Here is a 144179-nt window from a genome sequence, read left to right as displayed (position 1 = left end):
TTTTATATTGCTTCAGCCAGTTTTCGTGAAATTCTGATAATGCTGTTTAAAGAAAATTGCAACTTTCTGACGTTGATACAGATATATGAGTGCTAATTGATAAAAAAATTATTAATACCGCAACATAACTATTTTATCATTTTTATTTGTTACTAAGATATATTATCTGAAGAATCAACAATCAAATATAAGATTGAACCATTTAATTCTAGAGGGCTGGAAATACCTTAAGATTGACTGTATACTGTTTAACGTCCCTCTCGAGAGTTTCTCATTCATATGGAGAGTTCACCATTGCCAGTGAAGGGCTGCTAAATTTAGGAATATGCTCGGCGCTTACGGCCTTTGAGCAGGAGAGGGGGGGGGGGTCTTTATCGTGTCACACCTGATGTGACATGGGGCCTCGGTTTATGATAATTATACCATATAATTAAATTCGCTATTTGTGTTGTGCATTTTTTTTCTAGGTATATGGTTTTCATTTGTATTAAAGTTTTTCTTTCCTATCTGTATTGTATATTCCTCATTCTTATTCATATTCAACAATTTTCCAATTGTATAGTATACTTTTTATTTGCAATAGCAGGGATCGAAACTAACTTTACACACTACTAGCAAATTTTAGCATGTGCATTATTTATCTTCTAGCAAAGTTGAGCTTTTTTCAATCGATTCCTTTTTACAGAACGGAATGGCTTATGAAGCTATTGGTAGGTGACTGTTGAAGTTATTGGTGACTTACATGTAAGAACGAGATGGCTATTGAAGTAATTGATGATTGAAAACGGGATGGCTGTTGAAATGATTAGTGACTTAGAACGGAGTGGCTGTGGGAGTTAATGGTGACTTAGAACGGGGTGGCTGTGGGAGTTAATGGTAACTTAGAACGGGGTGGCTGTGGGAGTTATTAGTGACTTAGGACGGGGTGGCTGTGGGAGTTAATGGTGACTTAGAGCGGGATGGCTGTTGAAATTATTAGTGACTTAGAACGGGGTGGCTGTGGGAGTTAATGGTGACTTAGAACGGGGTGGCTGTGGGAGTTAATGGTGACTTAGGACGGGGTGGCTGTGGGAGTTAATGGTGACTTAGAGCGGGATGGCTGTTGAAATTATTAGTGACTTAGAACGGGGTGGCTGTGGGAGTTAATGGTGACTTAGAACGGGGTGGCTGTGAGAGTTAATGGTAACTAAGAACGGGGTGGCTGTGGGAGTTAATGGTGACTTAGAACGGGGTGGCTGTGAGAGTTAATGGTGACTTAGAACGGGGTGGCTGTGAGAGTTAATGGTGACTTAGAACGGGGTGGCTGTGGGAGTTAATGGTGACTTAGAACGGGGTGGCTGTGGGAGTTAATGGTAACTTAAGAACGGGGTGGCTGTGGGAGTTAATGGTGACTTAGAACGGGGTGGCTGTGAGAGTTAATGGTGACTTAGAACGGGGTGGCTGTGGGAGTTAATGGTGACTTAGAACGGGGTGGCTGTGGGAGTTAATGGTGACTTAGAACGGGGTGGCTGTGGGAGTTAATGGTGACTTAGAACGGGGTGGCTGTGGGAGTTATTAGTGACTTAGAACGGGGTGGCTGTGGGAGTTATTAGTGACTTAGAACGGGGTGGCTGTGGGAGTTAATGGTGACTTAGAACGGGGTGGCTGTGGGAGTTAATGGTGACTTAGAACGGGGTGGCTGTGGGAGTTATTGGTGACTTAGAACGGGGTGGCTGTGGGAGTTAATGGTGACTTAGAACGGGGTGGCTGTGGGAGTTAATGGTGACTTAGAACGGGGTGGCTGTGGGAGTTAATGGTGACTTAGAACGGGGTGGCTGTGGGAGTTATTAGTGACTTAGAACGGGGTGGCTGTGGGAGTTAATGGTGACTTAGAACGGGGTGGCTGTGGGAGTTAATGGTGACTTAGAACGGGGTGACTGTGGGAGTTAATGGTGACTTAGAACGGGGTGGCTGTGGGAGTTATTAGTGACTTAGAACGGGGTGGCTGTGGGAGTTATTAGTGACTTAGAACGGGGTGGCTGTGGCAGTTAATGGTGACTTAGAACGGGGTGGCTGTGGGAGTTATTAGTGACTTAGAACGGGGTGGCTGTGGGAGTTATTAGTGACTTAGAACGGGGTGGCTGTGGGAGTTAATGGTGACTTAGAACGGGGTGCCTGTGGGAGTTAATGGTGACTTAGAACGGGGTGGCTGTGGGAGTTATTGGTGACTTAGAACGGGGTGGCTGTGGGAGTTATTAGTGACTTAGAACGGGGTGGCTGTGGGAGTTATTAGTGACTTAGAACGGGGTGGCTGTGGGAGTTAATGGTGACTTAGAACGGGGTGGCTGTGGGAGTTATTGGTGACTTAGAACGGGGTGGCTGTGGGAGTTAATGATGACTTAGAACGGCGTGGTTGTTGGCGTTATTGGTGACTTAGAACGGGGTGGCTGTGGGAGTTAATGGTGACTTAGGACGGGGTGGCTGTGGGAGTTAATGGTGACTTAGAACGGGGTGGCTGTGGGAGTTAATGGTGACTTAGAACGGGGTGGCTGTGAGAGTTAATGGTGACTTAGAACAGGGTGGCTGTGGGAGTTATTGGTGACTTAGAACGGGGTGGCTGTGGGAGTTATTGGTGACTTAGAACGGGGTGGCTGTGGGAGTTAATGGTGACTTAGAACGGGGTGGCTGTGGGAGTTAATGGTGACTTAGAACGGGGTGGCTGTGGGAGTTAATGGTGACTTAAGAACGGCGTGGTTGTTGGCGTTATTGGTGACTAAGGATGAGGTGGCTGTTGAAGTCAGTTGCATGGATGACAGAACACCACATTATTGACCCTTATGCGGCTATTACGTCTCAATATTCAACTTAATTGATTCAGCAACTAAATGCTAAGCTTTTTGTATCAGAGAGAGAGAGAGAGAGCCAGTCCATTATCTATAGCAGATGGCATCAGCATGACAAAGCCATCATCACCCGCATCATTATCGGTTTTACATAGCGTTGTCTGTAGTATCAATTCTTCTCACATCAGTGTTTTTACTGTTTGTTTTGACGCTTTCTGAGGTGTTTTTTTTCAAGTATTTTTTTTTTTACTTATATAGGTACATCACCGCTGGCGGATTTAAAGGTATGTATGAGCACCCCGTCCTGTACCGACCGATCATTTTTGGTTCAGTCCTTAATTCCGAGGCCCCTGTCGTGCAATAGGCCTATAAATTTCACAAGGTTTATATACCGTAAACCAACTTTTATTCGTGTGCGAAAAAATATCTCTAGAACTTCATCGTCGCGAATATTTTTCGTCGCGTAGCAGTCTTGAATGTCTGTCATAGGCTCAAAAAAGGCTCGATCCCAAAAAATTACTCGCCGCGATCCAGTTTACAACCGGTGAACCTCGAAATAAAGTAGCTGCGATTAAAAGCTGGTTTACAGTCTTTTTGTTTTGTCGTGTTTTTTTCAAGGCGAAAAGTCGCTAATTATCGTTTTGTCGTCTTATCATTTCGAAAAGACGACAAAATGCCAAGCGAAAAGACGACAAATTAGGTCGCTAATTTGCGGATTTTGTTTGCCGTCTTTTTGTCTGTAATTTGTCGTCTTTTCGACTTTTCGTTTGGTTTTTTTGTTTTTTGTTTGTTTTTGTTTTTTTGTTATTTCTAGGCGAAAATTCACTAAATATCGTTTTTGTCATATTTTCGTCTCGAAATAACAAAAAGACGAAAACTAGTAAAATGGCACAAATCAGTTGAGTTTCCTTTCTTGTTTTACGTCACGTCCAGAATTTTTCACTCATATTGGAACGTTACCAGTTGTAGGTAAAGTACCACAAATTTAAACTTATGCTTAGCGTTCAGGACCGTAGCAGTGAGGGTTTTTAACGTGCCAACGCCTGCTGCTACACAAGACCTTCGTTTTAAAGGTCATACCCAAAAGACTCGTGTTTTTCACTTCTAAAGGAAGGAACAATCGGTACCTATGTTTACGTCTATGGCTTGACGCGGCCATGGCATGAGTGGGGCTCGAACTCACGACCTCCAGGTTACAAAGCGAACACTCTCCCAGTGAGCTACCACGACCGGGTAAAAGTAGAGACTGAGATTGGGAAGAACAGAATCGGGTGTAACACGAATCGATCAGTAAGCTAAAAAGGAATGCTAGATTAATACCTTTATTATTGCAATAACACGATTAGCTATGACTAATTATGAAAATCGCTAAAATTTCCGCAGAGTGAAAACTTCGATCCCCCCCCTTTACTTAGTCCCAACTGTTCATTGTATATATGCACAGCATCTTCGCTAGCCAAGGGTTTTCGGTCCACTCCGCTCCCCGGGGAGCGGAGTGGACCGAAAACCCTTGGCTAGCGAAGATGTATGCACAGTTACTGTTAGATACACTCCTTCAGAATGATGACAGAAATCCTCAGTAAAAAAAGAACCCTGACACAAAAATAATGTCCCCCAGAAGGCCAAAATCGAAAAGACGGCGCCATTATGATGTATACGGAGTGGCACATTTAGATTGACCTACTCCTCTCAGATACATACATTGTACATAAATAATAGATAACCATTTTAAAAACACCACTGGGCTTTAATGTTGAGTGTTACGTGATCAAATCTGCTAAGAAGCCATTCTAGTGAACGTGTTTCAGAATGGTTATTGAATTACAGTTCAAAGAATCCAGTATTACAGATACACGCTCTTATGGTTCGATTTTGATTTAGTTTGAACAGGTTTTATTGTACAGGTATACAAAAGGATTGGTTACAAGTTCAAACCTTCTTATGGTTGCGCAGGTCCTGTACATTTTATCAGAGTTTTGTGTTCACACCATTCACCTTTACTGTATGATTTCACATCCAAAAACTTCAAGTTTATTCCCCTACATAAAATACTTAGAAGAGAATTGCAATGGGTTTTTCTTTCTTTCATATCTTAGATATTTAACCATTTGTTGACTGTTGCTAATTTGTTTATGCGAATTGTGCCAGACTTTATATATTATTAAATGCCACATCACGTCAATACAATAAATATGTAATTTATTTGATAGGTCACTCTGTAGTAACCAATGGTATCTTAACATTATTCCATATTTCAAATAGCAATGGTCAAAAGACGGAGTAGAACAGAAAATCAATTTTGTACAGCTTATATACCCCTAATTTACATAAAGTGACAGGCAGATCATTTCAGTGTTGTGAGCAACAGGCGTATGCATGTATTCTTGTTTTCAGCTGAAGTTTATTGGAGGGAAGCATTTTTACTGAGGTGAATTAAGTGTAGAGAAATTTGGTTATTGAAAGTGTTCATTAGCTCGTCGAAGATAATTTTCTCCAATACAATGGAACTCATTAATATTGGCGAAGCATTGACTGAGGAAATGGGAAAGTCTACTCAAACAAGATGCGTGTCCTCAAATGAATTGTTCTTTGAACTGAAGATCACCATGTATAAATAGATTGACAATCTCTTAATTCCAACCCAAAAGAAGCTAGGCACTGCACTGTACTACTTCAGAGGAACTGGACGTTTTTCATTGGGATAACCTTTCGTTTCGAGTATCAACAAACAGTTGATTTTTGTGTACAAGATGAATGGAAGCAACGCGTCAGTTGTGGTGGATATTGAGTCCGTCAAGTACCCGATCCCCGTCCCCCTGTACTACATCATAGGATCCGGGCTGCTCTTCGTCTTCATTGTGGGATCCTTTATGAACTTTACAGGTCTATTAGTCTTTGCCAAAAACAAGAACCTTCGATCCCCGACAAATATTTTTATACTCTCCTTGCTGACGGGAGATTTTTTGATGAGTTTGGGTTCGTTCATATCTATGACGGCCCATTTCAGCCGCTCCTATTTCTGGGGAGACAGTGTATGTAAATTTGAGGGCTTCTGGATGTACTTTACCGGCCTTACTAACATGTATACCCTTATGGGCATCTCTGTCGACAGATACATTGTCATTGCCAAGCCCCTACAAGCATCCAAAATAACAACACGAGTTGCATCAGTAGCCTGCTTGCTAATCTGGTTCCAGGGGTTGTGCTGGTCCGTATTTCCACATCTTGGTTGGGGAAAGTATACCTATGAACCGGCGCGCACTTCCTGTTCCGTTGAATGGGACACTGACAATATAGAATCAGCCAGCTATAACTTCTCTATTTTCATCTGGAGTTTATTCATGCCGTTACTGATAATCACGTACTGCTATTACCAAGTGTTTATGACGGTATGTATAATTTACACCTATCAAAAAAAACATCGTAAACAGAAAATATAATTATTGCATACAAAACGTCCGGTTTCCACAATTAAAGAATTCATTAATTTGTCATCAATCGGATCACACTCGCCATTTTCCGTAACCGAAAAGTGTGGATAAGGAAATGGCCGAGTAGTTACGATTGATTTGTTATAAAATGTCTGGTACTTTTCCGCAAAAGATTACATTGAGAATCCGATCTGTATATTTGTAATGCATCCCTATACTTTGACAAGGTGCTGATAGGGTCCTACATGTATGAAGCAAATTTTAATATGCAAATTTCGTTGTCTCCGCCATCATATGAATATGTCAATACACTAAATTCTAAATATGTGTTGTTTATGCTGTATAATTTTCCCTTTACATGCATTCTGACTTCAGAAATCCAGACGGATGCCATCTTTCTAAATTGTATTTACTACTTGTGTTGTGGCGAAAATTATTAGAAATAGACAATAATTAGTTTGTTTTCACGTTTTTTCTGATTGGACTCGCACGCTACATGTAATTAGATTTTAAAGTATCATCATCTTTTATCATGTCTTGTAGGTTTCCTCGGTGAATTGAATTGTGACTAAATGGAGCTCTAAATTGCGTTTTTACTCGACTTAATCGGATCTGATAAATAATAAAACTTGTCATCATTTGATCTTGTAAGTTTCAAGAATGATTCAGAATCTTTATGAGACAAAACAAAACCCTGGGCAATACTTGTATTTCTATTTCATTGACATTTAAGTCCCTCCTCTGACCAGTACATATTAAGCTCTGTTTGATTTACATTTAAATCATTCCTCTGACCAGTACGTCTAGCTCTGTATGATTGACGTTTCACTGGTCAGTACATATAGTTCTGTATGATTGACGTTTCACTGGTCAGTACATATAGCTCTGTATAATTGACGTTTCACTGGTCAGTACATATAGTTCTGTTTGATTGACGTTTCACTGGTCAGTACATATAGTTCTCTATGATTGACGTTTCACTGGTCAGTGCATATATTTCTGTATGATTGACGTTTCACTGGTCAGTACATATATTTCTGTATGATTGACGTTTCACTGGTCAGTACATATAGTTCTGTTTGATTGACGTTTCACTGGTCAGTACATATAGTTCTGTTTGATTGACGTTTCACTGGTCAGTACATATAGTTCTGTTTGATTGACGTTTCTCTGGTCAGTACGTATAGTTCTGTTTGATCGACATTTAAATCATTCCTCTGACCTCTATTTGTATGTAGTTTTGTATGATATGATCAAAGTTTAGCGTCATCATGAAGTGATTTGATTGAACGTCAATATATTGGCCATACGATTTGACATTTCTAATACGTGTTTGATTTATAATGCAGTATATATTGCATTTAATTTCACTGTGCTTTTAAACCCATTTGATATAATTTCAAATATATTATTTAAATGTTATAACTGTTTGGGTCGTTATATGCGTACAGACTTAATCACGTAATCAATTGTGTTTAAACAAAAAAAAAATTTATTTCTGAAATGAATGTACAGAGCTAATAGCTATGTTTACGGAAAATTTTCATTATAGAGTACTGAAAAAGCAAAAATAACGAAAGTAAGCAATCTTATGATTCCTGTACAGAATACACGAGGCCCATAGGCCACATTGCTCACCTGAGCAGTAGTTCCTAAACAAAGATTGAGCAAAACTATCATTACACAAGCAGCTTGGTTCAGTAAACTTTTCAAAAGGTAACGACTTAAAATTCATTAATCACCAAACTTAATTATTAAACTTGACTACAAATTCAATAATCATCAATATGCCCTTGTGGACAGATATGTTTTTATTATTAACAAATTTCATCTAAGGATGCCTTGTGTTAAGTTTGGTTCAATTGCATTCACGTGTAAAACTTTGATCCCCTATTGTGGCCCCATCATAACCACAGAGTTCATGATTTTTAGAAGCTTGAATTTCCACTATATCAGGAAGATATCATGTAAATTTCAGGTTTTCTGGTCCAGTGGTTCTTGAGAAGATTTTAAAATGACCCCACCCTATTTTTGTGATTATCTCCTTTTTGAAGGGAGCATGGTTCTTCATTTGAACAAGCCTGATTCCCCATCACCCAAGGATGATTTGTTCCAAGTTTTATTGAAATTGGGTTATGGAGAACATTTTTCTGTAAATCGGCATGTAACACTTTGATCCCCTATTGTGGTCCCACCATACCCCCGGGGGCATGATCTGAACAAATTTGAATCTACTTTATGTCAGGAACCTTTCAGGAAAATATACACTCTTCTGGCCCAGTGGTTCTTAAGAAGATATTTTTATATTCACATGATTGTATAACTTTGATACCCTATATATATCGTGGCCCCAACATACCCACGGGGGTCACGATTTTAACCAACTTGAATCTCCACTATGTCAGAAAACTTTCAAGTAATTTTCAGCTTATCTGGTTCAGTGGTTCTTGAGAAGAACCACTTGAGATTTTTAAATGTCCCCATCCTATTTTTGCATTATTGTGATTATCTCCCCTTCAACCAAAATGCTTTGAGTTAAGTTTGGTTGAAATTGACTCAGTGGTTCTAGAGAAGAAGATTAAAAAGTGAAAGGTAAACGACAACGCCGACAGACAACAGACAAATTTCGATCAGAAAAGCTCACTTGAGTCTTCGGCTCAGGTGAGCTAGAAATAAAAGTAAGGCAAACAAAGACCTTAGATACACCAGAGGTGGGATCAGGTGCTTAGGAGGAGTACGCGTTCATTGACTAGTCACAGCCGCCATGAGTTATATATCTTGATCAGGTAAACGTAGTAATCCGTAGTCAAAACCAGTATGTAAAGAGCGGTCTAACAATTGATATGAAACACGTTAGACAGCACCTGGCCTAATGACGGGTTTTGTTTGTAAATTAGACCGTTATAACGACCACAGAATTTGCGAATTGCTGACTTTACACGAAACTGTTGAAACCCCTGTAACAATTTATTTGTCAGAAGCTTACCTCGATTTAAAAATTGATCATACGTAGGACATGCTCGTACGTATCAAATCAGTTGAGAAACATAAACAACATACAGGTTATAATGGTATATTACAACATAGATATGGGAAGTTGATGATGGAGAAACTGATGTAATTACGTTTGTCATAAAGCTGAGTAATTAGTTTGTTGTTATCATTTATGTTCGATAAAATATTTAAGTATGAAGTAGATGTGGAAGACTTTGTCTTTTATTTCAAATTCACTGGAATATATCAAATCAACATGTTTATGAAAATGAGCTTTGTATAATAGATAAAGGTCGTCGATATATCTAAATGGTGAGTTGAAGGTCATAGCAAGAGAATTTTTCTTCTTATGCATAAAGGTTTTTTTTAATAAAAAATCTGCCTTATAAGAACATAAACAGCATGTCATCTAATGCAGTAGCACAATTCGCACCCGTTGGAATTCCAACAAATTGTAATATAATGGTGTAATCAGCGACATTCATTCCTTATGTTTTTATTTTGTAAAATGAAAAAAGATATAATTCCTTTATGTTCCGAATAACTTTCCATACAAAGCAAGTCCCTGTGACATAACCACGAGTTCCTATATGAGAACTATTGACTTACCATTGGTTAATGTAAACATAATCTGATGAACACCAAAATAAAATGTAGTGCACGTCCCCATATCAAAAATAAAACAATATGAACACTAAAATAGAACAATAAGTATTAATCTGACAGAAGGTATGTGTAAATTTATAATTAAATGTATGATGCTAGAGTGGAAGCATAATTCACATAAATTGGTTTGAAATATGCACTTTTAATTTGATTAAACCATCGAGCTTCCGGAGGTCTTCTTTCTGGACTCGGGTCTGCATATATAACACGTAATTAAAAGTATTTAAATTATATTTTATTGGTCTCTCGATCCGTTTTTCTAGACCAATTCGTACGTGATGTCACGTGACGGTATCGATTGGTGCTTGTTTAGGTCTCTTCATTAGTATACATTTATTGGACATTTATCCGCAATTAAGATAGTATGAAGCTGAAATGAAAGCAATGAACGTTATGTGAAAATTATGTAATTAAAATCAAATTGAGGCCAACATTTCATTTTCAATAGGCTATTGAAATGACATTTTTGCACTAGTAATAAAACGTCTACAAATTAAAGAATATTACTGTATATATAAGATGTATAAAATTCAATTAATATTTATTCATTTACATAATATGTACACAAAAGAGTTTGCTCTTTTCAGCAAATTATGAAAGCGATGAAATTGTTCAAGAAAAGGATAATGATAATGGCCATTTTGCACTAGAAAGTTTTTTTAATCCCATGTGCGTATATTTGTGATAAATTACGACTCATTTTAATGCATTTTGCATTCCTTTAAAATTCAGTTAGCAGGTGTAAATTTTATTTGATGTTAAGAACATTGAAATCATTGTCGGAAATCAAGAAGTATGTCAGGATTTTATTTGCTTCAAGTTTCAGATGAGTCCTTTTTTGTTCCTATCAATTCATACAAATGCACATATGACTACAAATCCTCTAACTGATAAAGTTACAATCACGAGCAGTACTCCCCTCTTATTTCACCCGTTAAACATTTATTTGCAGTTGGAAAATTTCTTTTTTGTATCCAAAAATATAGCTGTTTTCTCAGAAAAAAGTAATTATATAAAGATCAAAAATTTTGATTTATTTTTTTAAATTCCTCCAAAAATTAATAAGACTTCTATGATAATTTCCACATGAATTAAATTTGATATGTTGAAAACTAGCGCTTTTTGGTACATGTACATGCGGGGCAGCTGAGGACTATTATTGTAATATCTTGCAACGTATCAGGCAAAAGAAATTCTTTAATTTACATAACCCAAAACAATGCTGATTAAGAAGCAGGTACAATTTCTACAGTCATCTGGCCCAGAAAATGGATGATTTCAGTAGGAGCCCAAAATCTGGCATTCAAATAAGGAATGAATAAGCAAACCCAAACTATGTTTAATTTGAGCCATGTTTCTAAAGGGGGTCATACAATGCAGAGTCCACCACTTGTCCATAACACACAGATTGCTAAAACCCTGTAGCAAATACCAAATAAAATACTCAGCAATAATATGATGATGTCACCTGTGTGAAATCGAATACCTTTCAATGTTTTAAAATTTGAGCAATTCATAGAACCCTCATCAAATGTTACCTCTATTGTATTTCGAAACACATAATTCCTTTGATGGGTGCTATGCTATAACAAGATTAAAGCAGTGTCCCAAGAATTGCTCCTACCTATGGAGACATTAGTTATCTTTCCGTGTTAATCTGTTATGGGTCGGAATCCCCAGGGTCCAGCAAAAATAAATTACACACAATTCAAACATTAAATTGTTTATTTACAATTATTTGCAGTAAAAAGTCTACCTAACAGTAACCAAAGTTTACAAAACCGTGTCCGTTGTATGCTTTCTGCCAAGCTTATTTCACTCACAAGAATTTAGATCATGTTTAAAGAGCTGTCGAAATAGGTCGTCAAGTCCAGCCCCAGTAATGTAATATCCAATGCAATTCTCCAGAATGCTTATTACCACAAACTACAGTGTATAGTAAACAGACTTCTAGAGAATTCAATATCTAGAACCTATACAATACAATTACATAACCTTTCTATGAAACTCTGAATATCATCTAAAGTGGAACAGTTCCTCTGAAAATGTTTTGGACCCGTCTTTACAGTGGCGGATCTCGAATAGCAATCGTTACCTGTTTCCACATATAAATATTCACGAGATGAATTTGAAAAGTCGATTGATTGACTGTGTATGGTTTTACGCCGTTTTGAAAATACCCCAGTCTTGTGTCACAGAAATCCAGTACATTTGCCAAAGAGTATTTACATATTGTTTTACGAAATACTAGTATTGTAGGGGGATTTAAAGTGTACAATGTCACATTAAGGCGCTATTTTGCCGCTTTGTCTGCTTTGATGTTGTCATGGATACCAATATCTGACTTGAAATTCAGCAAAACTCAACTATTTTACCTTGTTTAGTTAGCATATAGTGCTGGTTTAAAATTTCTAAAATGTATAATTTGAGAGGGGACTTCTTGGATGACTGCTGGAGTTAATTAACTTATTCACTTCAGACCCAAGCATACTTCTGTGTTGAAACCCAGAAAATATTTCAAATGCTTCAAAGGAATCATGTTTTATTAAGAATGTCAATCGTCCCATTTCGCACTCCAACACACACACGATTCAGACTTAATTCATGATGCATTTTCTATCATGTCAAAGTTCCGCTTGTTGCAGTTAGTTACTTTTTAGATATTGTCGATCGGTGCATCTAACCAGTATCTCTAAACACATAACAGAATTGTATTTGGTGTTGTTGTTGTTTTTAGATTCGTCACGTGGCTAGAAATGGTGTTTGGGACATGAGCAGCAGAATTGCCAGAAAAAATCTGAGAATCGAAAAGAAGATGTTCAGAACAATAGTATACATGTTATGTGAGTGAATGATTGAGTATTAAATTTCTTTTAAGAAAATCTAAAATGAGAAAAGAAAACAAGATTTACATCTACTTCTTTTAAATGTTTTATTTTTCAGGTTCATTTTTGGGTTCATGGTCGGCATATAGCATTGTAAGTCTATGGGCCATTTTTGGCAACGCCAAAGATATTCCTGTGTATATGGTGACGATTCCTGCTGTGGTTGCCAAATCGTCCTGCATTTGGGATCCCATCATCTATGTGAGTACAAACAGGCAGTTCCGAATGGCTTTCTATAACACCTTACCTTGTTCAGGTCTCGGGCAAATGTTGGTCAAAAGGGAGGAACAAAAGGATAAGGAGGCAGATGCCTCAGACGACGACGACGAGGCTGGACAGAAAACAGAAAGACCAGCTGTAAAGAAAGCAACTTTGGTAGCTCCAATTGACGACGAAGCTGGAGAGACGACACAGGTGGAGAACTTACCAGGCACCACCAACACTCAACCAGGACCGTCCAACAAGTAGATTTACTTACGCGCGAGGCACATAATCGTCTGATCGAAATCAGGGTTTTGTATCCTACTTGAGGATGGAAAACTGACGAAAACAAATTGTAATTTGATGAGCGGTTAGTGAAAGCACCGGTTAATGACATATCAATAATATGTCTGACTTTGTTATATAAAAGAACAATTAGATATCAAAAGGAAACGTGAAGGGGATTTGATATCCTATGTTCGCAAGTAAAACGTTTTCTGGTAGACGTATATCATAAACAGAATAGTGATGTTGACTAGTTAGTGTCAAGTTTTGTGTCAAGTTTTATTATTTTGCATGATGTTATTGTAAATATAACATACATGTAACATAAATCCATTCATATTCAAAACATTCGAAAACTAAAAAAATAGCTATATTCGTTTCTTTAAATATATATATATATGATATATATGTATGTATAATTTAACTTCCTTGTGTACGTTAGTGCTACCAATTACCTATATATGCTTCCTGTATGTATAATAATTATATTGGTTAATTTGATCATTATATATACCCATGTTTGACAATTGGTCGCCGATTGAGCACCAAATATTTAGAAGACATAAGACATTGCTTTCAACACACTTGTATTCCTCTTTTTGTCTCACTATATTTCAGTTGAAAAGCCTAATAAAACAAATGACAATAAAACGCTCTCTTCTGTTCGACAAATGTCTATCGTATAAGATAAATATCATCATTACCAATCAAATGCATTTGATTTAGTTTCTTCTTCGTTTCTCTGCTGGCAAAATTATAAAATGAAGAGCATATGGGCAATTTAAGAGAAGCAGTGATAAAGAGAACCAGTAATAAAGAGAACCAGTAAGTAGTCTGCGTTATCTTACTGGCTTTAAACGATGAAAAATAATGATCTGCGATTCTCGACGCGTAGATAATAATTGAGCTACTGAGCTCCTTACAAAGCGTATGGTTACTGTCAGTGTGAATGGGGTCAAGGAAAGGACAAATCATTATTTTTTCAAGAATTAGTAATGTTGTATTTTGCACGGTTTACGTAATACTCACCTATCACCACCTTCCGCTGTTACGTAGTGATCTATGGATCGGGTTTAATTCCCTTTATTACATCTGTAATTATTTTGTTTATGATAATCCTTACCAAGAGACGCAATGTGTTTTACAAGTTCACACGAAAATATCTAATATTCTTCTGATTTAAACCATTAATGAGGTCTCCTATATATTCTAGTAGCACATTAATCTCGGTTGAGATTCGGCTCGGCTGAATATTTGGACTGACGTCAGTCCAAATATTCAGCAGAGCCGAATCTCAACCGATATTAGTAGCACATGTATCAAAGGATTTTCTCACAATTCTTTACAACGAATTTTGACATCGAATTACGTTTTCTTGGAAATACTTATGCGACTTTTCACGTTACATAAAGTTATCAACGATGGAAAACTCGTACGAATGTCATAGGGTAAATAGACATGGAACACTTTAATCAAAGGAAACTCACACAGCTTGTAGGATAAGAAATCTGTCACCAGAATTTAAAATTGTGTAAACTTTCTCAACGCAATAATCATTCGAAAGGGCGATGCTTTCTACAGTGTCACATGCGTCAAGTGACTGTGGATGTTACTAAAACCCTGGTCATCTGCTCATCATTATATCTAAATATGTCTTTCTCTTACCATGTCTTGGGCATATTCATTTACATTAAGAGATTTATAAACCTTATCATCTCTTAGAATGAAATACTTGAGAATCTTTAAGGAGAATTAAATAATCCATGATACCAATCAATATATAAAAAGATTAGAGAGAGAGAGAGAGAGAGAGAGAGAGAGATCATATGCTATCAATTGAAAAAGAACACGTGTTAACTACTGTAACTCGGAATCGCGTTATGTATTTGATATTGTCCCAATGAGGTCTCCTGTAAATTCTAGTAGTCTCAAAGAATTCTCTCACAATTCTCTACAACGAATTTCGACATCTTAGAAACATTTACGCGACTTTCCACGTTCTGGTTTAGTCCTACATGTATTTGACATTCATGTATTCTTAAACATTTGTTGACTAGTTTATTAATTTTTGAAACGACTATGATGGTCATTGTTTAAATTTAAAGACGTATATCACATGTGCACGCGAGAGTAAATCCTTCATCTACTTTTAAAAACATGCCAAAATTAATCCGCATGTGATGAATAGAGTACCATTATGTAAGATCAGCTCCAAAATCCAATATCAGAAACAGACCCCCCTCAAAAACATTATACGGTATGAATACAATATTAAAGTATATGATAAATAGAATATCATGCTAAAATCCATATCACATCAGCTCGAGTGGCCCCATATCAGCCCCGGGGCCATTCAGGACATGTTAAAACGGTTATTATTTACGTTTTGTTTATACGGTATAATACAGGGACACCATTAAATCTCGTAATTTATAAACTATAACTATAAATAAAAACATCCTCCTGTTTAACTGTTAAACCATTTTTTCCTAAACACCTCTTTATCGGTAAGTTGAATAATGCTTATCAATCTTTACATGGAAACAATTATGCGACAATATCTGTTTCTGAAGTTGCATCAGAAATCCTGTCTAATAGTGAAGTCCTTTTATTGATATAGAGTAGACCTTTACATTACGATGTTCGATATGGATGCGTTAGGCGTACACTATCTAAAGCGACTTCCGATTCCAAGATTTATGTAATGTTGCCTCGCTATTTCCAGGAGAGAAAATCGGATGAAATATTCTATCAGCTTCAAATACCAGGTATGTCACTATAGTTTACCAGTCCACGATACACTGCATGCGACAGAACACGGACTCAACAATGAATTCCTCCAATGACTCTGTTGAAGAAGTCTATGTAGCACCGAGATATCTGATCCCCATTCCTCAGTACTACGTGATAGGGACGGGCCTGCTCTTCGTCGTGACGTTCGGACCTTTCATGAACATGACAAGTTTAGTGGTTTTCGCGAAAAACAAACAGTTACAAACTCCAACAAACATATTTGTGATTTCTCTTTTGGTTGGGGATTTGGGAATGAGCGGTGCCGCTTTCATTTCGATGACGGCCAATTTCAACCGTCATTACTTCTGGGGAGACGGTGTGTGTACTTTTGAAGGTTTTTGGTTGTACTTGATGGGGCTGACAAATTTGTACACGCACGCTGGTATTGCTTATGATAGGTACATCGTGATTGCCAAACCTCTGCATTCCAAAAATATCACAACCCGGGTGGCTGTGGCCGTGGTACTGGTGATCTGGTTCCAGGGTTTCTGTTGGGCTTCTTTTCCACATTTCGGATGGGGAAAATACACGTATGAGCCTGCTAGGACATCGTGTGCCGTGGAATGGGACTCGAATGAGCTGAACTCGGCCAGCTATAACGTCGCCATTACAGTGTGGAGTTTATTCCTACCTATTGTCGTGATCATCTTCTCATATTACAAAGTCATGATGACGGTAAGAAATTGGGGGGGAAAATACGATACATATTTTCATGAATGTTAGCTTATCTGTCCATTCAAAGCAGTAAATGTAGGGGATGTGACATTTACATGTAGGGGATGTAACATTTACATGTAGGGGATGTAACATTAACATGTAGGGGATTTGACATTTACATGTAGGGGATGTAACATTAACATGTGGGGGATGTGACATTAACATGTAGGGGATGTGACATTTACATGTAGGGGATTTGACATTTACATGTAGGGGATGTAACATTAACATGTGGGGGATGTGACATTAACATGTAGGGGATGTAACATTTACATGTAGGGGATGTGACATTTACATGTAGGGGATGTGACATTTACATGTAGGGGATTTGACATTTACATGTAGGGGATGTAACATTAACATGTAGGGGATGTAACATTAACATGTAGGGGATGTGACATTTACATGTAGGGGATGTGACATTTACATGTAGGGGATTTGACATTTACATGTAGGGGATGTGACATTTACATGTAGGGGATTTGACATTTACATGTAGGGGATGTAACATTAACATGTAGGGGATGTAACATTAACATGTAGGGGATGTGACATTAACATGTAGGGGATGTGACATTAACATGTAGGGGATTTGACATTTACATGTAGGGGATGTAACATTAACATGTAGGGGATGTAACATTAACATGTAGGGGATGTGACATTTACATGTAGGGGATGTGACATTTACATGTAGGGGATTTGACATTTACATGTAGGGGATGTGACATTTACATGTAGGGGATTTGACATTTACATGTAGGGGATGTAACATTAACATGTAGGGGATGTAACATTAACATGTAGGGGATGTGACATTAACATGTAGGGGATGTGACATTAACATGTAGGGGATTTGACATTTACATGTAGGGGATGTAACATTAACATGTAGGGGATGTGACATTTACATGTAGGGGATGTGACATTTACATGTAGGGGATTTGACATTTACATGTAGGGGATTTGACATTTACATGTAGGGGATGTAACATTAACATGTAGGGGATGTAACATTAACATGTAGGGGATGTGACATTTACATGTAGGGGATGTGACATTTACATGTGTGGGGGGGGGTGTGAGTGACATTTACATGTAGGGGATGTAACATTAACATGTAGGGGATGTAACATTAACATGTAGGGGATGTAACATTTACATGTAGGGGATGTGACATTTACATGTAGGGGATGTGACATTTACATGTAGGGGATTTGACATTTACATGTAGGGGATTTGACATTTACATGTAGGGGATGTAACATTAACATGTAGGGGATGTAACATTAACATGTAGGGGATGTGACATTTACATGTAGGGGATTTGACATTTACATGTAGGGGATTTGACATTTACATGTAGGGGATGTAACATTAACATGTAGGGGATGTAACATTAACATGTAGGGGATGTAACATTTACATGTAGGGGATGTGACATTTACATGTAGGGGATGTGACATTTACATGTAGGGGATTTGACATTTACATGTAGGGGATGTAACATTTACATGTAGGGGATGTGACATTTACATGTGGGGGATGTGACATTTACATGTAGGGGATGTTACATTTACACATGGGGATGTAACATTAACATGTAGGGGATGTAACATTAACATGTAGGGGATGTGACATTTACATGTAGGGGATGTGACATTTACATGTGTGGGGGGGGGTGTGAGTGACATTTACATGTAGGGGATGTAACATTAACATGTAGGGGATGTAACATTAACATGTAGGGGATGTAACATTTACATGTAGGGGATGTGACATTTACATGTAGGGGATGTGACATTTACATGTAGGGGATTTGACATTTACATGTAGGGGATTTGACATTTACATGTAGGGGATGTAACATTAACATGTAGGGGATGTAACATTAACATGTAGGGGATGTGACATTTACATGTAGGGGATTTGACATTTACATGTAGGGGATTTGACATTTACATGTAGGGGATGTAACATTAACATGTAGGGGATGTAACATTAACATGTAGGGGATGTAACATTTACATGTAGGGGATGTGACATTTACATGTAGGGGATGTGACATTTACATGTAGGGGATTTGACATTTACATGTAGGGGATTTGACATTTACATGCAGGGGATGTAGCATTTACATGTGGGGGATGTGACATTAACATGTAGGGGATGTGACATTAACATGTAGGGGATGTAACATTTACATGTAGGGGATGTGATATTTACATGTAGGGGATTTGACATTTACATGTAGGGGATGTAACATTTACATGTAGGGAATGTGACATTTACATGTGGGGGATGTGACATTTACATGTAGGGGATGTTACATTTACATGTAGGGGATTTGACATTTACATGTAGGGGATGTAACATTTACATGTAGGGGATGTGACATTTACATGTGGGGGATGTGACATTTACATGTAGGGGATGTTACATTTACACATGGGGATGTAACATTAACATGTAGGGGATGTGACATTTACATGTAGGGGATGTGACATTTGCATGTAGGGGATGTAACATTTACATGTAGGGGATGTGACATTTACATGTAGGGGATGTGACATTTACATGCAGGGGATGTAACATTTACATATTGGGGATGTGACATTTACACATGGGGATGTAACATTAACATGTAGGGGATGTGACATTTACATGTAGGGGATGTGGCATTTACATGCAGGGGATGTAACATTTACATGTAGGGGATGTAACATTTGCATGTAGGGGATGTAACATTTACATGTAGGGGATGTAACATTTACATGTAGGGGATGTAACATTTACATGTAGGGGATGTAACATTTACATGTAGGGGATGTAACATTTACATATTGGGGATGTGACATTTACACATGGGGATGTAACATTTACATGCAGGGGATGTGACATTTACATGTAGGGGATGTAACATTTACATGTAGGGGATGTAACATTTACATGTAGGGGATGTAACATTTACATGTAGGGGATGTAACATTTACATGTAGGGGATGTAACATTTACATGTAGGGGATGTAACATTTACATATTGGGGATGTGACATTTACACATGGGGATGTAACATTTACATGCAGGGGATGTGACATTTACATGCAGGGGATGTAACATTTACATGTAGGGGATGTAACATTTACATGTAGGGGATGTAACATTTACATGTAGGGGATGTAACATTTACATGTAGGGGATGTAACATTTACATGTAGGGGATGTAACATTTACATGTAGGGGATGTAACATTTACATGTAGGGGTTGTAACATTTACATGTAGGGGATGTAACATTAACATGTAGGGGTTGTAACATTTACATGTGGGGGATGTAGCATTTACATATAGGGGATGTGACATTTACATGTGGGGGATGTGAGTGACATTTACATGTAGGGGATGTGACATTTACATGTAGGGGATGTTACATTTACACATGGGGATGTAACATTAACATGTAGGGGATGTGACATTTACATGTAGGGGATGTAACATTTACATGTGGGGATGTAACATTAACATGTAGGGGATTTGACATTTACATGTAGGGGTTGTAACATTTACATGTGGGGGATGTAGCATTTACATGTGGGGGATGTGACATTTACATGTAGGGGTTGTAACATTTACATGTGGGGGATGTAGCATTTACATGTGGGGGATGTGACATTTACACATGGGGATGTAACATTAACATGTAGGGGATGTGACATTTACATGTAGGGGATGTAACATTTACATGTGGGGATGTAACATTAACATGTAGGGGATTTGACATTTACATGTAGGGGTTGTAACATTTACATGTGGGGGATGTGAGTGACATTTACATGTAGGGGATGTGACATTTACATATAGGGGATGTGACATTTACATGTGGGGGGGGGGGTGTGAGTGACATTTACATGTAGGGGATGTGAGTGACATTTACATGTGGGGGTGTGTGTGAGTGACATTTGCATGTAGGGGATGTGACATTTACACATGGGGATGTAACATTAACATGTAGGGGATGTGACATTTACATGTAGGGGATGTGACATTTACACATGGGGATGTAACATTAACATGTGGGGGATGTGACATTTACATGTAGGGGATGTAACATTTACATGTGGGGATGTAACATTAACATGTAGGGGATTTGACATTTACATGTAGGGGTTGTAACATTTACATGTGGGGGATGTAGCATTTACATGTGGGGGATGTGACATTTACATGTAGGGGATGTAACATTTACATGTGGGGGATGTAGCATTAACATGTAGGGGATGTGACATTTACATGTAGGGGTTGTAACATTTACATGTGGGGGATGTAGCATTTACATGTGGGGATGTTACATTTACATATTGGGGATGTAACATTAACATGTAGGGGATGTGACATTTACATGTAGGGGATGTGACATTTACATGTAGGGGTTGTAACATTTACATGTGGGGGATGTGAGTGACATTTACATGTAAGGGATGTGACATTTACATATAGGGGATGTGACATTTACATGTGGGGGGGTGTGAGTGACATTTACATGTAGGGGATGTGAGTGACATTTACATGTGGGGGGGGGGTGAGTGACATTTGCATGTAGGGGATGTGACATTTACACATGGGGATGTAACATTAACATGTAGGGGATGTGACATTTACATGTAGGGGATGTGACATTTACACATGGGGATGTAACATTAACATGTAGGGGTTGTAACATTTACATGTGGGGGATGTAACATTAACATGTAGGGGATGTAACATTTACATGTAGGGGATGTGACATTTACATGTGGGGGATGTAACATTAACATGTAGGGGATGTAACATTAACATGTAGGGGATGTAACATTAACATGTAGGGGTTGTGACATTTACATGTAGGGGATGTAGCATTTACATGTGGGGATGTTACATTTACATATTGGGGATGTAACATTAACATGTAGGGGATGTGACATTTACATGTGGGGGATGTAACATTAACATGTAGGGGATGTGACATTTACATGTAGGGGTTGTGACATTTACATGTAGGGGATGTAACATTTACATGTAGGGGATGTGACATTTACACATGGGGATGTAACATTAACATGTAGGGGATGTAACATTTACATGTAGGGGATGTGACATTTACACATGGGGATGTAACATTAACATGTAGGGGTTGTAACATTTACATGTGGGGGATGTAGCATTTACATGTAGGGGATGTAACATTAACATGTAGGGGATGTGACATTTACATGTGGGGGATGTAGCATTTACATGTGGGGATGTTACATTTACATATTGGGGATGTAACATTTACATGTAGGGGATGTAACATTAACATGTAGGGGATGTGACATTTACATGTGGGGGATGTAGCATTTACATGTGGGGGATGTGACATTTACACATGGGGATGTAACATTAACATGTAGGGGATGTAACATTTACATGTGGGGGATGTAGCATTTACATGTAGGGGATGTGACATTTACATTTAGGGGATGTTACATTTACATATTGGGGATGTAACATGAACATGTAGGGGATGTGACATTTACATGTAGAGGATGTGACATTTACATGTAGGCGTATCAGATGTTAACTTGTTGACTTGATCATTAAAACAAAGGTGCAGATAACGAACAGTGATCAATATCATAGCTCCCATAAGGAATACAAAATAAAGAGTTGGGTAATCATGGACCCCTGGACATACTAGAGGTGGGATCAGGTGCCTGAGAGGAGTAAGCAACCCCTATTTATCGATCACAGTCGCTGTGAGTCCTATGTCTTGATCAGGTAAACAGAGTAATCCGTAGTTAAAATCAGTGTGCCAAGAACGGTCTAAGAATTGGATGAATACGTCAGACAGCATTTGACCCAATGATAGGCTGTATTGGCAATGTAGATCATTATAATGATCATAGAATTTGCGAAATGCTGACTAAACAAGACCGTTGAAACCCCTGTAACATCAACTTGTTTGTCAGTAGCCTGCCTCGATTTAAAAACTGATCAACACAGAACAAGCTCTTGCGTATCGAATCAGTTGAGAGATATACATGTAAACACCATATGAAGGTGATAATGGAATATTGCTACATATACATGTATATGGGAAGTTGACGCTGGAGGAGCTGAAATCATCCCGCTTGTCTTAAAGTTGAGTTATTAGTTTGCCGTTAATATCCATTTTCAATAGAATATCTTAAGTACGTAGCAGATGTGGGGGACTCAGTGATCTCTTTTATCTCGAGTTCCAAGAGTTATATCGGGTCGACATATATGAATGATATGATTATTGTTGTTAGATAAAACATCGTCGATATACATGTATATAAAGCTTCGTTGTTTTGAACATAGCACACTCCCTGTTGTAAGTACACATACACACACACACACACACTGTATTATGTGTAAATACATGTATAAGTGAGTTGAAGACGTTTTGTCACGTGAAGTGGGGGTTATAAACCATTTGACTGTGTTCTTTCCATTCTCTGTCCATAGGTGTCGCTCACAGACACTCGATGCTTTAAATACTATAATAAAAAAAAAAAAACATTCTTCCTATAAACTAACAATTAACAAGGTATATCACGCCACCAACATGGTTTTCTTTTTTACTAACTGTATCGCTTGCAAGTTTTGGCAGCTGGTAAAACAGGTATACCAATTATACCAATGAAAAGAATTGCCAAGTACATGCATAGCTGTTCATTATTAAGTTGATTTATCATGAACTTGTAAGTTTTATTTCTTTATCTATCTTCTGGATAATCACTCTTTTATGATTTATGTATATGAACTTTATATTCTTCGTATGCCCTCTATGCCCAGAATTGGAAATGAATTACTTGCTTGCTTACTCTCAATATGAGTGGAGAATTCAACCAATCAACCATCAAAGATAGACAACTGATTGTGTGTAGGGATCGGCTAATAGAAGAAAAAAACTGCGTCGTGACAAGTCCTGTGGTGATTATGTTGGTTAGGGTAAGGCAATAAGAGTCAGAGGGAGGGAGGGAAGGGCGTGTTGATTCTAACAAAACTGCAGGGGTATAATAAATATATAGATACAAAGTATGTAACCCTAACCCGCTTTACAGAATACTAACTAAAACTACACACAGCATGAATTCACTGTTATAAGTACCACGATCCAATATGGCGACGGAAGGAAAGGGTCCGACATTTTCAGGTTAAGAACATGCTTAATAAATTATCTTAACTTTCAAAGCTTTAAAGTTCTTAACGCATAAAATAATAAGCAAAATATGAAGCGATAGCTAGCATATTATAAATACTCAGAGAAATTCATTAAAGCTCTGTTTTAAAATGTGATTATGTTGGATTTTCGGTAACAACTGAATGTTTTATCTTATAAAGCTATATATGCCTGTTGCTGCTTGAATTATCATTATTTCGCAGATGAATATAAATGTTACTATTGTGAGTTGTGAATATAGTAAATATTATCATCAGGCATCAATTCTTGGACCATTTCATCGTCCGTCACAATCTTGATAATAAATTAAGCAATAGGGGAAAAAAATAATGAAAAAATTAAGCTTATACATACACATCTATTCATTTTCAAATTACAAATCTGAAAGTTGATAGAAAGAAAGGGCCTTTTCCCCTGTTGTGTATTATAGTGACGACACCCCTTTTTACGATATCGCCGTTACACAGAAAATACATCGCACCCTCCGAAACAAGGTCGATATGAGTGCTGTAATCCACAGGGGCTCGCTAGCCACATCTCGGTGAACGCCTTTGCGTCCAACAAGTGTGAAATAATAAAGTTACAGGTGGAGAGGACTATTTCCCATACCGATCTGCAGTTAGTTAATAATTAACGTGTTAAAACGAGTTGATATCTCGTTATTACAAGATAATGAACTCTTTATTACGAGGTGATTATCTCGTTATAACGAGATGCATATAACTTACGGAAACGTTTCAGGGCCTTCACTTGTTCCTAACTCGTTTTAACGAGATAACTATTCATATAACGAGACACTAACTCGTTTTAACAAGATAACTATTCATATAACGAGGTACTAACTCGTTTTAACGAGATAAATAACTCGTTATACGAGAATACATGTAATAAGTCATTAAAAAAAATGCTAGCTCATTTTAATGAGATACTAAATCGTTCTAATGAGATAATTCATTCGTTAGAGCGAGATAATTAATTAAATTGTTTTACAACGTTTTAAGTCACAATCTGAAAATGTCTGTTAATAGAGGTTTTTTTTTTGTTTTTTTTTTTTTTGGTTAACGGTCTGTGTTCAATTAAAACGATTTTAGAAATAGTTTTCTATATTCTTTGTAAATATATTTTTGAAGAGTTTCAACATGGCATGTAGTTTACAGTCAAAGTTACAATGGTATCGAAGGTTACAATGAATCCCGACCGCGACAGATCTAAGTCGTAAAAACAGGTAGTGGCAGTTCCATCGCCAAACGCTTGGCATCAGGTGTGAATGTCACGGGTTCTCGGAGATGACCTTAAAAACGGAAGTCCCAGGTCACAGTAGGTGTGACACGCTAAAGAACCCTCACTGCTCAATGGCCATAAGCGCCGAGCAAAGGCTTCAATTTGAAGCCCTTCACCGGTCTTGGTGACGTTTCCATATGAGTGAAAAATTGTCGAGTGGGACGTTAAACAAGATACAATCAACGAGATACTTGTCATGACAATGTACTAACTCGCTCTTAACGAGATAATTTACTCTTTGTAACAAGATAATAACCAGTCAGAAACAGATTGTTTGATTGATTTTATATTGTTTAACGTCCCTCTTGAGAATATGGAGACGTCGCCATTGCAGGTGAAGGGCTGCTAAATCAAGGCCTACTTAACTTTTTAAAAGTTGATTAATTTTTACTTTCTCGAAAATGAACCCATCCGTTCGGCTTTCGTAGGTTACAAAATCGCATGGGCGATGGAGTTTATGTCCAATAACTTTCTGAATGTCTGTTTTCTGTCGCGCGTGCTGCCACTTCTAGGAATGACACTGGGGTATGTCTTAGTAACATCACTTGTGTCTCTGTAAAGGATAGTTACAAGGTCTGCGGAATTAATTCATATTCCCCTGTTGATAGTGCATATCGCGATTCAGGAACACCATTCCTTGTGAGAATCCCGCCAATAAATTAACGGTCAGCTTTGTATTAAACCCCCGACGTTTGTGGAACTGAGATCACTGTAAGCTAGATACTGACTCTGTGAATTCAGCTCCGTGGTAGAAAATCATGTATATTGCCGAAGCAGCCATGACATACTTCACAGCGATAGAGTACGTCGTTTTTTTTTTTTACTAATTTGTGTTGTATGGTTATTAACCCGAGAGCGATGACGACATACCTGAGTCAGTGTTGTAACACTTTGCTTTATCTGTTACGTATCCATTGGGGGGGGGGGGGTCCGGGTTAGAATAGATCTTTCGTACCCCTTGCTTGTCGTAAGAGGCGACTAAAAAAGAGACCCAGTGTCACAGCAGATGTGGCACGTAACCCCCCCCCCCCCCCCGCTCAAAGGCTTCTCATCGGGAAATGGTGACGTCTCCATATGAGTGAAAAATTCTCGAGAGGGACGTTAAACAATATACAATAAATCAATCAATGTACCTATGCTTATTATATCAACCCACAACTTACATATCTGTTATAACTATGAACCTTTACGTAGATTAAGTTCAATATCCCACTTGCCCCTCTGTTCGCCAGTTACTAAATAAATGAAACTGTCAAAAACCGAAGGTCCTGTGGTTATTCCTGATGACCTACGGAGTTGCATAGGAAGCCAAACAGCTGAAAATTAAAAACAACCCAATCACTTCATGCGAAGGAGAGAAAATTAGATACGGTCACGTCGTCTTCGGTGAAAAACCGCTCGGCATATTCGCCGAGTGGTGTGAAGGTTTTTTTTTTTTTGTGTGAGGAAAACGGTAGAATATATTATTCCAATAATCAAACAATTTACTAAATTTACAAAATTATAAGAGATGCTGAGATAATTCACAGCAAACGAAAACCTGCAATGTATTAATTTACGCTGTCTTCACCAATCAATGATAACTGAAGCGTCTCAGGGATATCCATCAGAAGCAATCACAAATTCTTCATTTGTTTCCAGAATTCGTGACAATTCTTTATTTATATAAATGTGACGATGAGGTGTGGAGGAGGCGGTAAATGTCGCTGATATTTGTGATGGATTCACGGAGTATCACCTTAGGATAGGGCGCCCTTGTTTTATAGCTTTCAGTGGATCAATTGACCACATGCGTAGCATAATTACGAGAGAATAAATCTAACAATGAACGGTGTTTTTTTTTTGTTTTTTCACATTTCAATTTTATATTCTCACTATATAGCATTTTGCCACCGTGTTTGTTTTTCCAAAAGTATTACTTCGATCGTTTTCAATAATTGTCTGGGTAAGGCTTCGAAATGAGAAAATACATTAGTAATCAACATGAACCCTTTTGTTCCAAGAATATGTGATATTTTTCATTTGAAATAAAATTGTGGCGATAACAAGAACTTAATGAACAATAAACTTCGGACACGACAAAGTCCAGACTTCTTGTTAGCCTTTATCGTAGTGATATACTTACTGTGAGATTTATCATCTGTATCTCATCGCTTAAGGCAGAAAGCATGCTTGTAGAATTACGGATACCATAACAAAACTCCGATAGTAGGATGATGAGACTTTAATCCCCTACAAAAATATTATCCTTCGAAAAACTGTACAGATTCATCTCATTATTTTCGGTAGCATGAAACATGTTAGGATTAAAATTCCCGCGCTGAAAATGACAGGCTCGTAAATTGCATTACTGTTCCTAAACGGAGATTAGTAGTATCTTATTTAGATTTATCAGTCTTTAGCTTGTGTTTAATATTTTCCCGACTGTTTAACACGTAGAGGTCTCTTATATCATCATACAAGAGAATTTATAGAAGTTATGAGATTGATCACAGTTATTTTCACCTTTTCATCATACAAGAGAAATCACTATAGCTCTTCCTTGGGAGAGGTGCGCAACATTTGTATGCTTAATACATGTAGTAATAAAACATGTATAGCTAGTCAGCTCTGATCTGCACAATGAGCGTACGTGTAGAAAAATCAGGTAAAATGAATCATGATTGACAATCTTATTTGAACTGTAGCATGTACAAATTCAGTAAAGTCTCATTACTCCCGTAAAATTTGTCAAATCGAAATGGCGGCACAATATGATCGACTACACATAATGACTAACAATCCCCCAAAAAATTGAACAAAATCCGCTGAGAGGTTTCCGAAGAGTGTCGACCACAATGTCGAGTGGGACGGACGGACACCGGTATTCCTATGTCCCCTTCCGCGTTGTGGCCGGGGACGATTAAAAAGGCAAGAGAAAACTGATAATTGGGTGAAATGATTTGACCTTGACCTCAAATTCAAGGCTAAATCATTGAAATTACGTGAAAATCTTGATAAAACACGGAAAACTTTATAGTTTTTGACTTTTAACATTCAAGATCAATAGTCAAAGTACCCAAAGTTGAGAACCCTAAGAAAATATCTTATGTTGCAAGGAAGACATTAGGAATCAAACATACATGTAATTATAATGTATCAAGTGGGGCATGTAACTGGTGATAAAAACCTTGAAGTTACAACTACCGTCAAATATCATTCACTCTAATCAACAAAGTCTTAAACATTAAAAATAAATAAAAATCAAATTTTCCTTAACCTATGACCTACTCATAAGTTTCAAGGTTTAAAACCACAAGGACTGAAAGAAAAGTAGTCATATCTACATCAGACGCCCTCAAAATTATTAAGACAAAAACAAGATTGTTAAAGTGCTGAAGTTATACAAATACTGAATCATAGACAGTTTATTATGTGGTATGGTTACACAAAGAAAAATTCAAGATGTGATAAGATTATGTTTGGTCGGCAAGAATTAAAAATCCATATTGCGCGATACAAAAAAAAAAAATATCATCTAATTGATTTTTTATCTAGTGAAATATGACCCTAGTGTAGCAAGGAACATAAGTCAGCTCCCTATTAACTTTATCATACAACTGAATATGTCACTGGGATTGCACCAGGGTAGCATGAAGCTGAAAAGAAATTAATCAACTTTATGGGGAAATTAAACCATGAAATTCAGATGAAGACGATATTTGATTTTATATTAAACTTTGAAATCCATAGGGCCAATTGAAATGACTTTTTCCCCCATTTAGAATTATAATTAGCCGTCAGAATAGAAAATCCTATCGACGCATGCGTGGATTTTTAGTTCTACCAAAATCTCATTCTTATCTTATCCTACAGGAAAAGAAAATATTTTAAAAGGCTGTTTCGTTTCAGAGGGTACTTGTTTGGGAGAGCTGCTCAAAATCACACGGCCTCTCACCTCTGTCGGCGCGGGTTCGAATCCAGCTCGCGCCGGCAAGTGAAAAAGTTTCCCAGTTTACTTTCGGAAGGTCGGTGGTCTCTTCCCAGGTACATTGTATCTAGGTTCTCTCTTCCACCAATAAAACTGGACGCTACCAGATAACTGAAAAATTGTTGAGTGTGGCGGAAAACATTTATCAATCAATCTCTGAGGCGTGTTGATACAGGAAAATTGCTTTTTGGACGAGTAAACTCTGTTAACCAAGTTCATTCAAACTCACAGCAAAAGCTACGAGCCTGTGGCGGATCCAGAGGAGGGGTCCGGGGTCGAACCCCCCTCCCTTCTTTCGTCAGAAAATTTTGCTAAAATGGGTAAAAATTACGCATTTTGAGAGTGGACTCCTCCTTTGAAAATCAATTTAATAGTAGACTCTTTCAAAAACTCCTGGATGGGCTCCTGCGAGCACACCGGTTTTAATATGGGACTAAAAATCTAGATAATGTTTTATGCAGGATTAGATAATATCCTATTAAAATGATGATATTATTCATCTTATTAGACCGTTTTCCTTCCGTGTGATAAGGATCGTTGCCTTTGAGAAATCTTTCCAGTACAAATTTAGTTTAAACAAAGACTTTCTAGTTGAAATCACGCTAAACATTTTTAATGAAAACTATTTGTCGGTTCTTTTTTAATGCCCCATTGTTGATTTCCTATTTATAGATACGAAACATTACCAGAAATAATGTCTGGGACATGGGCAGCAGAATTGCTCGGAAAAATCTCCGGATTGAAAAGAAGATGTTTAAAACAATGGCGCTTATGTTCGGTAAGTAAACTGCTAACATTGCATGTCTACTTTTAGAACTGTTGATCAGAACACGGTGATTTTGACAATGTAACCTCAGAGTACTATATATCACTACTACTAAAGGTAATAACAAGGTTGTACTACGTGGACATTCGAATCAGAAACCAAACGAAAGCCAACTAGGAAGACTATTTCTGAGAATTTCAGTTCATCATGGATATTTGAAGTTTACAGACTTTTCTAATATAGATACATAGTACAACTAATTCTTCTTCAATCCATAATCACTTCTTTATTCATCGGAAACAACTGATTCTCAAAAAACGTTGAAGTTGATAAATAAATTGTGTGCAGATTTCCAACGTTTCCTAGGAAACACCCCCACCACCCCCACCACAAATAGCTATCTATCTTATCTTACCTTATCTATCTATCTATCTATTTATCTATCTATCTATCTATCTATCTATCTATCTATCTATCTATCTATCTATCTATCTATCTCTTACCTTATCTATCTATCTATATCTTACCTTATTTATCTATCTCTTACCTTATCTATCTATCTATCTATTTAGATAGATAGATAGTTAGATAGATAGATAGATAGATAAGGTAAGATATAGATAGATAGATATACATACTTCTGCTGTTACCGGGTTGAACACAACATCTTTAGCATCGCATGACCAGCGCGCTAGGCCGCCTACTTTGGACGGATCTTACAGAAAACTAGCTTTCGACGATGACGATATTTGGTTCCGCGGGTCGTGACTTCTCTATGCTTTATGTGATTATATACAATGTATATAAATAATGATGTAACGATTATAAACGATATCGATGAAACATGAATTTAAAAAACGTTTATATCTGTGGGAATCGTAAGTAAAATCTTCATATATGAACACTGTTTCATTTCTAATGTCACAGTTTATACAGCAATTCACTGTTTATATCTCAGTACATTTACCTATCTGGCGGAAATGAAGATCAGCTGGGCATACAAATTGCATCATACTGATGTACCGAGCTTAGAGATTGCTGCTCGTGGCTTATACATGTATCTACCATAAGCAAAGCAATACGCTAGTTTTCGAGATACACCCGTGTTATTTCCCGTATGAAAAGCTTAAGGAATGCTTAAGGAAATCCGCTCCTGACTTGATCTATAAGAAAAATGCATGCATTTAAGAAAGGGTCCAATAGAGAACCAAAATCGAGGTCCAATCCGTGGAAATGACCATATCCCAATCCTGCACATAAGCAAATGTTCAAGTCAAGATATTTATTTAACCAAGGCGATTTAAAGGACAAATCGCATACATTGGATCAAGTTTTCATCAAAAGATATGTGCAGAGTCTATTTTACAGAAATCATCTTTCTTAAAATGCATGTAAACATTATTATAGAAACATCTTCGTCCGCTTCGAGTTCTATCGAGGCAACATCGTCAACTTCGATCAGTGAATTTACAGTTGTACGTGTACATGAGTAAGAATTCCAACAACCAATCAACTTAATGATGTGTCCCTGGCCAGACAGTGTTTTAAATTCATAAATTCGTCGTCTAATAAGTCGGTAAAATGAAGAGTTTTAAAAGCCTGCCTTTGTTTGGAACTGCCGTCTGCCATCTTGTTTTCTCCAAACCTGCACACGATCATGACAGGGAGAAAGACGAGAACAATTTGTTTACATGCGGGGGTGGGATTTAGTGAATGTGCTCAGTAAGTTTCTCATACGCAGTTCCATCACCCAAATTCGGCACATACACAGACTAAGTAAATGATAAGAAATGAGGGAGTAAATAAATACACGGAATTCTTATCACTTCACTTTATTTCCTTGCTCTTACGTATTATATTAGGATATTACTTTAAAATATGATATCATTTTTATGCTTCCTCTTTAGAAAAACATCTCTTTCGATAGTATTTTGTATTTCCTACATTTATATAAAAAAAACAGAGGCCGCTTTTGATAAAGAAATACAGATCACGCTTTTGTGTATATATACAATGTAGCAGGATAACCTTCTCGGTCTCGAAATGTTGCCTCTTTGGTATACACTACCCCACTATCGAGGCGCACATAAATACCCAAAGAGTTCCGCTGCACCTCATCACTTTCTAAACACCTGTCTATATGCTTCCCGTTAAACCTGTGTGTTTTAAATACAACAGGCATACCTTAACGCAGTGCATCCGGTGGTGCTGTAAAATCACTCTATATTGCATAAGTCTGCAAATTATTTTTGGAGGGGGCGGGGCGGCAGAATTTGTGATCACACTGATTTTAATATTAGACAAGAGGTGGGTAGTAGTTGGTTGTTTTTTTTATAGCTCATATGAGCTGAAAACTCTCGTGAGCTATTCTTATCACTTTTTGTCCGGTGTCAGTCTAACCGTCCGTAATCTTAACATTTTCGACTTCTTCTACAGAACCACGAGGCTAATTTCAGACAAACTTGCCACGAAGCATGCTTGGGTAAAGAGGATTCAAGTCTGTTCAAATGAAGTGTCACGCTCTTTTTAAAGTGGAGATAATCAAGAATTAGTAAAAAAAAAAATTGTGGCACCTTAAAAAAATCTTCATCTCAAGAACCGCTGGGCCAATTTCAATCAAACTTGGTACAAATTATGCTTGGGTGAAGGGGATTCAATTTGATTTAAATAAGAGGCCAAGCACCTTCCAGTGCAAAGATTCTCAAGAAAAGGTAAGAATAGGACTGGGTCATTTAAACATCGTCTTAATTAAGATCCACTACGCCAGATACGTAGTCATTTATATGACTGCTTCCTGACATAGCGTAGATTCAATTTTGTTCAAATCACGCCCGGGGGTGGGGGGGGGTGGGGGGGGTAGGATGGGGCCATGATAGAGGTCAAAGTTTTCCATGGTAATAGTTAACAAGAGGTCCACAGGCCTTATCGGTCACCTGAATCCTAGTGAAAAAGTATCACTACTCCCAAAATTCCTGTTCTGAATATCTAAGCTAAATTGTAATGTTCAGCAACAGTATAAAACAAGATGTGTTCATAAAACTTCACTGCTATCAAAAGTGCATACACTGATGAAAGGTTTTAAATGATAGGTGTATTAACATTAAAACAACAAAAGATATGAGTAATTTGGACCCATCCTAAAGTCATAACCCTGGGTTGTGAAATTCACCATTTATTCGTAAATCCTTTTCTGCTTAATTCCTAAGTATGCATTTAGATTTTATACAGTATCAGCAAACTTACACATAAATACTATATACTAAGTTTGACCCCACACTGGGGTCAGAACCCCTACTCTGGGGATCATCAAATTTACAATTTTGGTACAATACTACCTTCTCTATCCATTTAGTTTCAATTTAGTATCAATAGCACTAAAGAAAATGTTATTTAAGTGTTTTACACATAAACACAATATATACCAAGTTTGGCCCCGCCCTGGGGTCAGAGCCTCTACCCCGAGGATCATGAAATTTACAATTTTGGTAGAGGCCTTCCTGTTCTACATCACTATACATTTACGTTTTCTTACACGTGTGCGGTTCTTGAGAAGACGATTTTTGAAAATTGGTCAATTTTGGACAGTTTTTGTCCCGCCCCTAGGGCCCCAGGGGTGCTGAAGTCCTGAAATTTACAATTTATGTCTCCCTTGTCCCAATGATGCTTCATAGCAAATTTGAAAAGAATTGGAATGGTAGTTATTAAAAGAAGAAGTTAAAAATGTTCAATTGTTAACGGACGACAACCAATTGCAATAGGTCACCTGAGTAAACCTGAGTTTACTCAGGTGACCTAAAAAATCTTCTCAAAAACAGCAGGGCCATAATTTAGTCATAATGATATGCATTGAACTTTCGGTAGTGCAAAATAAAGTTTTTGGGGTTTTTTTCAATTCAAGGGCCCCAGAATTGCTTGTAACTTTTGAATGCTGAGCGATAAAGCTCTCATATGTCATATGTGTATTTCTTGTGACAAGACCTTTCTTGTGGTACCAAAGTGGGTTTTTTTTACTCTGTGACCTTGACCTTTGAGTTTGATATACTTTTAAGAAAATATAATCTTGAAACTATCTCTTAAACGATTTAAGGTAGGACCTTCATTTTTTGTATAAAGATTCCTTATGTCGAGAAACTTCATTTGATGTCATGATCTTTGACCTTGTGACCATGACCCAGGAGTTCAATCCAGATTTTAAAACTTTAATCTAACTTGAAGTTTTACATGCTCATAACGTTTGAATATTGAGTGATACATCTTTCATATGTGCATTCCTTGTGACAAGACCTTTCTCTTTGGTACCAAATATCTTGATGTTGTAACCTTGACTAACCTTGACCCTGGATTTTTACTGAAGAATATATGAAAAGTTAACTTAGACAATATCCTCTGAACCGTTTAAGGTAGGAATTTGATGTGTTGTACATAGATTCCTTATGAAAAGACCTTACCACGGTACATTTCATACCTTTCTTTAACCTTTTGACCTTGTATCATGGTTTTGTCGTGACCCTATTGGGCGAGGTTGGAATCACAATATGGGTCAGAATAAAGATTGCAAAAAACAAATCTTTCAAAAGTCACAGCAACTAAACGACGGCAGTGATTCATGTGAGCGATGTGGTCCATGGGCCTTTTGTTCTTCGTAAATTGCTGCTGTATAATTAAGATCGGAAAGTACAGAGGGAATCAAGGAACCCTATATATCATTGCAAACACACTGAATATACATACATGTAATGTGTGTATTGACCTCCAAAGTAGCCAATTGTAGATAATTCACATTTCAAACCCAGACCCCAGCAGACTTGCCACTAGTAAGCACGTCTAATCCTTCCAATCCTATCCTCCTAGCCTTATTTTGACAGATTGAAAAACGTGCTTTATGATGGACGAACACACACGTCATATAATGGATTGGAAAAGATTTTGGAACTCTTGGATTCACAATAGCTACTATGTGATTGGTCAGCGTATGCAAGATTTTCCATCTGCCATGTTCATTAATAGCCTCGGGTCCAAGGCTACGGTGATCACTCCGATTCTTCATGAATGTACATTACATCTACTTCCCTGAAACCAAACAAATGTTCATGTCTTTTAAAGAGGTGGTGTGAAATGTTAAGGGATCAAAGACTCGCCCCCAAACGACAGAATAAAGGGCCATCTAACCCAGACCGAAACGAAACAAAAAACCATATTTTTGACAACACATGTATACTCATATTGTACACCCCCTTAATCGGAGATTCGGGGACATATAATATTTGGTCCGTCCGTCTGTTTGTCCGCAAAAAAGTTAAACCTGGCCGTAACTTTTGAATGGGAGTTGATAAGGCTTACATATTTCACATCAGTATTTCTTATGACAAGACCTTTGTTTAGGTACCAAAATGTTTTACCCTGTGACCTTGACCTTGGAATATGACCTACTTTTGATTTAATATTGGTCATAACTATTGAACAGTTTGTGTTATGGTTTTCATATTTCATGTGTATTCCTTGTGACAATATCTATCCTTTTGTGCCAACAGTTTTGGCTTCATGACCTTGACCTTGGAGTTGTACGGGAGCATCAATGTCTTGCTCCCCGGTACAAATATATACTCCTTTTATATATCGGTCAATATGGGAGTGTTGAATCGTAAAATATAGTATTGATCTATCTCGATCAAACCTTTGAATTAAGGATGACAAATTGTTTCCTGTTGAAAGTATGAACTTCCCAATACGTGAAAATCCAAACAATATTGATGTGTAAGTAGCTTCCAGTCTTGGCGTGGTGGGCAGTCATTAATCATCACGCGGAGGCAATCTTCATACATCGACGAGATTAAGAACCCGGGAAATCTTTTATAACCTTTTAATTTCTCTTTTACTTTAGGTAACAATATTAATGTTCTGAGTTTCAGAAAAGTTTTTGACATGGGAAAATATTAACTGTCGTCAAATAATCGATGTTCAAACAGTACTACAATCGCAAGTGCAGCATGCACATATATGCGAAAGCCGATTATTATCAAGGACAAAAGAAATAATTCATGAGGAGCGAATTTCTTTTCGTTCTTATACGCCCGTCGAAGACCGGACATATTATGGTATGGCGATGTCCGTCTGTCTGCCCGGACCTTGTGGGCAGGATACAGACCGAACCGTGCGCAGGATTTTACAACTTGGTACATTTGATCACCATGATGAGAGAAAGATGCCTATTGTTTATCAAGGTTAGAAGTCAAAGGTCAGAGTCGCAGAATCACTTAGTAATAAAACCTTGTAGGCAGGATACAGACCGAACTGGTACTTGGTACACATACACTTTATGCCAAGTAGAGGATGCCTATTGTTTCTCAAGGTCAAGGTCCTAGTAGGAGGATGCAGATCGAATCGTTGCGGCTAGGACCATCAAACTTTGTACACATACATCTTATGCCAAGTGAAAATTTTACTTGGAGAGTACATGATTTTTCTGTTTTTACAATGCAAAGAAAGTATGTCACACCTTGATGATTGCTGATACTACTTGAAGCCAAGTTCTACAAATCATGGTGTAAGAAAAGCACCCTATATTAGCTTTTCACGGGCGTATTATGTACCGTTGGCAGTACTCTTGTTATATATGTGCAAAAGATGAATAGACTGCTTAGGCGAGGCTTTGGGGAAGTAAATCTTCTACCCATGATACAAACTACAGTATTTCATTTTTTCAACCATTTGAAAAAATACAAAAATCAGGTTAGATTTAATTGTTGTAAGGAGAAGATATGATAGAGATCTTATAAGATCCCCATTTTGAGAAGTCAACATGAACAAACCTGTTGATCATTACATTGTATTTAGTAAAGCAGATTTATGTCTATCTCAAAATGAGAATCAGTTTGAACATCTGATATATTCTCAAAGTTCTCAGGAAGATCACAAAGTTATGAACATTCCGAATTCACAAATTACCAAATTTCACAAATTATTATTTTTTGTTGTTGTTGAAATTCGAGTGGGGTCCTAAACCCACCCTCCTCTTTTAATCATTATAACTACATGCAATATGTATTATATTTGACACACGGAACGTCAATTGGTCATGCATTATTATGCATACCAGATCTTATTTCTGATCATTTCTATTCATATACAGGTATACGAGAATATGTTCAAATAATTTTTATGAAGCTAAAAATGCTAAGATGTCATTCTATCTTTGAAACATCTTGTTGACACAAACCAATGACAAGTTTTATGCTTTATTCTTTGAGCGAAATATCATGATTCATAAGATCATAATTTTGAAAAATGTAGATATATTATATTGGATGAAAGATATGAAATAGGGCAACGGTGTAATTCAAATCTGAAACAGTTTACTACCGGTAACTTTTTAGAAATCAAATCAGAATGAAACTTATTTCAATTTGTTCTTTTTCGAAAAAGATATACATTGTATGAATGAATACGACGACGATGATGATGATGATGATAGTATTTTGTTTCCTTAGCGTCGTACACGTGGTCTTGGACTCCTTACACGGTGGTTAGTGTTTGGGCCATCATCGGAAAGGCTAGTGACATCCCTGTCTACATTATAACCATTCCCGCCGTGGTAGCAAAGAGCGCGTGTATCTGGGACCCCATCATTTATCTCTGGACAAACAGACAGTTCCGAGGAGCTTTCTATAACACCATACCATGCAAGTCGTTTGGGAAAATGATGATCAAACGAGAGGAAATGAGAAATAGAGAAAAGGAAGACTCACAAGACGAAGATCCGGAAAGGCGTCATAAAACTGCTCCGCGACTGTCTCTGCAGAAAACGGTTGTGGTGCCGATTGACACTAACGAGGAAGACGGTGCACAGCAGAGGGGTGCTCCGGGAGGATCAAGTCAAATTCAAGTTCCCTCTCTCGTCCTATCAGGACCCTCCCAACCTGGCGCCATGGCGTAACGTTGGCGCTATTACAAAAGATATCATGGAGTGATTAGAAAATATTTATTTCTCTGTGGACAATCCCCTGAATTACCTTTAGGAAACGTTGAAGAATGGATTTTAGATTATTTACGAAATCAGACAGGGACGAAATAAAATTGAACATATACTGGAATGTATATTTAGAATGCAATACATGTATATTTACATTTCCTATAATTTTGCCAATGATATATTTTACAAATTGTTATAATAGCCATTTCCTCATGAATGCGCTGTGGTTATGAACCATGTGGTACATAGATATATCTTAACGGCTGGTAATTCCTATATTGTTGAAAGTAGAATGTAAATATGAAAATATAAATTTCAGTTGCATCTCATACCTTCACATATTTTCAAAAATTAAATTCATTTCTTAAATATATATTTACTGTAAATGTGAACGATTCTCTCTCTCTCTCTCTCTCTCATGTGAATGACATAAATCTGGAATGTGAATGACAGAATATTGCATATTTCTGGAACGAAAATTGGCTCAATAAGTATTGGTTTCCCCAATCTTGATGAAGGTCGTACTGCTTAAACATTTGAATACATGTATATGTGTATGCATTATCGATATATTTACATAAATATGATCGTCATAGTACTATACAAACTTTATACTTAGATTTACCATAGAGATAATTGTTGTTCGTGTAGCCACAGTATTGATATTAAACCTTATTCCGTACAACCTCGAGTATTCTGTGACCATTTGCAGGAAGGTAATTCGTGAATTTTCAACGTCGTGTTCTACACCTATGAACAATAACTATAGAATACCAGTTCTCGTTAAAGTTTTAACAACACGGAAATTTCTATATTCATATTATTTAAAGCTTTAAGTAGATGGAATGCACAATACGCAAGTTCCGAGTTACCCAAAAGTTATTTCCCTTTGTCGAACTCTTTCGCATTTTATGACGTATGGTGGGTACACAATGTATACATTACATGTATATCGTAGACTGGCATTGTACATAACGATTACGTACGATTAATGTAATAAAAGCGTAACTTTTGTTTATATCAATCACTGGTATGCATATTCTGGCCATATCAAGCATAATTTGTTTGAATAAGATCATCAAATTGGCTATTGAATCATTATTCGTTTCCTCTTCTACATGAGTGACGCTTTTATCAAAGAAAGATGGCAATTAACAATATTTGTTTGAGCCATTTTGTTATCCAATACTCATAAACTCACTAAAGTTGCCTTTTCCCTGAGATAGGATGGTCTCATAAACTCTGGATATCATCTTTTAAGAAATAATACAACAATAGTAATTAGCAAATGTACCCACTGTCATCATATTTTACGTCATAATTTACGGAAGAGTTCGACAAAGGGAAATAACTATTGGGGAGCTCGGAACTTCCGTATTGTAATAGATATTACGTAAGGTACTCAAGTAGACCAAATATATGGCGGGCTGTCATGTGCCACAAATGGCTTGCCTTTGGAACTATTGGCTTTCTACGTTCTTTACTAAGTATGTTATACCGAACTGGGAAAGAAATATTTCACATACTGATATATCTAAAACCTTTAACGTTGAATTAGATGTAACAAAACAATAATTTATATAATCTCAGTGTACTGTAAAGTTCCCTTGTTTCATAGATTCTAGAAAATTACATTGCAAATAAAATGATTTAAGAAAAAAAATACAGTTGTACTTATTCAGTATGCTCTTAAGTACCACATTTTGCTTGAGGTTCAATGTATAGAAACACACACAAATGAATGAAACGTTATATCCATTTGTTTTCAGATCCAGCTATTGTTGTGTATGTTAGTGCAAAATCTCCTGCGTGACCCTCAAAACGTTGGTTTTGACATTGTTTGCAGTCAGAGTAGTACGGGACTTAATTATCAAACAACAATGCTTTGATCACCTTTCAATTAGATTACTTGCTTAAAAAGATATCCTGTCATTCATAAATTTATGTTGAAGGATCAAAACATTCAGGATTAATTAGATTGCTGTGAAAAAATAATGAACTGTGTTCGAATTAATCAAAGACAGTTGCTCATGTTGACTGAGTGACAGTTATCAGAATATTTGGAGGTCTTGTCTATAAGTTACTGATCATCAATGCCATATAATATTCCAGAATTCTAAAACTCATTTGTGTAGATGGCGTTGGTTGCATAACATTTCTCAAAATGTACTTAAATTTCTCATCAAATATACGCCTCTATTTCTTGAGCAAGTTTAATAAGTTATTGTAAAACACGCACGTGAGGAGGATACAAATCAGACATTGTAAGACACGCACGTGAGTAGAATACAAATCAAACATTGTAAAACACGCACGTGAGAAGGATACAAATCAGACATTTAAAATACGCACGTGAGGAGGATACAAATCAAACATTGTAAAACACGCACGTGAGGAGGATACGAATCAGACATTGTAATAAAACACGCACGTGAGTAGAATGCAAATCAAACATTGTAAAACACGCACGTGAGGAGGATGCAAATCAGACATTGTAATAAAACCCGCACGTGTGGAGGATACAAATCAGACATTGTAATAAAACTCGCACGTGAGGAGGATACAAATCAGACATTGTAATAAAACACGCACGTGAGGAGGATACAAATCAAACATTGTAAAACATGCACGTGAGTAGAATACAAATCAAACATTGTAAAACACGCACGTGAGGAGGATACAAATCAAACATTGTAAAACACGCACGTGAGTAGAATACAAATCAGACATTTAAAACACGCACGTGAGGAGAATACAAATCAGACATTGTAATAAAACAAGCACGTCAGTAGAATACAAATCAAACATTGTAAAGCACGCACGTGAGGAGGATACAAATCAGACATTGTGAAAACACGCACGTGAGGAGGATAAAAATCAGACATTGTGAAAACACGCACGTGAGGAGGATACAAATCAGACATTTAAAACACGCACTTGAGTAGAATACAAATCAGACATTGTAAAACACGCACGTGAGGAGGATGCAAATCAAACATTATAAAACACGCACGTGAGGAGGATACAAATCAAACATTGTAAAACACGCACGTGAGGAGGATACAAATCAGACATTGTAAAACACGCACGTGAGGAGGATACGAATCAGATATTGTAAAAAAACACGCACGTGAGCAGAATGCAAATCAAACATTGTAAAACACGCACGTGAGGAGGATATAAATCAAACATTGTAATAAAACACGCACGTGAGTAGAATGCAAATCAAACATTGTAAAACACGCACGTGAGGAGGATACAAATCAGACATTGTAAAACACGCACATGAGTAGGATACAAATCAGACATTTAAAACACGCACGTGAGGAGAATACAAATCAAACATTGTAATAAAACACGCACGTGAGGAGGATACGAATCAGATATTGTAATAAAACACGCACGTGAGCAGAATGCAAATCAAACATTTGTAAAACATGCACGTGAGGAGGATATAAATCAGACATTGTAATAAAACACGCACGTGAGGAGGATACGAATCAGACATTGTAATAAAACACGCACGTGAGTAGAATGCAAATCAAACATTGTAAAACACGCACGTGAGAAGGATACAAATCAAACATTGTAAAACACGCACGTGAGGAGGATACAAATCAGACATTTAAAACACGCACGTGAGGAGGATACAAATCAGACATTGTAATAAAACACGCACGAGAGGAGGATACAAATCAAACATTGTAAAACACGCACGTGAGGAGGATACAAATCAGACATTGTAAGACACGCACGTGAGTAGAATACAAATCAAACATTGTAAAACACGCACGTGAGAAGGATACAAATCAGACATTTAAAATACGCACGTGAGGAGGATACAAATCAAACATTGTAAAACACGCACGTGAGGAGGATACGAATCAGACATTGTAATAAAACACGCACGTGAGTAGAATGCAAATCAAACATTGTAAAACACGCACGTGAGGAGGATGCAAATCAGACATTGTAATAAAACCCGCACGTGTGGAGGATACAAATCAGACATTGTAATAAAACCCGCACGTGAGGAGGATACAAATCAGACATTGTAATAAAACACGCACGTGAGGAGGATACAAATCAAACATTGTAAAACATGCACGTGAGTAGAATACAAATCAAACATTGTAAAACACGCACGTGAGGAGGATACAAAACAAACATTGTAAAACACGCACGTGAGTAGAATACAAATCAGACATTGTAAAACACGCACGTGAGTAGGATACAAATCAAACATTGTAAAACACGCACGTGAGGAGGATACAAATCAGACATTGTAAAACACGCACGTGAGGAGGATGCAAAGTAGACATTTAAAACACGCACGTGAGGAGGATACAAATCTGACATTTAAAACACGCACGTGAGGAGGATACAAATCAAACATTGTAAAACACGCACGTGAGGAGAATACAAATCAAACATTGTAAAACACGCACGTGAGGAGAATACAAATCAGACATTGTAAAACACGCACGTGAGTAGAATACAAATCAAACATTGTAAAACACGCACGTGAGTAGAATACAAATCAAACATTGTAAAACACGCACGTGAGTAGGATACAAATCAGACATTTAAAACACGCACGTGAGGAGAATACAAATCAAACATTGTAATAAAACACGCACGTGAGTAGAATACAAATCAAACATTCTAAAACACGCACGTGAGGAGGATACAAATCAGACATTTAAAACACGCACGTGAGGAGGATACGAATCAGACATTGTAATAAAACACGCACGTGAGTAGAATACAAATCAAACATTGTAAAACACGCACGTGAGGAGGATACAAATCAGACATTGTAATAAAACACGCACGTGAGGAGGATACAAATCAGACATTGTAATAAAACACGCACGTGAGTAGGATACAAATCAAACATTTAAAACACGCACGTGAGGAGAATACAAATCAAACATTGTAAAACACGCACGTGAGGAGGATATAAATCAGACATTGTAAAACACGCACGTGAGTAGGATACAAATCAAACATTGTAAAACACGGACGTGAGTAGGATACAAATCAGACATTGTAAAACACGCACGTGAGGAGGATGCAAAGTAGACATTTAAAACACGCACGTGAGGAGGATACAAATCTGACATTTAAAACACGCACGTGAGGAGGATACAAATCAGACATTGTAAAACACGCACGTGAGGAGGATACAAATCAAACATTATAAAACACGCACGTGAGGAGGATACAAATCAAACATTGTAAAACACGCACGTGAGGAGGATACCAATCAGACATTGTAAAACACGCACGTGAGGAGGATATAAATCAGACATTGTAATAAATCACGCACGTGAGGAGGATACCAATCAGACATTTAAAACACGCACTTGAGTAGAATACAAATCAAACATTGTAAAACACGCACGTGAGTAGAATACAAACCAGACTTTTAAAACACGCACGTGAGTAGAATACAAATCAGACATTGTAATAAAACACGCACGTGAGTAGAATACAAATCAAACATTGTAAAGCACGCACGTGAGGAGGATACAAATCAGACATTGTAATAAAAGACGCACGTGAGGAGGATACAAATCAGACATTTAAAACACGCACGTGAGGAGGATACAAATCAGACATTTAAAACACGCACGTGAGGAGGATACAAATCAATCATTGTAAAACACGCACGTGAGTAGAATACAAATCAAACATTGTAAAACACGCACGTGAGGAGGATACAAATAATAAGGATTATCAATTAAGGGGGGGGGGGGGGCTCCGTGGCCGAGTGGTTAGAACATCGCGCTCAATATCACACGGCCTCTCACCTCTGGTCGGCGCGGGTTTGAATCCCGCTCGCTCCGATAAGTGAGAAAGTTTCCACGGTTTACTTTCGGAAGGTCGGTGGTCTCTTCCCAGGTACATTGTATCTGGGGTCTCTCTTCCACCAAAATCTGTGCGCCACCAGATAACTGAAAAATTGTTGAGTGTGACGGAAAACATTAAGCAATCGTAGGCTTAGGAGATCAGGTATTTCAACAGTCTGTTGGAATTCCCATAGCCACAAATTGTGCCCCTTTATTAGTTGACCTGTTTTTATAATCTCACGAGACAGAATTCATTCTACAGGAGAAGAAAAAATATCTTGCTATGGCTTTCAACTCGACATTTAGATATACCGAATACGTTTATCAGCATTTTCATTCATATGACGATTCAATATATCCCGGAGAACTTGAACTAAAAGACACCACAGAGTCTTCCATATCTGCTTTGTACTTAAATATTTCATTAAATAGAGATGTTAACGGTAAACTAACAACTTGACTTTATGACAAACGGGATTACTTCAACTTCTCCATCGTCAATTTCCCATATTTATGTAACAATATTCCATTATAACCTTTATATGGTGTTTATATCTCTCAACTGATTCGATACGCAAGAGCTTATTCTGCGTATGATCAGTTTTTAAATCGAGACAGTCTACTGAAAAACAAGTGGTTTCAACAGTCTTAATTAAAGTCAGCATTTCGCGAATTTTAAGGTCATTATAACGATCTAGTTTGCCAATAGAACCTGTCATTGGCTCAAATGCTGTCTGACGTGTTTCATACCAATTCTTAGGCCGTTTTTTACACACTGATTTCAACTACGCATTACCCCGTTTTCTGATCAAGATATAAGGCCCACGGCGGCCCGGGTGTGATCGGTCGACATAGGATGCTTACTTTTCTTAGGCACCTGACCCCACCTCTGGCATGTCCAGGGGACCATGTTTGTCGAACTCTTAATTTTGTATTCCGAATATGAGTTATGAGATCGATCACATTTCGATGTAAAACACATTCGTGAGGAGGATAGTAAACTTACAGAACAAATTTGTAACACACGCATGTGTAGATACTAATAAGATATTTTCGGTGATCATATAATTGTGATTTGACCAAAATTTGCATATGTATTGTGGAGAGAGAGCGGGGGGGGGGGGGTCAAAATGTGCAAATGTTCATTTTTTATCTTGCCCATTTGCGTACGAGTGAAAGCTGTGTGCTCTTTTGAAACAAAGACACAATACCTATTTTGTTGCGTTAGGACGGACATAGACATTGCAAAGTGTAAACATACAAAATACAATCAAGGAAATATAGGTATTGGAAACACATGTTTCAATATCTTGTACGATTTCTAGGATTAAAATCAGTTTTCAATGACTGTTTGCAGCCATACAACGTACGCCTTCAGTTTTTACTCATCAGCAGTTCCCTCCATTACTGGATGCATAGAACAGGCGGTACTACCATAGACACTGATTCGACATTGCAAGAACAGATTAGCCTCTTCATCAGTATGTCAATTTCCCTCTCCGGTTATTCCTTCCCAAACCAAGCCCAATATGGACGAGTGTCTCTGCTGTTAAGATCAAGCAATTCCCAATATGTACTGCTCAGGGTCTCACAATGGAGCAATAACTTCATGCCCTGATATCCTAATCCAGTTAAAGTACAATAAATAAGACATTCCGTCCCAAGCCATTGAGGATCTACCATTTACTTGATCAAGCTCAGAAACAGGCGACCAGTGTAGACTCCTCTCCATTGTAGGCTCACACATGATAGAGACTCGTGTACGAATAACACTGGACTGCAGTATGTTGTTGCCAATTTTAGGACTGTGCTTTCAGGTCTTGTGTTGTAGATATCCAGATGTAGAATGTATGTATTGTGGTGTGGATGGATGGATTTAACATTAGTGTGATGAGGTATATGCCCTGCCGTTTGTGCAGATATCGTTCTACTTCTTGCACTTTTTGAAGTCATTAATACGCTTCATAGCTGTCGTGTTCACACTGCATCGAGCATATATAATTCCTTACAGAAATCCTTGGTCTAATATTGGTCTTTTCTTTTTAAAGGTTTGTTGAGTTTTATTTTAGAATTGATAGTTCAAAGGGAGCATGAAAATGAAAACTACAGACAAGCTTTCATGGCCTGGACAAAAGCATGGAAGTATCATGGCATCGTAAAGTTGATATGGATTCTGCTAGTAATACTGATACATGTATATGTTTCTAAAATTGACCCGCTAATATCAAGATTTGTTTTATTTACACATAAAGACTTTGTTACAATGAAAGGGTGAAGATAACAAACAGTGATTAATGAAAAGGTGGAAATAAAGAACAGTGATCAATCTCATAACTCCTATAAGGAATACAAAATAAAGAGTCGGGCAAACACGGATCCCTGGACACACCAGAGGTGGGATCAGGTGCCTAGAAGGAGTAAGCATCCCCTGTCGACCGGTAACACCTGCCGTGTGTCCTATATTTTGAGCAGGTAAACGGAATAATCCGTAGTCAGAATCAGTGTGCCAAGAACGGCCTAACAATCGGTATGAAACATGTCAGACAACAGTTAACTCAATGATAGGTTGTATTGACGAACTAGATTGTTATAATAACCATAGAATTTGCGACATGCTGACTTTAAACGAGTCACTTGAATCCCCTGTAATATCAATTTGTTTGTCAGTAGCCTGCCTCTATTTAAAATCTGACCATACGCAGAACAAGCTCTTGGATATCGAATCAGTCAAGAGATATAAACACCATTATCATTGTTAATAGATAAAACGTCGTCGATATTTCTAATTGTCGAGTTGAAGGCCAAAGCAAGAGATTTGTTTCTTCTCTTATAGAAACTTTTTGATAAATTTTACCTCATAAGAATATATAAATAGGTCAGCTAACAAAGAAGCACAATTTGTGCCCATGGGAATTCCAACAGACTGTTGGAAGACCTGATCACCAAAACCTACTACGATATTGTCAATGAGAAACTCCAGCTTATATTTTATTTCAACTTCAAAGTACTTGTACGCGAAACCAAAGTGGTGTTTAACAAAGTATTTTTTTATTATCATTATTGATTGATCACTATATGTGAACATTCCTTTTTCCAATTTTGTTGAAGAAGCAACTGTCTATGATGTCAAAAAGTTTAGTCTTCAATTTATCGTGAGGAATGGTCATGTAAAGTGTTGAAAAGTCATACGTTTTGATGTTGTTGATTTGCGAAACGTTTTGCGATTTCAAATTTACTAACAGTTCTTTTGATTTTCTTAGAATAAACATTTGTTATACACCAATTCTGGTATATGTTGTGGCACATTACGTTGGACGTTTTTCGTTCACAACTGTTATTATTTTCGTGAGAAACAAAGATAGGAGCTTGGTTAGAACATTTACTGGATCCAGCAATGTATCTTTGTGAGGTTTTTGTTAAGTTGGGTAATTCAGTATAGGTGCGGTAACTCATATTCATCCCTCCCATTGACTGGGATATTGAATATGTCTAAAACGGAAGCATTATTTTGAAGGATTACATCTTTTGAAAGGGCAGCTGGAGTATAAGTTCGATTACCAAATGTGCAATCAATGCCAAATTCGTTTAAAATACAGCTGTAATCATAAACTTGTTGTTCCAAGCTTTGTCAGCTTGAACCAAAGCATATTCCTAATGGTTTACTAAACACATCTTTACACGTTGTTTTAATGTGTTTAATACGGGATTATAATATTCCTCTTATACTTTTAATCCATTCTGACAAGGTATCAAGTTCTTTCTTCTTTTTTTTATTTAGCCCATCGTCTAGCAGAATTCATAATAGGAGATGAAATTCTATCGCCAATTGAAAGACCGAGTTTCTCTGAATATAGGACCTTTTAAATAAGTGATTTCAGGTCCTCATTGCAACTATGTAAACGTCATCAGTAATAACATGTTCAGTTGGACTGTAGTTGAAAGAAGACGAAGAATAAGACCACGTAGGTGAATAAGATGGTCTATATCTGGCACAGCAAAGTTTGTAAAATGGTTAAATGATAAAATGCAAAGAGTGAAAGAAGTGTTTCTTAAAAAGTAGTCCTCACCACAAATCTCTAAAAGTTGGGTGGGTTTTTTTTTCGGTTTTGGTTTTTTTTAATTTTTATAAATTATGCATTATCACAAAAGACGTTGTCATATAAATCACATATCATTTCTTGATTCCATTTTATTTGTAAAATATATGTATAGATGTAAAACTTATACGGTACCAATTTTGATGCACCAGATGCGCATTTCGACAAATAATGTCTCTTCAGTGATGCTCAACCGAAATGTTTGAAATCCGAAATAATAAACCTGTAAGAGCTATTTTAGGGAAAAACAGAGTGCCAAAAAACTGGAGTCAAATTCGTCTAAGGATAAGAGCTATGCATGAGGGAGATAATCCTTAATTTTGAAATGAATTTCTAAATGTTATCCCAGCAATTAAATATACATCCGTATTTTCAAGCTAGTAACGAAGTACTTAGCTACTGGGCTGTAGAGACCCTCAGGGACTAACAGTCCGTCAGCAGAGGCCTCGACCCAGGGGTCATAATGTAAAACTTATACGGTACCAATTTTGATGCACCAGATAAACAGAATTGCAGAATAAAACACGTATAATAGACAGTATAAATTTTCCCCTGCTAAGTATTGAACCCTTGCACGACGGTTCAGTTCTCTACTGCTCGTGCAGAAATGCATATACGCTGTACCAATATCTAATTATTTAGATATTATATCTCCTGAAGATAACTTAGTGCTGTATAATCCGTTTTAGTGGGTATTCACAAGCAGTCATGATTTCTATCCATGGTTTGAATCATCTGGTAGTGTTCTGAGTTCCAAACTACCAACCTATTAATTGTTTTGTGTTCATTCGTTTCCTCATTCTAAACAAGTGCTGACTACATAATTGAGTGTTTCTAATCTGTTCGACACTTATGGCCTTTGAGCAAGTAGGAATCTTTACTGTGCCACACCTGCTATGACACAGAGCCTCGGCTTTAGTGGTCTCATCCGAAGGACCGCCCAAATTAGTCGCATTTTACGACAAGCAAGGGGCACTGAGGACCTATTCTAACCCGGATCTCCACGGGACTACGATCATGCTGTTCATTTTTTTCTGAAAGATTGGATAGCACCGGTCGCTACTTTCACAATATCTGGATTGTACTGGTAGCTGATGTTGCTCAGTTGCTTCTAAAGGCGTGGATCATACTACATGGTATCAGTTCGGTTGTTTTCTGAAAGCTTGGATGATACTGTTCAGTTTCTCTCAGTGATGTTGCTCAGTTACTTCCTGAAGGTGTGAATGGTAATACAGGCATCAGTGAAGTTGCTTTCAGAATGCTTGGATGACTCTGTTCAGTTTCTCTCAGTGATGTTGCTCAGTTACTTCCTGAAGGTGTGGATGGTACTGATCACTAATACTGTTCAATTGATTTCCGAAGATGTGTATTGTACAGGTTTAGTTGCTTTCTGAAGGATTGTTAGGCTGTTCTAATACTGATGGTTTTGAAATAGAATAATTATTTACTCATGTCCTCGTAGGTTGGCAGCTTTCACTCCATCCTAACGTATACATCTAGATGATAGATAAGATGCTAGTGGAATATCGTCCAGGTCAATGTATTCCATAAATACATCATATTAACCTCGATCTTAGAGGGTTTGTCTCGAGGACTTAATTCCCACTATTGATCGTAGGAGTATAGACATTCCATAACCTGGGCATATTTCACATTAGTTGTATTTTACAAATGAAAGGTGAAGATAAACGAACAGTGATCAATCTCATATCTCCTATAACCAATACAAAAAGAAAGTTAGGCAAACATGGACCCCTAGATATAGCAAAGGTGGGATCAAGTGCCTAGGAGGAGTAAGCTACTTGCTGGTCTTTTAAAGGACTACATGTGGGGCTGGTGGTAAGGATCCCAAACGACAAGTTAAGGCTGCACCCAGCTCAATAATCTTTGCAAAAATTTATTCCATATAAAAAAAACCAGCACTGGCTATTTGAAGATAGGACATTTGACTCTACGAGGAGGTCTTAGTATCTCTCAAAATGAATGAATAAGAAGAAAAATATCCACAAATTGAAACCTGCTTTTGAATTCGTAACATTTTTTGCAGTGTGTAATTATCAAACATCTTTCTGTAAAATCGTTTCAATTTTGCGCTTTCCTCCAATATTCTTTATCATTTATCTTGTTAGATCGAGCTTTCGGAAACGATTCTTGTTGAACTCTTCACACATATTTTTTTTTCAAACTTATAATACGGTCATTAAATGATTTCCATGCATGCAGCGTAGTGTTGAACTTTTGCAGAGAAAAGGCCAACCGAGCTTTATGAATTGCAACATGTCTTGCAATAAGATATATTACCCATTTGTCTAACTAAACCGAATTATGTAAATGCTTATTCGGACTTGCCATCATGTTTTCTATTTATCTATAATGAACATTCGATACACAATCATGACGCCGTCAGCCTAGCCTCTCATACAGACTGACATGGCAGTATTTTTTAAAAATGTCACATTTCTGACTCCCCGATTCACCAAGGGGACAGTCATCTTTCTTTTCGTCATAGATTTCCCCAATACATGGTGTCGTCTGTGTTAACAATGCTTTAGTAACTTATCGATAAGATATCGACCATTGGAGTGTTGATCAGTACATATATTGTACCATCTTCGCAAGCCAAGCGTTTTCGGTCCGCTTCGCTCCCGGAGCGAAGCGGACCGAAAACGCTTGGCTTGCGAAGATGATATTGTACAGTATGTATCGCACTCATCCAAGAAACATGAGAAAAGCTTAAATGTCCACCAGAATCGTAAGTCGCTTTAAGATAAGAATTTCGATGATACTTGGTTGTTATCCTTAATAAGATCAGAATGACGAGGAATCAGAATTATGACATCATAAACAGGAGGCTTTGAACCTATTTACGATTGTCTATTTTTCAGGCAGTGTTTCTTATAGTTTTTGTTATAGACTATATTGAGTACAGACTTGGACAAATGTTATATTCATGCCATAGCATTATCTTCCCAGAACACACAAGAAAGAGAATGATAGCATTTGTCCAAGTGTACGCTCTGTTTACTCAAAAATAAAAATATTCACAAAATGATTATTTTAACTAAATTTGGGTAAATTTGAGAAATCAACTTGTGATATGTATACCAAAGGACTATAAAAATCGTCATATACATTACCTCTTTTATGAAATAAGATATTTCGTCTTTTTATAGCTTCGAAATTTTGAGTTTTACGGGACCCAGAAAGACTGAACATATGATATGTACCTTATTGCCAACCAACATAAGTTACAACATTATTTTGAACATCCAACTTTAGCATGAGTGATACCCGAATTACATGTATTGGTACAAGTTCTCATACTAATCGTTCGTTACGTCACTCGCTCCTTTACTCTCAGGGTGAAGATGTGAAATGGTTAAGGCAAAGAGGCTCTTACAGTGCCCTAGTAAGCTCCTTTATCCTTGCTCTTACTCGCCTTTGCAGCTTAGCCCAAAACCAAAGGAGAGTGTGACCAGATCAGAACACCTGTTATCCATTTACTATCAGGCATATCCTATCGGGTTTTTATATTTGTCCTCAGATATAAGTACAATCTTTCTTTGATCCTATTTGAGATACTTCTTCCTTTTCGCTGATCAAACTGTTGTTCTTATTAGGAATGGTATCATAACGCAAGCTGACCGTCATCATAGAAGCGCGTGTAAATATTCTCTCTGGACTCCCCATCGCCCATTATTGGCATGTATATAGAAGGCTGTCTATGAGATCCCTTTATATTTCTTTTCAGTCCCCATCCTTTGATATCGTAGCATCAAGCACAAGGATCCTGTAGTTATTACATTTTTTATGCGAAATAAACATAGGGCATGTTTTTTCTGAGAAAATGTATGGGGTGTGCGTACATTGTTACCAATTAAATCAACCCAACTTTGAAAATGTGCTATATACATGTACTCCTAACATTGTTATTACAGACAAAATTACCGGCTTCTGTGGAATGTACTCGTTTTCAGGTATGGTTTTTGTGTAAGTTACAGCGATTTTTTAAGTCAATGTATTTCAGATTTTCTAGTTCTTAGAAAGAGACAGCCGCAAACATATGAGGTGATATGTACCTTTCTTGAAGATTGAGATATTCCATTAACTTTTGCTTTAGCACACCCAAAGACATCGATATAGGTGATCATTTTGATTGTACAATCACCATGTAGTGTTCATGAACCATTGGTTTTCTCTAATGGTGAGATTATCATATTGCTGTTTAACAACCATTAGTTACTATTCTCTGGGGAGTATTAGATTATTACCATTTCCATCAGACAGGAAGCACATACAGGTTATACAAGCTCACCGATCTCAGGGATTCATTTGTCTTCGTTGCTCTTTGTTCTGTCTTCTAATTTTTTGATGCTCAACTTACTAATTTGCTCACCATTCGCCTTTCTTTGTTCGGTGTCTTTTGATAAACAACCATTGGTTTCAGATGTTCAATAGACGACTAACGTATTTACACATATTCAATGCTGTGCCTTGTACATTCTTTTCCCAACAACTTATTAAGGATATGCATGAAATTAAGGTTGGATTTAGATATGTGGGTGTATTTTCTTTAACTATGAAACATTTTTGAGTCACATATATCTTTGAAATACTTACCTACTGCTGTAACATTGAACTCTGAAATGGGGCCTGGGGAACTTGAATATTGGGAGCTATATTTTCGGTGAATCAACAGTGTGGTAAAATATCATTTAAATTTACTCCCTCATTTGAAAATGAAATTAAAAATTTTACTGACTCTTTTTCTCGTTAGAAAAAAATTAAAGCAAGAAAATATTTTTAAAAGTAGGAAAGCCACTGACAAAAGTAACAGGGTACAATAAATTTGTATGCTACCCTTCTGGAGGCCATTTTAAATGGCTACCTTTCATTTCCGGTACTTTGAAAATCTGCTACTTTTCTTTTCCGGCATTTTATACATTTCAGATCCGGCATTTATTAAAAGGTGTTTTCCCGGTAATAACATTGAATTGGAGACCTCAGTACGTATGAAAGTTTTAACGAAATTACGGTAAAAATAATGAGAAATTCATTTTCTTATGTGATTACACATCCCTACTTTATTTACACCAGTGTTCAAAACGTCCAACACTTAACAGCATGCCACAATTAACGATCAATTTGCAAAATCTAAAATTATCAAAGGACACTTGGTCTGTCATATATCTTGTTGAGTTTATCAGTGTTTAATTTTTCTGCTGTGCAAATAGACAGAAATGTGATTATGCTGCAAATCTTTTAGATAACCTTTTAAATCTTATTGTCCAATCAGTCAGCTCTAGACCTGCGTGTTATCTCTTGTTTAAATCTCGCGGGATTTTTAAGTTTTGATTTTGGGTGACTTTCTACTTGTACAATATTTTCCCACCAAAACAAGTTAATTTCAAAGTTTTCAGTATTAAAACATTATTATACATATTCTTCACTTTCCATCCAATTTTTTTCTAATGTACTGTTCATTTAAACCACGATTATGTACTTTAATTGTTGGTTGGGTTTTTGGGGTTTCCTTTTATTAACCAGAGATATGAAGTCTGTATAGGTTTACAAACTGCATACATGTACGAGTTTAAATATAAAACCTACAGGTGCAATAGCAGATGAAAACTCCACACTATCAGGACACAGACATGTTACTAGAAATTAAAGACATTTTATTTTATTTCTTAGACCTATTTTTCACTCTGGATTATATTTCTTTGAAATACAATAATTATTATGAATATTAATTATACAATTACTGTTGTACAAGGAAATTGATCCAAGCTACGTTCTTCATCACAGGTATGTTCAACTATGTGTCGTTTTGTTTTGTAATATATGTATTAATATTCTTTTCATGCAGGGCTTTATTTCTTTGTATTACAAGAAAAAACAAACAAACATTGATTGATTGACTACATGTATATTTTGAGAAAACGATTGTTGAATAGAAAACAGAATTATCATTATTTTAAAAAAAACCAACAAATTATGTCCTTATTGTGAAAATCACAGCTGGGGTGAACTTAGTGGGAATTATACAAGTGCGGTGTGGATAAAACAGAGGGCTTTTACAATATTAAAATTTCGTCTGATAACACCTGAAGGAAAAGGAATGCTAAATCGTTTCCCATCTGGACATCAACACAAGTCTTTGACATATACTATATCAATAATAGACATTTGCAAGTTCATTCCAAACGCTGAAACACACACACACAAACACACACTCAAACATAAACACAAACACACACCTCATTTCAAATATACATGTACTCCACATCACGATATTTTCCTCAATCATTTCTAAACTTTGTGCAATAATTTCTCATCTCTACAATTAATTTACACTCATATATTTCTTTTAATTCCAGATAAACACCAAGACATTTACTCATCTGTCCAACACTGGGTAAACAGCCTTCCTTTTAAACAACATCCATGGGGTACCTCATTCATTGACAAACTCATATCAGCCGAAATTTCGTTTTCAACATACATTGTATTTTGATATTGGAAGGAAATCTTAAAATTTACGGAATGGACTTCAGATTTTGAGATAAATCATCATACATTATATCTGTCTATAAACCATGTCTGTATCTAGTATGAGCTTTTATGTAAATGTCGGAGGGATCACGTGTAGACATGGCGATTCTTCTTTAACATCTAAACTTTGTTTACAAAGAATTTGCTATGTGACCTTAATACGCAAGTTCCGAGTTACACAAAAATTATTTCCCTTTGTCGAACTCTTTCGCATTTTATGACGTATTTAGTAGCAGTTTGGGATATATGACTTGGACAACACAGTGGTTAGAGCACATGGATTACTACTTAATGAAGGGATCCCGGGTTCGATACCCGTGAACCAGTGGTCCTACTAAACAGAGTACGTTAGAGTACTGTAGAGTACGCTGGTAAAATTTCATAATTTAATGCAATTTAACTGCTGTTCGTAGGTGTTCTTACTTTAATTTAACCTAATAAATATATATCTGGAATATATTGTGTTTGTTTTCATTATTTTAGGAGTTATTTTGAATTACAGTTTACCGTTTGATCCCGATCAAATTTAACTACATATTTACATAAAGTACCAGCGCATTACATTTAATTTTCCAAGATTATGCCTTTATTTTATTTTTAATGTATTAACTCTTTTTTAGTCAACTGAACCGTGAATTCCATGAAAATAAATCATTCAGTGGTAGTTACATGTAGATTTACATAAAAGTGATTTGATTACATCTATAAAGATGATATGATTACATCTATAAAGATATGATTACATCTATAAAGATATGATTACATCTATAAAGATGATATGATTACATCTATAAAGATATGATTACATCTATAAAGATGATATGATTACATCTATAAAGATGATATGATTACATCTATAAAGATGATATGATTACATCTATAAAGATGATATGATTACATCTATAAAGATGAAATGATTACATCTATAAAGATGAAATGATTACATCTATAAAGATGATATGATTACATCTATAAAGATGATATGATTACATCTATAAAGATGAGGTCTTTGATGATTGTCGCTGTTGTTTTAGATCAACACTGGAAGTGGTGGGTTTTTTTGGAAAGGCCATCAATTATTCAATTGATTTGAATCAATAATTGGCCAGTGGACAAAGAAACAAAATATAAAATAAATTGATGAATTGAAAAGAGAGGTTTAAAAAGGCATAACACACACACACACCCAAAAAAAAACCGGGGGGGGGGGGGGCAAGAACATCAAAGATCATGAATTCGAATAACTATATCAATAATACGTAAAATTAATTACTAATGTAATATGTCACTCCGAATGAAATAATCGGGATCATGATGCCATAAATCTTCAATAAATTGAATGTTGTTTTCTGGTCAAAATATCGCTAAAAAAACAAATACTTTTTATAAATTTTGCAATATTATTTTATAATCATGTTTATTTAAGTGGTATACATACAAATAAACAATTAAATTGCATTAAATTATGAAATTTTACCAGCGTACTCTAAAGTACTCTAACGTACTCTGGTGTACTCTGTTTAGTAGTACCCAAGAGTGAAAACAATAAGAAGGGGTGAATGTGACGGTCAGATATCATAGTTCAGTTGGTAGAGCACCTAACTGGAGATTCAGTAGCCTCGGTCTGGTTCGGAGCCCGGGTTAGAATCTCGGTCTGGTTCGGAGCCCGGGTTAGAATCTCGGTCTGGTTCGGAGCCCGGGTTAGAATCTCGGTCTGGTTCGGAGCCCGGGTTCGAATCTCGGTCTGGTTCGGAGCCCGGGTTAGAATCTCGGTCTGGTTCGGAGCCCGGGTTAGAATCTCGGTCTGGTTTGGAGCCCGGGTTAGAATCTCGGTCTGGTTCGGAGCCCGGGTTAGAATCTCGGTCTGGTTCGGAGCCCGGGTTAGAATCTCGGTCTGGTTCGGAGCCCGGGTTAGAATATCGGTCTGGTTCGGAGCCCGGGTTAGAATCTCGGTCTGGTTTGGAGCCCGGGTTAGAATCTCGGTCTGGTTCGGAGCCCGGGTTAGAATCTCGGTCTGGTTCGGAGCCCGGGTTAGAATCTCGGTCTGGTCCGTTACATTTTCTTGCTTCTTGTTACATCTATATTGTTCAGGAATATAAGAAAAGATTCTTAGGAGCTGAATGAATTTTTGTTCACGATGATCCGTATAGCCCTATCCTGGACCTGAACACAGGGCCACGAGACCAGAAATTTCAGTGTCTATTATAGATGTCGCCAATCCATTAAAGCTATGCAGTCTGTCTCTGTTCTGAATGTACATTTTAGTTGTTTGGTGTCATGGACTTTAAAAAAAGAATTTAGAAAAGACATATTTATTTCTTGAACCATAGAGCACCACCCTAACATCAAAGTCCTTGGTCTTGGGAACATGAATGTTAGAGGGTTCTTTCCTCAATATTTAATACCATGTGCCAAGTTTCAACTTTGATATAGTTGAAAAATGTTCATATTGCTATTACATTTGTACAGTAAGGATGTCTAGCTCAGAGTAATCATTCCACGTACAAGTATATATATGCGTATCATTATAAGGAATAAAGATAGTAGTTTTATAAATGTTATAAGATTTTTATCAATTTTCTCTGCGTTCATTCATACCTTATTTCCTTCTAAAGAAGGCTGACATAATGAATTGGCATTTATGTTAAATTATCAATTTGTCACTGCAATTAACACGTGTCAGAATGGATTTTGACTGCGTCAGAGCCCCAACTAATCCCCAACTAATCCCTTCGTGTATACCCACAGGATGTCCCACGATCATCTTGACACCTTGGTATGCCCCTGACTGAGTTTTCTCACCCTTTGTTCCCTGTCACTTCTGCAGGTTAATCTATTACTGCTGTAATAAATTAAGACTAAAAGTCCAGTTTATACAGAAGTAGACAAATGATATGAATAATTCATCAAAGGGTCAAATCTATCAATTTAAGCTAAACGTTGTCCTTGAGAAATACTTAATGCACTCTTTCAAACAAAAATTGGAAACCTTTTGTTGAATTCAGAACAACAAACCACCATTTACCCATAGAGGTAGGAAGGTAGAATTCCCACAATTGACAGAAATTGCACACTTTGTAATACTGGTAAATTAGCCGATGAATACCATTTTATCTTGGAACGTAAATCCCTATCCACTTTACGGAAAGAATTTTTTGGCTTCTAGATATTGTCATCTACCAAATACACTGAAATCTAGAGAATTAATGACAACATCCAACTTTGTAACATTAAAAGATTATGTACATCTATTTCTAAAATTCAGGAGATAGTCTGTTGTCCTCCCTGACATGTATATTTATTAAATGTCCGAATCTCTTTGTATGCATTATGCCCTCACCTTATTTTGTGCTAATGAACATATATGTACATATATTATTGATATTTTATACCCTTGGAAATATTGTTTATATAATTACAAAATCAAATTTATGTACCTCATGTACCATTGTGAATGGTTTGAATGAATACAATTACCGAGTGAATAGCGTTGTAATGTTATAAAGCATTAATCATTACTGCTGAAAGTTTTCACATGCAATGTTGGATTAAGACAAGGCGAACATTTATATCCCGTTTTGTTCCCGTTGTATACATTACCTCGAATGACACCATGGTATATTCTAAATTGTAACAAGTTAAAGACACAGCCGGTCTACATTTCATTAAATCATTTGAAGAGGAATTAATTATGTATCAGAAACGTTTAATCCTATTGTATGCAGATGAAGATTTACAACACGCACTGAATGCAAAAATATATATTATACTATATAGAGAGAGGAAATTGAATGTTAGTGTTGAAAAATAATTTTTTTTTTTTTTTTTCAAAAGGTCTTATCAATGTTGAAGAACAGTTTTTATTACAACAAAACTAATTTCGTAATTAATTTCTTGTATCAAATAAATAATTTCATTACTTTTATATTTTACATGTACAGGTGTATATCAAAATGTATCGAAATTCGGTACCTTTTCCTCGGGTTTTGTTTTAAAAACCCAATATTTCTATAAAAAAAAAATTTGCTCATTTCATTTCCTTTGTTGTTTAGCCGTAGATTTTTTTTTTTTAAATTATCATTTTTATCAAAACTTTTTATCTAAAATATTAGATAGACTGTCCGAGTCTTCTCAGCATGTATTATCAGTCATTCATATCATGCATCAAATCGCAGCAAAAATTGGATTCTAAAATATCGTAATTGCAAACAAAACAACCTTCTTTTTTTTTATTATTCATGAAAAAAATACATTACACGATTGAGATCGAGTATAAATTTTTGGATGGTGAAATCATTTTCCTTTTGAGATGCTTTAAAGAGCCGATAAATAAAGGGTTGGTGCAGCAATCTACTTTAAATTGCATCGTCGTATACCCACGGCTGATATCTTGTCTTCGACTTTTTGTCTTATTAAGATTTGACACCACCTTTTCTATATCTATATGTGTACCTATAGAACAGAGAGGATCAGTTAAGTTTGCTGAGTTGACTGCTTAATACACATTTTCTTTCCGATTATATTTATTTATTTCATTTTCGTTTGATAATATTTTAGAAACTGCCCTAATATATCCTTAGATATATCCTCAATCTCCTTAGATTTTATGTCGAAACAAATGCTCTCCTTTATATAACCCAACCAATCCATCAGTATTAAAAATAATTTGTCGTCTGTTAACCTTATATCAACACCTGTGACGGATTCAACAGCCCCCCCCCCTCCCCCCTCCCCCCTTATATGATCCGTTTTTAGATAGAGAAATATGTACAACAACAAAAACCCAACAAAACACTAAAATATATAGGCTGTCTTATTTTGTCAAACCCTGCAGCATCAGGGGCTTCATCCTGGATCCACTGGGAACTTCTTATAAAGTCAGAACATGTCTTAGAACAATTAAACTACCACAGAAAACAGACAACACTTTAAAAAAAACCAACCAATTTAACAAACACATGTAGAGACTTGACTCCCACCCCCTCCCCCACAGCGTACTACTGCGCCACCCCTTTTGAAATTTCTAGATCCGCCAATGAACACTACGTGGTGTAAAAAAGTTTTTTGTCAATTTTTATTAAATTTGTCCTCAAATTAGTAATTTGTATCTAAAATAAGAAATTCATTAATTGGTATTTTTAAATTAGGTAAAATAATATTATAGCATGTTGTTATTTGGAAACTTAATAAGAAATCAAATAATTGGTAATTAAAAAATTTCAAATAAGATTAAATTGCTACAAAAAACAAAATACAACATTTTCTTTAAAAAGTTAATTAGGGTCCGTTGATAAGTCGTCCGAATTCAAAAGCCGAGCCCGATTGTATTGAATATTTCAACCAGATTGTTTTATTTGTATTTACGTTTACAAATCAATTGATTTATAAATTTGAAAAGTAAACAAAAATTAAATACTCTCTACTACATTTTCTCTCTCTTTTTTCTTTTCTTCTTCTCTTATTTATTTGTAACTTTCGAGACGTGGTTTTATAGAGTCCCCTTCTGCTATTAGTAAAACCTATCTACGAAGTAGTCTCACATGTTCATGATGTTGTTGAAAAGTTCTGTGGTTTTCGTTTGAAGTAAAGCTGCGTGTTTCGAATTCATTTGCAGGAGCACGAGGAAATTAATATTATAGTCATATTGAATTATATTACTATGGATTCTGAACCAGTGATGGTGCTTTCAAAACGTGTGAACCTGTTTAAAATGTCGGAAATAATTTGTAAACAAAATAATTTTCGCGTCCCTGGACATATTAGCTTGTAAAAACATTCCTGTTTACAATGTCCGGAGAACTAGAAATCCCATTCCTTAATGATGCACACGAGGATGAGGACGAGGCCGGGGAATGGGACTTATTGATTGCATTTAATGAATTAAGGCATCGAGAGAAAATCCAGGGGTCAAAAAAAGTGGCCCAGACATGGAGAATGAAAGAAAGAGTATGCATTTTACCATTTCATGATTTATTTTTAGGCAATTAGTATATATAGTATATTTGTCAATTCCCATAATTGTCGTACATTACAGTGCTATTAGAAAGGGGCCTTCACACTCGGATAGAAGAGAGTGCTGCAGCTTTTTACAAATCTGTAATATTTTTAAAAAATCAGAAAAATGATAACATAAACATGATGCTTTGCAGTCTTTTTCAGTATTTTTACAAAATAGCTATTTTTTTTTCTTTTAGGAAATATCAGGTGCAGTCCTTTACAAACTTTATATAAATTATATTTGTGTGCCATAGATTTATGTTCTCAATGTGAACACAGGGTACAAAAATTATGTTTGTTCAAATCTAAGAACACCATTTTCAAAAATAGCAATTTAGCTAAATTTTAGTAGAATTGAGAACTGTATTACTTTTGTTTGTTATGTACACTTCAAAAGATTTTGAATTTTAAAAAATTATGTATTGGACAGATGATATCTTTTATGAAATGAAAGTAGATGTAATATCTCTATAAAGCTTTAATAAAGTAGCATAGTTAGGCATTTCTAATGAAAGGTTACATTATTTTATTTAGAAGGCGACTGGCCACATGACATTTCTTCCCCAGATACCACACAAATACCTTGATGTACCTTATTGATGAAGTTTATTTATTTATTTTTTTTATGTGTTATGAGGGATTTTACATATTTTATATATATATCTTATGCAATGTACTTTTTTGCTGTCACTGGGCATGATTCAAAATAGTGCATGTTTCTAATGGAGCAATAAAATTGCAAATATTAATTGTACCTCTGCAGATGAAAACAGTGAGTGTGGCATTGGTGATGTGTCTGAATGTTGGAGTTGATCCGCCGGATGTTGTAAAGACATCCCCCTGTGCCCGCCTGGAGTGCTGGATCGATCCACTCAGTTCTCAGAAAGCGCTGGAGTCCATAGGCGCTAATCTTCAGAAACAGTATGAGAGATGGCAGCCACGGGCCAGATACAAGCAGAGTCTGGACCCAACCGTGGATGAAGTGAAGAAATTATGTTCTTCTCTCAGACGGAATGCCAAAGTAGGTGTTTGTCGTAGATTATGTAGTATCCGCTGTAGGACTGGACAGCATTAAGAACAAAACTGTATGATACTATACAGATGTTTTTTAAATGATGCATTCAGTATTGTTAACAATGGTGGTTATCAATATTACGGTAACAGTAGCAAGTACTTTTCCATTGAATTAAAATTAAGCAGATATATAGGGAATTTTGATAAACATCTGAAAAAGGTTGTTTACCTACATCAGGGATCAACATCAGGGTTGGGCGGTCAAAACCGCCCCCAGTTTTAACCAGTGGTTTTAACCGTCCCGGTCAATACTCCCCAAGTGGTCAATACTGGTCAATTGTGATTTAAACTGTCCATTTTCCTATTTTTGTACATTTCTTGCAAAGATAAAGATAAATTAAGTCTTTTCATTATATGGATCAATTGTTGATTAATATTTTTCATTAGATAATCAAATGTAATTTCATAAGTTTAATATATTTGGTTTGCTGAAACTGACCGAAATATCTTCAGTACCTACCAGAGGGTCACAGTTCTATAGCATAGCTTGAGGATTGGGAACAGACCTCTTAATACATGTACCTAGACAGATTAAGAATAAAAGGTAGCTGGACATTACCTGAGCACAGGAAGCAGAGTTGACAGGTGTTAATAAGCATAGGCTGGGACCAGAGATGACCAGTGTGCCTGTTATTGTTATGAAAACATCACCAACACACACCCTCAAATGTTTATTCAACAGTTAAAATGAAGACTGATGAAATAATACTTATATAGGTACATTGTTAAACTAAGGAATTTGAACAGAAACTTTTACATCTTCCCCAATTGAACAGAGTCATTTGTACATTATTTATTTAATATTATGACTTATAAGCACAATTATAAACTGATAGTGCATGTTATGAATTACAGTATTTACCATAATGGTCATTTAAAATAAATAATACAGACTATAATGACCAAATAATTTTCAATTAACCAGTATTGACCACCGGCCCGGTCAATACTCATATTGACCACTTTTTTGCCAACCCTGAATTCAACATTAACGGTTGTCTGATTGCCCGAGGCAAGTGAAAACTCAATTAGGACAAATGAAACTCAATACATGCTTGTCCGATGGGGCAAGTGATTATTTCAGTAGGAAATGTGATTATTTTTAATTGTGTTAAAGTTTGTAAATATTAGAGAATAAAGTCCACCCTTTGTATATATTTTTTACACAGAATTATAGATGTTTTAGGCCCCTTTTTAGTAGATCGTAACATATGGTATCATGTCAGTAAGTCGTTCCTAATAACATAACTATCCGAAGTACAACTTATCTTGGTCATGTTTGCGAGAAAATGGCAGCTTCACAACTTGTAGGCAGCGTGACAATCCTAATTTACAGGTTTAACTGATACTGACAGCAGTATGGTTTGACATTGTTTCAGAAATTCAGCGCTATCGCCAGTACCTTGCATTTTCTTACCTGTAATACAAATTACAGAATTGATAGCATTTATGCTCATTTTTAATGAGTTATTGACTAAAAACTACCGGTAATTCGTTACACTTTTGAAACATTTTATTTTCATATTTTAATTCTAATCATATACACGTACCAACAACACATCACCGCAAGTGTACATCCTTTGTGCGCTTTTTATGGTAAAAATGATTATTTCCCTACCTTGGCCTTTGTAATTTTCTTATATAACTTAGATGTTTGTTTGGGATTTTTTTTTTTTTTTTTTTTTTGCCTTCAATTGCACTCAACCCATAAACTTATATGAAATCATTGATAATTGGCTATGTATAATTCACAGTTGTAACCTAGCTTTTACATTTGGTAGCATGAAGAAGGAAAATTGGGCTATTCTTTGATTGTTGTTGACCTCGTAAATGGAGATAATCAAAATTACTGGTTGAAAGGTGTATTAGAGTAAAAATATTTCGGACAACAAAAATTTTCATTCGGGCAAGTGAAAGTTTGAGTTTACTTGCCCAAAGGGCAAGTGAGATAAAAAGTTAATGTCTATCCCTGTATATTGTATATAACTGTATATAACTAACCTACATTCAAAACTGCAATGAAGAATTTTTACTACAGTATTGTTTTAGAGTTTCGTCATGTGTAATTATAAGTAAAAACACTACAATTATTTATCATGTGATATGTTGCTGAATAACAGATATGACAAGCAAGCAAGCTTTCAAGTGGACATAAAAATGTATGCCGGTACTTATGAAATAAACAATTAAAGTGCAAAATATAGATAAAGGAAAATAAGTGTCTAGTTTGTATTATAAGTAATATAAAAAAACTATTGAAGTATGGGTAATTTATGTATAATCATGAAAGCGGAAATTGTTCTTCCATTGTTTAGATGGATGTATGTGTTTACCTCTATAATACAAACTTGACATTCATTTTGTAAATGAGTGATTTAGCTTCACAGTCACGCACCATTACATTGCTTGATTCAACAGAAGTTGATTAGCCGGTTCTTTTGAGCAATACTTTGTTCTAATATATTGCTATCCTGGCCCAAAACCAGGATTTTGCAGAGGGGTTTGCTAAATACCTAGAATATCTCAGAAAGCGGTGCTGTTGAGTGTTTTGATTTTTAAAAATATATAGAACTTGAGTTTAGAAACAGATTAAGGGTTTAAAAATACCCCAAATAGTAGGCTGACATGAAACTTAGGGGTATAGATACTGCTTTGTGGTAAGTTAGTGCTTAACACTTTTCAATGGGGTCAAAAGGGGTGCAAATGCAACTTGCCTCTACCCTCATCCCACCCCATAATTATGGACGTGACATCAACTGTTATTCTTTTAAGCAGGGTATTCTGTAACACAACAGGAGGGGCTACTTACTATGATTTAAGGACAATACCCGTCCACTTCTTTGTAAATAGTCCTGTGGGGAACCGGGTTAGAATAGGTCCTCATTCACCTTACTTGTCGTAAGAGGCGATTAAATACCACAAAAGACCACAAAAACAGAGATTGTATCACAGCAGGTGTGGCATGATAAAGATCCCTCCCTGCTCAAAAGCCATAAGCGCTTGGCATAGGCCTAAATTTTGCAGCCCTTCATCGGAATGGTAATGTCTCCATATGAGTGAAAAATTCTTGAGTGGGACATTAAACAATATATAATCAACCAACAAACCTTTGTAAATGGCTGTTTTATAACAGTAAACATTTCAACATGTCCATGACTCTAATAGACATACATACTGATACATGTGTTAACTATTTACAGGAGGAGAGAGTTCTGTTTCATTACAATGGCCATGGTGTACCAAAACCAACAATCAATGGAGAAATCTGGGTCTTCAACAAGGTTTGTTGTGAAAACAAGTAATGAGTGCACTTAATGTATTGACTTTAAACTTGGTGAATTGTAAAAATTGAAAAAAGGAAAGGAAAAAAAGGGAGGTGTTAAGGATCCTTTTTATTTTCTTCAGTGAGATGTGATTTTCGACTTAACTAAACTGTAAGTTAAAAAGTTCATAGCACTTTATAAAGTGTGAAGCCAAAGTTTGAAACATGAGACAAAATCTGTCAGAGTATCAGTTGTCTTGTCCATTGTAAACAGTCGTTATTTACAATGTTTATCTTATAATGGCCCCTGGTGAAATTTAGAATATTGAAATTTACTAAGTGCTGCAGCGATTACGGTTAGAATGTTATGTTTACACGTACAACTTATTGACCTGCATCAGCCGTCAAAGCATGAGCAAAAAAATTGGAGAAAGAATACTCACTTTATATTTTTTGCATATACCAAGCATTTTTGGTGTACCGGGGTAGCCCACTCAAAAAAGCAAAAAAGAGTTTTCAAGTAAACTGAATACACTAGCTCTCAATATTGTAATAGCTCTGCATATTCATTTTTATTAGGCGTATAGACATTAAAAGCAGGTCATATGGATGTAAAATTGTAAAGTCAGGCTTAATCTATTTTATTTAGACAATGTCTGTTTGCAAACTTTCTTGACAACTTTATTGCATATGCATTAAAGTTACTATAAAATATTAATTAAACAATGAAGATTGGTAGGATGAGTCAGAAAAGGATCCATAATACCAATTAAGTGCACTCGTTCTTAAATGTACACTGTACATGTACATTCATTCATGTCCCTTACTCTCAGTAATTTATCGTAAGCCCTGTTAGGATCCAGCCACCAACTCTTTTGTGGAGAAACCCCACACTGTTTGTAAGTAGGTGTGATTATGGCATTTTCTTTTGAATGAAGAAATTCTGCAATCTAAAACAGGAAAAATCCTTAATACATTGTTCATTTAATTCAAAACGATTAATCACGAAAGTCATCTTTTTTTCTGTGGTCAGAAGTGGCTGAAATGTCCAGTATTTGTTCCCTTTCATTAGTAGGCATATGCCAGTGTTTTTAAGGAAAGTCAATGTCAAATGTATCACTTGACAAAATAATGTTGCGTAATACCCTGTTTTTTCCTTTGTTCAACATAGTTAGTTCACAATGCATCGGTGGTAAAATTGCAGTATTACTTTAACGTTGATTTGATGTGTGACATTATCAAGTTAATAAACATTTAGAAATATTAATTTCGTTGAACAAAAGGCAATGAATCAGTAATGGTGTAATAAATTATTCAAATTTGAAATAGATTTTTCGGCTTTGCTACTTTTGCAACAAATTCGGAAGTATATTAATATATTTTTACAAAAGATATGTACAATGTATGTAAAAAGATGTTACTCTGAAAAACAGAACACTCAAAGGTGTACAAGTATTCCACTATCATTACGAAGTGCATTCACATATAATAGATTATTATAGAAAATGGAAAAGTGCTCCAAGTGATAAATACATGCATTGTTACACAGGGTAAAAGAAATGTATTAACATATGGCGAAATTTATTTCAAATTCATTAGCCTTAAACAAGTGTCCAGTTGATAAGAGACTGAACTTTAAATGTAAGTGTGACACAGGTTCAATGAGACGGTCTATCCTATGTGGGTCTGTCCGAGTTCAAGAATTAAAAAGGATACATTCGTTACCTGACACAAAATAAATAAACAAATATCAAGTTATGAATAGTCACACTTTTTCATTTTATAATGGCAGAGTTTGGGTTATTACTATTCCAGAAGTAAAAAAAAATTAGTTCTTGAAATTTCTGAACAAAATTTGCCATTCAGAAATTTTTTTGTTTATTTTTTTTTGTATTTTGTGTACTGAATGTAAATGAAACTAAATTTCTTAAATTTCACACATACCTGTACATATATGTATTTATTTCTTCTGCATTTTTTCTCTGTGTCATATCACAAAAACATCATGACACTCTACCCATTTCATATGACATTGCAATCACTTTAAGTGAGATTTTTAAAATTATAATGCATGCATCTCACAGTTAACACGTTACTAGATTTCTTGTGATGATTGCAACTTACAGAGCTACACACAATACATCCCTCTGTCTGTGTACGACCTTCAGACCTGGATGGGGAGTCCCTCTATCTACGTGTATGACTGCTCAAACGCGGGGATTATCATCGAACTCTTCAGGCAGTTTTCGCTGCAGAGAGAATCAGAACTGGAGGTAAAGAAATGAAAAGTCTTAAGCATCTAAACATACAGATGAATCAGATTGAAGATTTGTGTTTCATTATATACTGTTTAAAGGGGTAATCCAAAGACTTGACTTTGTTTTGAATGTTTAAAAAAATCAGATGAAATTGTAGTTACAGTACATTATGTATTTCATTATGATGTACGTGTATGTTGTTTCTTTCAGTCTACGTTGAATGGATCCAGCGCACGCTTCGGCGGCCCAGCTCCAGCCGTCTCCTCTGTCAGGAACTGTATACAGCTAGCAGCGTGTGGAGCAGCAGAGTTACTGCCCATGAACCCAGAGCTACCTGCTGATCTCTTCACTTCCTGCCTCACAACTCCCATCAAGATAGCTCTCAAATGGTATAGAAATTTAGATGAGATGTAAACTTCTTTGGAATTTCATTTTGATGAATTTTAAGTTCATATGCATGTATCTTAATTTTTCGTTTAAAATTGAATTTCTTCAGAAGCAATGATATGATTTGTATGTACTGTAATTTAGGTATGTTTTGCAAAACACTGGGAAATTAGTGCCCAAGGTTACCTTGGATCTTGTGGATAAGTAAGTATTTATCTATTTGCTGCATTTTCTGCTGAATGAGACCATTTTTAGATTAACTTTAAAATTGAGTAATGTTTCTATGAAATATTTTGCTTGAAGCATATGATGTTGAAAATTGTGGAAACCCTAACTTACAGACATGAAGCACATACAATATTAAGTAATAAATGTACCAAATTTCCAGAGTTCCAGGTCAGCTGAATGACAGGAGAACCATGTTAGGGGAACTCAACTGGATTTTTACTGCCATCACAGACACCATTGCCTGGAACACACTGCCAAGAGGTAAAGTGCCCTCTGTTGTTTTGTCTTATCGTGAGAACTATGAATTGGATAATGTACAGTAAAACATGCTTATAGGGAAGTGTTGAGGATGCTCAATTTTTTAAATGACAGTGAATGAAAATCACTTTGCTGTAAGTGTGAATTCATTATAAGTGTGTTCACTGTAATTGTGTTTTACTGTATGTGGAGACTGCATCTGTCCACAAATTTCCAGGAATCATGTACATACACATGTTTGATAACTTTGATTATTATGCTTTCCATGAACACTTTATACATACATACAGAAATTAAATCTATGACTACAAATTTGTTAAACTGTGTTATGTTAAGTGAAAAAGACAGCTTTTTTTTCTAGAGTTATTCCAAAAGCTCTTCAGACAGGACTTATTAGTGGCCAGTTTATTCCGCAACTTCCTACTGGCTGAAAGAATTATGAGGTCATATAACTGTACACCGATGTCCAGTCCCCGTCTACCACCCACGTACCAACACCCGATGTGGTGAGTGAGATGTTCTGTAAATGTACAGCGAAGTTTAATCATCAGCGAGGTCATTCTAATCAAAACCTGATGTGGAGAGTGAGATGTTCTGTAAATGTGTAGCGAAGTTTAATCATCAGCGAGGTCATTCTAATCATTCTTCATAGTTGTTCAGTCATTATTATTGTATAGCACGAAAATGAAGGATTTATTTTCTTGACTTAGAAATGTACAAAACTGGATTTTTTATTTTACGTGTGTACTTAGTATGGTGAAATGACTTGTGTACGTCAAATCGCGTGAACATGAATTTGTGTGGTATCTGTTAATCAAGAGTACTTGCATGTATTTTAGCACCAGAAAATTAAAAACGAGTAATTTTATTTGGGAAGTGATGCCTCTTGCACAATAATGCGATAATGAATTCCTTGCGTATATCTAGAAATCTACTGTATTATGATAGTATATATGTACTTGGCATACAGTATCAGTGCTCTGTTCTTTTGTTACAGTAGTAATCCTACAATTGTATATCAGTTTTCTTCATAATTAATGTGCAAGCAAATTCAACAAATCCTAATGTTTTATGGAATCTGAATTCTCAATACTAACATTAATTTCTATGGCCACCAGTTGATTTCTGTAGTGGCTTATGGATACCTATGGTTCAATGATTTCTATGGTGGTTCATTGATTTTTGGATGATGTGTTGATTTCTATAGTGGTTTTTTATTGACTCATGGTTGTGTGTTGTCTAGGCAAGCCTGGGACCTAGCCCTGGACATTTGTCTGCGACAATTACCTACCTTGTTGGAGGATGAAAATGCCCAGTTTCACCACAGTCCCTTCTTCACAGAACAGCTGACTGCCTTCCAGGTGTGGCTGTCCTACGGTTCAGAGAAACGAAACCCTCCGGAACAACTTCCCATTGTCCTACAGGTACAGAGAGGAGGATAAACTCTTGAGCATGTTACATCATGCAATTTTAACATACAAATTCTTATATACAGTGTACATGTAAATTTATGGTAAGGAATATATACTTTGATGTGTTTTATGGTGTAAAAGCTTGAACGTACTGTAGTGAATGTTATTATACAATGTATATTGAATATTTAAAACAAAGGCTGTGTTATTACATGTAGAGTAAAACATGGTTATAGCGAACCTCTAGGGCCTGTAAAAAACAGTTTGTTATGACCAAATTTTATTATCTTCTATAAAAAATTTCGTTATTTTCCTCTGCAATTGAATAAATATCACTTCAGAATAAATGTGAATTCGTTACAAGCAGGTTTTCCTGTGCGTGTACTTGTGGTGGGAAAAGCATTCAATGTATTTTCAACTGTAAGTCTACAGTACATAGTGTTTGTGTATTTCAGGTGTTGTTGAGTCAGGTGCACAGACTGCGAGCCCTGGACCTGTTAGGGAGATTTCTGGATTTAGGTCCCTGGGCAGTTAGTTTAGTAAGTCCTACCTTCAGTGTATGTAGTGTATCAATAGTTTCTGATGCGACATGAAAGTTTTAAATTGAGTCTGACATTCATTTAATGTAAAGAAAAGGTACAGACATTTTCTCTTTCATTTTCTGTAACATGTATATCACACAGGCTTTATCAGTGGGAATTTTTCCATATGTCCTCAAGCTTCTGCAGAGCTCCGCGCGAGAGTTACGGCCCCTCTTGGTGTTCATCTGGGCAAAGATTTTGTCTGTGGACAGTGTAAGTTGTAGTTAAAGTAAGACATAAAGGAGGAATACAAATAAATTACAATGAATAGACTGGAAATGTTTTGTGTGTAAAATAAATGAAATATTGTATATTACTGTCTTTATTCCCAATCATTGTACTTTCCATTAGACCTCCAACACAATTCATTTATCTGACCTTTTTCTACAGTCATGTCATTTTTCTACAGTCATGTCAGACAGACCTGGTGAAAGACAATGGTCATAAGTACTTCCTGTCGGTGCTGGCTGATCCTTACATGCCTGTAAGTTTCATGACTAATGATGGAGAGATTTCCAATAAATATTTGAGAAATACATAAACTTAGACATGATTTGACAGATTTCATATAATATACTTGTTATGGTTTGCAGGCAGAGCACCGGACAATGGCAGCATTTGTCCTGGCGATGATTGTCAATGATTACAAACAAGGACAGGTGAGTTAGTATTGTCAATGATTACAAACAAGGACAGGTGAGTTAGTATTGTCAATGATTATACACAAGGGCAGGTGAATCAATTTTGAATATACTGTGTGTTGCATTTGATACATCTGTTGGGTCTGAATTTTGATTGTAAAAAGATCATTATTGTGGAGGTTATATGCATGACTGTAATATTGAATTTCATCCAGACTCTAAAACAATTACGACGTCAGACTCTACATGTATAAGAACTTAGATCTATGAACTTGATTTTTTTATTACTACATCAGACTTAGATCTATGAACTTGATTTTTTGATTACTACATCAGACTTAGATCTATGAACTTGATTTTTTTATTACTACATCAGACTTAGATCTATGAACTTGATTTTCAGGAGGTGGCTTTACAGGGCAATGTGATTTCCATCTGTCTGGAGCAGCTGTCTGATTCCAGCTCCTCACTGCGACAGTGGCTGGCTCTCTGCTTAGGAAAGGTAACTCTCCTCTCCTTATACTTCTGTGTGATCAGTTAGAAACTTTTCTCAGTGCTATTGTGCGATCAATTTACAGGGAAGAAACTTTTCTCATGTTTGATTAATTTCCTGTAATTTAGATTTCTGGTATCTCTGTATAGTAGGTAGTCTAAAATGTGTTTAATACATGTATGTCGACATAATTAAATTATCCCAACATGACATGATCGCACAATTATAAATGTCTTTCGAAATTTTGATGTACATTTTTAGTACAAAAAGTGTTAAATTATACTGTAGCAATTATTGTATAAGGCATACATGTAAATGAGTGCCAAAAAACTGTAACATGAAAATCACTGAAATATGATTACTGTACATTTACCGCACTTACTAGATGTCCAGAGTTTGGTGATGTACATTTATATGCCCTTTGTACTATGATTATTTTATGCCTGTGGTATAGGTGTGGTCCAGCTTTGACAATGCACGATGGTGTGGGGTGAGAGACAGAGCCCATGAGAAAATGTCCATACTGCTGAATGACCCGTGTCCAGAGGTGGTCTTTTGATTTAGATATTTAACATTGCAGAAGTGTTTTCTCTCAGTGTGTGGAATTTATTATGCTAAATACACTGTAGTAGGCCCAAATCAGATTTACTAAGAAAATATGAGAATTAATCTCCACATATCTTGACACTTATAATCTCCATTTCCTGAGGATGACTGTGTAAATGGTATACTTGTTTTACAGGTTAGAGCGAGTGCAGTGTATGCCCTGGGGACCTTCATCAGTGTGTCCGACCGAAGTGACCAGGCTAACAACATTGACCTAGGAGTGGGGATGATGCTGGCTTCTGTAGGAAGTGATGGCAGTCCACTAGTTAGGAAGGTCAGCGTAAAATCATTGCAACACCTCGTTATATATGAAACATGGTACTTTGATGTTACCTATCTGTTACATGATAATTTTAGATTAAGAAATGAACAAATAGACCTACTGACTATAGCCTATTGTCAGAGTTACATTTACATCAAATGTAGTAGTCCATGTACATGTATAATTACTGGTTAAACAGTCAATTGTACAACTGGGTCCTATTCTCAAATGTCTAGGTTTATCTATTCATGTATATATCTGTCTATTAAGTTAATACTGCTGACTTTATCTTTGGTATTCCGTCAGTTTGAGTCCCAGTTCTCTAACACAGTGACTGTATTTTGTTTTCTGTTTATTTCAGGAGGTGGTGGTGGCCCTCTCAGCCCTGGTCCATCAGTTTGAGTCCCAGTTCTCTAACGCGGTGGTGCAGTGGATGGAAGAGGAGAAGCAGAAGGAGAAGAGTGCGATGGTGACCGGGGAGGTCCTGGGTGGGTGGAATCTTGTATCAGGCTCTACTGGTAACCACACCCTGTCCTTTGTTGCTTTTCTCTGTTGTCTTTGTGTTGGATGCCCAGTGAAAACAGTCCTCTGTCAGCATTTAGTAGTATTCAATGATGTAAAGTTATTGCATAGATTTTGATTAGAAGCACAATCTTTTGATATATTCTTCCTGCAGTGTAAAAGTTGAATTATAAGTTATCATTATTAAAAAAAATGTTTCAGAAAGAGTGTTTTCACTTGGTCCTTGATTTAAAATTAAAAATTTTGCACTCATGTATTTTGAATACATGTAATGGGTTTGCATGACCTATACAAACTTAGCTGATTTTTTTCCAGATTAACAAATTCAGTTGGATTGTATTGAATAGGGCTGCAATGATATGCTAACTTCACAATGAATATCATGATATACTGCAATACACATGAACATTAATTTTCATAAGTGTAACAAGTTTGGTATTATCTGTACATGTCAGAAGAACAATGTCTATGTGTACAGTAACATTTGAATTTAGTTTTTGGGGGGTTATTCGTATCAGTGCTGTCTCACAGGAAATGCTTCCATTTTTAGGTCACCTGAGTAAACTCAGTAAATAAAAGCAAAGTGATTCGAATATATCAGATTCTGAACTCAATTGATTGTCGTCCATCGTGCGTTAACAATTGAACATTTTAAACTTCTTCTTCTTAACTACCAGTCCAATTCTTTTCAAATTTGGTATGAAGCATCTTTAGAACAAGGGGGACATAAATTGTAAATTTCAGGATTCCTGCACCCCTGGGACCTTAGGGGCGGTGCAAAATTGACCAATTTTCGAAAATCTTCTTCTCAAAAACCACACATGTTTAAGAAAAACTAAATGCATGTTGATATAGAGCAGGAAGGCCTCTACCAAAATTGTAAATTTCATGATCCCAGGGGTAGGGGTTCTAATCCCAGGGCAGGGCCAAACTTAGTATATGGTGTTTATGTGTAAAACACTTAAATAACATCTTCTTTAGTGTTATTGATACTAAATTGAAACTAAATGGATATTTAGAAAGAGCAGGTAGTCTTTTTAATACCAAAATTGTAAATTTGATGATCCCCAGAGTAGGGGTTTTGACCACAGGGTGGGACCAAACTTAATATATAGTATTTATGTGTAAGTTTGCTGATACTGTATAAAATCTAAATGCATACTTAGGAATAGCAGAAAAGGATGTACAAAAAATGGTGAATTTTACAACCCAGGGTTTTTACTTTAGTCATATCTTTTGATGTTTTAATGTTAATACACCTATTATATTATGTAAATCCTTTCATCAATGTATGCACTTTTGAGAGCAGTGAAGTTTTAAGAACACATCTTGTTTTATACTGTTGCTGAACATTAGAATTTAGCTTAGATATTCAGAACAGGAAATTTTTTCTAGATTTCATATAGCCTTTGGGAGTAGTGATACTTTTTTGCTAGTACTCAGGTGACCGATAAGGCCTGTGGGCCTCTTATTTTAATTTGTGGGTTGTTGATTATGATATGAATTTGGTTCTCATAGAGTACTTTTCCCAGAAGCCAGTTTGTATGTATAACTAACAAAATAAAAGCAAAATGATTCAAATATATCAGATTCTGAACTAAAATAACTGAACCGTGATATCATTACAGTAGGCTACCTATGGTTGATTACACTTTGATTTCTCTCATGGGTATCTGATGATACTGGAGAGAGGAACAAAATGTAATCATCTGTGAATATCCGATGATGTATCTCAGTTTGACATCATGACTGAATCATGGTGTATTTCACCAAGATATTCTGTCTCGCTGTGTATTGTTGCAATCTTGATACTGAGCTTTTGTAAGACCCATTAGTTCAGTAGATATTCTCCTCTGTTGTTTGTCATTTCATGTGTAGAGCACCATTAATCTTTAGATACACATATTTACCCTGAGATCATATTTCATGGTTAACAAATATTGTATTTTATGGGGACATAAATGAATGAATTGGTTACTACTATGCCAGCCTTTTACCATTTCTTAGTTGATATGTTATTGGAGTTATTTACTCTTGGGAGTTGTAAACTGAATGGAGCTGTAAAATTGTTAGGACCGTAAATTCACTTGGGGCTGTAAATTCATAATTCCCATAATTCATACAACAATAACCACCATGCATTATAAAATTTTCACATCAGGCATCTACATGTACTTGTGTGTACATATAGAAATGTACATGATTTTACCAAAGTCAGAGTTTTGTGGTATCAATGGTATCAACCTTCATATAGCAACTTTATGAAGGGAGTATAGCCATTAAAAACCTCAAACCTTATTCTAAAGTTACAAGATAAGTAAACTTCTCCGTAGTTTGCATTGTTTAGCCTTTAAATAGATTTAATGTAATGATTCTAACAACCTCCCATGCTACTAGTGTGTTTTGTAGTTTGCTTTGTGTAATCAGATTATATGCTAGGAATTTAATATTTGAACAGTATATGTGTGTATAGTATGTGTATATATGCTGTGTATATATGCTGTGTATATATGCTGGGAAAATTTCTTTGAATCATTTCTCTGTTCATATTAATACAAATAACATGTACTGCACAGGCACTGTTTTCTCCCGGTTTATTGTTTATGTGTATGAATATTAATTTGATCATTAAAAATGTACAAAAAGTTTATGTATATAAATAGTCTTATGCGGAATGCCATGTATTTGTTAGGTGAATAGGTTTGACTTTAAGAGGATGATAAGATTTTTGATACGTAATCGTGTAATATCTTAAGTTATCATTTAACGGTAAACAAACTTGTTTTCTACCTATAGTGTTGGTTTTGTAGCCATCTTTAGATTTCAGCATTCAACCAATGCACATTTTAAAATGTTCATAGGCCTCCAGTCCTCGTCTTCTAACACGTCGTTTGGTGGATCGATCAGCTCCAATGACAGTTTTTCTGGTGAAGGCTCCACCATGAAGCGGACCTACTCCAACTCCACTCTCACAGGCACCACCTTCAGCAGTGTGTACCTGACGGTGTGGAAGGTTCTAGTCCAGCTAGCCACTGGCCCACATAAGGAGGTGGTGGACATGGCTAAACAGATCGTCAACACATTCAAACTCAAGGTAAACAAATTGTCAACACATTCACACTCAAGGTAAACAGATAGTCAACACATTCAATCTCAAGGTAAACAAATTGTCAACATGTTCAAACTCAAGGTAAACAAATTGTCAACACATTCACACTCAAGGTAAACAGATAGTCAACACATTCAATCTCAAGGTAAACAAATTGTCAACATGTTCAAACTCAAGGTAAACAAATTGTCAACACATTCACACTCAAGGTAAACAGATAGTCAACACATTCAATCTCAAAGTAAACAAATAGTCAACACATTCAATCTCAAGGTAAACAAATTGTCAACACATTCAAACTCAAAGTAAACAAATTGTCAACACATTCACACTCAAGGTAAACAGATAGTCAACACATTCAATCTCAAGGTAAACAAATTGTCAACACATTCAAACTCAAGGTAAACAAATTGTCAACACATTCACACTCAAGGTAAACAGATAATCAACACATTCAAGCTCAAGGTAAACAGATAATCAACACATTCAAGCTCAAGGTAAACAGATTGTCAACACATTCACACTCAAGGTAAACAGATAGTCAACACATTCAATCTCAAGGTAAACAGATTGTCAACACATTCACACTCATTACATTATAACACATTCAAACTCATTACATTATAACACATTCAAACTGAAGTTAAACAGGAACTTTGTTTTTATTTGTTTTATTATAAAAGATGTAGTTTTCTCGGCTTCCATTGTAGGCCTCCTTGAGTGCTCGACCCACCTACATGATTCAAAACCCCAAATCTTCATACTCCGCCCCCTCCAGCCCCTCTAATACCGCCCCCATACACAGGTGAGTAAGATGTACACGTATGTCGGAGCAATATCTCTATTTCCTGTACATAAACAAAAGAATACATGCCGATATCCAATTATGCCAGAAATAGCATGTTTTGTGGATTTTAAATGAAGTTTTTTTTACCACTTTTTGGAAAAATGCCTACATTTGATAAATATCTGTACATGAATATAACTTGATTAAAGCATAGCTAATTTCTGTGTTAAAGCACACCCCCACAGAATCACATACAAGAGGAGAATGTACATCTGACACCTGGAAACCACATGAAGCGTGACCATTCATCTCCCCACCTGTCCAGCAAGGGGAACTCCTACACCAATCCTTACCCCCGCAACAAGAAACTGATCACAGACAGAAACCCAGGGATGGTAAGCTATGTCTCAGCGCTGGATGTTTTAGTCCTATCTATAAATAGATCTGTGAGGTTGTACTTCTATGATCTATTCCTCTCCTATATCTGCAGGTGTAAATGGTAAAGAATTTTTCTGCTTTTCTTGTTTTAGTTTTCTCATCATGAGATGGTGAAAAACAATATTACTTTGTTATTTATGCAAAAACTGTTGACAGATACATGAAGAAGATTCCCGAAGTCTCACGTCAGGCTTGGTGACCACTGAATTCTTTGAGTGGAGCTGTCGCCATTTTGCACAGCCTTTGATGCGCCTCGCTGATGAGCAGGACCCAGAAAGTTCCTCCCATCACAGACGAGACTTCCGATTCCTTCGCAACGCCAACGTCAGACAGGAGGCCAAAGAGGAACAACTCAGAGCAGGTATGTGAGTGTGATAACAGCTCAGGGCAGGTATGTGAAGGTGAATAACAATTCAGGTCAGGTATGTGAAGATGAATAACAACTCAGGGCAGGTATGTGAGCATGATAACAATTCAGGGCAGGTATGTGAGTGTGAATAACAGCTCAGGGCGAGTATGTGAAGATGAATAACAATTCAGGGCAGGTATGTGAAGATGAATAACAACTCAGGGCAGGTATGTGAGCATGATAACAATTCAGGGCAGGTATGTGAGTGTGAATAACAGCTCAGGGCGAGTATGTGAAGATGAATAACAATTCAGGGCAGGTATGTGAAGATGAATAACAACTCAGGGCAGGTATGTGAAGATGAATAACAATTCAGGGCAGGTATGTGAAGATGAATAACAACTCAGGGCAGGTATGTGAGCATGATAACAATTCAGGGTAGGTATGTGAAGATGAATAACAATTCAGGGCAGGTATGTGAAGATGAATAACAACTGATAATTACATCTATTAAAGATCAGTTTCTTTTTCTGTTCATTGATTGCCATGTACAAATGTACATGTATATAACTTGTACTGTACAACAAGAGGTATTCAATTGCATTAGAGAATTTTATACCTTTCTTCAAAACAAAAGACATAAACATTTAAACTGTATCAAGTAACAGTTAAGAAAATGACTAGGAGATGTGAACAGTCAGATATTAATGTCGGATAATGACTAGGAGGTGTGAACAGTCAGATATTAATGTCTGATAATGATGAGGAGGTGTGAACAGACCCAGTCAGATATTAATGTCTGATAATGATGAGGTGTGAACAGACCCAGTCAGATATTAATGTTTGATAATGACTAGGAGGTGTGAACAGACACACTCAGATATTAATGTCTGATAATGGTGAGGAGGTGTGAACAGACCCAGTCAAATATTAATGTTTGATAATGACTAGGAGGTGTAAACAGACACACTCAGATATTAATGTCTGATAATGACTAGGAGGTGTGAACAGACCCAGTCAGATATTAATGTTTGATAATGATGAGGAGGTGTGAACAGTCAGATATTAATGTCTGATAATGATGAGGTGTGAACAGACCCAGTCAGATATTAATGTTTGATAATGATGAGGAGGTGTGAACAGTCAGATATTAATGTCTGATAATGATGAGGTGTGAACAGACCCAGTCAGATATTAATGTCTGATAATGATGAGGAGGTGTGAACAGTCAGATATTAATGTCTGATAATGATGATGAGGTGTGAACAGACCCAGTCAGATATTAATGTCGGACATGCTGTACTGTTTACAGGTTTTAACAGACTTGATGTGGAAGTGTTTGTAAACAAAAACCAAGGAGTTCCCACTGCGATTAAGTTCCACCCGTACGAGTGCCATGTGGGCGTGGCGGACAAGGACGGGGTGTGGTGAGTATACAGAGTGTACTACCGGGATCAGGACTGGGGTAGTCATCAGGGCCATGAAGGGCGAGATTGTCACATAAAATTCACCTCTCTTATCTGTTTAACTGAAATTTCAGTCACCTACTGTACAGGTATGTTGGTGCTGCTAAACATATTAAAAACATACAAATACACTGTACAGACCCTAAGTGTTGGACTTAATGTGGTCTGGACTGTGCACATTATGGAAATAGAGATTTATCTTCATTAGTTTGAATAAGTGAAAATTAATATCGCTTAACTTACGCATATTCTGTATTCGGAGGACTAAGTTATTACATGTTGTACATGTGTGTTAGCTTAATTAAGGATAATAGTGGTGTATTGTTTTGTTTTTAAGTTTCTGGGACTGGGAACAAGGAACCAAGATTAACTATATCTACAATGAAAACCTGAAAAACACCAAGATATCAGCCATGGATTTCATCAATCCTCACGATGAATCGCTGCTTCTGTGTGGAACTGGTGAGTCTCATCTACACGAGAATGAACATTCGATGTCTTACTGTGTTACGTATCTCAAGTTTGTATTGCTCAGCATGCTTTCCACATCTTATCAAGAAGAGAGAACAAGTCTTTGATTTACCAAGTAAATTCATTTTAGTTTACAGTTTTAAATCTTCTATTAACAGATGATGGGGCTGTCAGGATATGGAGAAATTACCTTACAGAGGGGTACGACGGCAAGGAATTAGTGTCAGCATTTCAAGCAATATCGGACTTAATTCCAACTGTCAGACGTGAGTTACCAGAACGTTTGTCTCAATGCTGGTGGTTATTGATGTCGAGGTTGTTACGAGATTGAATTTTTGTTTTGTAGAAATGAAATTTTCAACTTTTGAAATACTGGCTACCTGGTTTAACATTAATTTGTCTTCGTTTCTAGGAGCTGGCCTTGTGTTGGACTGGGAGCAGGAATCTGGAATGTTGTTGGCCTCCGGGGACGTCCGCATCATACGGATCTGGGATTCTCAGAGAGAAACCAAAGTCCAGGTAAACTCCATATGGCGCTGAGATCTAGATATCTGATTATGAAGAGAGAAAGGGTTCAGAAATATCATTCATACCAATAAAAGGGATGTGGAATTGTCTATTTGTGTTCAAATTTAGCAATAAGAGGAAATAGTATTTAGACCCAATATACATGGATGCAATTTTCATCTCTCTCAGCTTATATACAGTTAGGCTGTGGTTATGACTTTAAATTTTCCCAGTTGTTGTAACACAAGTAATGGTCTTTTTAGGATATACCCACGGGGGCGGAGAGCTGTGTGACAAGCCTGGCCTCAGATTCGTGTGGGCGATCATTGCTGATCGCAGGTTGTGGTGATGGGACGGTACGGCTGTTTGACAGACGACTGGCTCAATCAGAATGGTAAGAAACCCATCGTGTAGTGTTACAAACTTTGAATGGACTGGATTAGTGCAGTAGATTGTTAGCTACATGTATCTTTTGAATGAACGTGATTACATGTAGATTACCTGATTGTTAGTTATCTTTGAAATGGACTTTATTAGTTCACTATAGTAAAAAAAACCTTTGTATGACCTTGACAAATGACCTATTACAAGAGGTGATCACTAGTGATGTACAGGTCAGTCAGCGCATATTAGAATTGTTAATGAATATCTCATGAAACACAATATTAGAATTGTTAATGAATATCTCATTAATGAATATCTCATGAAACACAATATTAGAATTGTTAATGAATATCTCATGAAACACAAAAATATTAGAATTGCAAGCCTCTGCTTAATTACGCTCAAATGCCGCTGAGCTTTCAAATCAATTTTATTATCCGAAACATTGGCGAGTTTCACATCTCAGCATCCGAGGTTAAAATGCAAATGGCAGGGTGGCAAGGGGAATAACCGCTCATGCACAGTCACGTGCTATTGAGGACCGGTATATTAGAAAACTTCCCCAAGCAAATACAGTCAATTTTTGTGCAGGATATTATTACAGTACACTTCACACAGCCTTTATTAGATTACATTGTAAAAAGCATTGAATATCGTACATTATCTATGAATTGTGTATGTAATAATTTTTTTTTCAGTCGTGTGATGACTTTGAGGGAGCATAATAGATGGGTTGTGAAAGTTCACCTTCAGAAAGGTTCGGAGGGCAACATTGTCAGTGCCAGGTAAGTACAGTATACATACGAAAAAAGTAATGGATGCCCATCTCTTCACATGAGTTAGTGATGACATCAACTACATCACATACTATTTCTGAGATTCAAAGATAACTAACACACATAAACATCTCTATTGAAGGTATCTACTGTATTTACTCTTAAAAATGGGATGATGAAGATGAGGAAAAGAGGATAAAACAAAATTTGTTTGTGAAACACTATATCCCAGAATGTGGTGGCACTCAGTTGTGGCAATTAGACCTTGACCTTTATCATTCATAGTTTTTACCTTGACTTTCGGTTTACCAACTATGAAGTGTCTCTATCTTCTATAGTTCAAATACGTTCAGACCAAAATTCAAGTTGTAGACAAAAAAAGAGATGGACAGATAAAAAACACTATGACCTCAATTCTCCATTTCAAGGAAATAGAAATAAACATGTGAATGTATGATAATTCCAATGGAGATAGTACTTCCCATTATCAGATTAAGGTTTGCATGTTTGAAATCAAAATAACACCAATTTACGTGTACTGTATGCTTTCATTGCTAGAAAACCTTTTAATTGATTTGTAGTAATGCAGGAGACATAAAATTTTGGGACCCACGCTTTACGGAGTCCGTCAGAACGTTAAACCTGGCTCCAGGAATCACGGCTCTCGAGCTTCACAAACATGCGGATGTGTTAGCCTGGTAAGCTTATGAACAGTTCGTGGACGATGACAGTCAGTTTTAATTTTTCTCTGCTGTTTATTTATAAAGTTGTTCCTTTACATTTTCACAGTGGCTCATTAAACCAGTTTATTGGTGTATACAACACGTCAGGGGACAATCTGAGTACAATCAAGTACCACGAGGGATTCCTGGGACAGAGGATCGGGGCAGCCAATTGTATGGCATTCCACCCTCACAAGGTATGTACTGGTTCTCGTGGAACTGGGAACTTTAATCTAAAATGCTGCGTACTTGTGCACTAAATACTGTGGAATCATTAGAATTCGTGGTGGCTCAATTTTCGTGGAATTCGTGGGTACCCCTCACCCACGAATTTACATCCTCAACAAATAAAGACAACTAGTATACAAGAATCTTACAAATATATAAATCCACAAAATTACATCCCCACGAACCCGTAAAAATTCAGCAACCCACGAAAATTGGCCCCCACAAATTTAAATGATTCTACAGTACATGTATAGCATTGATTACTGAGGCAGTTACTTATAATTGTATCAGTGCGTGAATTTTATTTTTTTAGCTCTTTGACAAAAAATATTGAAGCACTTAACTGAGGACAGGGACTGTTCTGGGGTTTTTTTTCTTGGTGGAGTGGGGGGTGTTAACTTTTTGGGAAAAAATTGAAGCTTATGACTGAGAATGGAGACTGTTCTGTGTGGAGTGTTGGTTTATAAATATATCTGTTTGATAATTGTACGTCTGTTCTCTGTTTACAGGTGAAGCTGGCAGCTGGTAGTACAGACAGCTTTATATCGGTATACTCCACCCCGATCAAGCGAAGCTGATGAAGAGCTGCACCGTAATATATACTCAGTCTTTCATTTGATTTTTAAAATGAGGAGATGTTCCAAGATTTGCTGTTTTATTAATGTGATACGTGGGAGACAAGGAAATACATTAACATAATATGTGTATGTTCATTATTAACTGTCCATTTGTGACTAGTCATGGACCATTGATATGTACAATGATGTATTATGATAGGTAGGGGGCACCTGCTGACATACTATATAGACTGGTGTGTTTTAGTTTTAATATGTAGAAAATGTATAGGAGTACTGTACGTTAGGTGTGCTTCAACACATTATTAGATTGTTGTCCGACTTTACTAGTATGATGTATTTAACCTGAATGGGATTTTTTATTATAAGGTACATGCATTGTACACGATGTTAAATGATATAATTGTGTTTGTAATTACTATACATGATATAAATTCAAAGGTGAACTTTATGTATTTTTACTGCCATGATGTATGCGATATGTTAAAGAGAAACTCCAAATTCATGAAAAACTTTGTCAGATACAGGGACTTGCAGTTTTAGATTGCATGCATGGACCAATAAACAGATGACCTATATCTATATACAGCTGTGTTGTATGTACAACCAGCAGGTATACATGTCACTATGTGTCATACTTCTATTACATTTCATTTCATTCGTCATGCTCCAGTGTGCGATTTTCAAGAAGGAAAAAAATCATTTAGTTTGGGCTTGATGTGAATGTAGGTTGTTTTATTTTTGGTTGTTGCAGCAATACACATGACTTTTACTACAGAAATTCACTTCCCAAAACAGAATACCTCTACAAAGTGTATTATAGATTGGCAAACTGTAGTTTTGCAGCAAGTGTATATTACTAATGAAACCACGGGGTCACAATTATTTAAATCAGTAATCTACATCAGAATTTTTTTTCCACATACAGTTCATGTCGTTACAAAATTAACTGGACTTTTGTGTAGGACTGCTTGCCAAGTTATAAATGTACTTACAGGTACTACTTCACACTAGAATCTAGATGACTGATAATTTACATGTGCACGAGAGAAAGCCTCCACAAAGCTGCATATACTGTGACGTTCTTTGTAGATGTACATGATGGTATCTGTATGGACCTCAATGTGAATACAGTACAATAAAGCTGATAGTGTGGGGTTAAACATGGGGGTAACTATATTTTCTGTGTTCATTTTGTAATTTTAATGATTAGTTGCTGGTTTTAATCAACCAACATTTAAAAAGAATTGTTAAATTCTAAAGGGAATTATGGGAAGATTTTGGACATTAAAATGTGAGGTTATGAAGGAGTTTGATAAATTGTTGCAACTTCAAAGTTTGATTTTCAGAATAAAAATGTAAGCATTGTCGTGTGGATGATGCGTTTTAATTCAGATTTTCATTTAGAAGAAATTGTGATGGGAATTGGAGTTCCCTTCCTGTCATGTTTGTCACCTTGACAATGGCCGATAGCTACAGGTCTATGCAAATAAAATCACTGTTAATGTGTAAGCTGATTTACAATCCATTTTTACTATCCAATGGAAAGGAAAATGGATCCAACAATACAATAAATGAGAAGACTAATAAATGTACTGAAATTTTTGTTAGATTTGTTTTAATTTCTGTTTAGAAGAATTGGGAGATGCTGTTGACATCATTGTACAATTCCTGGATCTCACCATATTTTGTGCTTCAGCATATACATGTATAAAACACTGACTTGTCCCTTATCAGAAAATGTTCTTGACTTGCCCCCTCATCACAAAACATTATTAACTTGTCCCCTCATCAGAAAATGTTATTGACTTGCCCCTTGTCCCCTCATAAGAAAATGTTATTGACTTGCCCCCTCATCACAAAACATTATTAACTTGTCCCCTCATCCGAAAGCCTTGACTTGTACCCTCAGAAGAAAACATTCATGTCCCCTCATGAGAAAATGTTCTTGACTTCTCTCTTATCAGAAAACATTGACTTGTCCCCTCATCAGAAAATGTTACCGACTTGTCCCCTCATCAGAAAACATTACTGACTTGTCCACTCATCAGAAAACATTATTGACTTGTCCCCTCATCAGAAAACATTATTGACTTATCGCCTCATCAGAAAACATTATTGACTTATCGCCTCATCAGAAAATGTTATCGACTTGTCCACTTATCAAAGTACATCTTGTATGTCATCTTGCTTTTAAATAGTATTGCAATGCCAGTAGAGTTTGGAACTTGGACATCATGGTAACATTCACAGGGGCCCCGAATATATTTATGGTATCACAGAGTTCGGGCCCAAAACGGGCTTAGCCCCTGTGGTAACATTGTGGAGCAGTACTGTCCACAGACTGCTTGTGTAGTACACTGTACATACACACCATTTCTAACAACCTTCCCCAGACTTCAACTTGGTGGGACTCCAATATTACACATCAGAAAAAAACGACAATTCATTTATACAAATTTAATTGTTTATACCAAATGTACATAAATCTTTTAAAATACATGTACATTCTGACAGCACTTCGTGATTGAAACTAGTCATATTAAACGACTAACTCTGGTGATTTTTACATTATTTAACTACATGTATATACAATAGTACAGAAAATAGTGGAGAGAGTTCAGAGAAAGAACACAGATCCTACCAACAACAAAAAAATCAATCTCGGATGATCCTAAACAAACAGAACATGTTTGACTTGCACTGCTGCCAATATCCCAGATATATCTGAGGATAAATTATATGTATTTCAAATACATTGAAAACCAACAAGTCCATGCATTTTTCAGTGTTAGTTCTACACTAATAGAATAAAAATGTTTAGCACTAAAAACAAAGATACACATAGGTACAAACTCTGTGTCATCTACTGATATGTTGTAGTGACCCATCAAGCTTGTACAGTGTACAAAACTTACCACAAAATATGTAGTTACTGTATTTACATAGAAAACTACATTTATTTACAACTGGTTCTTGCAACATTAAACAAGACTGCAGAAATTTAAAACATAAAGTAATATTCGAATAAAAATGAAAATCTTTTAAGATCATAAAGTTTACTATGAATCTTGAAATTAAACATCTTTTGGAGAATCTTATCAAAAATACCAAATGGTTATTAAAATAATTGAGAATTTAGAGTTGTCTGAAATTCCTTGTTTTGACAATTCATTGTAAGATATTAAACTAACTTTGTTTCATCACAAACTACAGAATTTCTCTTGATAAGAACACATCTGATTCAGTGTCATGTATGACATGGATTGAGTCTATACCCTCTATAACAGCCCTGAGAACTCGCCTCTAAATAACAGAACTCCAGAAAAATATATCAGTGTTTTAACATTTCATGATACCAAGACTTTTAAAATATACAGTGTTTTAACATTTCATGATACCAAGACTTTTAAAATTTATATACCTGCTACATAATAGTATATATGTACTGGTTGCAATGTTCTAAAAATCTGCCTCACACATTTCTTACAAAACTTGTTTTCTTTCATTTCGTCATAAATATCTACTAAATGTTCACATCTCGAATTTATTCCCCAAGCTACTTTATGTAACAGAGACATTTTTTATGCCTCTGGTGGAATTTGAATCAGATTCTCTGGCACACAAGTCCAGCACTCTACCAATCAAGCTAAAGGGTTAACCCACTCGCCAGAGCTAGTAGGAATGCCATATCACTCACATTACCACATTCTATGTATATCAATCTACATGTTTATGAATAATCTATGATTACTGATCCAATGACTCAGAAACTACAGATCTCTTCTAATGTGCTGTGCTTTATAATAAACTTTGTCTACAAAACTTCTGCAAATTTCATATTGCAAAAAACCACGCGATCTTTGTTTCAAAATCTGCTGCAAACTTCTTCAAATTTTCACATTAACAATATGATATTTGTATACGAGTTACTGCAATTATTTTAAGAAGTTGAATACCGGTACTTTTTATGATTGCTGCCAAATCCATTACAATATACAATGAAGTTTCACCAAACTTTCAAATTTTCATACATAACTCAGAACATGACACACGCTATAAAGCACAACATTTACAGCCTGATAAAACACATTCATATGACTATATACAACACAACATTTATAGCCTGATAAAACACATTCATATGACTATATACAACTATCACAGCCCTATATTTTTACTTTCACTTATCATAAAAAACTTGCACTCCATGAAATAATTATACTGTAGAATCATTTAATATTCGTGGGGCCACTTTTCGTGAATTGCTGAATTTTTACGAGTTCATGGGAACGTAATTTCGTGGATTTATTTATATATCTGTAATAAAAATAACTCTGGAATGTCTTTATTCATTGAGGATGTAAATACCTGGGTGAGGGGTACCCACGAATTCCATGAAAATTGAGCCACCACGAATTCTAATCATTCCACAATAACTGATAATGTTTATGAATATAGGTGTGAGAAAGCTCGCTTCCCATATTAGTGTCTGATAAAATGAAATATGTAAACATGATAAAATGAAATAGATACATGTATTTATGTGAAGTTCAACATGATAAAATGAAAAAAAGTTTGCTAATATATTTTGTCAACATGATAAAAGCTAAAACCAGCACATTCACTGTTTTAACACGTGACAATTCATTCATACAATAAAACACACCCATTCATTTCCTCATATTGCACATGCTGCCCTTAAGTTTTACAAGTATTCCTGACAAATGCCATTCAAATCATTCACTATTCACCTACAAAAAATTCTCAAAATCAATATACTATATATACAGAGATATATTCTTAACATTTACACTGAAGTATAGAAATTTCAATGTTTTCAATTTCCAGAATCATTGTCACCCAAATACAAAGAAATCAAATGTTTTTGCACCAATAGTATTGGAAGGTATCTCAATGGTATAAAAATTGAAAGTGAACCTAATACATGCAGCAGTAAGTTTTAAATTTAAAATTTAAACCAAATCAAAATAGAATAATATCAACAAACACTACAACTGAGATGCTACTAACTAGAGTAGCTGCTGCCAAAGCACTGGGGTACAGAGCTTCCTGATGTTAGGCAAAGAACACGGTGGCTGTTCCCTGAATAGGCTTCCTACACATAGGGCAGACTTTCAGATTTTTAACACACTCCTGACATGAGATCAGGTGATTACATGGTGAAAAGGACACCTGCACTTCCTTCACAAGACAGATTTTGCATTTAGAACGATCTGACTGAGCGGACAAACGGCGGATCTCCTCCTCCATCTCACGGAGTCTTCTCTGCCACTCTCCCTCTGGGTTCTGCTCCATCTCTCTCACTCTCTGTCGCTCCTGCTGCAGTAATCCATCCTTCTGCTGAATGAGTCTGTCCTTCTGTTGTATGGTTTGCTGATGTTGTTGTAAGGCTTGATCTCTCTGTTGTAAGGCTTGATCTCTCTGTTGTAAGGCTTGCTGGTTTTGTTGTATGGTTTGCTGGTTCTGTAGGATGACCCTCTCCTTCTCCTGCAGCCTCTGTCTGAGTGACTCATTCTTCTGTCGGGATTCCACCACTTCCTGTGTGGTCTCCTCCATCTCTCTATCCTTCTCCTCCATCTCTCTCTCCAGTTGTACTACAATTACATCATCATGTTAAAACATCAATGTCTAACACCAAGAAACTGTAATGATCAAACATTTCAATATCTTATAATATAATCTTACAACCAAGTTCTAAAGCTTGACAGAATTCAGTAATAAATGTTTTGGGAGGATGGTTTTCTTCATTAAATGCACACATATTCATGAACTATCTGTAGCTACTGTGCATGTAGTTATTAATGCAATATGATTTCTTTTTACAATTTCAAATTCACAGATACAACTCAATTGTGATTAGGATGATCAAATTGTTATTTACCTATACCTTTCATCTTGTGATGTATGTCAACAAACTCCTCTGGAGACGGTGGGAAACCTAGAATAGTAACGTGAAATATAAACATACTTATATACTCAGTACAAAATATGAACATACTTATATACTCAGTACAAAATATAAACATACTTATATACTCAGTACAAAATATAAACATACTTATATACTCAGTACAAAATATGAACATACTTATATACTCAGTACAAAATATAAACATACTTATATACGCAGTACAAAATATAAACATACTTATATACTCAGTACAAAATATAAACATACCTCTATACTCAGTACAAAATATAAACATACTTATATACTCAGTACAAAATATAAACATACCTCTATACTCAGTACAAAATATAAACATACTTATATACTCAGTACAAAATATAAACATACCTCTATACTCAGTACAAAATATAAACATACTTATATACTCAGTACAAAATATAAACATACCTATATACTCATTTCATATGAATTACATCAGAAAAATTAATTGTAAAAAATAACATCTACAAAATGATATCCACACAATATGTCATTTCTTGGTTTTATAGTTAGGGCTATATGGAACGTGACTACTAGGTACAATTTCTTTTTTAAAAATCGTCATCATTGTGCTTAAAGGGGCATAACTCAGTATGCAGTTATTACTCGTGGAATCATATGAGAAGACTTAGCAGTATTAAGGAGGTAGTATGACTGACACAACTCTGCCTGTACCAGTCTTGGACTAATGAAGTCAGGCCATTGCGAATACAGAGACACGACTGATCATCCAATCAGAGAGACACTAAGTGATTTATGTCGTATATCTCTCAATAGAGTCAATACACATCATAATGCATGTACAACGGTTGCTAACAGTCTAAAGTAGGAAACTGCTGGTGAAATGCATTAGGGCATTCTACATGATAAACTACCTGTTTATTAAAGACTTATTGCTTTTTTTCCAGCACTCTCTTCAAATCCTAGTTCTATATGATAAACTGCAGTATTCTTTCAAAATCCTAATTCTACATGATAACATTCTCTACAAATCCTAGTTCTACATGATAACATTCTCTACAAATCCTAGTTCTACATGATAAACTGCAGCATTCTCTACAAATCCTAGTTCTACATGATAACATTCTCTACAAATCCTAGTTCTACGTAATAAACTGCAGCACTCTCTATAAATCCTAGTTCTACATGATGACATTCTCTACAAATCCTAGTTCTACATGATAAACTGTAGTACTCTCTACAAATCCTAGTTCTACATGATAAACTGAACACTCTCTACAAATCCTAGTTCTACATGATAAACTGCAGTACTCTACAAATCCTAGTTCTAAATGATAAACTGCAGTACTCTCTACAAATCCTAGTTCTACACGATAAACTGCAGTACTTTCTACAAATCCTAGTTCTACATGATAAACTGCCACACTCTCTACAAATCCTAATTCTACATGATAACATTCTCTACAAATCCTAGTTCTACATGATAACATTCTCTACAAATCCTAGTTCTACATGATAAACTGCAGCACTCTCTACAAATCCTAGTTCTACATGATAAACTGCAGCACTCTCTACAAATCCTAGTTCTACATGATAAACTGAACACTCTCTACAAATCCTAGTTCTACATGATAAACTACAGCACTCTCTAAATCCTAGTTCTACATGATAAACTGCCACACTCTCTACAAATCCTAGTTCTATATGATAAACTACAACACTCTCTACAAATCCTAGTTCTACATGATAAACTGCAGCACTCTCTACAAATCCTAGTTCTATATGATAAACTGAACACTCTCTACAAATCCTAGTTCTACATGATAAACTGCCACACTCTCTACAAATCCTAGTTCTACATGATAAACTACAGCACTCTCTACAAATCCTAGTTCTACATGATAAACTGTATTACTCTATACAAATCCTAGTTCTACATGATAAACTGCAGTACTCTCTACAAATCCTAGTTCTACATGATAAACTGCAGTACTTTCTACAAATCCTAGTTCTACATGATAAACTGCCACACTCTCTACAAATCCTAGTTCTACATGATAACTGCAGCACTCTCTACAAATCCTAGTTCTACATGATAAACTGTATTACTCTATACAAATCCTAGTTCTACATGATAAACTGCAGTACTCTATACAAATCCTAGTTCTACATGATAAACTGCAGTACTCTCTACAAATCCTAGTTCTACATGATAAACTGCAGTACTTTCTACAAATCCTAGTTCTACATGATAAACTGCAGCACTCTCTACAAATCCTAGTTCTACATGATAACTGCAGCACTCTCTACAAATCCTAGTTCTACATGATAAACTGTATTACTCTATACAAATCCTAGTTCTACATGATAAACTGCAGTACTCTATACAAATCCTAGTTCTACATGATAACTGCAGTACTTTCTACAAATCCTAGTTCTACATGATAAACTGCAACACTCTCTACAAATCCTAGTTCTACATGATAAACTGAACACTCTCTACAAATCCTAGTTCTACATGATAAACTGCAGTACTTTCTACAAATCCTAGTTCTACATGATAAACTGCCACACTCTCTACAAATCCTAGTTCTAAATGACAAACTGAAGCACTCCCTGCAAATCCTAGTTCTACATGATAAACAGCAGTACTCTCTACAAATCCTAGTTCTACATGATAAACTGCAGCACTCTCTACAAATCCTAGTTCTACATGATAAACTGCAGCACTCTCTCCAAATCCTAGTTCTACATGATAAACTGCCACACTCTACAAATCCTAGTTCTAAATGACAAACTGAAGCACTCTCTGCAAATCCTAGTTCTACATGATAAACAGCAGTACTCTCTACAAATCCTAGTTCTACATGATAAACTGAACACTCTCTACAAATCCTAGTTCTACATGATAAACTGCAGTACTTTCTACAAATCCTAGTTCTACATGATAAACTGCCACACTCTCTACAAATCCTAGTTCTAAATGACAAACTAAAGCACTCCCTGCAAATCCTAGTTCTACATGATAAACAGCAGTACTCTCTACAAATCCTAGTTCTACATGATAAACTGCAGCACTCTCTACAAATCCTAGTTCTACATGATAAACTGCAGCACTCTCTCCAAATCCTAGTTCTACATGATAAACTGCCACACTCTACAAATCCTAGTTCTAAATGACAAACTGAAGCACTCTCTGCAAATCCTAGTTCTACATGATAAACAGCAGTACTTTCTACAAATCCTAGTTCTACATGATAAACTGCAGCACTCTCTACAAATCCTAGTTCTAAATGACAAACTGAAGCACTCTCTGCAAATCCTAGTTCTACATGATAAACAGCAGTACTCTCTACAAATCCTAGTTCTACATGATAAACTGCAGCACTCTCTACAAATCCTAGTTCTACATGATAAACTGCAGCACTCTACAAATCCTAGTTCTACATGATAAACTGAAGCACTCTCTCCAAATCCTAGTTCTTTATGATAAACTGCCACACTCTCTGCAAATCCTAGTTCTACATGATAAACTGCAGCACTCTCTACAAATCCTAGTTCTACATGATAAACTGCCACACTCTCTACAAATCCTAGTTCTACATGATAAACTGCCACACTCTCTACAAATCCTAGTTCTACATGATAAACCGCCACACTCTCTACAAATCCTAGTTCTACATGATAAACTGCCACACTCTCTACAAATCCTAGTTCTACATGATAAACTGTAGCACTCTCTACAAATCCTAGTTCTATATGATAAACTGCCACACTCTCTACAAATCCTAGTTCTACATGATAAACTGCAACACTCTCTGCAAATCCTAGTTCTACATGATAAACTGTAGTTCTCTCTACAAATCCTAGTTCTACATGATAAACTGTATTACTCTATACAAATCCTAGTTCTACATGATAAACTGCAGTACTCTACAAATCCTAGTTCTACATGATAAACTACAGCACTCTCTACGAATCCCAGTTCTACATGATAAATTGCAGCACTCTCTCCAAATCCTAGTTCTACATGATAAACAGCAGTACTCTCTACTAATCCTAGTTCTACATGATAAACTGCAGCACTCTCTCCAAATCCTAGTTCTACATGATAAACTGCCACACTCTACAAATCCTAGTTCTAAATGACAAACTGAAGCACTCTCTGCAAATCCTAGTTCTACATGATAAACTGCAGTACTCTACAAATCCTAGTTCTAAATTATAAACTACAGTACTCTCTACAAATCCTAGTTCTACATGATAAACTGTAGCACTCTCTACAAATCCTAGTTCTACATGATAAACTGTAGCACTCTCTACAAATCCTAGTTCTTTATGATAAACTGCCACACTCTCTACAAATCCTAGTTCTACATGATAAACTGCAACACTCTCTGCAAATCCTAGTTCTTTATGATAAACTGCCACACTCTCTACAAATCCTAGTTCTACATGATAAACTGTAGCACTCTCTACAAATCCTAGTTCTTTATGATAAACTGCCACACTCTCTACAAATCCTAGTTCTACATGATAAACTGTAGCACTCTCTACAAATCCTAGTTCTTTATGATAAACTGCCACACTCTCTACAAATCCTAGTTCTACATGATAAACTGCAACACTCTCTGCAAATCCTAGTTCTACATGATAAACTGTAGTTCTCTCTACAAATCCTAGTTCTACATGATAAACTGTATTACTCTATACAAATCCTAGTTCTACATGATAAACTGCAGTACTCTACAAATCCTAGTTCTACATGATAAACTGAACACTCTCTACAAATCCTAGTTCTACACGATAAACTGTAGTACTCTATACAAATCCTAGTTCTACATGATAAAGTGCAACACTTTCTACAAATCCTAGTTCTACATAGTAGTATAGAGTAGGACATTATAACCCCATTTGAGGAGCCACGAATTTGAGGATTGAGGAGCCAAGTACATGTGTACCGTGTACCAGGAAATAAGCTGGTGAAGGGGGAGGGATGATGTGTTGTATTTACACATAAGGTTTAAGTTGTTACGGAAATCATATTGATCGGGAATGATTGATGTTGCAATGAAGAGAGCATTAAAACTCAACGAAATCAGTGCTTGTACAAGAATCAAATAAGAAACCCGTACGTTTAATGAATTTGGCCAATGTGATGAATACCAGAAAGTGTGTATGATTTGTACATGAGGCTATATTGTTTGAGATTCCTTACGAGGACCGAAAAGGAGAATGGATGATGTTGGCCGTAGACAGATGTCGCTTTAAGACACGAATCGATAGAGTTTCACAAATAATCAAAAAACCTAAAATATGACAAATACATAAAAGAAGGTCTATCGAGAGAAGATGCCAGAGTTCAAACGGAGAAAAAAATGAACTCTAAAGACTTTAAAAAATTCTTAGAAAAGTATGGACGACTCATCCTGTACATCCTTCAGTTGCAAATTGGTTCCATTCACGCAAACGTCATGGCTGATGTTAAAGATTTCCTATCCGAAGGATATGATGCACGTAAAGCCATCAGGATGGCTTTAAATAAAAATCGACCTGTCCTTGAGGAGATGTGGGACACCGAGAGTGATATGGAGACCGATGATGAAAGCAATGATGAAGAGAGAGAGGATGACGATCGACAGTGACGAGCCCGAGGAAGCCTAATTGACATTTTACCTCTTTTCACAGCACAGTACAATTAAGCATGCTACTGCATCATTTCTATTAGGTATACTATCAATCCTCTGTACAAAAACGATTATCGTTAATAAATTTGTAAACATTGAAGACAACATGTGTTTTCTTGTGTCTGTAGCTTGAGGCTATTTATAAACCCCATCCTACATAAAGAAGGTGATTGCACATTTCTTTCATTTGCTGCTGGACATTCAAAGACACAACATGTCTTGGGAGGATTACTTGGCAAAGATCTATTATGATCCCTCCAAAGCTGGTAGGTAGTTTTACCGGAGTGGATAAATTATTCAGATATGTTCAAATAGAGGGAAAATATGATATCAGCAAGTACAAGGTACACAAATGGTTACAGAGACAGGAACTTTACAGTCTACAACGACCCATGAGATGGCATTATTGTCGCAATAATGTGGTCGTCGCTGGCATTGATGATCAATGGGATGCTGATCTCATGGACATGGTAAAATTTAGGAAAGAAAATGACGGTGTCCAGTTCGTACTCTTGGTCATCGATATCTTCTCCCAAGTACCTGTGGATGAGACCTTTAAAGGATAACCAAGGGCCGACCGCCGCCCTGGCGTTCAAAGACATATTGCGTGAGGGTAGACAACCTACAAAGCTTCGCACGGACAAATAAGAATTTCGATCCAAGGCCTTCAACAGTGTATTAACCGATCACAACATAGAACATTTTTATTCTCAAAGCACCGAAGTGAAAGCCAATTATGCAGAGAGAGCCATCAAGACGATCAAAACTAAGATGTATCGTTACATGACATTCAAACAATCCCAACGATATATCGATCGTCTTCAGGAATTTGCTGGGAGCTACAACAATACGCACCACTGCACTATTGACACCAAACCTGAACTGGCTAAACCAAGCAACGAAGAAGAGGTGTGCGTATCTACATTCCTGTCACGAGAGGAAATTCCACGCAAGCAAACAAAGCCACCATACAAGTTCAAAGTGGGTGATAAAGTTCGAATTTGGAAAATATCCTCCATTTTTGACAGGGAATACGATCAAAAGTGGTCTGGTGAAATTTTTATGAAATTTTTTATGGTGGCGGCGGCATGGACTCCGGCGGCGTGAACTGTGGCGACGGCGACTGCAGTGGCGGCGTCATTGTATCTGCCACTGCCTCTGGCATCCCCAATATTCCATGCACGTTTCTCTGATGCCGCTTTAAGACATCCTTTCGGGAAAACTAGCCATGGCAATCGTTACACTGAACTTTATGCATGTTGACTCTTCCCCGTCCTCTCGACATGTGACCACTTTTCTCTTAATTGACCTTTTTATAGTCTGTGGAAAAGTTCCGCAAGGTCATGACCTTTCTTTAAACAATACATAACGCACATGTATACGGTTTAAACATTTTTATCAAACGTAAAAAATTACACTATTTCACACAATGGAAAACGTTCACTCCCAGACGCTTGATTTTTATCGGTGGTTAGCTGAACGCTTGAATCAAATGTAAACAATATGGCGAACCGCTATTTCGCACTGACGGTGGTGCAGTTGAAGAAGGAGCTTGCCTGTAGAAACGCCACGACGCAAGGAAGGAAGATAGATTTAGTTAGACGGTACATTTAACTTCTTTCTTCTGCTGTTTTACCGAAAAGTTTCATTTAAAAAAAACCTGTAAAGTTAGGCTGTGTTAGCATATAGTCACGATAACTAGATCTGGTATGATTACATACTAGTACGCATTTCATCTCGAAAAAGATATTCGCACGGGATATTGCTTGACTTCTCAGAGTGTGGTCTACACACTTCTTTGGCTGCTATATTTGGGTTATCAGAATCTTTGTTTTATTTATCAATATAGGAATTTTAATCAACAGCAATGGGATTGGAGGGGGGGGGGGGGGTATTCAAAGGCTCATGACTATGCTTGAGTCTCATTCTGTATATAAAGCCTTTATTGTATATTCTGTCAGCATTCATAAATCTTCAGGGGATCAAACCTGAACATTTACTGTCTTAAAGGTTAAACTTGTCATAAAGTTCCCATCATTCCTTAAAATGCTACATACATGTATGTAATGTACTCTTAGTCTATCATCTTGAATGATGTATTTGCCCGTTTCAGATTAGAAGCATATGACAGAAATGCCAATTTCCAGCAGCCACCTGTTCTGTTACCAGATCTTTTGGACGTAAACTGGCCTACAACAGGATTCCAACAACTCAATTCAGAGCACAGGAAATTACTACCTTCTATTACAAGGGAACAGATAGAAGCCTATTTTCTCCATAGACTTGCTGGTATTTATGCATTGAAAGCAATGATAGTTTTCGTTTTTCTCCATAGTATATCTCATTCAATTCATTCCTTGCAAATGATAAAATAACTAGTGAAATGAACATACACAGATCTGAAATTTTTTTTCCAGGTGGTAGTTGCTAAATTATGGGGGGGGGTGGGGGGGGGGGGGGGGTAGTGTTAAATAAAGTCCATGGTTATCTGCATATCATATGCAAAAATTATGGAAAATAAATACTTTTTTTTTCAATTCAGGAGAGAGGTCCTTCCTTACCCTTGAAGAAATTGTTATGCTTAAATAAACATCATTTTATACACCCGGTACAGCACAGGCACTTGTTTCTGTAAATAACTTACGACCTCTGTATACTAATAATAACACATAAGTTATTTACAGAAACAAGTGCCTGTGCTGTACATGCATGTATTATGATTCACTTTTGTCATGAATAAATATATGCTATATCATATTTCAGGAGATAATGAAGCGGCATGTGATATCAAGGCAGTTAAGAATGGGGAACTATTGTACCAATCCGAGAGAGTTTTGGCATGCTCAGTTATCATTGAAAATGATGTATTTTTTACTGGAATAGTCAGTGCAGCCATGAAAAATAAGGTAATTATCAAAAATTTTATTCAACGCAATTTGATATTTAAACATGGTATACGCTTTATCAAGTTTTTGCTTTAATCAAGAATATTTTAGTAGATATTTCCAAATAAATATTCCGGGGTATATGAATAAATAGTCAGCAGTATGACACTGAAAAACATGTACATGTATGTGTAGTTTGGTCATTTAAAAAATATATACATGTATATTTCAAACCAAATCACTGAATACTTCAAAGAAATCACTGTCTAATTTGAAAGGTTATTACAGGTCACATACAGCTATAAACTAAGGCTGGAGAAAGAATCTGGAGATGTGCTAAACTCACACTGTGAATGCCCTGCAGGGAAAGGCCCAAATGGTACATGCAAGCACCTAGCTGCTTGCATGATTATGCTTGAAAATTTTATTGAGAATGGTGAAGTGGCGGTGCAGAAATCATGTACAGAAAATTTGATGATGTTCAACAAGCCAAAGGCATCCCATAAAGGTTGGAATATAAAAATATGCATGGACAACAGCATATAATTACATAAAAGTAGAAAATTCAAATTTGAGTCAACTTTTCCATCTTTGTTGATATATACAATGTGTCATATTATATAAAATTGGGATGTACAATTAACAAATTCATGTTCTTTTTCATGCATTCAGGATCTCCAGTCAAAGTTGAAAAAATTACAATTGGGAAGAGAAAATCAGCCGTTCATTTGGATGACCCACGACCAGAAAAGTTTAGGAATGTAGAGGGCATGCAAGACCGGGTCAGAAACCTATTAATCAACTATACATCAAATACTTCTGAAGACATTGCATTTCGTTATCTTTATGAGAGAGCAGATTTGAAGGTGACTTACAAATTTTGAAAAGTCAATACTTATTTAATTTAGATTCACCATGGAGTGTGACCTTGAATGTAATTAATAATACATCAGGGCATTTAGCTTTTTGGTCAGTTTGTCTTTTGAATGCCAAGTGATGGGGCTTCATATGTAAAATAAAATCTTTCTTCTTTCTCACAAAATTTGTGACCTTGACTTTTTTTTTTTTATTTCACTTTGTCATTACTTAATATATCACATTGGGTTTTGCATGTTTTTGTTGACCTTCGCATATGACCAATATGTTTTTAAACCTAACTATAACTTTGCCTACATTTCATGTTTATCTAGTCTTAATCTTATCTTTGAAATAATGTGTATATATAATGTGTACAGTTTTCATACAGTATAATAAAATTTTACTTATTTTCAGTCTGCAATTCATGACCACCACTACTTATCACTGCCTTTCACAGAATACTGGGTGGATAAAGCATTACAGGTACTTTCAAAATCATAAAATAATTTGGAGATGGGACTTTATGGCTAAATGAATTTTTGCTTGCCGCAGAACTGTATAAAACTATATAAGTACATGACATCAATTATATATAAAAAAATAGCTTCATGTATTACCTATCAACTAAGATCAGACATATATATTATGACGATTTATGATTAAAGCCTTTTCTAGATTTTTTCTCCCTTTCATTGCACAGGTAACTGAATCAGAGGTGGCAAGTATTGAAAAAGAAACAAGGGGACAATCTACAAATAAGAGATGGTTTGCAGAGAGAATGTGGAGAATCACAGCATCAAATTTTGGGCAGATTTCAAGAATGACAGACAGACGTAACAAACAGAAGCTTTGTAAATCATTGATATCTATCAAGAGCCTCACCACCCCTGCAGTCACTCATGGAAAATCATATGAAAAAAAAGCAATCAAAAAGTTTGAAGATAACCACAACATAAGAGTTCATGAGAATGGTTTATTCATTTGTTCAAAAATGCCATTTCTAGGTGCAACACCAGATGGCGTTATAGATGATAAATATATAATAGAGGTGAAATGTCCTTATAAAGGGCGGAGACAAGAAATCAACACAAACACAATGGAATATTTCACTTATTTAGAGGTAGTGGGTGGGGAAATCAAGCTGAAAATATCTTCCAATTACTATGATCAAATTCAGGGACAACTGTATATAAGTGGCAGACAATTTTGTTATTTTATTGTGTATACACTAAAGTCACTATTTGTAGAAATTATTGAAATCAACAGAGAATACTGTGAAATGTGCCTTATACCAAAACTGGAGTCGTTTTATACAAAACATTACAGACCTTTCATTGCCTCAAATTTATAAATGATTGCAAATTAGGCCAATTAAAGTTAATTGATAGATTATCATCCCCGCCCGCCCCTCAAAAAAGGGCCCATCCCGATTTTTTTAATGCAAAAATTATGATTTCAAACAAACTTGCTTCCCAGTGACATGAGTGAATGATTAAAGTCACAGAATGTTGTTTTATATATATATATTCTACCAAGGAATCTTTGAATTCCTTACTTGATTAACACTTTGTGTGATGTCTGTTTTCATTAATTTTTTTTTCTCAGGAAATAAAAATTAAAAAATTATATTCTCCCACCTGCCCCATTTTTTTTTTTTTGACCCCAAATGATAATCTACTAATTAGGTTGAATTGGCCTTACTTTGAAACCACCTCCTTCTGTACTACTTAAATGTATGCTACAAATGAAACAATATATTTCCATAAAATTGACTACATGTTGTGAAGTATTGCAGGGAACACTTCAGATTGCCTAATAAAATTGCCCCCAATATGTAATCTGAAATTTTGGACTTTTCATTATGTCAATATGGTGTGATATATTCTAAATTTAAAAATATTAACCAAGGCAATAGCTTGGATCAGTATTTTCAAACTGAGTAAATATCAGAATAGAGAGAAATTTTATGATGGTGAATATCTTACAATGCTAACAAGCATATCTTATATGAATTATATTTAGATAAGTAAATGCTAGTGTCACTACCTTCATATATATATTATTCATATATGTATGAATTCAATAAAACCAATTGTCGAGGACTGATCAACATAAAATGTGATTAATTCACAAGAAATGATATGAATTGAGAAAATCTGTTTAAAACTGCACATCATCATTTAGCCTCTTTTGCTTTAATATCATCACAACTTATGCAAATTTATCTACAATTGACCTTCTAAAATTGCTTAGCACAAAGCAGATATAAATGATTCGGGATCCAAGCTGAATTTTGCTGTGACTAAGTTCATTCTTTAGAATTTTAAAACGTTTTGCCAGACCAATGACCCTTTCTACATGTATGCGTTTTGAAGCTACACGTCGATCATGTACTACTTCATGGGCTTCAAGTTGGGATTTACCTTTCAAAAATGTTGGAGTATTTACTTGAACATCCTTGTTAGCAAAGAGATCTTGCACCATGATGCCTCGATCAGCCATGATGCTGTCGCCTTTCTCAAACATACCATCTTTCAATAAATCAGATCTTTCAATAATCATTCTATCACTTGCAGACCCACCATAAGCATCGGAAACATATGACACAGCCCCTCTGGGAGTCACTCCAATCATTGCCTTTATAGTATTTCTATGCTTATAATTTGACCAAGTAATGGACTGAGCATTGACGTCTGACGGCTTCTCAACTGGTATTTCGGTGGCATCCAGTATAACCCTAGTGTTTGCAAACTTCTCTGCAAAATTTGAAGGCATAAAATCTTGAACTGTGTCTTGTGATGGCCATATGTTCATTTCCTTTAACTGGAAATACAAAAAATTTATCCAGGTTGTTACAATCCTAGATACAGTTGACACTGAAACTTGAAAGAAAAGTGACAATTCAAAATCCTCTTTAGCCTGTCTCAATTTCATCAAAGTTAAAAAAAGTTGATCCCTTGGTTCTAAAGTTACACATTTGTAATCTAATTCATTTACACATGGACCAAGACAGTGATAAAATATCATAAACTGATCGTAATTACTGAAACCAGTGTAATACGAAACAGCATCTGCATTATCTTTAAAATTTTCAATGGAACATTTCATAGCAAAGGGATTTTGCACAAATTTTTTTCCTAGATCCTGGATTTCTGTTGGTGTTTGATCAGTCTGCCCAGTCTTTACTGTATGATCTATAACCACTTCTTGCTGTACACCTGTAATATACATGTACAAGTAAAAATAGGTGGAGATTTCATGTGTCTTACCAATACAGTAACTCGCTTAAATCTTTAACTGAAAGTACAGAATGTTTTTCAGTTCTTTTGATGTGGTGTATGTTCTTTTTTCCCTTTTGGACTTAACCTAACATAACTTAAATGCCCTATCAGCAAATTTCTGACATTGCATATATTTGTGGACTTTTACATTGTGACATAATAGTTAAATGGCCTATCAAAGCATTGTTTTATATGCAGTGGATATGGCTAAATGCAGACTTAAAGATTCCTTTATGTCTGTGCATGTGACACAACAAGCACTAAAGTATCATCATTATACCCATGGCCATAATGTCAGGTTCCTCCAATGGTTGGTTTCTCCTCTTAAATCTTAACTGTCTTGGGCTTGGGCCAGAAACTTCCTCCCCAGGGATCAGAATGGAAGGAACAGCATCTTCTTTAAGGCGAAGGCGGTCAGCTGAAAACAAAATTTCATTATCCTTATAGCAAGATGATGGTTTGCTCTTTCAATTTTCTTAATTTTTGAAAGACTTTTTCATTTTTTGTTATGAGCTTGTTACCAAAAAAATAAATACATGAATTAAAAGGCATATTTTAAATCACTTAATTCATGTTTTTGATTGGATAAAGTTTAAAAACATTTATTTTTTTTGGTCTGCAAAGGCAAAATGGGGTAGGGTTTATTTAAATATATTTCAACTTTTGAATATGCTAATTGTAAAACCTGGCATACAAATGATATTATGAATGAAAACATTAAGGTACAGTGTCCCCTTCCATCTATGTCATACATTTTGTGACTAAAAAGTGAATTGTTAATGCTTTAATCTTTAAAAAGTCAAAAGATAACTGATTATTGTTGGTAATTAAATTATTCCAACACTAATATTGCTGAATATTTATTGTTAGGACTATTCTTTGCTTTACATACACTTTATGTATGGTTATTTGGTTATCTTAGCAAGATTATTATAATATCACTTGCCTGTCATTACCATTCCCTTCGTCATTCTGAAATATAAAAGAAAACAGAAAGCAACACGAACACATGCAAATCAAATAAATGCAATGTAATTCAAAGTTCTTGCACTTGTATGTACATACAAGCAATATGAAATCATTAATGCAATACAGGCTAGGAATTGCATCATCTGAACTGACTTTATTGTTAAGAAGACTGACTTGTTCTAAGAAATAGAGGAAGGAAGCTCTAGTATATAGCCAGAATTTATAAGTGATGAGCCCTTTTATCAAAATTTCCAACACGCAACAAGAAGCAATTACTTGGCCTGTATTTATGACATCAAATTGAAACTCAAATTGAATATGAATAAAAACGGAAGACAAATATCATCATTAAGTTTATAAAATGTGTTTTACATTGATAATGATCGATATTATGGCTTCTAACCTGACGTGTCCCTGTAATCACTTTCGCAGAAGTGAAGGTGGCAAACAACATCTGCATTCTTAGGCTCCCACAACTTTTTTGATTTCGGATCAATTCTTTTGATTGCAACAATCCACTGAAAACGTTTATATTTGTCTTTTGGGAACTGATGTCCACCATAATTACTACAGAGCGGCACAGAACAACGCTGTGGCATGTCGACGATCACTTGCTTCGCGCTTTGTTTACCGTGGATTCAAGCGTCTCAAACGCACAGTTAACCACCGATACCTCATCGTCATAAAATGAAAAACCAAACCGGACGGGTGTTTTCCATTAGATCTATACAGTGTGTAATATTAAATTAAATTCTGTCCCCTGTTAATCTCTTTTATTTGATCTTTAATTAAAATGTCAATTGAATTAATTAATTGAATGAGTCTTTGCTTCACATCTGGTTTTGAGCCACATTTTGAGATTATTTTTAGCTCTGATCCTGATCTTGATGTTTGATGTGCACATGTTGATACACATATACTACTCATAGCAGTATCGGCCTCTAAATGTTGATAGATTGTCACCTTAATTATTGCCACTCTTGTTAAAAACCGAATGAAAGGATCCATTTTCTCCGACTGTGTGTATCAATTTAAAATTTAAATCTATTCTATTTGAGCTCATCTTACAACTTCCGGGAAATGTAAACCATACGGGTTACTGATGACTCGTACATGGAAGTACCTGGTTTCCGATGCATGTACACGGAACTGCGTTTTCCCTGACAATTTCTAAATGTCTTTTCAATACTGGATTGATTATTTGTGAAACTCTATCGATTCGTGCCTTAAAGCAACATCTGTCTACGGCCAACATCAACCATTTTCCTTTTCGGTCCTCGAAAGGAATCTCAAACAATATAGCCTCATGTACAAATCTTACACACTTTCTGGTATTCATCACGTTGGCTAAATTCATTAAACGTACGGGTTTCTTATTTGATTCTTGTACAAGCACTGATTTCGTTGAGTTTTAATGCTCTCTTCATTGCAACATCAATCATTCCCGATCAATATGATTTCCGTAACAACTTAAACCTTTAAAATATGTGTAAATACACCACATCATCCCTCCCCCTTCACCCGCTCATTTCCTGGTACACGGTACACATGTACTTGGCTCCTCAATCCTCAAATTCGTGGCTCCTCAAATGGGATTATAATGTCCTACTCTATACTTACATGATAAACTGTAACACTCTCTACAAATCCTAGTTCTACATGATAAACTGCAGTACTCTCTACAAATCCTAGTTCTACATCACTCTCTCCAAATCCTAGTTCTACATGATAAACTACAGCACTCTCTACAAATCCTAGTTCTACATGATAAAGTGCCTGTTTATTAAACACTTACTGCTCTTTTCTAACACCCTCTCCAAATCCTCCAGGGGATAGCCGCTCTCTTCCACCACGATGTGACGGAGCTCCTCATAAGAGTAATCCCGGGGAAGTCCAGAGTCATCCAGGCGTGACTTCTGTCCCATCCGCTGGATGTGGTCCACCGCATCGATCAGTTTGTCAGCACTCCTGTACACCTCTATCCCTGATAATGATCAAACAAGTGCTTGTAACATGTATAAACAGCAGTCAGTTTATTTCATCTCCAAAAATATAAGTCAATGTCATTCACTACATTATAACAGGTAATTAAATGGAGCTTGGTGTATAAGAAAAATTGGACAAATTTAAGACTAAAAGAATTCTACTACAAGGCAATGCCTTGCATACACAATGTACATGTAAACCAGTATACACTTACTCATGTATAATCAGTATACACTTACTCATGTATAATCATTATACACTTACTCATGTATAATCATTATACACTTACTCATGTGTAATCAGTATACACTTACTCATGTATAACCAATATACACTTACACATGTATAATCAGTATACACTCATGTATAATTAGTATACACTTACACATGTATAATCAGTATACACTTACACATGTATAATCAGTATACACTTACACATGTATAATCAGTATACACTTACACATGTATAATCAGCATACACTTACACATGTATAATCAGCATACACTTACACATGTATAATCAGTATACACTTACTCATGTATAATCAGTATACACTTACTCATGTATAATCAGTATACACTTACACATGTACAATCAGTATACACTTACACATGTACAATCAGTATACACTTACACATGCACAATCAGTATACACTTACACATGCATAATCAGTATACACTTACACATGCATGACCAGTATACACTTACACATGTATGACCAGTATACACTTACACATGTATAATCAGTATACACTTACACATGTATAATCAGTATACACTTACACATGTATAATCAGTATACACTTACACATGTATAATCAGTATACACTTACACATGTATAATCAGTATACACTTACTCATGTATAATCAGTATACACTTACTCATGTATAATCAGTATACACTTACACATGTATAATCAGTATACACTTACTCATGTATAATCAGTATACACTTACTCATGTATAATCAGTATACACTTACTCATGTATAATCAGTATACACTTACATATGTATAATCAGTATACACTTACACATGTATAATCAGTATACACTTACTCATGTATAATCAGTATACACTTACACATGTATAATCAGTATACACTTACACATGCATAATCAGTATACACTTACACATGTATAATCAGTATACACTTACATATGTATAATCAGTATACACTTACTCATGTATAATCAGTATACACTTACATATGTATAATCAGTATACACTTACACATGCATAATCAGTATACACTTACACATGTATAATCAGGATACACTTACATATGTATAATCAGTATACACTTACTCATGTATAATCAGTATACACTTACATATGTATAATCAGTATACATTTACACATGCATAATCAGTATACACTTACTCATGTATAATCAGTATACACTTACACATGTATAATCAGTATACACTTACTCATGTATAATCAGTATACACTTACATTTGTATAATCAGTATACACTTACTCATGCATAATCAGTATACACTTACATATGTATAATCAGTATACATTTACACATGCATAATCAGTATACACTTACTCATGTATAATCAGTATACACTTACACATGTATAATCAGTATACACTTACTCATGTATAATCAGTATACACTTACATTTGTATAATCAGTATACACTTACTCATGCATAATCAGTATACACTTACATATGTATAATCAGTATACACTCATGTATGAAACTGATCTCTTTTAGAACAATTCAAACATCACAATAAACAATCAGAAAACTGTTTAAAAAAAACAAGTCTATCACCACAGACACAGAACAAAACCACAGCACTTCTCTTACCTCCCTTGAGGGTGTTGAGGTACTCTATAGAAGTCATCAGCTCCTCATTGCATACCTCCTCCTCATCCACCTGTGTCCTGAAGGCCTCAACATAGGGCATTCTCAACTCCTCCTCCATGTTGACCTCAGACTGAGGCCCAGGGGAGGAGGGGAACATTGACAGGAGGTATTGAGGTACCCCAGCTCTACAGCAGGTGGAGACACTGGTTTCCTGTTCCTTGTGTGTTACTGGGGACCCGCCCACTGCTTTGTTGACGAGCTGAACTTCTGGGGTGCCAATACATTTATCAGAGACATTATTAGTCTTCGACTTATTCTGAAGCCAGAATGACACAAGTATAACAATAGTAACAGCTGTCATTCTACAGATCTCTGGGTTGATACTTAAAGTCTTCATGGAGCTGTTGTAAATCATGCTCAGAGCTAGAATAACTAGGCAGATATACACATCCTGACGAATGTTCCTGATCCTCCATCTAGGGAGGTAACTCTGAAGCATCCTCAGTAAAGATGTTTCCAGAAAACTGTCATTCCAGTCGATCAAAATCACCGCCAGAGAGGACGACATGAAAATGGACTCCAAAAGTAGGGGGAAGACTGAGTTCAGGTGACTCACATCAGAGGTCATCTGAAAATACAGAAATACATCATGGATTCAAATTACCCCTCAGTCTCACATATGAATACAGAATCAGACATTTAGGTTTGTACAGACGCAAAGAGGAACATTTTAATGATAAACAATATCTATACATTTCCTATCATTATTACAGTACTAAGTTTGACCAGACCAAACCTTACAGAAAGCTGGCCCAAACCAAAGTCTGGGTCTGCTTTTCATGTTCACTCTATATCAGCCCTAGCGAATAAAGAACTGACCCAGAGTGATATGTGTAGTTTGCAGCTGACTTAAAAGAAAACTATCCCAGCAGACTTAATTTTTTTTTTTACAGCAACCCAGGAGTAAAAGCTTAGTTATCACTGAGTGAGCAGAGTTTAGCTTTCACTTGGGATTTTATTGTGATGCATCCTTTCAAGAATCTTTCATATTGAGACATCATCAGCTTTCGATGATGTTCCACAAATTTAGACCCATGCTTAGCAATCAGGGCCACAGCAGTGAGGGTTCTTTATCGTGCCGATGCCTGCCACAATACAGAACCTTCATTTTTAAGATCACATCCGAAAGACTCGTGATTCTCACTTCTAAAAGCCAAGCGTTTGGTGAAGGAGCAATCACTACCTATATTCACTTCTTAGGTTCGATACGGCCATGGCACAGGTGGTACTCAAACTCACGACCTAAGTTTAGTTTGTATAATGTTGGGAAATTGTAAGATTTGTTATTGATGACAGAGGAAAATATTTGTGTATACCAGCAGTACTCTTCATAATGAACTAAAATTTTCCTGAAGTTCAGTTTTTTCTTCTATTTCTTGGGGTGGAAGGTGTGTATGTGTGTGTGTGTGTGTGGGGGGGGGGGGGGTTCATTTGAATGTAAATTTAGGTCTGATCAATAATGTATCAATTATGATTTACTCCGATAAAATATTTTTGATACTTCTTTCTATTTTTGTTGAAAACAAGATACATACCAATACTTTTATACAAAAAAGTATATTATAATAATGCTCTAGATAATCTTCTCAATTGTCTATTTAATTAGACTGGACTTAATAAACATTATTGATACATCTATTTTTACTTTTGGGCAGTGAAAATGTCTTTAGAGCTGAACCAAAACATTTTTGCTACTGTGCATAAATTTGTACATTCAAAAAAGGTTATAACTTTCAGTTGTTATACATGTATATTTATTTATTTTACAAATCCAATCCTGTCGGGCATACAGCTTAAGAAAAGAAGAAGAAAACAGTGACAATCAAAAGACCAAATACAGAAAGAACGAAAAAGAGTGTACAGCAAATCAAGCTGTCCAGAAATAGTGTATAACACTATAATTGTATTATCATATAAAATCAATTTTTAGAATCTATGATATATAATGAACATTTGTAGAATAAGCATCCTAGTTATATCTGGTACATCTTGTCTCATTGTAGAACCTATGGTATACATTATTTTATAGAAACTTATAATACCTTTTTACCTCTTACATATTGTATATTATTGTTTCTCATTTAAAAAATTTGTATTACATTTAGAAATATTATGAAAAATTAAAAAGGTAATTTTACTTCATATCGATAATTTCTTTCAGAATTTGCATAATGATTATTTGTTATATTTTATTCTAAAAGAGGAACTAGTTAATTGTTAAAGCTTGTTCCTAATCCTGTGATGTCTATCAATGAGATATACTCAAAACAATGTAGTTTTGTAGTCTTTGTACATTTAAAGACTATCACTATAGTCTATAATAAATATTAAATAGATATGATTTCAAAATTTTCTTAATAGACTTCTGCAACATTTTTTAAGTTGTAGACAATAAATATACTCAATATGTATAATGATTGACAAATTAATTACATTTGTATGTGTGTTTCCTAAATATATACAAAACAATGTTACATGTAGATGGATCTATAAAAACTGGCTATCTCTACATTCCGTATCAATAAAACTTTTGATAGATATAGACATTTAGAATGTACGTTAGAACAAAAAGGAACACAAAAATTCCTTTCTCTTTTCTCACACGCATCCAAATCTTATAAATTGACAATAAATAGAGTAATAATTAATCACACCCGAATTTACTCAGACATTGTGGCCTAAATAATCTGTGCATTGAAGAATTCAAGATATCAGTTTCTGAGACTATATGCATGTGTCATCACTAAGGACAGTTCCATATTCAATTTCTAAATGCATTAAACAATTTTCGGTATTCTGAAAGCTGTACGAAACTGTTTAAAGTAACATTTTACCGGGGGGGGGGGGGGGGGGGGGGGGGGGGGGATACACGGGTTTATCGATGTGTTTCCTTTCGATAATACACAGAACATTGATATCAATACACAGATATATCATTTATCTAGTATTTCTTACCTTTGGTTTATAAGTATCCAGTTGCAATTTATATAAAAAATACACAAATAAAAGTAAAAAAAATTCGGTTGACTAGATGGTATCCCTCAAAAGCAGGTGACCCACGAGTTACTTGCCCCTGATCATAGATAGAAAGATAAGTCGTACGTCGAATAATTTCGTAAAGAAATGTGTTTACGATAAAGAAGGCAAAGAAAATTGTTGGGATTTTTTTACTAATTAAGATTACTAATTAAACCCTAATTAGCTGAACTATTAAAAATGTAAGAAATAAATAAAGCAATGAACGCAATATGGAGAGAAATACGATTTGATAGAAAGTATACAGAGTATTATTTAATTAACATAATTAATCAAACCCTAATTCTCTCAGATGTTAAAAACAGTAAGAAATTTGATATAAAAAACTGTAAGGGGCGAGATCAACAGATTGATTTCGGATAAAAATCTAAATTCAAATAGTTAGGGGGAGGAGGGGGGGGGGTGTTAAAACTTCTGTAAGTTTCTCTCATCCGACATCGATTACACATTAGTCGAAAAAGGAGAAAGACTAGTGACTGTTAAAACTACATGACGATATTACATTTTAATGAACATTTGATAGTTTTAATCTACACTTTCATTTGTGAATAAACAGAAGATAGGGTATACAGAGTTATTTATACTCGTTTGTTCTTACTTGTTAATCGATTATAGTTTAAACACTCATCATATCTAGTTTAGGGGGTCGTTGTGGGGGCGGATAGGGGGGGGGACGTAAAAACTATGTGAATTTAGTTTTTTTGTCAGACATTGAACTTTCGATCTCGCCCCTAGGAAGTAGATAAAACAGCGAATGCAACATGGAAAAAAATAATATTTAATAAGAAGTCTTATTAAAAGCAAAACTGATGATATCTAGCGGTGGTCAAAGTAACATATCTTTAGAAATTATTTTTGAAAGTACAGAAGGGTATTTTTGATCAAAAGTTAATCATAGAAATTATTTTAATTACCCCCCCCCCCCCTCATTCAGTACACAAAATCAACTCAAAACTTTCATTCAACATTATAACTCACTAAAAAGACCATTCCTCAAAACCTGCTTTTGGATATCGAGTTAATTATTAAGACCAAACTAACTCAAGATTCAGGGCGATATAAACACCTACTTTTGAGGGATACCAGATAAGCTTTGCCACCCAGCGAGGCCTATGCTAGCCCTGCCTTTCAGGGATATCAAGTTACTTAATAAGGCTCAACTAGCCCAGGTTCCCGGGAGATCTAAACACCTACTTTTGAGGGATACCAGATAAGCTTTGCCACCCAGCGAGCCCTATGCTAGACCTGCCTTTCAGGGATACCGAGTTAATTATCAAGGCTCAACTAGCCCGGGTAACCGGGCGATCTAAACACCTACTTTTGAGGGATACCAGATAAGCTTTACCACCCTGCGAGCCCTATGCTAGACCTGCCTTTCAGGGATACCAAGTTAATTATCAAGGCTCAACTAGCCCGGGTTCCCGGGCCCTAAAGTCACCTACTTTTGAGGGATACCACATAAGCTTTACCACCCAGCGAGACCTATGCTAGACCTGCCTTTCAGGGATACCAAGTTAATTATCAAGGATCAACTAGCCCGGGTTCCTGAGCCCTAAAATCACCTACTTTTGAGGGATACCAAATAAGCTTTACCACCCAGCGAGACCTATGCTAGACTTGCCTGTCAGGGATACCGAGTTAATTATCAAGGCTCAACTAGCCCGGGTAACCGGGCCCTAAAGTCACCTACTTTTGAGGGATACCAGATAAGCTTTACCACCCAGCGAGCCCTATGCTAGACCTGCCTTTCAGGGATACCAAGTTAATTATCAAGGCTCAACTAGCCCGGGTTCCCGGACCCTAAAGTCACCTACTTTTGAGGGATACCAGATAAGCTTTACCACCCAGCGAGCCCTATGCTAGACCTGCCTTTCAGGGATACCGAGTTAATTATCAAGGCTCAACTAGCCCGGGTAACCAGGCCTTAAAGTCACCTACTTTTGAGGGATACCAGATAAGCTTTTACCACCCAGCGAGCCCTATGCTAGACCTGCCTTTCAGGGATACCGAGTTAATTATCAAGGCTCAACTAGCCCGGGTTCCCGGGAGATCTAAACACCTACTTTTGAGGGATACCAGATAAGCTTTACCACCCAGCGAGCCCTATCCCAGACCTGCCTTTCAGGGATACTAAGTTCATTAATAGGGCTCAACTAGCCCGGGTAACCGGGCGATCTAAACACCTACTTTTGAGGGATACCAGATAAGCTTTACCACCCAGCGAGCCCTATGCTAGACCTGCCTTTCAGGGATACTGAGTTAATTATCAAGGCTCAACTAGCCCGGGTAACCGGGCGATCTAAACACCTACTTTTGAGGGATACCAGATAAGCTTTACCACCCAGCGAGCCCTATGCTAGACCTGCCTTTCAGGGATACCGAGTTAATTATCAAGGATCAACTAGCCCGGGTAACCGGTCGATCTAAACACCTACTTTTGAGGGATACCAGATAAGCTTTACCCTAATTATGGTGTTTTTAAACCTAACCCTAGTTGCCCGCCTAATTAAAATATCAAGTCCCGTGGGTAGAGTAATTAAGGTGTGGGCACGGCGTGGGTGTTAGATCCTGCGGAAATCGCCAAGTTTTAACGTGCCCCAACACCCGGGACGCTAGGGTTTTTTTTGGACAAAGTTATGGCAAAATCCCTAAAAAGGCGAAAAATGCCCTTAAACTCTGATTTCCCATAAAGGATTAGATAAAACTAACTAGGGGTTGAATAGGGGGTCAAAATTAAGGGCTAACCCTGTGGGAAGGGATAGCCCAGCACCCCTAGAAATATGGCTCCAAGGGACCCAGGAACGAGGATGGTCTGAGGGGTATAACCAACTTACCCTATAATAATGTCTAAGTACAAAAGTACTTCATTTTTTTGGGTTAATAGTATGTTTTTCTTTATCCTTGGATTTTTACTTGGATTTTTACCCTGGTGCGAGGGACAATGGTTGAAAACCTACCCTCCCAAAATTGCAGCCCGATCCCCAACTTGGGGGCTGGGGATGGACTTTGAAGTTTTTTGAAGTTTTCTTTTTTGAAGCCAAGACTGGTCCTAACATCTCATATCGGTGGCCAGTTCGAGCCTTTTTTCAACCCCCACCCCGGGTGCTAAGCGCCCCCTCAGAGATTTTTTCTGGGTGGGGTAATAAAGAGTGGACCCTGCCCTACGGATCTGGCAAGTTTCGCGCCTGAAATCAGCCTGGAAAGGGGATAGGATGATGTTTTACTAAGATAGCCACTTGCCCTTAAAGTGCAGGGCTCGCTCTAAAAGGGTTTTTTCAGGGTTGTGCCCCTTTAGAAAAGGGGGTTAGACCCCTTCTTTTGACCCCAAAGGACCCCCAACATTTCAGATCGGCTCCTAAAAGGATATTACAGAAGAAGTCAAAGGCGATGGGTGACACTCCAGTTACTTCCCGGAGGCCTTGGGGGTGGTCTTGGCCCCTAGCCCCTATTTTCAACCATGGGGCAATAGAGTGGGGCCAGGTCATGTTTGGGTGCTAAGGGGTCTTCGGTAGCCCCAAAGACTTGGGCTCAGTGAAGAATCAAAGTCGCCGACTCGCCCCAAAAGGGTGGGGCTAGGGTGGGGGTCAGACAGATCCTTTGCCCTTGACCCAGGCACCTGATTTTTGGGTCCCGAATTGCACAATCCTTTCTATGTTGGCCCTGTAAAGGGCAACAAGATCCCTCAACGGATCTTGGAGATAGCGTCTTTAAAAAATTGCCCATTTTCAACAGTTTGGCCATTGGGGGACTTCAGTCCTGACCCCATATCTCCGCTACCCTGTACGACGCTGTTCTTTTGAGATCTCATAGGGGAGGTTTGGGGTCCCATCTCACGTGAATGTCGATTCCCTAGCACTAAGGCTTCTAGGACTTCCGGCCCTTCAAAAAAGTAGAAAAAAGTGAAAAAATCGACTTGGGCCCCACTTGACCCCTGATTTCAAGGGGCCAAATTTCCCCCATGGGAGTCGAGGGCTGTCCCTTAAGAGGTTCCTCGCGAAAATTGGAACCCTCCAACCCCCTCGACCTTAGGGCAACGACTCTTAGAAAAAAGGTCGAAAATGGAAACATGGGGTCCATTGGGGAGTTGTTGTCAACAAACCTTTTGAGGATAGACAATGCCTCTCTAGGATTGGGTAAAACATAGATGGGGCTCAAACGCACTCAAAAATGACCCAAAATTCGAAGGTTACCATATGGGCCCTTCGACCCCAAGGGGCAACAGACCCCATGAGGAGCGACTACCATCCCTATTAAGGGTCCTCCGGTAATTTGAGCTCTCTAGCCCCATCAGTTCCGGACCCGCGAAAAAATGATTTTGAGGTGATGACCGGGAAGGGACAAAATTCCGACTTTTCAAAAAAAGGGGGCTCACTGGCCCCGGACCTGTTGGGGTCGCGTCCCCGAAGGGCCCTTCAGCTCATACTAGACCCGGAAGCCCAAACACCCCCAAAAAGTTATTCAAAAAGGAAGATCACTCGCGCAAACAATGCTTGCATGGGGCAAATTGGCCCCATGGGGTCCGAGAGGCACCCCATGGAAGGGGCCTCGAACGGAATTGCCCCATCCGTTCCAGAGCACCAAACCTTAAAAGAAAAGGAGTACTCCCCATGGGATTCCCGATGACCGGAGGGGTCATGTCACCCCATGAGGATTTCGGATCGCCCCCTTCCGAGGGTCCCTCTGTCGAATTGGGGACCCTTTGCCTCACTTCTGTCAGGTAGCCATTTTGGCCCTAAAACACTTAGACAATTTTCCAGGACCCAGTAGCCATTTCTGCCCTCCAAGTAGCCAAGTAGCCCTATAAAAATCACCCCTCTTTCCAGCAAGCACGGTGACCATACCTCGGGACCTAGGGACCCCATTTTCCGCACAGGAACTCCCAGAAAGGGGCTCTGTTGACCCCTAGAAGGGCAACTCCCAACAAGGGTCGAAAGTGGATTGGGGTCACCCTTTAGAAGGGTGTGGTCAGGGTGGGTATTTATCCCTCTAGCCCCAATACGGCCCCATGGGTCTCAGTAGGTCTCAGTCCTGACTATAAAAATGTTGGCCCCATCCCTGATGGCCCCTGACCCCACTGGGTCTCTGGGACCACACAGGGATCGAGATCGCCCCCTTCCAAGGACCCTTTTCCAAATTGGGGTATCCTAGCCTCATTGACCCCGGACCTACAGGTCTTGCACTAGAGGGTGATCACTCAGGAAAATCCTGCCCCAGGGGGCAAACTGAACCCATGGGGCATCAAGGGGGCCCCATCCAAGGTCCTTGTCCCAATTTCAGTTCCGTAGCCCCTTCCACTCCGGAGCTACAAAATTTGCAAAAAGGGTCCAAAAGAGAAAAAGGGGCTATTTCGGAGGGTTCATATCTCGGTACCCGAAGTACTTGGGGACCCTATTTTTACCCCCCCCGACCCCCCGAGGGGTTCTCTTACGATCCCTGGAAAGGCAGGTCCCTAAAGGGACCCACAATAGTTTGGGGCCACCCTCTTAAAAGGGTCATCTCAGGTAACATTTATGGCCCTTAGCCCCAAATGGACCCCACGTGGGCACAGAGTTGGGCCCCACTAATCTTCAAAACAAATAGGGTTAGGTCTGACCCCATCATGAGGGGCTTGACCAGTGGTTAAAAAATTCTAGCCCCACCCATGGGGACTGATGACCCCAAGGGGACCCATTTGCCCCACAGGGACCGAGAACGGACCTCTCTTAAGCCCCATCCTAAATTGGGGACCGCTAGCCCATCGATCCCAGCGCTACACGTCTACCAGTGAAGGGTGACCCATTTTTCAACTCCGGCCACAAGGGGCAAACTGGCCCCAGAACCCTCGAAGGTGACCCCTCTCAAGGTCTCTCCCGAACTTTGAGTCTTCTGGCCCTACAAGTTTGGCAGTGACCCCTCTTTTAAAAAGGCTGTTATTCAGGTAGCGAAAATGGCCCTAAAAGGTAGTCAAAATGGCACTTAAACAAAAACGTAAACAATCCCAGAAGTTTGAGAGTGAGCCATTTTTTCAGATTGCGGATCTTCCGGTAGCCAAAACGGCTATTAAAAAACGTTTAAAATCCCCAAACTTTCGATTGGTCATATCTCAGGACCGAAAGTACCTAGGAACCCCATTTTTTGGCCCTGGATCCCTCGAAGGGTTCTTGGTTGATCCCCGGAAGAATAGATCCCTAAAGGGGCCGGCAATAGTTTGGGGCCACCCTCTTCAAAGGGTCATGCCGGGATAAGGTTTTTAGCTCTTTGCCCAAACTCGACCCCATGGGGCCATACAGTTGGGCCCAATAATATTAGCCCCTTAAAAAATATGGGGCTGACCCCATCAAGTGGGGCTCAGTCAGCAGTCTAAAAATTCTTAACCACCCTTTGGTGACCCCTGACCCCTAGGGGGCAAATTTGCCCCACAAGATTAGGGAACGGACCCCTCTTATCCCCCAGTCCCAAATGGGGTCCTCTAGCCCCATCGACCCCAGAGCTACAAGTCCTCGAGTAAAGGATGTCACCCTGAAACACTTGGGTCCCAAGGGGGCAAATGAGCCCCATGGGGCTCCAAGCCGCTCTCCTTGAATGCCCCTGCCCAAATTTGGGTCCCCTAGCTCCACCCACTCTCGAGCCCCATAACTTGCAAAGAGGGTCGAAATCGGCAAAGTGGGGCTCTGTTGGAGGGTTTATATCTCGGGACAGGAAGTAACTAAGGATCCCATTTTTTGGCCCTGAACCCCATGAAGGGGTTCTGTCGACACCCTGAAGAACAGGTCCTTTGAGGGGCCGGCAAAAGTTTGGAGTCACCCTCTTAAAAGGGTCATGTCGGGGTAGGGTTTTTAGCCCTTTGCCCCAAATCGACCTCATGGTGCAATGCTGTGGGGCCCCATGATATTAGCCACTCAAAAAATTGGGGGCTGACTCCATCAAATGGGGCTCAGTCGGCAGTCTAAAAGTTCTTAACCCCCCTTTGGGGACCCCTGACCCGAAGGGGAAAAATTTGCCCCCACGGGTGCCTAGACCGAACCCCTCTTAGGCCCCATCCCAAATTAGGGTCCCCTAGCCCGATCAACTTTAGAGCTAGAAGTCCTCCAGTAAAGGGTGTCACTAAAAAAACATTGGCCTTAAGGGGGCAAATGAACCCCAGGGGGCTCGAAGACGTTCCCTTTGAAGGACCCTGTCTAAATTTGGGTCCCCTAGCCCCATCCAATCTCGAGCCCCAACACTTCGAAATCGGCAAAAGGGGGCAAATTTCTAGTCTCATATCTCGGGACCGGAAGTACCTAGGGACTCAATTTTTTAGCCCTGGACCCCTCGAAGGACTTTCTGTCGACACCCGGAAGGGCAGGACCAAAAAGGGGCTTTACAATAGTTTGAGGTCACCCTCTTTAAAGGGTCATGTCGGGGTAGGGTTTTTAGCCCTTTGCCCCAAATCGACCCCAAGTGGGCACAGAGTGGGGCCCCACTAGTTCTGAAAACGAATAGGGTTAGGTCTGGCCCCATCATGAGGGGCTTGACCAGTGGTTAAAGAATTCTGGGAACTGCTGACCCCAAGGGGCCAATTTACCCAACAGGGGCCGAGAACGGACCCTTCTTACGCCCCATTCCAAATTGGGGTCCTCTAGCCCCATCGACCCCAGAGCTACACGTTTTCCAGTAAAGGGTGACCTTTCTAAAACTTCTACCTCGTTGGGGCAAACTGGCCCCAGGGGGCTCGAGAGAGACAACACGGAAGGCCCCTCCCTAATCTTGAGTCCTCTGGCCCCACCCATTTGGCAGTGACGGGTCTTTGAAAAAAGCCATAATTCCGGTAGCCAAACCTGCCCTTAAAAGTAACCAAAATTGCCCTTAAAATGTAAAATTCTCCATTTCTCCAATGGGCCATAATTCGGTATCGGAAGTACCTAGGGACCCCATCTTCTCAAAAACTGACCCCAAATGGGGCCATCTGATGACTCATGAGGAGGCCAGAGTGGATTGGCATGACAACTTTAGAAAGGTAGGGTCGTGATAGGTGTTTTGCCCCTTAGGACCCCATGGGGCAACATAGTGGGGCCAGTCCTTTTGCCACTCGGGAAAAGTCCGGTCTGGCCCCATCAACTTCGGCCCAGTCGGAATTCAAAAAATGTTGGCCCCACTTTTAAGGACCCCTGACTCCAAAAGGGCCGATTTGTCCCAAAGCGACCGAGAACGGACCCCTTTTAGGCCCCATCCCAAATTGGGGTCCTCTAGCCCCATCGACCCCAGACCTACAAGTCCTCCAGTAAAGGGTGTCACCCACTTTGGCCCCACTGGGGCAAATAAGTTCCATGGGGCTCCAAGGCGCTCATCACGAAGGCCCCTCCCCAAATTTGGGTCCCCTAGCCCCACCCATTCTCGAGCCCCAAAACTTGCAAAAAGGGTCGAAATCGGCCAAGGGGGCTCTCGTTGAGGGCTCATATCTCGGTACCGGAAATACCTAGGGACCCCAGTTTTTAATCCTGGACCCCACGAAGGGTCTTCGGACGACCCCTATAAGGGCAGGTTCTTAAATGGTCTCACAATAGTTTGGGGTCACCCTCTTAAAAGGGTCATGTCGGAGTAGGGTTTTTCTTATGTATAGCAACCATTGGTGTAGCACCAATCATCGGGGAACCGGTTTAGGTTGAGACCCAATCGGAATTCCTTGAATGTCTCGCGCACTATCATTCTCTCAACAAAGGGGGCGTTACGCAAGCTTCTCTTACCAGAGGTGGCGTTACGCAAGCGTCGCTTATACCTCTGTCAACGTTTGGAATCACGTGATAATATAATCACATGATATAAACAATTATTCTCGTTTCCTTTCCCTTTAAAAGTAGCGCACAGAGCACTGGGTAGAGAATGGCGCACTATGTCGAGTGCACGAGACATTTGAGGCGTTCCGATTGGGTTGGGACCTAGGTAAACTGGTACCCTGTTGATCTCGCTTCTCTCGTGTGAAGCACCAATCAGTAGGGAACCAGTTTAGGACCTAAGGTAGTCTCGTGCAACCAGACGCTCGGCTGTCTCCAGAAATCTCCGACGAGCAGAGATTTTCGTTGCAGATTTGCCGAGACAGCCGAGTGTCTGGTTGAACGAGACTAGACCTAGGTCGGGTATGACGTAACAATGGAAGCCGGGAGCGGTATGACGTAGGAATGCAAAAGCGTACAAACTCCCCGTCGAGGCCTCACTGCGTCACCTATGTATAGACATCTCCTATGCGACGCAGTACAATATACAGATTTGTATATTGTGAGTCCGCGATTATCACGCGGGCAAATAACACTAAAGAAGTAGTTCGTAGTTAAAGCTTGAAAATATTGACATTAAGAGCATATATATAAAAGTATGGATTTTATTTTAAATATAAAATGATCAAAAGATCATTAAAGAGAAGGGAGACTGTTCAAATTATAGTGTAAAGTAATAAACTTGTTGTTTACGTTCTTGATTTGAACTATTTACGTTTGACATTATGGTTCTTTTTTCGTCATTCTACAGTGACGTCACACAGTATACAATCGCTATCCCATAATGCCTAACTGGAAGAATTTGGTTTGTGAGCAAACGAACTCTGGCGGAAGGTTGAAGAGCGATATGACGTTAAGTCGAGCATGACGTAACAATGGGAGTTATTAGCTTTACGTCGGGAAAATAACGTTAAAAAAATTGAAATAGCAGAGAACACAATGACGTAACAATTGCAGTAATATGTGATATAGGTGTAATGGTATTTTGTAGTATGGGTGGTGGTATGTGGAGTATGGGCAGTGTAATAGTATGTGGTGTATAGGTTGTAGTTGATAGTGTATGGGTGGTATACACCACATACCACCACCCATACAATCACCTATATCACCTCCTATACATACATGGTACCACTGTCACACTTATTATTAACACCTTTAAATACTACGCCGACTTGATCGATTTTTCCCTTGTCATTGCTACGTCATAGCGCTCTTGGCTTTCTCAATTTTTTCTGCGTTATCATTACAACATAGCGCTCCCAACTTCAATTGTTACGTCATATCCGACTTGACGTCACAGGTCTCTTGTATTTTTATATCATACCCTAAACTGGTTCCCCGCTGATTTGCAAGAGAAGCGAGGTCAACAGGGTACCATTTCATATCATACCCGACCTAGTTCATCCCAATCGTAACTACTCGGCTATTTCCGCAACCGCAAATGAACCTCATATGTGGATCGACGCCATCATAGTCTATTACCATGTGTACAGAAATGCAACTATGACGTCACAGGCGTACGTTACAATATGAAACGCGAGCTTTCAAATGCATTTAAGATATCATACATGTCTAAGGTATTCTACCACTATTATTTTTTACTTTTATGTTTATGTATTGGAGTGAATAAGACGTTAATGATACCAAAACTGAATCTCTGGTGAAAATATAAATAATACATTATACAAGGATTCGGTTTTGGCCTTTTAACCTAATCCACAGGCGCGCTTCCGGCGAAGAAATGCATCAATTTGATGCAATTCTTGCGCCGATCCACTTCCGAGTCTTTTTACCGGTTACGGAAAAAGGCGAGCGCGTGATCCGATTGAGTCCATCCTAATCCTACGTCATTGACATTTTACGTTATAGCGCTAATGGCTTATATTGTTACATCATCACTTGACCTTTGACCCACCTATCAATGCTGTTTATACTTACAAGGAATGTGATATTGCAGAAAAGAAGGATCAATTATACGCGTAACTCTCAATTAGATTTTTCACCCAAGATTTATAATAAATCATTTCTTTTTATGGTAATGTTGGTATATCAGTAACAATTCTGATTACATATACATGTAGTTGCAATGTCTCAAGCTCTCTCAATGCAATGATACATGCTTTTGCCTAAAATATGATGATATATCTTGAGTATATATTTGAATACAGATAAAAATATTATTATCTTACCTTCACTCAGTGGATTTATTGATTAAACTGCAAAATCAAAATAAATGAGGAGCCTTTCTTTTATACTGCAGTCGGAGAGAGAGGGGGAGAAAAAGAAAGGGAGAGAGAGAGGGATGAATAGAGAGATAAAGAGGTGAGAATGAGAGAGAGAGAGATAAAGAGGAGAGGGTAGAGAGTGAAGGGAGAGAGGGGAAGGGTGGTACAGAGAGAGGAGGAAGAAGACAGGAGACATGGAGAGAGAGGAGGAGGAAGGGTGGGGAGAGAGAGGGGCAAGAGAGAAAGGGAAAGACAGGCATGGAGGCATTGAGTAGGGAGAGATAGATTAGACCGAGAGTGAGTGAGAGGAAAGGTGGGAGGAGGTAGACAGACAAGAGAGCGAGAGAAAGAAAAACAGTAACAACTAACACCCAATATAATATGTGTACACATTCATTTACAAACTATCATAGCTGATGAGCTTAATCAGTCTATCAAAAATTAAAATTCCGTACTAAATGTTGTTTTAATTTGATCTAGTCAATGCAACATGGTGATTATTTCATAACGTTTAAGGATGTCCATGGAGATTTTTTTATCATTACAGTGTAGCGTCATTTCCATTACAGTACGAAGTGTTTCTCATTTACTAGTATTATACATCTTAGTTCCATAGTAATAACTATGCTAGGCGCGAAATACGTTATTGTAATAGCTTCATTTGTGCACAATAGTCCCCAAAGGCAGCTTTGCAAAACACCATAGGAATTGGCTTAGCTGTCCAAGGATTACTAACTCCGTATCTCTAAAAGGCAGATCTTATGAATCGATCTTTGTATAGGAAATCAAAAATACTATCCTTAAAAGGCAGATTAGTACCGTAGCCTACAAATCGTACTACACTCGTCGTTATGCGTTGCTGATTAACTCAGTATCCCTGATAGGCAGGTTTGCCATAGGGCTCGCTGGGTGGCAAAGCTTATCTGGTATCCCTCAAAAGTAGGTGTTTAGATCCCCAGGAACCCGGGCTAGTAGAGTCCTATAAATTTACTTGGTATCCCTGAAAGGTAGGTCAGATATAGGGCTCGCTGGGTGGCAAAGCTTATCTGGTATCCCTCAAAAGTAGGTGTTTAGATCGCCCGGGAACCCGGGCTAGTTAAGCCCTATTAATAAACTTGGTATCCCTGAAAGGCAGGTCTAGCATAGGTCTCGCTGGGTGGTAAAGCTTATCTGGTATCCCTCAAAAGTAGGTGACTGTAGCACCTGGGAACTTGGGCTAGTTGAGCGTCGATAATTAACTCGGTATCCCTAAATGGCAGGTCTGATATAGGGCTCGTTGGGCGACAAAGCTTATCTGATATCCCTCAAAAGTAGGTGACTTTAGCGCCCGGGAACTTGGGCTAGTTGAGCGTCGATAATTAAATCGGTATCCCTGAAAGACAGGTCTGCTAAAGGGCTCGTTGGGTGGCAAAGCTTATCTGGTATCCCTCAAAAGTAGGTGATTTTAGGGCTCAGGAACCCGGGCTAGTTGAGTCTTGATAATTAACTCGGAATCCCTGAAAGGCAGGTCTAGCATAGGGCTCGCTGGGTGGTAAAGCTTATCTGGTATCCCTCAAAAGTAGGTGATTTTAGGGCCCAGGAACCCGGGCTAGTTGATCCTTGATAATTAACTCGGTATCCCTGAAAGGCAGGTCTAGCATGGGGCTCGCTGGGTGGTAAAGCTTATCTGGTATCCCTCAAAAGTAGGTGATTTTAGGGCTCAGGAACCCGGGCTAGTTGAGTCTTGATAATTAACTCGGAATCCCTGAAAGGCAGGTCTAGCATAGGTCTCGCTGGGTGGTAAAGCTTATCTGGTATCCCTCAAAAGTAGGTGTTTAGATCGCCCGGGAACCCGGGCTAGTTGAGCCTTGATAATTAACTTGGTATCCCTGAAAGTCAGGTCTAGCATAGGGCTCGCAGGGTGGTAAAGCTTATCTGGTATCCCTCAAAAGTAGGTGACTTTAGGGCCCGGGAACCCGGGCTAGTTGAGCCTTGATAATTAACTCGGTATCCCTGAAAGGCAGGTCTAGCATAGGGCTCGCTGGGTGGTAAAGCTTATCTGGTATCCCTCAAAAGTAGGTGACTTTAGGGCCCGGGAACCCGGGCTAGTTGAGCCTTGATAATTAACTTGGTATCCCTGAAAGGCAGGTCTAGCATAGGGCTCGCTGGGTGGTAAAGCTTATCTGGTATCCCTCAAAAGTAGGTGATTTTAGGGCTCAGGAACCCGGGCTAGTTGAGTCTTGATAATTAACTCGGAATCCCTGAAAGGCAGGTCTAGCATAGGTCTCGCTGGGTGGTAAAGCTTATCTGGTATCCCTCAAAAGTAGGTGACTTTAAGGCCTGGTTACCCGGGCTAGTTGAGCCTTGATAATTAACTCGGTATCCCTGAAAGGCAGGTCAGGCATAGGGCTCGCTGGGTGGTAAAGCTTATCTGGTATCCCTCAAAAGTAGGTGATTTTAGGGCTCAGGAACCCGGGCTAGTTGAGTCTTGATAATTAACTCGGAATCCCTGAAAGGCAGGTCTAGCATAGGTCTCACTGGGTGGTAAAGCTTATCTGGTATCCCTCAAAAGTAGGTGATTTTAGGGCCCAGGAACCCGGGCTAGTTGAGCCTTGATAATTAACTTGGTATCCTTGAAAGGCAGGTCTAGCATAGGTCTCGCAGGGTGGTAAAGCTTATCTGGTATCCCTCAAAAGTAGGTGTTTAGATCGCCCGGGAACCCGGGCTAGTTGAGCCCTATTAATGAACTTAGTATCCCTGAAAGGCAGGTCTGGGATAGGGCTCGCTGGGTGGTAAAGCTTATCTGGTATCCCTCAAAAGTAGGTGTTTAGATCGCCCGGGAACCCGGGCTAGTTGAGCCCTATTAATGAACTTAGTATCCCTGAAAGGCAGGTCTGGGATAGGGCTCGCTGGGTGGTAAAGCTTATCTGGTATCCCTCAAAAGTAGGTGTTTAGATCGCCCGGGAACCCGGGCTAGTTGAGCCCTATTAATAAACTTGGTATCCCTGAAAGGCAGGTCTAGCATAGGTCTCGCTGGGTGGTAAAGCTTATCTGGTATCCCTCAAAAGTAGGTGACTTTAGGGCCCGGGAACCCGGGCTAGTTGAGCCTTGATAATTAACTCGGTATCCCTGAAAGGCAGGTCTAGCATAGGGCTCGCTGGGTGGTAAAGCTTATCTGGTATCCCTCAAAAGTAGGTGACTTTAGGGCCCGGGAACCCGGGCTAGTTGATCCTTGATAATTAACTTGGTATCCCTGAAAGGCAGGTCTAGCATAGGTCTCGCTGGGTGGTAAAGCTTATCTGGTATCCCTCAAAAGTAGGTGATTTTAGGGCTCAGGAACCCGGGCTAGTTGAGTCTTGATAATTAACTCGGAATCCCTGAAAGGCAGGTCTAGCATAGGTCTCGCTGGGTGGTAAAGCTTATCTGGTATCCCTCAAAAGTAGGTGATTTTAGGGCCCAGGAACCCGGGCTAGTTGAGCCTTGATAATTAACTTGGTATCCCTGAAAGGCAGGTCTAGCATAGGGCTCGCAGGGTGGTAAAGCTTATCTGGTATCCCTCAAAAGTAGGTGACTTTAAGGCCTGGTTACCCGGGCTAGTTGAGCCTTGATAATTAACTCGGTATCCCTGAAAGGCAGGTCAGGCATACGGCTCGCTGGGTGGTAAAGCTTATCTGGTATCCCTCAAAAGTAGGTGATTTTAGGGCTCAGGAACCCGGGCTAGTTGAGTCTTGATAATTAACTCGGAATCCCTGAAAGGCAGGTCTAGCATAGGTCTCACTGGGTGGTAAAGCTTATCTGGTATCCCTCAAAAGTAGGTGATTTTAGGGCCCAGGAACCCGGGCTAGTTGAGCCTTGATAATTAACTTGGTATCCTTGAAAGGCAGGTCTAGCATAGGTCTCGCAGGGTGGTAAAGCTTATCTGGTATCCCTCAAAAGTAGGTGTTTAGATCGCCCGGGAACCCGGGCTAGTTGAGCCCTATTAATGAACTTAGTATCCCTGAAAGGCAGGTCTGGGATAGGGCTCGCTGGGTGGTAAAGCTTATCTGGTATCCCTCAAAAGTAGGTGTTTAGATCGCCCGGGAACCCGGGCTAGTTGAGCCCTATTAATAAACTTGGTATCCCTGAAAGGCAGGTCTAGCATAGGTCTCGCTGGGTGGTAAAGCTTATCTGGTATCCCTCAAAAGTAGGTGACTTTAGGGCCCGGGAACCCGGGCTAGTTGAGCCTTGATAATTAACTCGGTATCCCTGAAAGGCAGGTCTAGCATAGGGCTCGCTGGGTGGTAAAGCTTATCTGGTATCCCTCAAAAGTAGGTGACTTTAGGGCCCGGGAACCCGGGCTAGTTGATCCTTGATAATTAACTTGGTATCCCTGAAAGGCAGGTCTAGCATAGGTCTCGCTGGGTGGTAAAGCTTATCTGGTATCCCTCAAAAGTAGGTGATTTTAGGGCTCAGGAACCCGGGCTAGTTGAGTCTTGATAATTAACTCGGAATCCCTGAAAGGCAGGTCTAGCATAGGTCTCGCTGGGTGGTAAAGCTTATCTGGTATCCCTCAAAAGTAGGTGATTTTAGGGCCCAGGAACCCGGGCTAGTTGAGCCTTGATAATTAACTTGGTATCCCTGAAAGGCAGGTCTAGCATAGGGCTCGCTGGGTGGTAAAGCTTATCTGGTATCCCTCAAAAGTAGGTGTTTAGATCGCCCGGTTACCCGGGCTAGTTGAGCCTTGATAATTAACTTGGTATCCCTGAAAGGCAGGTCTAGCATAGGTCTCACTGGGTGGTAAAGCTTATCTGGTATCCCTCAAAAGTAGGTGACTTTAGGGCCCGGTTACCCGGGCTAGTTGAGCCTTGATAATTAACTCGGTATCCCTGAAAGGCAGGTCTAGCATAGGGCTCGCTGGGTGGTAAAGCTTATCTGGTATCCCTCAAAAGTAGGTGTTTAGATCGCCCGGTTACCCGGGCTAGTTGAGCCTTGATAATTAACTCGGTATCCCTGAAAGGCAGGTCTAGCATAGGGCTCGCTGGGTGGTAAAGCTTATCTGGTATCCCTCAAAAGTAGGTGTTTAGATCTCCCGGGAACCTGGGCTAGTTGAGCCTTATTAAGTAACTTGATATCCCTGAAAGGCAGGGCTAGCATAGGCCTCGCTGGGTGGCAAAGCTTATCTGTTATCCCTCAAAAGTAGGTGTTTATATCGCCCTGGATCTTGAGTTAGTTTGGTCTTAATAATTAACTCGATATCCAAAAGCAGGTTTTGAGGAATGGTCTTTTTAGTGAGTTATAATGTTGAATGAAAGTTTTGAGTTGATTTTGTGTACTGAATGAGGGGGGTGGGGGGTGGGGTAATTAAAATAATTTCTATGATTAACTTTTGATCAAAAATACCCTTCTGTACTTTCAAAAATAATTTCTAAAGATATGTTACTTTGACCACCGCTAGATATCATCAGTTTTGCTTTTAATAAGACTTCTTATTAAATATTATTTTTTTCCATGTTGCATTCGCTGTTTTATCTACTTCCTAGGGGCGAGATCGAAAGTTCAATGTCTGACAAAAAAAACTAAATTCACATAGTTTTTACGTTCCCCCCCCCCTATCCGCCCCCACAACGACCCCCTAAACTAGATATGATGAGTGTTTAAACTATAATCGATTAACAAGTAAGAACAAACGAGTATAAATAACTCTGTATACCCTATCTTCTGTTTATTCACAAATGAAAGTGTAGATTAAAACTATCAAATGTTCATTAAAATGTAATATCGTCATGTAGTTTTAACAGTCACTTGTCTTTCTCCTTTTTCGACTAATGTGTAATCGATGTCGGATGAGAGAAACTTACAGAAGTTTTAACACCCCCCCCCTCCTCCCCCTAACTATTTGAATTTAGATTTTTATCCGAAATCAATCTGTTGATCTCGCCCCTTACAGTTTTTTATATCAAATTTCTTACTGTTTTTAACATCTGAGAGAATTAGGGTTTGATTAATTATGTTAATTAAATAATACTCTGTATACTTTCTATCAAATCGTATTTCTCTCCATATTGCGTTCATTGCTTTATTTATTTCTTACATTTTTAATAGTTCAGCTAATTAGGGTTTAATTAGTAATCTTAATTAGTAAAAAAAATCCCAACAATTTTCTTTGCCTTCTTTATCGTAAACACATTTCTTTACGAAATTATTCGACGTACGACTTATCTTTCTATCTATGATCAGGGGCAAGTAACTCGTGGGTCACCTGCTTTTGAGGGATACCATCTAGTCATGACCAAAAAAATTCCCTCGAGATGAAATATAAACAAACAAGATGGCGACGTTCGTTCGGAACTTTTTCTTGGAGCACCGTGGAAAAAGCCCGAGGAAAAAATTCCGCGAAATATGAAACTGTCAAAACAAACATACACGTGTTTCAGCTATCAGCAAAAATGGATTTGTGTTTAGTTTCATGGTTGGACATTGATACAAATGAAGTATGTTCAATGTATATTTGTTTTTTAAGGGTTCCTTGAAAATAAATCATTATTATTCGGATTTAAATAAAAATTAAAGAATTATGAAGGTGAGTTTTCTTTGATGATTGATAGGTTACCGTTGTCATTTTAAATCAACACTGGATGTGTGTAGTTTTTTTAAAAGGCCAGCAATTACTTAAATGATTTGAATAAATGGCCAGAGGACAAAGAAACAAAACATAACATAAATCGATGAACTAAAAATGGAGAGGGGTAAAAAAAAAAAAAAAAAAAAAAAAAAAGACACACACCCTAAAAAAAAGGGGGGGGGGGAGAAAACAAGAAAATTAAAGACCATGAATTCCGAGTAACTATTAATTATACATGAAATTCATTACTGATGTAATATGTCACATCGCTTAATTTTTTTTCTCCGAACAAAATACTAATAATTTGGATCAAAATATCGCTAAAAAAAACCAAATAATTTTCACAAATATTGCAATGTAATTTTTTAATCTTGTTTATTTAAGTGGTATACATACAAAAATAAACAATTAAATTGCATTAATAATAACCACAGAATACGAATTCTAATTTTGGCATCAGTTGTATGGAGAGAGAGGGGGGGGGGGGGTGGGGGGGGTGGGGGTGGGAAATTGCGATATTTGGATGAAGGAATGAAACAGTATATGGCATGAAACTATTATTTTCTTCTTTTTATCAAATCACTTTGAATAACTGTAAATTCTTCGTGCGAAATTTATCTTATAGACTTCATTAATTCAAACCCAAATTTTAATCATGCACTGGTATGTACATGTACTTCATTAATTTTTATTTGCATGTTTATTGGAATTCTGCATCATTTGTTTGATTGTGCCCCCCCCCCCCCCCCCCCTTAGAGATTCAAATATAATCCCCCATGCTGTCCTCAAGTCGTAGACCCATGGGGACCTCTGTATCAACGGAAAATTATTTACATTTCGTTGGGTATTAAAATGTACATCTAGCAGCCACTAAGAAATTTCATCAAAGTACTGAGAGTGCTCAGACAGAATACTGAAAAGTAATACATAATAAATCAAAATTGATAATTTTTCAAACAATTAATAAACATAATCTTAATTATCAAGTTCCATATGTAGCAGTGTGTTTTAACTTGTATACATGTATATTATATGATACCATATTTTAATAAACATGAATAGCGCATATGGAATTTAAAGCACATTTTATGATTTAAGTTAAATGCCCAGATCTACCCCTTTATTTACTTAGTGTAATAGGTGAGTGAAAAGGTTCACAGGTCTTGCTTTTTCATTGGCTGTAGAACTGAGTTTTATTCAGTTAGAATCTCTCGAGTTTTTGGTCAGGTTGGTTGTGGTTTTGATTTAAGCAGTTTTGGTATCATTGTGCTGATTTGGCATTTTGAATTTGACAAAGACATTATTAGACCTTCAAATGCAGACCTGACAGTAAGTACTAATTTTATTAACATTTAACTTCATAATATGTATATATAGCTAATATCACTGTTTGAGAGAAGAGTGAAAGTTTTAAATATTATGAAGAACAGTAAATACCGATTTAAAGTTATTTTATCTATAGGTATTATAGTGTATATAGTACTGTAATGATATATTTGTTATAAATAGATTAGAAGCATCCAGGCAGCATTTTGATGTTTGCATGCATTGGGCCTTGTCCCATAGATAGGTAATTAAAAGATATTACATTTTATTATATTTAAAACATGTAATTTTATAGTGTTACAATATTTGTAATGCAACTGTAAATATTTGAGTAAAGTATATTTTACTATATTTGAATTAAGGGAGATAACTCTTAAGGTTGAAATGTACTCTATTGATTGTAAATCACTGTGATATTCATTGTTACTATTTTTGTCTTTTAGGGCCATTTTTATAATGGATATTGTAATCGCCATTGTATTCGTCGTTATCATCATTTGTTTTATCATGCAATAAATGACTGCATTGTGAACCCTAACCCTAAGCCAGGAGTTGGTTATTTGCAGTGCTCCCACTGGACCAGAATTCCCTTTCGCCACTTTTTCGGGGAGCGGCGCGGCACAAATAATCACATGCTTTACAATTATTTCCATCATATTATTATTATATATTATTTTATTCATTACACTTATTTTAGCATTTTGAATCAGTTACATTACTTAATCATATTCAGCTACCATACCTAAACACTTCTTTCTGAAATAATAAGAAGTTGATTTGTTTGATAAATTCTATTGTGGAAATCAAAATTCAGATAATAAATCATTTAAATATAAACTTCATGATGCTACAACCCTCAGTGAAAACATTGTGTACATTGCCCGAAATGCAGATGTCACAAAACATCAAGCCCAATTTAAAGTCGTATCTCAACCATTCCCTATTAAATTTCCGTTTTTGTATGGAAGATTTTGCAATTTGGACAGAATCAGATGTTTGAGCAGGTGGGGTTGACTGTAAAGCCAAACATAGTTATTTTTTTAATTTTAGACTGACTAGAGTCAGAAGCTACAAGTTTAGTGTCAAAATAGAATGGGGTGCATAGTCTTATGAGATTAGCATTTTTATACTGTTGCGCACCGAACTTCAAAGAAATTGCTATGTCCATATCAATGGTGACCGACCGCATAATTGTTTATGAAATATTCGAAATAAAATCAAACACATCAAAATCAAAATCTTGTAATCAACGAGTTTGGCCGCAAAAACAAATAATTGATGTATTCATATATACATTATACACAATGATACGGCCAATTTAATTACCGGTTCGTTCTCTGGTTAAAAATTGACATTAATGTGGAGATGATAACACGATAATGAATAAGACTTTAAATGTTGAACAATAGACCACAGCAGGGTAAACAGCTGTCCGATGTACTTTATTACATAATCACCGACTTTTTTGTAGCCATAAATTACCTGAGGCTGTGACCAGCTCTGTGTGCACTGGAGCGACGCGAGATTTCCGGTCGCACGCGTTGACTGAATAAACAAAGTTGGACTGCATAAACAAGCAGGCGATAATGCGTCACTGACAAAGGATTAAAAATACAATTTATTGCAAAAAGGGATTTTCGCCACTTTCAATTTTTTTTCGCCATTTTTGAAAAAAATTCGCCATTGGCGAAAATGGCGAAGCCCAGCTCGAGCACTGGTTATTTGGCAAACATGGACCCATGGACACACCAGAGGTGGGATCAGGTGCCTAGGAGGAGTAAGCATCCCCTGTTGACCGGTCACACCCGCCGTGAGCCCTATATCCTGATCAGGTAAACAGAGTTATCCGCAGTCAAAATCAGTGTGCCAAGAACGGCTTAACAATCGGTATGAAACACGTCAGACAGCATTTGACCCAATGCGAGGTTGTATTGACGAACTAGATCGTTATAACGACCATAGAATTTGCGAAATGCTGACTTCAATCGAGACTGTTGAAACCCCTGTACCATCAACTTGTTTGTCAGTAGCTTACCTAGATTTAAAAACTGACTATACGCAGAACAAGCTCTTGCATATCGAATCAGTTGAGATATATAAACACCATATGCAGGTGATAATGGAATATTAATATTGCTACATAAATATGGGAAGTTGACAATGGAGAAGCTGAAATCATCCCATTTGTCATACAGTTGAGTTGTCAGTTTGCCGTTAATGTCTAATTTCAATAAAATATCTAAGTATGAAGCAGAAGTGGATGACTCTGTGTCCTTTATTTCGAGCTCACAGGGATATATCAAATCAATATATGAATGAAAGTTATTATAGACAAAACGTCGTCGATATATCTAAATTGAAGTCCACAGCAAGAGATTTTTTCATCTCACGTAGAAATTTTTGAATAAATTCTGCTTCATATGAATATAGAAACAGGTCAGCTAACAAAGGAGCACAATTCGTGCCCTGAAAATAAGTCACAAGCTTCCTTGCAGAGGAATACAAGTTCAGTTAGCATTTCAGCTGCATTGGTGCACCATGACCTACATGTACTTTAGGGCTAAAAGTAGTTGAAACATTTTTCTAGATTTTTTTTTCATTACGGATACAGGTATTGCACTGAAAGTTGTCACAACCTCCCTCTCAGATAAACATAAAATCAGTTCACATTTCAACTTGATTGGTGCAGTGACCTACTTTAGGACTAAAAGTAGGTCACAAAGTTCCCTAGATTTTTTCTCATCATGGATTAAGATATTGTGATACTGCAATCTCCCTCTCTAGAGAAATACATAATCAGTTCACATGTCAGGTAGATTGGTGCACCATGACCCACTTTTAAGGATTTTCCATTCAGAATGTGTGAGAGATCAATTCAGAGTGCATAGTGTGCTTACAGGTTGAATTTCACTTTGCGACGGGTGCATGTTGCACTGTTTGCGATACTTGTGATAAAGATTTTCACTATATACTCTCATGTAAAACTTTGATCCCCTATTGTGGCCCCAACCTACCCCAGAATCCACGATTTGAAAAAAAAATTGAATCTGCACTATATCAGGAATCTTTCATGAAAATTTTGTCTTTCTGGCCCAGTGGTTCTTGAGAAGACTTTTAAATGACCCCATCCTAATTTTGCATTTTCGTGATTATATCCCATCGGAGAAGAGAATTACACTTCCTTTTAAGAAATTTGAATCCCTCTCACCCAAGGAGATTATTTGCCAAGTTTGGTTGAAGTTGGCCCAGGGGTTTGAATCTCTCTCACCAACGAATGTTGAAATTGGCCAAGTGGTTGATTGACAACAGGTGATTAGAAAAGCTCACTTGAGCATATACAATACAGAAAACATTACTGACTTGTCCCTTTATCATAATATATGTTCTTGTATGCCATCTCATTTGAAATAGATGAATGATCAATTAAACTAGTATTGTCAGCAGTTTGAAATTTGGGTATCTGGGTGCCGTTCTCTGGGGGAGCAGTATCATCACAAGCTGTTTGTATAGTACACGGTACATACACAGTATTAACTAGATCTATCACATATCAGAATAAACAAGACAATTCATTTACACAAATTTAATTGTTTATACCAAATGTACATAAATCTTTAAAAATACATGTACATTCTGACAGCACTTTGTGAATGAAATGAGAACTAGTCATATTAAACGACTTACTCTGGTGATTTTTACACTATTTAACTACATATATATACAATAGTACAGAAAATAGTGGAGAGAGTTCAGAGAAAGAACACAGATCCTACAAAAAAAATTATCTCAGAAGATCCTAAACAAACAGAAAATGTTTGACTTGTACTGCTGCCAATATCCCAGTTATATCTGAGGATAAATTATATGTATTTCAAATACAATGAAAACCAACAAGTCCATGCATTTTTCAGTGTTAGTTCTACACTAATAGAATGAAAATGTTTAGCACTAAAAACAAAGATACACATAGGTACAAACTCTGTGTCATCTACTAATATGTTGTGGTGACCCATCAAGCTTGTACAGTGTACAAAACTTATTACAAAATATGTAGTTATTGTATTTACACAGAAAACTATTTACAACTGGTTCTTGCAACATTAAACAAGACTGCAGAAAATTAAAACATAAAATAATATTCGAATAAAATGAAAATCTTTTTAAGATCTTAAAATTTACTATAAATCAAATTCACTATAAATCAAACATATTTTTTGCCAAATCTTATAACAAATATCAAATTGTTATTAAAATCATAGAGGATTTACAGATGTCTTAAATTCCTTGTTTTGACAATTCAGTAAGGGTTAATGTACGAGTATCGCTCCATTCCTTAAAAGTAATGGACCGAGGCCACGAAGGAGTTGAGGTCCACAGGGGCTAAGCCCGTTTTGAGCCCGAACTCTGTGATACCATAAATATATCTATATTTATGGTATCACAGAGTTCGGGCCCAAAACGGGCTTAGCCCCTGAGCTGAGGTCCATTGCTTTTAAGGAATGGAGTGATACAAGTACATTGACCCACTTAAAATCCACCTTTGCTTAATTAATAAAAACTAAACTTTGTGCATTTTAATCATGTCTTACGATTTTCATTCTTTTGTTGCATGCATTTATATCTACTTGTATAAAGGTTGACCTACTTTCCGAACACTCCATTCCTGAAAAATAATGGAGTGTTCGAACAAAAGAATGACGTCATAGGTGGATTTTATTTGTAAGATATTAAACTAACTTTGTTTCATCACAAACTACAGGATTTCTCTTGCTAAGAACACATCTGATTCAGTGTCATGTATGACATGGATTGAGTCTATACCCTCTATAACAGCCCTGAGGACTCAGTCCTAAATAACAGAGAACTCCACCAATATATATATCAGTTTCTGGCAGTGTTTTAACACTTCACGATACTAGTAAGAATTTTAAAATTTATATACCTGCTACATAATAGTATATATGTACTGGTTGCAATGTTCTAAAAATCTGGCTCACACATTTCTACAAAACTTGTTTCCTCTCATTTCATCATAAATATTAACTTCATTTTCACATCTGGAATTTATTCCCCAAAGCTACTTTATGTAACAGACACATTTTTATGCCTCTGATGGGATTTGAACCCAGGTCTCTTTCACACAAGTCCAGCACTCTACCAATCGAGTTAGAGGGTTAACCCACTAGCTAGAGCTAGTAGGAATGCCAGATCACTGACATTACCACATTCTATGTACATCAATCTACATGTTTATGAATAATCTATGGTTACTGACCCAATGACCCCAAAACTACAGATCTCTTCCAATGCACTGTGCTTTATATTCAACTTTGTCTACAAAACGTTTGCAAATTTCTTCTTATTGCAAAAACACCATACGATCTTTGTTTAAAAATCTGCTGCAAACTTCTTCAAACTTCACATTTATAACAATATGATCTTTGTAAACGAACTGCTGCAAAGTTGAATACCGGTATTTTTTACAATTGCTGCCAAATTCATTACAATATACATTGAAGTTTCGCCAAACTTACAAATTTTCATACATAACTCAGAACATGACACACGCTATAAAGCACAGCATTTACAGAATGATAAAACACATTCACATGACTATATACAACTATCACAGCTCTATGTTTAGGTGTACACATCCACAACAAACGTAACATATCCACATCCACAACAAACGTAACATATCCACAATCACTCGGTAGTATTGCCAAATTACAATACAAATAATATCATTTTACTTTCACTTATCGTAAAAAAAACTTACACTCCATGAAATAATTATAACTGATAATATTTATGAATATAAGTGTGAGAAAGCTCGCTTCCCATATATAGTGTCTGATAAAATGAAATATGTAAACATGATCACATGAAATAGAAGTACATGTACTGTATAAACATGATGAAATGAAATACAGTTTGTAAATGTATTTGAAAACATGATGAAATGAAATACAGGTTGCGTTCACTGTTTTATTGAAAGGTAAAAATGTTGTTAGTACCAAAGGCTACTATTGGTGCCATTGTTTGACAAAGGTATTATTCGTAACCTCAGAACTGTGAACAGAATTTTGTTAGCCATTGGTAGGGAAATTAAAAATGGTAACCAGTAGTTTCAGAATGATGTCAGAGCAGCAATTATTGTAGCATCATGACCACAAATTAATTGATGTTTGCTTTGTTTATGCAGAAACAGAACATTACAAATAGCAAAATACGTTTTTCTTGTTAATGAATACTTAAATGTCAGGAAATGATCTTCGACGATCTTTTAAGCGCCAGTATGTACTGCAATATTTATCTAATATCCTTTCCCCTAACAAGCAATCTGTAGTCTTCGCCATTTAATCTAATCTGCAGTGGCAGTGATTACTACACTGGAAATATCAGCGACATTCGCATGGACGCCTACATTAGTTGCCATTTTGAAGATGTCACTAATAATCAAAATTCCCAAGCTACCAATGCTACCGCAAATGTGGTTAACCTGCAAGAAAATCTACCAATGGTAACTACCTTTGGTGAACTTTCATACCATTGGTTTACCAATGGTGATCAAAGATACCAATAGTAACCACTGGAAGAACTGTGAACACACCCACAGTTTGTAAATATAGGTTGTAAATATGATAAAAGCTAAAATCAGCACATTCACTGTTTTAACACGTGACAATTCATTCATACAGTAAAACACACCCATTCATTTCCTCATATTGCACATGCTGCCCTTAAGTTTTACAAGTATTCATGACAAATGCCATTCAAATCATTCACTAATCATCTACATAAAATTCTCAAAATCAATGTACTCTATATACAGAGAAATATTCTTAACATTTACAATGAATTATAGGAATTCCAACGTTTTAATTTCCAGAAAAATTGTCACCCAAATACAAACAAATCAAATGTTAATGCACCAAAGCGTTGAAATGTATTTGCACCAATAGTGTTGCAAAGTATCTCAATGGTATAAAAATTCGAAAATGAATCTAATACATGCAGCAGTAAGTTTTTAGATTCAAATAAACCAAATCTAAATAGAACAATATCAACAAACACAAAAAATGAGATGCTACTAACTAGAGTAGCTGCTGCCAAAGCACCGATGTACAGAACTTCCTGATCTTAGGCGAAGAACACAGTGGCTGTTCCCTGAATAGGCTTCCTACACATAGGGCAGACTTTCAGATTGTCAACACATTCCTGACATGAGATCAGGTGATTACATGGTGTAAAGGACACCTGTACCTCCTTCACAAGACAAATCTTACACTTAGAGCGGTCCGACTGGGCGGACAGACGGCGGATCTCCTCCTCCATCTCACGGAGTCGTCTCTGCCACTCTCCCTCTGGGTTCTGCTCCATCTCTCTCACTCTCTGTCTCTCCTGCTGTAACATCTGTCTCTCCTGCTGAATGATTCTGTCCTTCTGTTGTAAGGCTTGCTGATTCTGCTGTAGCCTCTGTCTGAGTGACATGACTTTCTGTCGGGATTCCACCACTTCCTGTGTGGTCTCCTCCACCACTCTAAGAGTCTCCTCCAGTGTCTGACTAGTCTCCTCCATCTCCTGTCGAGTCTCCTCCATCTCTCTATCCTTCTCCTCCACCTCTCTCTCTAGTTGTACTACAATTACATCATCATGTCAAAACACCAATGTCTAACACCAAGAAACTGTAATGATAATATATTTCAATATCCCATAATGTAATCTTACAACCTGGCTCTAAAGCCTGACAGAATTCAGTAATTAATGTTTTGGGAGGATGGTTTATTTAATTAAATGTACAAATATACATGAACTACATATAGGTACTATGCATGTAGTTATTAATGCAATATGATTTCTTTTTACACTTATAAATGCATAGATACAACTCAATTGATTAGAATGATCAAATTGTTATTTACCTATACCTTTCATGTCATGATGTATTTCAACAAACTCCTCTGGAGACGGTGGGAAACCTAGAATAGTAACAAGAAATATGAACATACCTACATGTATATACTCAGTACAAAATATAAACATACCTATATACTCAGTTCATATGAATTACATCAGAAAAATTAATTGTAAAAAATAACCTCTACATAACGATATTCACACAATATGTCATTTCTTGGTTTTATAGTTAGGGCTATAGGGACTGTGAATACTAGATACAATTTTTTTTTTTAAAATCGTCATCATTGTGCTTAAAGGGGCATAACTCAGTATGCAGTTATTACTCATGAAATCAAATGAGAAGACTTAGCAGTATTAAGGAGGTACTATGACTGACACAACTCTGTCTGCACCTGTCTTGGACTAATGAAATCTGCCCATTGTGAGTAAAGAGACACACCTACTCATCCAATCAGAGAGACACTAAGTGATTTATGTCATATATCTCTCAATAGAGTCAATACACATCATAATGCATGTACAACAGTTACTAACAGTCTAAAGTGGGAAACTGAGGATGAAATACATTAGGGCATTCTACATGATAAACTGCCACACTCTCTACAAATCGTAGTTCTACATGATAGACTGTAGTACTCTCTACAAATCCTATTTCTACATGATAAACTGCCACACTCTCTACAAATCCTAATTCTACATGATTAACTGTAGTACTCTCTACAAATCCTAGTTCTACATCATAAACTGTAGCACTCTCTACAAATCCTAGTTCTACATGACAAACAGCAGTACTCTCTCCAAATTCTAGTTCTAAATGACAAACTGAAGCACTCTCTACAAATCCTAGTTCTACATGATAAACAGCAGCACTCTCTACAAATCCTAGTTCTACATGATAAACTGCAGCATTCTCTACAAATCCTAGTTCTACATGATAAACTGTCACACTCTCTCCAAATCCTAGATCTACATGATAAACTGAAGCACTCTCTCCAAATCCTAGTTCTACATGATAAACTGAAGCACTCTCTACAAATCCTAGTTCTACATGATAAACTGCAGCATTCTCTACAAATCCTAGTTCTAAGTGATAAACTGCATGTTTATTAAACACTTACTGCTCTTTTCTAACACTCTCTCCAAATCCTCCAGGGGATAGCCGCTCTCTTCCACCACGATGTGACGGAGCTCCTCATAAGAGTAATCCCGGGGAAGTCCAGAGTCATCCAGGCGTGACTTCTGTCCCATCCGCTGGATGTGGTCCACCGCATTGATCAGTTTGTCAGCACTCCTGTACACCTCTATCCCTGATAATGATCAAACAAATTGTAACACGTATAAACAGCAGTCAGTTTATTTCATCTCCAAAAATATAAATAAATGACATTCACTACATTATAACAGGTAATTAAATGGAGCTTGGTGAATTAGAAAAATTGGACAAATTTAAGACTAAAAGAATTCTACTACAAGACAATCAATGCCTTACATACACAATGTACATGTAAACCAGTATACACTTACACATGTATAATCAGTATACACTTATTCATGTATAACCAGTATACACTTACACATGTATAATCAGTATACACTTACACATGTATAATCAGTATACACTTACTCGTGTATAATCAGTATACACTTACACATGTATAATCAGTATACACGTACACATGTATAATCATTATACACTTACACATGTATAACCAGTATACACTTACTCATGTATAATCAGTATACACTCATGTATAATCAGTATACACTTACTCATGTATAACCAGTATACACTTACACATGTATAATCAGTATACACTTACACATGTATAATCAGTATACACTTACTCATGTTTAATCAGTATACACTTACTCATGTATAATCAGTATACTTACACATGTATAATCAGTATACACTTACACATGTATAATCAGTATACACTTACACATGTATAATCAGTATACACTTACACATGTATAATCAGTATACACTTACACATGTATAATCAGTATACACTTACTCATGTATAATCAGTATACACTTACACATGTATAATCAGTATACACTTACACATGTATAATCAGTATACACATACACATGTATAATCATTATACACTTACACATGTATAACCAGTATACACTTACTCATGTATAACCAGTATACACTTACACATGTATAATCAGTATACACTTACACTTGTATAATCAGTATACACTTACACTTGTATAATCAGTATACACTTACTCATGTATAATCAGTATACATTTACACATGTATAACCAGTATACACTTACACATGTATAATCAGTATACACTTACACATGTATAATCAGTATACACTCATGTATGCATCTGATTCCTTTAAAACAATTCAAACATCACATTGAACAATCAAGAAACTGTTTAAAATGAACTTGAACAAGTCTATCACTACTGACACAGAACAAAACCACAGCACTTCGCTTACCTTCCTTGAGGGTGTTGAGGTACTCTATAGCAGTCATCAGCTCCTCATTGGATACCTCCTCCTCATCCACCTGTTTTCTGAAGGCCTCAACATAGGGCATTCCCAACTCCTCCTCCATGTTGACCTCAGACTGAGGCCCAGAGGAGGAGGGGAACATTGACAGGAAGTATTGAGGTACCCCAGCTCTACAGCAGGTGGAGACACTGGTTTCCTGTTCCTTGTGTGTTACCTGGGACCCACCCACTGCTTTGTTGATGAGCTGAACTTCTGGGGTCCCAATGCATTTATCAGAGACATTTTCTGCCTTTGACTTACTCTGAAGCCAGAAGGATATTTGAACAACAGTGGCAGCTACAGCAATTCTACAGTTTTCCAAAGAGTTACTGTACATGATAGCGAGCGCTGCTATGAACAAACATAGGTACACGTCCTGACGAATGTTCCTGATCCTCCATCTAGGGAGGTAACTCTGAAGCATCCTCAGTAGTGATGCTTCTAGGCAGCTGTGATTCCAGTCAATCAGAATCACCGCCAGAGAGGACGACATGAAAATGGACTCCAAAAGGAGGGGGAAGACCGAGTTTAGGTGACTCACATCAGAGGTCATCTGAAAATATGGAAATACATCATGGATTCAAATTACCTTTCATTTTCACATATGAATACCGAATCACACATTTAGGTTTGTACAGATGCAAAGAAGAACATTTTAATGATAAACAATATCTATACATTATTACAGTACCAAGTTTGACCAGACCAAACCTTGCAGAAAGCTGGCCCAAAGCAAAGTCTTGGTCTGCTTTTCATGTTCACTCTATATCAGCCCTAGCGAATAGAGAACTAACCCAGAGTGATATGTGTAGTTTGAAGCCGACTTAAAGAAAACTATCCCAGCAGACTCAATTTCGTTTTTACAGTAACCCAGGAGTCCAAGCTTAATTATCACTCAGTGGGCAAAGTTTAGTTTTCACTTGGTGTCGATGATGTTCCACAAATTTAGACCCATGCTTAGCAATCAGGGCCACAGCAGTGAGGGTTCTTTATTGTGCCAATGCCTGCCACAATACAGGACCTTCATTTTTAAGGTCACATCCGAAATATAGGGGTGAAACGATGCATCGCGATGCGACCGAATCGCGATGTGGTGGTCTCGATTCGATGTTCGATTTATTCGGGGTCTGTTTCGGTTCGATACAGTTCTAAAATCATTGCACACATTGCTCTTGATAACACGGTTTCTGATTAGCCAATGGAATTGAAAATTGCCCAATCAACATACGAGTAAACTTTGCTGTATCAAAATGGACGCAGTCGAGTTGAAAAATGCACTCCCAATGTATAAATCCTGGGTATGGCGACATTTCGGATTTAGGACAAGTGATAAGAGTGTTGTTCTATGTTAAACGGTTTTACATTATGTAGAATTTATTTGCAGAGAGCAATAAATACAACGAAACATAAACAATCTTAGCATTATACAGAATTTGGTACATGCTATTGTATCGAATCGAAAATCATAGAGTCGAGACTAAAGTATCGAAAATCGAATTGAATCGAGAAGGTACTGTATCGTTTCACCCCTACCGAAATACCCATGATTTCTCACTTCTAAAAGCCAAGCGTCAGGTGAAGGAGCACTCACTACCTATATTTACTTCTTAGGTTTGATACGGCCATGGCACAGGTGGGACTCAAACTCATGACCTAAGTTTAGTTTGTATAATATTGGGAAATTGTAAGATTTGTAATTGACAACAAGGGAAAATATTTGTGTATACCAGCAGAATCTTCATAATGAACTCAAATTTTCCTGAAGTTCAGTTCTTTCTTCTATTTTAGGGGGTGGAAGGTGTGTGTGTGTGGGGGGGTGGGGGGGTGGGGGCTTTTGAATGTAAATTTGGGTCTGGTCAATAATGTATCAATTATCATTTACTAAGAGAAAATATTTTTCATACTTCTTTCTATTCTTGTTGAAAACAAGATGCATACCAATACTTTTATACAAAAAAGTATATTATAATGCTCTAAATAGTTTTTCGACTGTCTATTTAATTAAACTGGACTTAAATATCATTGATACATCTAGATGTATTTTTACTTTTGGGCAGTGAAAATGTCTTTAGAGCTGAACCAAAACATTTTTGCTGCTGTGCATAAATTTGTACATTCTAATAAGTTATAATTTTCAGTTGTATGGCATATATACATGTTACAATGATGTCTGTATATGTAATTTTACTTCATAATAATTTCTTTCAGAATTTGCATGATGATTATTTGTTATATTTTATTCTAGAAGAGGACCTAGTTAACTGTCAAAGCTTGTTCCCAATCCTGTGATGTCTATCAATGAGATATACTCAAAACAATGTAGTTTTGTAGTCTTTGTACATTTTAAAGACAATTACTAATTATTAGTCTATTAATAAATATAAATAGATCTATATGATTTCAAAATTTTCTTGATAGACGTCTTCAACATTTTTAAGTTGTAGACAATGAATATACTCAATATGTATAATGATTGACAAACTAATTACATTTGTATGTGTGTTTCCTAAATACATTAGTATATACAAAACAATGTTAGATCTATGAAAACTGACATCTATGTATTCCGTATCAATATCACTTTTGATAGGTGTAGACATTTAGAATATACGTTAGAACATAAAGGAATACAAAAATTCCTTTCTCTTTTGCCACATGCATCCAAATCTTATAAATTGACAATAAATAGAGAAATAATTTCACATCCGAATTTACTCGGACATTGTGGCCTAAATAACCGATCTGTGCATTGAAGATATCAGTTTCTGAGACTATATACATGTGTCATCACTAAGGACAGTTCCGTATTCAATTTTTAAATGCATTAAACAATTTTCGGCATTGTGAAAGCTGCATGAAACTGTTTAAAGTAACATTTTACCGGGAGGAGGGGGGTGGTGGAATACACGGGTTTATAGACGCGTTTCCTTTCGATAATACACAGAATATTGATATCAATACACAGCTATATCATTTATCTAGTATTTCTTACCTTTGGTTTATAAGTATCCAGTTGCAATTTATAAAAATAATACACAAATAAAAGTAAAAATTCCCTCGAGATGAAATATAAACAAACAAGATGGCGACGTTCGTTCGGAACCTCTTTTTCTTGGAGCGCCGCTGAAAACTGTCAAAACAAACATACACGTGTTTCAGCTATCTGCAAAAATATATTTTTGCTCAGTTTCATGGTTGGACATTGATACAAATGAAGTATGTTCAATGTATATTTCATTTTGGGGGTAATGAAGTACCCCTCCGCCATCTAAACTTCGTGTCATATAATTTTGATTTTTGACATTTATAATGATAATGACTGTAGCTCTCTGAAAAGTATTTTGACGGAACAAAACAATTAATATTTTAATATTTTTTCAGAGAGCTACAGTTCTGCAGCTAATAAAGTCGTAGACACGGGGACTTCTATATCTGACAACGGAACATTATTCACATTTAATTGGGTATTTAAAGTAATTTCGTATTATTCTTAACGATAAATATTTGATATGACCTAGCACATCGCTCAAGATATGATATCACTATTTTTCCCTACTCTATCTACTATATTGAAAATACGTTGATTACCTTTTTAAACAGAAATAAACCCCATTCATAAATGAATATTTTCAGTCAAGTTTTATTGAAATTAATATTAGGACATCAGTTTTGAAGAAGACAAACTATGATAAAATTACATGAATAATTTAATTCTATAATATATATTATGTATGTAGAAATATATTTGACTTCTTTTTTTTTTTTTTTTTTTTTTTTTTTAACGATTCACTAATTTGTTCGAACGATTTACTACATCGTTCAGACGATCTGAAAAATCGTTGAAACGGTACATGTATTCATAAGATTTGAAAAATGTACGTTATTACTTTTTTCTGCTTATCCAAATGACACTGATATGCATGTTGTTGTTAAGTCGTGTATTAACCTAAAACTAACATATATCATGCGCGGATCTAGAGGGGGGGGGGGGGGGGGGTCGGGGGGTCCGGACCCCCCCCCCCCTGGAATTTGCAAAGATGAAAAAAATTACAATATAACGATTTATAAGAAAAATGAGTTATATCACGGGTTCGATTTTGTGAAAAGGTTCGACCCCCCCCCCCCCCCTGGAAAAAAATTCTGGATCCGTGCCTGTATATTTACGTTTAATTTATATATACTAGATTTTCTTAACGGCTAATATCGAGTATCCCCAGTGAAAAGTTTGGAAGGACATATGATATCTTGCTACTTTGTTTCGCACACATTATATTTTACTTTCAATTTTAAAAGTTTGTTGGGATGTTATTTCACATGCATAAGTTGTTAGTTCCACAGACACCATGCAGTCGTTTGACACATGGACACTCCTTTTGATCCATCTCTTTTATATGCAAAACAAAACCATTTGAAGAGTATTGTATGTAAATTCGTGGATTCTGTGTATCAATTTTCAATGATATTTTAATCGCGCTTTCATCAACCTCTTAATTCACACAGATTGCCTGGATTAATTATATAACAAGTTTCTATATTATGCAATAGTTTTGCACGTTAAAAATGGGTGGATCAAAGGGAGTGGTTCCAAACGCCAGGTGCCTGTTGTTACCTACATAGCGATCGAGATGTTATAGGGCCATTGTTGGGCCAACAACAATTTCTTCGTTGGCCCTTATTCATACATGCATGTTGGCTCATTGATGGCCCTATGTTGTTGCCTGGTTTAATTGGATATTGGCCTTTACAAATTTTCTTTTCTTTCATTACTTTAAAAGAGCTAGAAAATGGAATTCAAATGTCTTTTCCATATAGAAGATTATATTCATAAAGTAAAATATCAACATAGTATTACATGTACATGCTGGTTACTACAACCAGACAAAATTACTTGAGCTAGAAGAAAGAGAGTAATTCAAAATTTAAAGTTGTATATTTTTTAATTAATCCAATTCAAATTTCAAGCATTTCAATCTGTCAACATCTCTCTCAGCCTCTTCCCGCCTTTTCTCTTTAGTTCTTTTCCCTCCTTTTCTTTTTAGTTCTTTTCCCTCCTTTTCTTTTTAGTTCTTTTTCCGTCCTCCGTCTCTCTATCTCTGGCATAGCACAGTCACTCCTTAAGAAGTGGTCTCTATCCCCTTGTTAGAGGAATCTGCTATTGTACGGTTTCTTCAAACACTCTCTGAAAAAGTACTTACTGTTACTTATACACTTTTGTTTTTATTTGCAGAATATGTTTTTCTCCAAAGTATTTTTTTCTAAACAAGTGAATAGACTCATTCAAGATTATGACATTATCCATATTGTTAAATATAATAAGAGATAAGTGAGCAAAGAATATTTTTCTTTTTGCTGTACGTGTCTGACAGATTATTAGAAGTACTGGTAGAGGAACTTTCGATGTAACCGTCGAGTACTTTGATTGACTGTCTTTAAAGAGAAGTATTGGAAAGGTAGCTGTTCTTCCTTAAATATCCATATTTTATACTTGGTGGCAACATAATTGGTCATTAGAGATTTCATTATCACACGAACATGTCGCCTCCAATAACAGTCAAACAGAAACTCTTCAAGAACAATTTCAGAAAAGGTTATCATTTCAAAGTTGCAAGTTTGAAATATTTCGGTTATACATGTACCTGTAAAGTGCGAAACGAAATCTACCGAAACGAAACCTACCGAACGAAACACACTACATATATAACCGAACTCTTTTAATTATAATAATTAAAAATAATATCTCGGGCCCCTTTGAAAGTTACCACGTATAAATAAAATTCACCTCCCCTTTGATGTGTAGGGTTTCGGGTTGACTAATACAGATTTCGTTTCGCATTTTACAGGTACCCAAATATTTTATCTATAAATACAGAAAGTAATGCAAAAGCATTGTCAATTTGTGCGATTCTATGTGAGTGCAGAATATCACAAAATAAAATAATTTATCTAACTTCTTTTCATTAAAAGAGTTCAGCTACGCAATTTATGATAGAAAAAAAATTGCCCCTGAATTTTGTTTGTTTCCTGGGGAAGATGGGGGTTGGGGGGTT

The 144179-nt window shown here is 37.0% G+C and overlaps 7 protein-coding genes across 10 annotated transcripts; 4 read left to right on the top strand and 3 right to left on the bottom strand.

The window, feature by feature from the left end:
- Positions 1 to 5572: 5572 nt before the first annotated feature.
- Positions 5573 to 13906, top strand: LOC125672188 (visual pigment-like receptor peropsin). The gene is made up of 3 exons (XM_048908333.2): positions 5573 to 6211; positions 12651 to 12756; positions 12857 to 13906. The coding sequence occupies exons 1-3, from the start codon at positions 5573 to 5575 to the stop codon at positions 13264 to 13266; spliced, it is 1155 nt and encodes a 384-aa protein (XP_048764290.2). The 3' UTR covers positions 13267 to 13906.
- Positions 13907 to 16113: 2207 nt separating this feature from the next.
- LOC125669099 (parapinopsin-like) lies at positions 16114 to 37968 on the top strand. The gene is made up of 3 exons (XM_048903545.2): positions 16114 to 16752; positions 29942 to 30047; positions 37523 to 37968. The coding sequence occupies exons 1-3, from the start codon at positions 16114 to 16116 to the stop codon at positions 37966 to 37968; spliced, it is 1191 nt and encodes a 396-aa protein (XP_048759502.1).
- A 22052-nt stretch (positions 37969 to 60020) lies between these two features.
- Positions 60021 to 83909, top strand: LOC125672176 (regulatory-associated protein of mTOR-like). Of its 2 annotated transcripts, none has more exons than XM_048908297.2 (30): positions 60021 to 60457; positions 61272 to 61529; positions 64783 to 64863; positions 66971 to 67117; positions 67313 to 67491; positions 67634 to 67693; positions 67878 to 67978; positions 68337 to 68481; positions 69219 to 69399; positions 69843 to 69926; positions 70071 to 70181; positions 70378 to 70452; positions 70562 to 70627; positions 71013 to 71111; positions 71557 to 71649; positions 71845 to 71982; positions 72332 to 72458; positions 75354 to 75586; positions 76312 to 76406; positions 76621 to 76783; positions 76983 to 77187; positions 78488 to 78602; positions 78979 to 79103; positions 79271 to 79378; positions 79525 to 79631; positions 79883 to 80013; positions 80702 to 80788; positions 81361 to 81477; positions 81569 to 81698; positions 82239 to 83909. In XM_048908297.2, exons 1-30 carry the CDS (start codon positions 60299 to 60301, stop codon positions 82305 to 82307), a joined length of 3789 nt encoding a protein of 1262 aa, XP_048764254.2. In that variant the 5' UTR covers positions 60021 to 60298; the 3' UTR covers positions 82308 to 83909. The 2 variants fall into 2 exon arrangements, with proteins under 2 accessions (XP_048764254.2, XP_048764251.2); XM_048908294.2 differs by having other exon boundaries at positions 72332 to 72488.
- A 1587-nt stretch (positions 83910 to 85496) lies between these two features.
- On the bottom strand, positions 85497 to 108844 carry LOC125672181 (uncharacterized). Of its 2 annotated transcripts, none has more exons than XM_056163440.1 (5): positions 108749 to 108844; positions 105734 to 106361; positions 103715 to 103903; positions 88210 to 88266; positions 85497 to 87922 (listed from the first exon to the last, which is right to left on the bottom strand). In XM_056163440.1, the coding sequence occupies exons 2-5, from the start codon at positions 106359 to 106361 to the stop codon at positions 87384 to 87386; spliced, it is 1413 nt and encodes a 470-aa protein (XP_056019415.1). In that variant the 5' UTR covers positions 108749 to 108844; the 3' UTR covers positions 85497 to 87383. The 2 variants fall into 2 exon arrangements, with proteins under 2 accessions (XP_056019415.1, XP_056019416.1); XM_056163441.1 differs by having other exon boundaries at positions 88216 to 88266.
- On the top strand, positions 95363 to 99514 carry LOC125669059 (uncharacterized). Its single transcript, XM_048903505.2, has 7 exons — positions 95363 to 95530; positions 96040 to 96215; positions 96690 to 96832; positions 97100 to 97319; positions 97484 to 97677; positions 98084 to 98152; positions 98370 to 99514. The coding sequence occupies exons 1-7, from the start codon at positions 95430 to 95432 to the stop codon at positions 99018 to 99020; spliced, it is 1554 nt and encodes a 517-aa protein (XP_048759462.2). The 5' UTR covers positions 95363 to 95429; the 3' UTR covers positions 99021 to 99514.
- On the bottom strand, positions 99457 to 102552 carry LOC130054259 (uncharacterized). Its single transcript, XM_056163444.1, has 4 exons — positions 102323 to 102552; positions 101897 to 101922; positions 101231 to 101368; positions 99457 to 100887 (listed from the first exon to the last, which is right to left on the bottom strand). The coding sequence occupies exons 2-4, from the start codon at positions 101919 to 101921 to the stop codon at positions 99881 to 99883; spliced, it is 1170 nt and encodes a 389-aa protein (XP_056019419.1). The 5' UTR covers position 101922; positions 102323 to 102552; the 3' UTR covers positions 99457 to 99880.
- A 22413-nt stretch (positions 108845 to 131257) lies between the features above and the next one.
- On the bottom strand, positions 131258 to 141232 carry LOC125672182 (golgin subfamily A member 6-like protein 22). Of its 2 annotated transcripts, none has more exons than XM_056163442.1 (6): positions 141125 to 141232; positions 138079 to 138685; positions 136731 to 136919; positions 135615 to 135671; positions 132407 to 135329; positions 131258 to 131989 (listed from the first exon to the last, which is right to left on the bottom strand). In XM_056163442.1, exons 2-5 carry the CDS (start codon positions 138683 to 138685, stop codon positions 134833 to 134835), a joined length of 1350 nt encoding a protein of 449 aa, XP_056019417.1. In that variant the 5' UTR covers positions 141125 to 141232; the 3' UTR covers positions 131258 to 131989; positions 132407 to 134832. The 2 variants fall into 2 exon arrangements, with proteins under 2 accessions (XP_056019417.1, XP_056019418.1); XM_056163443.1 differs by having other exon boundaries at positions 135621 to 135671.
- Positions 141233 to 144179: the final 2947 nt, after the last annotated feature.

This window comes from Ostrea edulis, chromosome 4 (genome assembly GCF_947568905.1).
Source record: "Ostrea edulis chromosome 4, xbOstEdul1.1, whole genome shotgun sequence".
Classification (NCBI taxonomy): Eukaryota; Metazoa; Mollusca; class Bivalvia; order Ostreida; family Ostreidae; genus Ostrea; species Ostrea edulis.
Note: the sequence above shows the minus strand (reverse complement) of the source record. Positions and strands in the feature narration are given on the sequence as shown.

What these genes read in the sequence shown, in the direction of transcription:
- LOC125672188 (XM_048908333.2), top strand. Translation starts at nt 5,573, where the DNA reads ATGAATGGAAGCAACGCGTCAGTTGTGGTGGATATTGAGTCCGTCAAG. An exon ending in ATTACCAAGTGTTTATGACG is followed by an intron (nt 6,212 to 12,650) that starts GTATGTATAATT and finishes TGTTGTTTTTAG; the next exon opens with ATTCGTCACGTGGCTAGAAA. An exon ending in AACAATAGTATACATGTTAT is followed by an intron (nt 12,757 to 12,856) that starts GTGAGTGAATGA and finishes TTTATTTTTCAG; the next exon opens with GTTCATTTTTGGGTTCATGG.
- LOC125669099 (XM_048903545.2), top strand. Translation starts at nt 16,114, where the DNA reads ATGAATTCCTCCAATGACTCTGTTGAAGAAGTCTATGTAGCACCGAGA. An exon ending in ATTACAAAGTCATGATGACG is followed by an intron (nt 16,753 to 29,941) that starts GTAAGAAATTGG and finishes TCCTATTTATAG; the next exon opens with ATACGAAACATTACCAGAAA. An exon ending in AACAATGGCGCTTATGTTCG is followed by an intron (nt 30,048 to 37,522) that starts GTAAGTAAACTG and finishes TTGTTTCCTTAG; the next exon opens with CGTCGTACACGTGGTCTTGG.
- LOC125672176 (XM_048908294.2), top strand. Translation starts at nt 60,299, where the DNA reads ATGTCCGGAGAACTAGAAATCCCATTCCTTAATGATGCACACGAGGAT. An exon ending in CATGGAGAATGAAAGAAAGA is followed by an intron (nt 60,458 to 61,271) that starts GTATGCATTTTA and finishes GTACCTCTGCAG; the next exon opens with ATGAAAACAGTGAGTGTGGC. An exon ending in CGACTGGCTCAATCAGAATG is followed by an intron (nt 80,014 to 80,701) that starts GTAAGAAACCCA and finishes TTTTTTTTTCAG; the next exon opens with TCGTGTGATGACTTTGAGGG.
- LOC125669059 (XM_048903505.2), top strand. Translation starts at nt 95,430, where the DNA reads ATGGCGAACCGCTATTTCGCACTGACGGTGGTGCAGTTGAAGAAGGAG. An exon ending in AAGATAGATTTAGTTAGACG is followed by an intron (nt 95,531 to 96,039) that starts GTACATTTAACT and finishes TGCCCGTTTCAG; the next exon opens with ATTAGAAGCATATGACAGAA. An exon ending in ATGAGAGAGCAGATTTGAAG is followed by an intron (nt 97,678 to 98,083) that starts GTGACTTACAAA and finishes ACTTATTTTCAG; the next exon opens with TCTGCAATTCATGACCACCA.
- LOC130054259 (XM_056163444.1), bottom strand. Translation starts at nt 101,921, where the DNA reads ATGACGAAGGGAATGGTAATGACAG. An exon ending in GAAGGGAATGGTAATGACAG is followed by an intron (nt 101,369 to 101,896) that starts GCAAGTGATATT and finishes TTTTGTTTTCAG; the next exon opens with CTGACCGCCTTCGCCTTAAA. An exon ending in ACCTGACATTATGGCCATGG is followed by an intron (nt 100,888 to 101,230) that starts GTATAATGATGA and finishes TGTATATTACAG; the next exon opens with GTGTACAGCAAGAAGTGGTT.
- LOC125672181 (XM_056163440.1), bottom strand. Translation starts at nt 106,361, where the DNA reads ATGACCTCTGATGTGAGTCACCTGAACTCAGTCTTCCCCCTACTTTTG. An exon ending in CCTCAACACCCTCAAGGGAG is followed by an intron (nt 103,904 to 105,733) that starts GTAAGAGAAGTG and finishes GATCATTATCAG; the next exon opens with GGATAGAGGTGTACAGGAGT. An exon ending in TCACAAGATGAAAGGTATAG is followed by an intron (nt 87,923 to 88,209) that starts GTAAATAACAAT and finishes ATGTAATTGTAG; the next exon opens with TACAACTGGAGAGAGAGATG.
- LOC125672182 (XM_056163442.1), bottom strand. Translation starts at nt 138,685, where the DNA reads ATGACCTCTGATGTGAGTCACCTAAACTCGGTCTTCCCCCTCCTTTTG. An exon ending in GAGAGTGTTAGAAAAGAGCA is followed by an intron (nt 135,672 to 136,730) that starts GTAAGTGTTTAA and finishes TTACTATTCTAG; the next exon opens with GTTTCCCACCGTCTCCAGAG. An exon ending in TCATGACATGAAAGGTATAG is followed by an intron (nt 135,330 to 135,614) that starts GTAAATAACAAT and finishes ATGTAATTGTAG; the next exon opens with TACAACTAGAGAGAGAGGTG.